At 54.9% G+C, this 134846-nt stretch overlaps 7 protein-coding genes, 2 long non-coding RNA genes, 2 other non-coding genes and 1 pseudogene across 49 annotated transcripts in view; 7 read left to right on the top strand and 5 right to left on the bottom strand.

Moving 5' to 3' along the window:
- The window catches only part of DNM1 (dynamin 1), a 44654-nt gene extending 32222 nt beyond the window's left edge, over positions 1-12432 (top strand). For 4 of the 20 annotated variants that reach the window (XM_073905679.1, XM_025888488.2, XM_025888484.2 and 1 more), the window contains 8 exons: positions 260-373; positions 4194-4303; positions 4971-5082; positions 5519-5530; positions 5886-6056; positions 7321-7562; positions 7939-8154; positions 11178-12432. In XM_073905679.1, coding sequence (XP_073761780.1) covers positions 260-373; positions 4194-4303; positions 4971-5082; positions 5519-5530; positions 5886-6056; positions 7321-7562; positions 7939-8154; positions 11178-11250 — 1050 coding nt within the window. In that variant the 3' untranslated portion in view covers positions 11251-12432. Of the gene's footprint in view, positions 1-259; positions 374-4193; positions 4304-4970; positions 5083-5518; positions 5531-5885; positions 6057-7320; positions 7563-7938; positions 8155-10258; positions 10296-10719; positions 10722-11177 lie in introns of all 20 variants that reach the window. The other 16 variants (XM_073905680.1, XM_073905683.1, XM_025888487.2 and 13 more) reach the window with 13 other exon arrangements.
- A 542-nt stretch (positions 12433-12974) lies between these two features.
- GOLGA2 (golgin A2) lies at positions 12975-29900 on the bottom strand. Of its 4 annotated transcripts, XM_025888283.2 has the most exons (27): positions 29746-29900; positions 28138-28260; positions 26726-26806; positions 23548-23664; positions 23240-23283; positions 23056-23119; positions 22591-22650; positions 22316-22396; positions 21461-21499; positions 21111-21173; positions 20931-21024; positions 20726-20832; positions 19753-19811; positions 19284-19425; positions 18111-18200; positions 17896-18003; positions 17613-17700; positions 16906-17243; positions 16552-16665; positions 15645-15890; positions 15490-15565; positions 15170-15258; positions 14671-14886; positions 14481-14583; positions 14277-14383; positions 14044-14197; positions 12975-13953 (listed from the first exon to the last, which is right to left on the bottom strand). In XM_025888283.2, exons 1-27 carry the CDS (start codon positions 29827-29829, stop codon positions 13730-13732), a joined length of 3111 nt encoding a protein of 1036 aa, XP_025744068.1. In that variant the 5' UTR covers positions 29830-29900; the 3' UTR covers positions 12975-13729. The 4 variants fall into 4 exon arrangements, with proteins under 4 accessions (XP_025744068.1, XP_073761774.1, XP_025744069.1 ...); XM_073905673.1 differs by lacking the exon at positions 22316-22396; XM_025888284.2 differs by lacking the exon at positions 26726-26806.
- A 75-nt stretch (positions 29901-29975) lies between these two features.
- Positions 29976-35756, top strand: SWI5 (SWI5 homologous recombination repair protein). The gene is made up of 6 exons (XM_073876744.1): positions 29976-30024; positions 30151-30259; positions 30545-30593; positions 32335-32459; positions 33529-33623; positions 35420-35756. The coding sequence occupies exons 1-6, from the start codon at positions 29976-29978 to the stop codon at positions 35482-35484; spliced, it is 492 nt and encodes a 163-aa protein (XP_073732845.1). The 3' UTR covers positions 35485-35756.
- A 2711-nt stretch (positions 35757-38467) lies between these two features.
- On the top strand, positions 38468-39074 carry LOC141374954 (small nuclear ribonucleoprotein Sm D2 pseudogene; annotated as a pseudogene).
- A 14259-nt stretch (positions 39075-53333) lies between these two features.
- Positions 53334-64054, bottom strand: TRUB2 (TruB pseudouridine synthase family member 2). The gene is made up of 8 exons (XM_025888619.2): positions 63924-64054; positions 63251-63382; positions 61590-61664; positions 60395-60456; positions 59173-59254; positions 56488-56560; positions 55818-55954; positions 53334-55066 (listed from the first exon to the last, which is right to left on the bottom strand). The coding sequence occupies exons 1-8, from the start codon at positions 64030-64032 to the stop codon at positions 54741-54743; spliced, it is 996 nt and encodes a 331-aa protein (XP_025744404.1). The 5' UTR covers positions 64033-64054; the 3' UTR covers positions 53334-54740.
- COQ4 (coenzyme Q4) lies at positions 64040-73913 on the top strand. 2 transcript variants are annotated; one of them, XM_073905671.1, is made up of 7 exons: positions 64040-64150; positions 64608-64742; positions 65836-65932; positions 66470-66572; positions 72222-72351; positions 72889-72982; positions 73472-73913. In XM_073905671.1, exons 1-7 carry the CDS (start codon positions 64105-64107, stop codon positions 73644-73646), a joined length of 780 nt encoding a protein of 259 aa, XP_073761772.1. In that variant the 5' UTR covers positions 64040-64104; the 3' UTR covers positions 73647-73913. The 2 variants fall into 2 exon arrangements, with proteins under 2 accessions (XP_073761772.1, XP_073761773.1); XM_073905672.1 differs by lacking the exon at positions 64040-64150 and adding an exon at positions 64307-64527 and having other exon boundaries at positions 64605-64742.
- A 5647-nt stretch (positions 73914-79560) lies between these two features.
- On the bottom strand, positions 79561-79651 carry TRNAR-UCU (transfer RNA arginine (anticodon UCU)). The gene is given in 2 exon segments: positions 79561-79596; positions 79615-79651. It is a non-coding gene; the product is annotated as a tRNA-Arg (tRNA).
- A 499-nt stretch (positions 79652-80150) lies between these two features.
- On the top strand, positions 80151-94021 carry SLC27A4 (solute carrier family 27 member 4). 2 transcript variants are annotated; one of them, XM_025888392.2, is made up of 13 exons: positions 80151-80318; positions 81633-81799; positions 84143-84537; positions 85747-85905; positions 87047-87116; positions 87207-87298; positions 88101-88210; positions 88422-88631; positions 88841-88967; positions 89601-89738; positions 89906-90070; positions 90166-90312; positions 93009-94021. In XM_025888392.2, exons 2-13 carry the CDS (start codon positions 81639-81641, stop codon positions 93164-93166), a joined length of 1932 nt encoding a protein of 643 aa, XP_025744177.1. In that variant the 5' UTR covers positions 80151-80318; positions 81633-81638; the 3' UTR covers positions 93167-94021. The 2 variants fall into 2 exon arrangements, with proteins under 2 accessions (XP_025744177.1, XP_073761770.1); XM_073905669.1 differs by lacking the exons at positions 80151-80318; positions 81633-81799 and adding an exon at positions 83735-83883.
- On the bottom strand, positions 90307-101143 carry LOC112836554 (uncharacterized). 13 transcript variants are annotated; one of them, XR_012382188.1, is made up of 5 exons: positions 100091-100204; positions 99823-99935; positions 91849-95227; positions 91433-91546; positions 90307-91341 (listed from the first exon to the last, which is right to left on the bottom strand). It is a non-coding gene; the product is annotated as an uncharacterized lncRNA (long non-coding RNA). The 13 variants fall into 13 exon arrangements; XR_012382189.1 differs by having other exon boundaries at positions 91849-94532; positions 100061-100193; XR_012382183.1 differs by having other exon boundaries at positions 100061-100188.
- Positions 100269-116868, top strand: URM1 (ubiquitin related modifier 1). 3 transcript variants are annotated; one of them, XR_012382176.1, is made up of 6 exons: positions 100271-100372; positions 104540-104610; positions 112803-112884; positions 114198-114246; positions 114580-114726; positions 115282-115649. XR_012382176.1 is itself a non-coding variant. In XM_025888468.2 (5 exons), exons 1-5 carry the CDS (start codon positions 100338-100340, stop codon positions 114646-114648), a joined length of 306 nt encoding a protein of 101 aa, XP_025744253.1. In that variant the 5' UTR covers positions 100271-100337; the 3' UTR covers positions 114649-115649. The 3 variants fall into 3 exon arrangements, 2 of the variants coding, with proteins under 2 accessions (XP_073761771.1, XP_025744253.1); XM_025888468.2 differs by having other exon boundaries at positions 114580-115649; XM_073905670.1 differs by lacking the exon at positions 114198-114246 and having other exon boundaries at positions 100269-100372; positions 114580-116868.
- A 17-nt stretch (positions 116869-116885) lies between these two features.
- Positions 116886-118792, bottom strand: LOC141374953 (uncharacterized). The gene is made up of 3 exons (XR_012382190.1): positions 118713-118792; positions 118036-118274; positions 116886-117028 (listed from the first exon to the last, which is right to left on the bottom strand). It is a non-coding gene; the product is annotated as an uncharacterized lncRNA (long non-coding RNA).
- A 9212-nt stretch (positions 118793-128004) lies between these two features.
- Positions 128005-128216, top strand: LOC112836790 (small nucleolar RNA U3). Its single transcript, XR_003211560.1, has one exon. It is a non-coding gene; the product is annotated as a small nucleolar RNA U3 (small nucleolar RNA).
- The last annotated feature ends 6630 nt before the right edge of the window (positions 128217-134846 follow it).

Genomic DNA, 134846 nt, shown 5'->3' with positions numbered 1-134846 from the left:
CCAAGGCTACCAGTCCTCTCCTCAGATGGCTCTGACTGTCAGAAGGCTGTTTACCCTGAGCTGACCTCTGCCTTCCTCCATCTTCCAGTCTATTCACTTGTGGTTCAAACCACAGCAGGTCTGGCCCGCACCCTCCCTGCCCGGCCAGACCTCCAAGAGCTAGAGGCGGGGTGGGCTTTTGAGTGCCTCTCTGCCTACTCCATCCTCCACAGGGAGTCCTGGTCTCTTCCCACTGACCTCCTGCCCTCTCACCCTTCAGGTCATCCGGAAGGGCTGGCTGACCATCAACAATATTGGCATCATGAAGGGGGGCTCCAAGGAGTACTGGTTTGTGCTGACCGCTGAGAATCTGTCCTGGTACAAGGATGACGAGGTGAGTAACGGGCCACTGGTCACCAAGGGGTTTGGCTGGTGGCCAGAGTCAGGCTCAGACACTACCAAGGGCCTGGAGTAGACCGGGCCACCCAACAAACAGGGCTTTTCTTAAATCACATCAAAGACCCTTGGGTGGAAGTGGGCTGCAAGGATCAGAGGCAGGCAATCCTGGGAGCTCATCCAGGCTGGACAGAGAAGGTGGCATGGCAGGAGCGGGGAGCCTGGGGCCGAGCGCCCTGGAGAGGGTGGGCAGGGGTGCTGGGCGCCCCTCCCTGACCCCGCCAGCCCTGTGGCCTTCCTGTTTTCCAGCTCCAGGGTGTGCCGCCTCCCCCGTGGCCCCCACAGGCCTATGACACACACATATCCAGCTGCCAGACACCCTGTTAACCCCTGCACCCCAGTCCTCCAGACCCCAGCGGTGCAAGGGAGGCGCCCCAGGTGCCTCCAGGCCAAGGGGCCGGGAGTGATGGGGTCCTGCAGAGGCTCCACACAAGACCCCCCCCCTGCGCACAGGGGCACGCAGAACCCCTGCTACCTCCCTCCCTCACTGCCGGTCTCCTTTAAGAATGAGTCTATTTGGCTTCCACATCTGGATTCCAGAGGTGACCAGAGAGAATAGGGAGGGCTTGGGGTGGGGGGGACTTGTGGTAATGAACTCCAGCTGGCCACAGAGTGGGGGAGGGGACCTTCTTCCTGAGGAAGCTTTTGGAGGAGAGGGCGCTCCAGTGGGGAAGTGGGGCTGGGGTGGGGGGCTGTGATTTTGGTCTCTGAGCTCCCTCCTCGATCCCCGCCCCCTCCAAGTTGCCCCGGGGAAGGCTCCCCCGCCTCCCCATCTTGGGCTGGGCCCTCCATCGTCACTGGCGGGGGCGCCAAGTCATCTGGACCTCATTACCCCAACCCTGGCCTCTCCCCGACCATGGGGCCCCTGGAAGGATGGAGTGTGAGGTGGCGTGACACGGGTGGGGGGCTTGCTTCCTGCTCTGTCGCTCAGGCAGGCTGCCTAGACCCCTCATGGGCTGGGGGTGCTGACTGCTGGCCCCAGAACTCCTGATGCTCTTATGTGAGGATCGTTATATGTTGGGCCAGGGGACAGTGTGACCTGGGGCTGAGGGCTACGCTGCAGGGAAATGTATCCAAGAGGGGCCCCGTCCTCGTGTGGCGGGGTCTTTTTGAGCTCTGTGTGTACATTTGAGTCGGGTCGTGTGTGGGGCGCGGTGGGGGTAGGCAGTGAGTGCCGGGAGGTGGGGTGTGAGGCTGATGGGTGGTGTTGGGGGGGCGTTGGAGGAGAGTGTTTGGGGCATAAGCGTCCAGGTGTGGTTGGGGGAAGACTGTGTGCGCCTGAGGTACGACTCTCAGGCGTGTGCCTGTGCCCGGTGTGGAAATGAAGGGGTATGTGTGTGGCAAATGGGCTTGAGGAAGGAGAATGTGCACGTGGAACGTCTGAGAATATGTATGTGCTCGAGATGGAAGGATGGGAGAGAGCCAGTGTTCCACTGTGAGGGTGCGTGTGTGCGCCCCCAAGATGTGCGAGTGTGCTTGGGGCACGAATGTGTGACTTGGGTTTGGGTGTGGGAATGTATGTGTCTGAGTTGTGCAGGTGTGCATGTCAAGTTGTTGTGTTTGTGTGTGTGTGTGTGTGTGTGTGTGTGTGTGTGTCAGATGTGAGTGGATTTTTGCACTACCAGCTTGCGGACATGGAGGTGGTCTGGGCTGCAGGGAGGATGATCTGGCCCCCTCTCTCCCTAGCCGCCAGCCCTCTGGTCTTTGGGACTTGGGTGGCCCTCTGGGCAGACAGGCGGCTGCCCATATCCCCAGTCCTCATTGCCACCCCCCATCTTCTGAGACTTCCTCCGCCGCCCATCAGCACCCCCATCCCGTCTCAACAGCAGGGTGCCCCTTTTCCCTCTACACCTCCTCCCAGCACCCCCCCCCGTGCCCCCACCCCCAGCCCCCTGCCCCGTCTCCAGGTTCCGGTTCTGGGATGGCGGGTGGGGGTCGGTCCAGCTCTCCAGCGGCGGCGCCGAGGGTCTAACCCAGCCCAGCCTAACCAATGTGCAGACTACTGTACAATTTGGGAGTCCTGAACAGATAGTCTAAACACTGGGTAGACGGAGTGGAGGTGTCCTCTGGTCCATCCAGGCAGCAGTGTCTGTCCGTCGGGTGGGAGCTTCGGCCCCATGTCCTGGAGATCCAAGGCCCCCAGCCCCAGCCCAGCCAGCCCGTGGTCCCCTCTCTGCTCCCGACTCCCCTTCTGCCTCCTTTGACGTGGCAGGGGTGAGCGGGAGCTGTGGCTGGGAAGGAGGGGCCTGGGGAGGGGGCTGGCCAGCAGGAAGGGAGGAGTGGGGGGAGGAGGCCGCTCCTACCTAGAGTCCAACCCCAGAGCGCAGGGCGGGTGGTGGCGGGGCCTCCCTCGAATGCTTCCAGATGTTCCCTGGCCGCGTGTGCAACTTCCTCCTCTCCTCCCCCAGCCACCCTCTGGGACTCCCGGCCACCCGCCTGGCATAAAGAAGGCTTTATGTGGCTGGACGGGCCAGGCGGGTGTGGGGGGCAAAAGGAGGTGGGCAGGACGGCGCCAGGACCGGGGAGCAGGGTCCTCCTCAACCCAGCCCCCTCCCACCCCCCTCCCCCCTGCCCCCGACCTGAGATCCTGGATGAGGCTCATGCCCAAGCCCTGAGTCCCTGAGATCCACACAGACATCCCCCGGCCACAGCATGGGTCCTGTGGTGTGGGCACGTGGGGTACCAGCAGGAGAAACCCTCCTCCGCCTCCCAGAGCCCCATCCCGGAGTATCTCCTCTGCCAATCCCTGAGTCTCCCTTGAACATACCAGCCTATAGACGAATGTCAGCCCACAGCAGACATACACAAGTGTGCACGTAGGCCTGGCACCCACATGCCCATCCACAGATACACATCACTCCTCCCAGACGACTACAGATAAACCAAACGTGTTCAACCCATGCAACAAACCATCTGCGTGGAAACATGCATGCCCACAGAGAGCCCCCCAGGCATGCTCCATGCAAACAGATGTTTACAGTTGCCACACACACCCATGAGAGCGTGCACACATCCGCCTTGATGCACAAACATGCTCACACGGACCCATGGCCATGCTGTGCACCTCCTCGGGCACACGCGCGCACGCACACACGTATGCGACACAGACACGTGGGCGCACATACACAATGGTCATGGTGCGTGCTCCAGCTGGTGTGTGTTTGCACAAGCACACAACTACACACGTTGCACACACAGACGTGCCACCTCCAGGCTTGTGCTGTGCGCCTGATTGCTAACACATGGGCGGCTGGCGTGGGGGAGGGGGCTGGCGTGGGCTGAGCCAGCCCTTTGAAGCTGCTGGGGCTGGTGGCCCCCCTTCTCTGTCTCCATAGTCAGGAAATGAAGTCAGCAGCTTAGCCAAAGCCGGTCCCGTTGGCCAGGCTGGGGGCGAGAGAGGCTTGAGTGCGGGGTCCCTGGCTGGGGCTGGCCTGGACGGCATCCAGAGCCTGCTTGGGGTGGGACTGGGAGCCACCCTCGGTCTCGCCACCCTGCGCTCTTGGGCTCTGGCATGTATGCAGAGGTGGTGGGGATGGCTTGAGTGCCATTGGGAACCAGAGGCGCCCGGCAGGCCCAGGGCTCCATGCCAGGCTTTCTTCAGATGGCACCTGTGTCGTACCTGGTATGCAGGTGCCCCCACAGCCCAGGGCCGCTCTGGGGCTCCACAGCCCCGCCCCACCGCGCGGAACGCTCTCAGGTTGTGAGGCATAGCAGGGAGCAGTGCCGAGCTCACCCATCGCCCCCACCTCTATCCACAGGAGAAAGAGAAGAAATACATGCTCTCCGTGGACAACCTGAAGCTACGGGACGTGGAGAAAGGTTTCATGTCAAGCAAGCACATCTTTGCCCTCTTTAACACTGAGCAGAGGTGGGTCCCCAGACTGGAGCCCCAAACCACCCTCACTGAGCAGAAAGGAGAGGGACTTGCCCCAAGCCCCACAGCAAGTCATTCCTTTGACAAATATTTAGACAGTCACTTAGTGAGCACCTGCTCTGCATAAGACATTCTGCCAGGCCCAGGAGGACAAGGAAGAGCCCACCACCAGGCCTGATCCCCTTCTTGTTGCTCAGTGTCCACTGGGGTCGGTGATGGTACCGGGCCTCTCGCCTCCCAAGCCAGGGCTGCCTCCTGTGGGCTTCCCCTTACTCGAGATGAGGGGTGAGTAGAGCTGCCATCAGGGAGGTCCCCAGGCAGCGAGGGGGAGCCAATGGGGGCTGCATGGTCAGGGATACCCCTCTTATGAGGGCTCATCCCCCCCCCCTTTTTAGTCCCTTTCTAGTAGAGCATTTTACTGCTAATTTCACTGAATCCTCAAAATGACCCAGGGAGGCAGGAGTTGTTTTATTAACCCATCTTCCAGGCGAGGAAGCCGAGGCTTGGAAGGGGAGGGGACTTGCCCAGGGTCGCACTGCTGGGAAATGAGAGAGCCAGGCCTGGACTCCAGACGTGATGCCCCCAATCCGTGCGTGCCCTTCACCACCTGCGTGAATGGGTTTCACGCCTTCTCCCCTCACCACCTTACTCCATCTTGCAGGAATGTCTACAAGGATTATCGGCAGCTGGAACTGGCCTGTGAGACACAGGAGGAGGTGGATAGCTGGAAAGCCTCCTTCCTGAGGGCTGGCGTGTATCCTGAGCGTGTTGGGGTGAGTGGCAGGGCGGGGGGCGGGGAGCAAGCTACTTCCCACAGGGGGCCCAGGGTCATCATCCTCAGTGATATCAAGTCATGTCACGTTTCTGAGCCCGTATGCAGCTCAGAAATAGCACGGATCCTCCCCCTACCTGCGCTGGGGTGGGATCAGAGTGAAGCCTTCCGCCTGTTCTTTGTGACCCTCCTCTGCCACCGATGGCATTTCCTGCATCCCTTTCGTATCGTGGTGGCTTTCTGTGGCCACCTCCACTTTCCTCCTCTCTTTCACTGTGGGGATGTCTCGAGTTACCTTAGAGCTGGGGTAGAGTGCCCTGGGTTCACTCGCCTTCTCCTTTCTGTGTGTGTCTGCTTGGGCCATGCTTGCTGGTGGCGGCGGCGGCGGTGGCAATGCTGGTGTCGTGACCTCTTTGGCTTTGGTGTGGGCCTCCCAGGACAAGGAGAAAGTGAGTGTGCCCCTCCCTCGCCTTCTGCCAGGTGTCTCCAGACTGGCAGCAGCTCTGGCCAGGTCTTTAGCATCAGGAAGGGACCTCGGAAGTTCTATCCTAATTGATGGACTGGGAAACTGAGGCAAATTCTAGGCACTAGACTGAGAGCCAAGATAAGGCTGAATGAGGGCCTGGGGTCCTAAGAGGCACTGGGGTGGGCAGAGTAGGCAGACGCAGAGTGTTTGGGGGAGCTGGTGTCTGTTCTCTGTATGGCAGTGTTCCAGGCACCCTTGGAGGGGCCGAAACCCTGGGGGTGCCTGGAACCTGGCTGTGAGGGCCCAGTCACCCTGATGCCCTCTATTCTCAACGGCAGGCCAGTGAGACTGAGGAGAACGGCTCAGACAGCTTCATGCACTCCATGGACCCACAGCTAGAGCGGCAGGTGGAGACCATCCGGAACCTGGTGGACTCATACATGGCCATCGTGAACAAGACTGTGCGGGACCTCATGCCGAAGACCATCATGCACCTCATGATCAACAACGTGGGTGCAACCCTTCGTGGGCGGTGGGTGCTCTTGGGGGACCAGGGAGGCAGCGACCAGGTTGGCCTGGGGGAGGCACAGTCCAGTCCCTTGGGATCAGGTCTAGCGAGGTAAGTATAGGTCCACACGAGAGCTGTCCAAAAGAAATATAATGTGAGCTTTGTATATTATATTGTAGTCACATACCCAAGTTGTTCCAAACATGCTTAAATGTTTCCCAAAAGGAACTAGGAGTCACATCTTTTGAGAACTCCCAGGCCATGTTTTGAAATGCACGCCCCGCAGAATCACTACCATCCATGAAAAGGCATGGCCCCCAGAGAATTAGAACTATGTTTGAATCCTGGATTTGCCACAAATTCTGTTTGGCTTTCAGTAAACTACCCTCTCTGAGCCTCTGTTTCCCTATATGTAAACATACGGATAATACAGTTGAGAAGTAAGGGAATATAAAGTGCAGAACAACACAGTGCCTGGCACAGAGTAGGTGCTCAATATATATTTGAACAACAGATAAGTGAGACACAGGCCTTTTTTTTTTTTTAAGATTTTATTTATTTATTTTGACAGAGAGAGACACAGCGAGAGAGGGAACACAAGCAGGGGGAGTGGGAGAGGGAGAAGCAGGCTTCCCGCCGAGCAGGGAGCCCGATGCGGGGCTCGATCCCAGGACCCTGGGATCATGACCTGAGCCGAAGGCAGACGCTTAACGACTGAGCCACCCAGGAGCCCCGAGACACAGGACTATGGCGTAAAAGTCTCAGTGCCTCTCCATGAGTATCCCAGGACCCGCACCTGCGGAGTATAAGGAGCACATAAACCCACCGCCTACACACAGAGAGTCCCATTTCACGCAATCCAAGGACGCATTCACACCTGTTACTCAAGGGCTCAGAAAATTTGAAACTCATCTACCTTATTTTGGTCCCGTGGAGCATGCAAGTCCTTGGAAAGGATGTAACTAACTACCCCATTTTATAGATGGGGAACCTGAGGCTGAAACACAGCTGAGTAACTAGGTGTCCTTGGTTGCATGGTGGGCCCCGAGTGCCTTCCCACATCTATGACCTTGGACAGGTCACTTTTCCCCTCTGGACCATCTGAGAAAAGGGCAAGGAGGGAGGCGGGGAAGCAGAGGAGACCTCCAAGGTCAGGCGGTGGCACAGCCAGGACCCCGAACTCCCAGTCCAGCGTACAGTCCCGCGGGGATTCACGGGGTACGGGCGTCAGGCCCCAGCCCGTCCTTCTGTTCGCGCGCCCGCAGACGAAGGAATTCATCTTCTCGGAGCTGCTGGCCAACCTCTACTCGTGCGGGGACCAGAACACGCTGATGGAGGAGTCGGCGGAGCAGGCGCAGCGGCGCGACGAGATGCTGCGTATGTACCACGCACTGAAGGAGGCGCTCAGCATCATCGGCGATATCAACACGACCACTGTCAGCACGCCCATGCCCCCGCCCGTGGACGACTCCTGGCTGCAGGTGCAGAGCGTACCGGCCGGACGCAGGTACCAGGGCCGGCCCCCACGGCCCCAAAGCCCCCCAGCCCGGGGCCCGCGGGAGGAGGGCCGGGACCGGGCAGTGGCGCGCCCGCGTCACCGGAACGGCTCCCACCTGGAGCAGGGGGCGGGGTTTAGTAGCAATGGGCGGGGCTTATTGCGGGGCGGGGCTTGCCGTGGAGCGCTGGCTGCGGGGCTGGGTGGAGCTGGAACTTTGGAGCCACCGGAGGCGGGGCTTAAACTCCGGGAACAAGTAGGGCGCGGCGGGGCGGGGCGGGGCTTCCGCGCATGGGCGTGACCGGCGCTGGCCTGGGGCGGGGCCTCAAGGTGGGGCGGAGCTGCTCATCTCTTCCCCTCCTTGTCTTCCACGCCCTGTCGCCCGTAGGTCACCCACGTCCAGCCCCACGCCGCAGCGCCGAGCCCCCGCCGTGCCCCCAGCCCGGCCCGGGTCGCGGGGCCCTGCTCCTGGGCCTCCGCCTGCTGGGTCCGCCCTGGGGGGGGCGCCCCCCGTGCCCTCCAGGCCGGGGGCTTCCCCTGACCCCTTCGGCCCTCCCCCACAGGTGCCCTCGCGCCCCAACCGCGCCCCGCCCGGGGTCCCCAGGTGAGTAGGGGTTGAATACGATGGGAGAGACCAACGGGCGGGCGTAGCCGGGAGGGAGGTGTGGCCAGAGCCGGCCCTCTCCATCCAGGGCGCTCGGACGTGGGTGCCACCCGACGTGTGGCTGAGGGCTGGCGGAGCCTGCGCCCTAGGGAGCGCTGAGTCCCGGAGGTGGTCCTTTCTGGGGAGGGGGCTGTGGGACTCCTCCCACCTGCCCCCTTCTTTTCAGCACTTGCATGGCGCTTCCCTCCCTTTTCACTTCTCTCTCCCACACGTTGCATTCCTCCTCCTTCCTCCTCGCTCTCCTCCTCCTCCTCCGTTCTCCATTCCATCCTCAACTTCTGTCTCCCAGCCCCTAGTGACCTACCTACCTCGGGTCTGGGCATCTCTGAACCCAGATCCTCTCCAGATGTGGAGTTTTTCACTTACAGGGCTACTCTGAGTCCTGACTCTTTGAGCTGTCCCAGGGGGTGTCTGGCCTCTGGCCCACAGGAACAGAGGCCAGGCTGTGACTGACTGGAAAGGTGTGTGATGTGTGTGTGGGCGTGCACACGAGTGTGAGTGTAAGAATGGCATCCAGGCACGAGCTAGGACACGGAGCATCTGGGAAAGGGGACTGGGAGCCATGGGGCAGTCTACTGGCTTTCTTTTTTGGCCCTGCCTCTGGCCCTACCTGGCCTGGACCGACATGGTGGGTGTTGGGGCAGGAGTGGGTGAAGGCTGCCCCATTCCCAGAGATTTCCAAGGAAAAGGCTTCTACTTCATCCCTTGGATTTGCCTTCTTCATTCATGACCCTTTTTCAAGGAAGCTCATTCTGATATTTCAGTCCCTGTTTCCACTGGCCACGTTCCTTGAGGAAGAACACATCAGACCAATAGCATCCACTTGTGTTTCCAGATGGCTGGAGGGTAGGGCCTAGCCTTCGTGGGTCTAGCCCCCATGAACCCCAAATGAAGCAGAGATGGGACTTGCTTCCACGGTGATCTGATGACCAAAGCAGATGGGGTAAAGCAGGCAGCGTGGTATTGGTCAAGAGCGCTGGATTGGAGTCCAGAGGTTCTGGTTCATCCTGGGCTTTAGGCAAGTCACTTTCCCTTCCAGGGCCTCAGTTTCCTTTCTACCACATGATATTTAACATTCTGCCTTTCTCCCAGGGCTGGTGTGAGGATCAAGGGAGACAGTGACTGTAGACAAGCCGCATGAATTGCAAATGTGGCTATAGGAGCGCTTTGCTAACTTCCCTTGTGAGTTCAGATTCTTAAGGGTATTTGACATGCCCAGGTCTGCGCTGAGGGGTGACATATGGGAAGAGGAAGATTTGGCACCTGCTCTAACTCCAGTCTTGCTAACACACGGGAAACACTTGGCAAGTCACGGCCCTGCCTCGGGGGAAGACAACAGCCTGGGAAGCTTCAAGACAGATTGACCTGGGGGAGGTCTGGGGGCTGATTGAGATAAGACTCAGGTGATGAGGAGTCAGGGACATCTGGGTCGGTGCGGGCGAAGGTTTAGTGTGGGATGCATTGAGGAGAGCCGCTGGCCAGAGAAGAGTGCAGATAGAAGGAGGAAGAATAAGAAAAGGTTGCCCTGGGTATGGTGGGGCAGGCTACAGAACCTTAAAAGTTCACAGAAAAGTTTGTCTTCTTGGGACTCAATGCTGTGGGGACTAGGAAGCCATGGAAGGTTCTCGGGCAGAGAAATGGCAGCTGGACCCTAAGAAAGCAAGATCTGTCCCATATGGAGCATTGCAGGTGGCCCTCTGAGCACGCCAGGCACGAGTGTGCAGGGAGCTGGTGCAAATGCCTCCTGTGTATGGGCGAGCTTCTGTGTTGTGACTCAGCCCACGCGTGTGCTTCAGTGTGCCGAGTGGCTGCATGCCCCACATCCGTGCTGCACGTGCCGGCCAGTGAGGGCGCTGGGCAGTGGGAGGCGGGGGAGGTGTATGCGTGTTGTTTGCAGGCATGTGTGTCAGTGTGTGCATGCAGGGCCGTGGGGCCTCCCAGCATGTGTGTGCACGCCCGGGCGTGTGCGTGTGCGTGACCCCATCCCCAGGCCTGCCCCGTCCGTGCGTGTGAACTGCCATGTTGATTTGGTGCTGTCTTTCAGAATCACTATCAGTGATCCCTGAGGAGCGTCAGCCACGGTAGGTGCATACGGGCCTCTCTGCCTGCTGCATGAACGGTGTGTCTGTCCCCCACCCCTGCTGCACCAGCTCCACATGGGGGGGCGCACCTGGGACCTCAGAGCCAGGCTCCCCCTCCCTCTCCCTTCTGCAGCTCCAGACTTATTCTTTCCTCTTTCTGTCCTCGCTGCCAGCTGGCTCTCTCACCTCCCTCTCAGCAAGCCTCGGGACTCAGTGCCACTGCTCAGGACCTCCAGGGCTGAGCCTGGGGAGCTCTTGGGACAGGCTCCGCGCCCAAGCTCTCGGGAGCCGGCAGAGAGGGCAGAGAGCTCATGGTCAATGGTGTAGAAGCAGGGAACTCGGAGGGGGTTGTGCGTGGGGCCGGACTCAGCCAGAGGCCTTGGAACTTCGTCCCAGGGGTGCCACACTGTCTCCCCAGTCTGAGCCGTGCTGTTGGGGCAGGGTAGCCAGCACCCAGCTCAGGGGCCAGAGCCATGGTAGGGCCCCGCCTCCTCTAGCGGGCCAGCCATGGGGCAGCCATCCGGGGCGAAGGTGGGGTGCTGCTTTCTGAAAGCTGGAGGGCCCTGTCCACAGCTCACAGGCGAGGCAGGGTCACGCAGGCCATCTCCCTCCCTCCTTGGTATTGTCATGCCTGTGGAGGCACAACAAATGACAGTGTCCTCGGCCCCAGATGAAGCGCCATAGCCAGCCCACAGGCTCATGGCCCTGGGGCCTGGTGCTCCTAGGGTGACCTACGCCTTTCAGCCAAGGGGACCACAGTGTCCACTGACCTAGGCAAGTCAGCTTCTCTGGGTCCCACCCTGGCTGGGCCGCACAGTCACCCAGCGACCCGCCTGCCACTCTGTCCCTGCCGCTGACTCTTGCTCTTCTGCTTTTCCCCAGCAGGAAGGGCCCAGCCTCACCTACGCGACCTGTGGTCCCCCGACCAGCTGAGGCTCCCCTCTTAGACTTATAAGCCTGTGGCCGCTGGTATCCGGCTTGCCTGACCTCCCCGCCTCCCCAGGGTCCCTTCTGAGGACTCCAGGCTTTCTGCCCGCCCAGAGGGGCCTCCAGTGCCCCCTCCAGCCATCCTTTTAGCTTTGCCCTCCTGGTTCAGTGTTCTTTCTCCTCCTGTCTCTCTCCGTGAGGACTGGTGACTGTGGCCTGGGGCTCACGGCCCCACACTCCGAGGCTAGGGGTGGCCCCAGGCCAGTACGTTGGAAGACAGGGAGGGCCGAGCATGTGCCTGGAGCTGTGGGTGCACTGCCTGGTGGTGTATGAGAGACCGGCGTGCGTGGCAGGGGGAGGGCCGCCCCGGCCTCTCCCCCCCCCCCCCCGCCCCCTGGGAAGCTGCGGCCCCCACCCACCTCCAGTTCCTCCCGCCTTTCCTCTCTCTCTCCTCCATTCCAGAACCCTCGCCCACACCCTCAGCTTCGTCTTCTCCCCCTGCCAGCCCCCTCCTGCCCACTGGGCTTGGCTGCCCTTGCCTTACCATTTCTCTCCCTCCTCTCCGTTCTCTCTTTGCTTTATCTCCAACTGCCAGCCGATCGGGTCAGGCAAGTCCATCCCGTCCTGAGAGCCCCAGGCCCCCCTTCGACCTCTAACCAGATCCCTCTATTCCTCGGAGACCTCCCTTTCCAAGCCTGCCTGGACGGCTGTTCTGTGACTTAACAGTGGCTCCCCAGCCTCAAAGCCCCGCCCTTCATCTGTGACTTAGTCTGTTGTAGTGGTGAGCTGACACATCCAGGCGTGATGTTGGTGAACACTTGTGCCCCTCCGTGGTATTGCTCCTACCCCGTTCTATAAATAACTATAAATACTCATATATACACACACACGCACGCACACGCACACACACACAATCTGGCCGCCACAGCCTCGCCTCTAGTGTTGGGAATCCGTCACCAGGCTGTCCTTGAGGAGTCTTGTGGCCCAACTACCAGGGAACACTGTCACCCTGACATCCCCCTCTCCGAAGTGTGCCACCTCTGATGAGCCTCCCTGTCCTGCCCGGCCTGTGGACAGCCACTTTTTCCGTCCCTCCCCCGCTCAAGCCCGGGGGCGCTGTCCTGGCAGCCGGGTGGCTCTTTCCCACCGGTCTTGCTGTCTCTCGGCTAAGAATAAAACCCATTCCTGGACGATGGGAAACTGCCCTCTGCTGGCTTGTGTTCTTTGTGGAGTTCAGGGGAAGGGGAAATCTTGAACACTGGGTTGCAGGGGTGGGCAAGGGCCCAGCCATCGCTCCGGTGCTGTAAGGAGTGGCGGTAAAAGGCCCCATCCTTCGCAAGGCCTACTGGGAAGGCACCTGGGGGGTTCACAAATTCTCATCCTGGGAAGCCCGCTCTGCCCACTAGGGGGCAGGGGCACCGACTCGGCCTGGAGGGAGGATTGGGTGCTGGGACCCTGTTTTCCCTCCCCAGGATTAGATCAGGCTTCTGAGCCTCTGGGCCATTAGGGCAGGAATGCCCCTGAGAGTCCCAGGGCAGAGCCCCCTGCGGTCCCCCAGGCATCCCCAAGCAGCATGGGGGTGACAGGCCTGGCCCACCTCTAACAGCTCCGCTCAGGCTCAGACACACTGGGGCTTCGCACAATCCAGAAGCCTGCCCTCTGCTGGCAAGATCTCCTCCCTGTTCCATGCCCACAGCACAGACCCCAGTCCCTGGTGGCCAGTGACCGGAAACAGGCACCCACAAGGCCAAGTATGGCTAAATCCTTTTATTCTGAAATAAAAAGCAAACCCACAGGAGTCGAATCACCAGGGCAGAACCCCGTCCCCGCCTCCTTCTTCTGTCTTCCTCTGTCCTATGCTATCAATAAATAAGTGTCCCCATTCCCCAAATATTTAATAGAACTTGCTCCCCATTTGCCAGCTCTAACCTATGCTATGATACAGGGGCTGCCCGATCCCCAGAATATACAAAATGTTACAGAAGTACAGTATATACACTGAGGGGGGAGCCCACCCCGCCAGCAGCTTATATATGCCTTTGCTGGGCCTCAGAGAGGCTTGGGAGAGTGCTGCCCAGTTGTCTAGCGGGACAGGGGGGCACTTGTGCCCCAAAGTGCCTCTGAATAGAGGATGCATGAGCCCCTCTGAATGAAGGACTGCATGGTGGGGGTGAGGAGGTCACCAGGGAGCCCCTGCTCCCCAAGAGAGGGAGCCCGAGAGGGAGCCTCCTAAATAAACTCTATATATCTATTGAGCCTCCGGCTCTTTGTTTTTCTGGAACCACGAATAGTCCAGATATAAAGACACAGCTCTCGCCAAGGTGGCAAGTGGGTCTGCACCGATTTATCTCCCCCCATTAGGGGGCCTATCATACCCCTTTAGGGGTTCTATCTTGCTAGTGTAGGAGAAAAGGGTGACTGGGAAGGAATGATAGGGTGGTAGGGACAGGGTGGGGGCAGAGCCCCCGGCCCCATTTCTTCAGATTTTGCTTGTTGGTGACAGGTGCTTAAATCACCATGATCTTCACCTCGTCATTGTCATCAGCCCGGTAGAAGAAGGGGATGCAGGGGTTGTTGCCCAAGCCTGGGCGTTCCTGGGGGTTCTGGATCTCACGCAGCAGCTGCATGATCTGCTGTGCAGTGGGGTTTTCAGGGGCACTGCGGCCCACCAGGGCCTCTCCCTGGGGAGGTGCCACACTATCATTGTCAGCCAGGCTCACCTCTCGAAGATCTTCGGGGGGAGAGAGAGGCAGGGCTCTGAGTGCTGTGCAAGCTCTCCCCGCCCCCCCTCAACCCACCCGCCCCCGAGGGCTCTACTCACCACCCTGGCCATTGGCATCGCCAAGCTCTTGGGCTGGAGGTGCTGCAGTGGGCTCCCCAGCAGGGTTCTGGACAGTGGCCAGGAGCTTGCCCTGCCACTCATTGCGCTCGCCTACCAGGCGGAGCACTAGCTCCTGCAGCTCCAGCAATTTGACCTGGAGGGAGAGGTGCTGAGCCCCCGCGAGGCCCACCCCTGCCCCGCACACCACTCCCAAGGACGCGCAGGGCCCCTACCTTCATCTCCTCCTTGTCTTGAGCCAGCCGGCTAATGTACTCCTCCTTCTCCCGGTGCCGCTCCTTGAGCAATGCCCTCTGACTCTGGTAAAGGGCTATATACTCTCCTGCGGGCGGGTGGGCAGATGGGCGGCCGCTCAGGCTCTGGCCCCATCCCAGAGCTCCTGCCCCGTGCCGGCCCCGGGTGCTGGCCCTCCCGCTCACCAATAGTGTCCGTCTCTCCCGAAAGCTGGATGCAGCGATGCTCCAGCTCTTCCACCCGCTCCTTCAGCTCCACCTTCTCCTGCATGAGCTCCATGAATCGGTTCTGCGGCCAGAGCAGCGGGGGTCAGGGCGCGCCAGCCCGCCTGAGCCATCCCACCCTTGCCGGCCGAGCAGCAAGAGATTCGCTCACCTGCAGCTTGTCCATGGCCGCCTGGAGGGCCTGGTGGGTCTCCCCAGGCACACTGTCGCCTCCACTCCCGGGGGCCGCGGCCATGTCCGGCACGTGCGGGCCCGGGGCCACCAGGTGAGCCAGGCGTTGGCAGCGCAGCCTTTGGTCCTTCAGCTGCCCACGCAGCCGGGCCCGCTCCTCCTCGGCGCCGGCTAGGGCCGAGTTAAAAAACGCCACCTGCGGGCAAGATGTGCTTTTGTGGGGGGGGGGCTACTCAGGGTGAACACGGGGGTGGAGAGGAGCTCCTCCTCCCCCGGCCTCAGCGGGCCGGGCCCACCCGTGGTTCAAGAATGGTGCCACAGCTGACCACTGGCTCCCAGGGGTATCGGGGGTCAAGAGAAGTCGAGGGAGGCAAACCAAGAGGCAAGAAGGGTGCCCGGGGCAGGTGGGGGGGGGAACCTCAGAGGGAAGCAGGAAGGTGGCACAGGGAAGGAAGGGGCAATGGCGGGGGTCCGCTTACCATGGCCTCTCGGCTCTCCAGGCCCTCCGGCACGCTCAGCTTGGGCCGGGCAGCCTCCTCGTGCTGTTCCTCACTGTCCAGGTCGTCTCCTGTCAGGGCAGCCGGAGGCTCCTCAGACAACCCAACAGGGGAGGTGGAGCGGGCCGGGGAGGAAAGCTCGGGGCCGGCTCCGCCCCGCCTTCCTGTGTGACCTCGGGCCAGCCCATCCCCAGAGGAGAAGGAGCCACTGTCCTAAAGGTCCCTTCGCGCTCAATTCAGTGCTGCTCAAAGTCGCCCTCTTCCTTGGGCTCTGTCCCCTTCCCCTGGGCACCCCCACTTACCTTCCCCAGGCATAGCCATGAGGCTCAGCTGGGCCTGGAGCTGCTGGTTCTGCTGGGTGGCAGCTTCCAGGCGTCCCTGAGGGGCCAGGAAAGAGTAAGAAGGGACACAGGTGGCAGGTCCTCCCCTTGGGGGCCCAGCACTCGAACCCCCTCACCTGGGTCTCCTCTAACTCTTGGCGGGCCTTCTCGGCCGCCACCTTGACCTGAACATCCTCGTGCTGCAGCCGGTCCATGAGCTGGGTCTGCAGCAGGACCTGCTTGTGCAGCAACTCCTTGTCAGAAGCCATCTGCTGGTAGGCGGCCACGTGCTGCTGACAGGCGGCCACATACTGTTGCAGGTGGCTCACGTACTGGTCCCGCTGCTGCTGCAGGCTCTCAGCCTCCCGGCTCTTCAGCTCCACCTGCGGGAAGACCCTGGGACTGAGGCTGTGGTGGCCGTGGCTTGTTGCGGGAGGGGGGTGGGGGGGAGATTCGGAGCCCAGGCTGGGGAGATGGGAGTGGGGGGGGGGGTTAGGCCTGCCACCCGCCTGGGCCCCTGGCTCCTTCGCTCCAGGACCAAAGTCACTGCCCCCACCCCCCGCCCAGAGCCCCACACCTCCCTCACCCGGCCTCACACCTCATGACAGCCCTCCTTTTTAACTTTAGTGGAAAATCAAAGAATCAAAGCACGCCAACTGACATCTAAGTGTGCCCTGAATGCCTCACTTTACAGGCATGCTTCTCCCTTAATCCTCAATACCTCCGTGAGCAAAATGCTAATCTCCCTTTTAGATGACACTGAGGCTGAATCCGAGAAGCTGCCCACGGCACACCATCTCTTGCCCTCTGGTCAGGGGCTCGAGGTCTCTGACCGCGGCGACGACCTCCATTCGGCCCAGGGCTACCCACTCCATAAAGTCAGAGAGCAGGGGGCAAGAAGGAGCCTGTGCCACAGGCAGGCTGGGAAGGACCCTGGAGTCACATGCCCCCCACCCCCCGGCTGGAGCTGCCTGTCCTGGCCAAGCCTCCCACTCTCCAGGCGGGTGTCTGTCCCCCAGGCTCCTCGGCCGGCGCGGGGGTTACCGTCTCCTTCAGCTCCCCCAGCTTCTCCTGCAGCTGGCCCAGCTTCTTGGCCAGCTCCTTCTTGACATGCTGCTCCGACTGCAGCGCGGTGGTAACCTCCATGTTCTCGTTGGACTGGACAGAGAGGAGGAGTCAGTGGCCACCTGGCGCAGCTGGAGACCCCAGGACATGCTGTCTGCCTCCCACAGCTCATCTGAGCAGGGCTCTCTAGCTCACAGGGTGCCTTCATGGGGACCATGTCAAGTGGGGTCCATAACCCCCTCCCCAGTTTTACAGGTGGGGAGACAGAGGCCCAGAGGGGTTCAGTGTCTCGCCCTGTGCCAGGGACCAGGCCAGGGAGGAAGGGCTGCGCACCAGCCTGACAAAGCCGTTCTGCAGCTCAGCCAGCTGCTCCTTGAGCTCGCGGTTCTGGGAGAGCGCGCGGCTGATGGTGGTGCGGTCATTCTGCATGCTCTCCAGAATCTGCTTGCGCTCTTCGGCCTGCTCGCCCCAGCACTCAGCGGCACGCTCCAGCTCCAGCAGCCGCTGCTCCTGCTCCTGGTTCAGGCGACTCAGACCTTCGTTGTCTTTCACCTGGGCCTGCAGCTGCCCCGCCAGGATCTCCAGTTCCTTCTGCAGTTGCTCAGCCTCTTCGTGGAGCCGCTGCTCCTCCTCCGAGGGCCCGGCTGGGGGCTCCGGGGCTGGGGGCACCGCTGAGAGGGGGCACACAGGAGGGGCCTCTCACCTCTGTGCCTCCCGAAACCCCCTCTTCTTGGTCCATAGCTCCTAACTGGGCCTCGTCGCCCCAAACCTTGGCCTCCTGGCTAACAGGCCCCTCACACTCATGGGACGTGCAATCTTTCAAGATACTTTGGAATAGAGTTCTTTAGGTTTTTATGCTCGAGACAACTCTGGGTGGTGGCCAGTGGGCGCTCCACTCGGACTGGCCAACTCCTGGTATAGACCTCCTTCCCTTGGCCACAGTCCCCTTCCAACCACCCACATCCCTAGGGGCATTCGAAGGTACCCTCACCAGCCCTCTGCCACCAATCCTGCTCCCAGATCCTCCAGCCCCAGCTCACCTATCTGGTTCTTCAGTTCGGCCACACTGGCCTCCAGTTCCTGCACCTGATTCACGCTATGCTCCTTCTCTTCCCTCAGTTTGTGCATCTGCCCAAAGCACAGGAGGGAGGGGCGTGTGGGGGGCGGGAAGGGAGGACCATCGCCCTCTCTACCCCTCCCCCCTGTAAAAACTAGACAGCTGCCTCTGGCTGCACACAGCAAGTGACAGGGTTCCCATTTTACTGATGCCCGGGAAAGATCACGTGACCTGTCTAAGGCGGGGGGCCGAAGGTCACATCTCACCTGTTCAGACATCTGCTTCATCCTCTGCTGCCAAACGGCATTATCCTCCTTCAGATTCTCTGCATACTGGTCTCTCTCCAGTTGCAGTTGCTTTAGTGAATCTTTCAGCTGTAAGAAGGGGCGCAGAAGTTAGCAGGGGCTGTCACTGTGCCTCACGGGCTCCTGGGCACCTGGGGTCACCCTCCTCCCACCCCCCTCGCTCTGCAAGCCCTCACCTGCCCTACACGGGCCTCCAGCTGTGCCCGGTCTTCCAGGGCCTGCTGTAACTCCTGGCTGCTATCAGGGATTTTCGATTGACTAGAAAACTGGAGAATGAAAGATGAAAAGGTTAGCTGTGGGGAGCCCAGGTGTACCACACAAGGCCCCCCACAAAAGGGCCTGAGCTGGGATAACGTACAACTTGGGATCGATGAAGATCTCTATGCTCACACTGTTAGTACGGCATCCGTAGGCTTTCTGTTAACTAAATACTCATTGTAAGTGTTCCTCTAGCTCCCAATCCCCCCGACCTGGTGTACATCCTTCCAGATCCTTTTCTGGTTATAGTGAATAAGGCTACAAACTGGTCCAGGTCCTAGAACTGGGGCAGTCAGGGCACAGAGTGCGGGCGTCCATCAACTTCAGGGCAACCTCAAGTCCTCACTTTCTATCTCTAGCGGGCCATTTATTAGACTGCCCGTCACAGGGACGGGCCACAGAGGCAACATTCAATTAACACTTGCTGAGAGGATGGGTGGCCAGACAGGTGGATGGGTGGAGAGCTCTGTCTGCTGCCCAGGCCAGACCAAATTTGGAGCTCTAAGAAATCGGGTCCCATATCCAGGAGAAAGCAATCAGGAGGGTGACAGACCACATGAGCAATAGCTGTGTAGCTTGGAAGAGACGAGGGAGCGACAAGGAATCTGCACACACACACGCCCCCACCCCCCACGCCCCCCACCGCCAGTATCGGAAGGTCTGTCTTGGGAAAGAGACGAGATTTTTCCTGTGTTGATCGGGAGGTTAAGAGCCCCACCGAGGGATGCGACCTGAAGGCAGAGGATGGCTCAGTGTGAAGAAATTCTGATGGAGGGGGGCTCTCTGACCCTGGTGGCCCACCCTCCGAGAGGAAGTAGACAGACTCATGGGCTAGCCTTATGCCTGCCACCTATACAACAATGGTTTTCACCCAGGATGCTTTAAAAAACAAAAATAAAAAAGCCCTATCCCTGAGATTCTGATGCCACAGATCTGGGCCAGGCCTCGATTTGTAGATTTTGATCAGTGTTTGGAGCAGCATTCTGTGGCGGTGCCAGAGCAAGGATCCAAATCTTCCAGCTCGTGGCTGGAGGCCGCCCACTACGATCCCGGGAGACAGCGGCCCCCGATGGCTGGGGCTCGGGCCTTACCTGCTGCAGCAGGAGCTCCGACATCTCCAGTTTCTTCTGCAGCTCCTCCAACCTGAGCTGCATGCCCGCCTTCTCATTTACCAGCACTCGAAGCTTCTCGTCCAGTTCCGAGTTCTGCTGCTGCAGGTCCTCGTTGTTTTTGCTGTGGCCACAGGTGGCCAGGAAAGGCCCACCAGCACAGGACAGAAGGGAGCCCTCTGGTGACCGACCGGCCACACGTGCCGCAGAGCCACAAGACAGGGGCGCTGGCAGGGGCCCCGGCAGCAAGAGGCCCCGGCGGCAGGCCAGAGGGAAGACCTGAGCGGCCTGAGGCCATGGCCTGCGCTGGTGGCACCGCTGGGCCCAGCTCTGCACGGGTCCTAGGCCGTAGGAACCGCCCCCGCCCGCCCCCACGCCCCTCCCACTTCGCAGCCCGCAGCCCGCAGCCCGCAGCCCGCAGCCCGCAGCCCGCAGCCCGCAGCCGTCCTACTTGTTTTTGTATAACTCCAGCTTCAGGGCATCTCGTTCTTTGGTTAAGTCTTTGTTGTGCTGCGAACACAGAAAGGCGGGGTCAGGCGCGGACACGGGGAGAGTGCGGAGGGCGGACTGTCAGTTACCCTTGACACTTCGTTCAAAGCCTTTCCAAGCCCACGCTCTCATTCGCCTCGGAAAAGAGCCCGGGAAGGGTGGGAGGGACTCCCGGCTGGCCAGCGGAGGTCCGGACAGAGGGGGTGGCACTGCTACCAGGCCCGAGCAGCATTGTGACAGGTCCTTCCCTGAGCCAGTCAGCAGGCACCAGGCTAAGGATCGCGTTCAAGCCTTGCGACCACCGCATGGGGCAGGCCCGACTGTGTCTGTTTTACGGGTGAACGCAGATTGTTACAGGTGAAGTCGTTTGCCTGCAATCCCCAGCAGAGCTGGAATTAAACATCCAGTCTGTCTGATTCTTCACCCAGTTTCTCCCTGCGGTGGGGGAGCAGATCCAAGGAGTGGAATTAAATTTGCATTGGGATCTTCTGTCTCTTTTTTGAATGATCTATTCATAGGCCCAGCACTCATGAAGGTACAGAGGTGACAGGTCTTCCAGAGCTACTCTGTTCCTCTCCCTGGGTTTTTATAAACCCTTTCATGCACCTTCTATCTATTACACACATGCTTCCCTTCCTACACAAATGGTAACATACTAAAAGTACTGTCCTGTACTCGGCCAAGGCCCAGAGCCGGTGACCGGCAGGGCTGGCTCTCTGGCTCTGGGCTCTGCATTCAGTGCTCGCTCCAGAAAACAGCCCCCACCACTGCCAATTACCTCAAGACAGCCAGCTCAGCCCTGCGTTTCTTCTAACAACTTTACAGTAGCGAGAAAGGGCCCGTGCTGCCTTCTGGGCAGTAAGACATTCCACCACGTGGAATGGACCTGTCGGGGAAGCTGCAACTCCCGCGGATGGGTCCCATGAGGGGCTTACCCTGTCCACCTGTTTCTGCTGTGTGGAGACAGCAGACAGGGTGCGCTCCAGTTCTCCAACGCGCTGGCGGGAAGACTGCAGGCGACTAGCAAGATCTTCAGACTCTCCTAGAATGACAGAGTTCGAAATGGAACCCAGGAAGGAATCCCACCCAAGGCCTACCAACATGCCAGGCTGAGGGATGGGAGGGTGTCTGGACCCCCACCTGCTTTCTGCCTGGCCGCCTGCTGTGTATGGGCCAGGGCTGTCTGTAGTTCAGTCTTCTCAGACACGAGAATTCCTATGGTCTGAATGTGAACCTTTGGGAGAGAAGGCAAAGGGGCGCTGAAGAGGAGGGAAGGAAGCGTTTCCTGGGGGGTGGGAGGGGGACCTCGGCTCCACACACCTGCAGCTGCTCCCTTAGAGACCCCTGTTCCTTTGCAAGCTTCTGCTCAAACTCCTTCTTCTCCTGCAGGAAGGAGGACACACAACATCCCTGACTGGGAGGAGGCAGAGATGAAACAGCAATGCTCCCAGAATGCCACCGATGGCCCAGGACAGGCTCAACAATGTGGCCAGATCGGGGGCGGGTTGGGGGGGGGGCGGGGATTGTGGGGCGGGGGGTGGGGAAGGGGGGGGGGACGAGGGGGCCTTTGATTCCTCCAGGCTAGGAGCAGACCAAGACGAGAATGGGCCTCTACATCTGAATCCTCCCCAAACCCATCTGCCATGTAATCAGCAAAGAAATCACGTTACTTTTTCCAGTTGATCCAAGGTTTCCTGGTTCTGCTGTTTCTGTGGGGAGAGTCAAAGGAAGGTAACTCAGTCTGTCCCCCTTTACTACCCTCCCCACACCAAGACAGAGGATGGGCAGGGGCCAGGGACGGGTTTTAAAGGGAAAGTTCACGGGGACATGAACTGACAGACTCTCCTCAAGCTCCCAAGGAAAGAGACTTTGGGTCTTAAGTGGCTTTGCTCACAGCTATGCAAGTGGGAGTCTGGATCCAGATGCCCATGAAAGGACAAGGACCTAAACCTCTAGAAATGGGAGTTGATCAGCGAGACTAGACTACCCTTCTGTCAGCTCGTGGTTCGGAAGGGTGCATTCATTCACAAATATTTGCTGAGCATGCCCCCGCCCCAGGCCAGGTTCTGTTCTCAATAGCAGGGATACAGGAATGAGAAGGACCTGATTTTCTGAGCTAAAAGGGACCTTGGCCACCTCTAATTCTACCTCCTCAGGAAACGGAAGCCCAGAGAGGAAAGGTGACTTTGTCCGAGTTGAAAGAAGGAGCAAATTAGGGGCTGAGAGTCAAGGCTGGAGCGCACCAGTCAAACCAGCGCTTCCTCCAGAGGCAAGAGCCCCCGGGCAAGTATGGGGAGGACCCAAGCAGGGGTGTCTGGAGAACAGAGAGGAGGCAAAGAGGGCAGCCACAGAGAGCCATGCTGCATGCTCCGTGCTCCGGGGTCCCTCCAATGGAGACTTAGGCCCCCCGGCACCCCATTCTCCCTTGGCACCAGGGGCCCCCAGCCCCTTTCTTCAGAGCCCCAGGGAGAAACTGGAGCCCCAGACTGGCAGTGTGGAATCAGGGGACCCCACTGGACTCTTACCAATTCCTCTATCTTGCTACTGAGTTGTTTGTTTGTTAGATTGCTGGAATCCAGGGCTAGTGAGAGCTCTTGGTACCGGCTCTGAGGCGCATGCACAGGAGGAGGAGGAGTTGGACGAGGGCGGGGTGGGGGGGGAGAGGTAGAGAGAGCAGTCATTAGGGTTGGGGGCTGTCTGCGCTGTCTCAGCTGGCAGCGGGGCACCCAGCCCCCACTGTGGGAGGAGGTGGGGGGGGCTGGCCTGCAGGGTCACTGAGCCACGGTCCAGACCCACTTACCTCCAGATCCTTCATATTAGTAGATGCTGCCAGGCCCTCTCCATTGATGTAGGCTGAAGGCTAGGAGACACGAAAGGGCTCACATGGAGGTGTGCTCTGCCCCCGCCTCCGGACCTAAGCCGCCCGACCCCCTGGCCCGCCCGTCAGCTGCAGACCGTTGTGCCTAACCCCTTTGGGCCAACTCCTCCTGGTTCTTATCTCCCCCCTCAACCGTCTCCTCCCAGGCAGCTCTCATCCTGTGCTTCCTGCAGAGGGAGCAAATACCGTCACCAGCTTCGGCTTTGAGGTCCGACCCCTTCATCTGGGGAGCTTCCAAGATGACTCAGAGGAGTCCCGCCGAGCTGAACGTCGCCCAGCGAGCTGGCTGCCCCCGGGCTCTTCCGTCCCTCTTGGGAACCTCCGCCTCATTCTTTCCGTCATATCCCCCCACCTACCCCCCACCTTGGGTTTCAAGTCCTGGGGTACCTCAGACACAAGACCATTGAGCTGCTGAGATAGCTGTCGCAGGCTCTCGGTAGATGACACACATCTGGGGACGAACACAGGAGTCAGGGGTGCAGGAGGCTCAATGGGAAAGAGGGGTTCGCGGTCAGTGGCCTACCCCGACTCCCTCGGCCTAGGGACTGCTGCCCCCACAGGAGATACTCACTTGCTTTCATCCATGAGGAAAGGGCCATTTTCTGCATCATGACTCTGCTCAGGAAGAAACACATGAGGTGGTCACTCAATTGCTGGTAAGACCACCCAGGGGTGGGGGGAGGCAAGCACCTTCTGACAACCTGCCAGCTCCCCAGACTTCAGGGAAAGACCTGGTCTCGGCCTCCCCCACCTCAGTCCTCCGGAAGGAACCAAGCTCCCTGAAGAAAGGGGAAGAGGACCCAAAGCAGGCCCAGTCCTCTCGTGGGGGGGTGGTGAACATCGAGTGGGGCGGCAGGCAAAGGGCGAGGAGGCACAAACCTGAACTGACGCCATGCTAGTGACACGGGGGGGACTAGCACAGCGGGAAGGGACACCATCAGGTGACACGGTGTCATCAACAGTCGGTGCGGCAGGAGCGGCGCAGTCTTTGGGCGCCTGTCACAGAACAGAGAAAGGGGTTAGGGGCCATGCGGGTAAGAAGGCGCCTTGCTGCCACGGACGCAGGGGTGCAGAGCGGGCAGGACAGGTGTTGCTGTGGTCAGAGTGACAGTCACACATGCTGGGAGCCACTCTGGAGGGCGGCCATGACTCGCCCGAGCTGAGGGCCGCTCTGCAGCCTTCTGGACGGCCAAAGCTCAAAGCAGGGTCTGCGCGACCTCCTTCCTCAACATGGGCGCCTTGTTCTCCGTGGAGCTCAGCAAGAGACATTATCAGGCTCTGACCTGCAACAGCCACAGCAGTGGAAAACAGGGGTGCCCAGTCAGGGAGAAGGAAGGCACTGTTCTTCTGGAATGCCAGAGTGACCCTCACCCTGGGCCCTGCCAGGCAGAGGGTGGTGGTGATGAAGGACGTGGTCGATGCCACTACCTGCCTCCTTCCTCTCTGCTCTCTTTTCCTTTCCCCCTTCTTTTCCCCAGCTACTGGCCATATTATTTGCCCAATTCAGGCCTTTTCTGGGAAAGAAGCTACCTAACTAGATGCCTCACCCTACTCCTGCAGGTAAAAAGAAAAACACGGCCGCTAGCCCCACTCCAACCTCCTAGCTCCGAAACACCTACCCAGCTGAGGACCACCGTGAGAAACCAGAGCTAGGACGTCTACCCTCTGACTCTGGGTATCCTGGAAAACAATCCTGTGACTGCGGACAAGGAGCCATGGAGAAACGGCTCCCTCTTCCCCACCTGGACCCACCTGCTTGACCAGGGCCCCACCCAGCCTCTTCCTGGGCTCAGGCCTGACAGCCCAAGCATGTAGCTCTACAGATCTGATGTCTGACAAGGAGCAAAGATGAGCAGAGAGACGGGGAAGATGGCCGACAAGCTCGAGTTTGAAGAGGGGAGCACACCAGGGAGCCAAGGCCTGGCCAGCGAGGCTGGGGCCTGGAGGAAGAGGGACCCAGGGCTGGCTGTTCTCTGGACCCAACAGCCCTGGCCTCTGAAAAGTCAACTCTACTGCCCTCCTTAGAGCAAGTGCTGCAAAGCCCAGGAAGCTGAGGACGAATCAAGCAATCTGCATGTTTACTATCCAGGCTGTGACCTCTGACCCCAGGACCTGGCGTTGCCTTGCCAACTTGTCAATAGAATCTCCCAGGTAAGAGCAGAGTCTCAGCGGCTGGCGGGGCTTGAGACTTCGGGGGAGGTGGGCACTTCTAGCCCTGGGCCCTGGCAAGCTCTGGGTGCCTCCTGGCATCCTGGGTTCCCATGGATCCCTAGCACTAGACACAAGAACGTTCAGAAAAGGAAGAAAGTAATTTTCTGAGGACTTAAATAAATGTAACACGCCGATTTTAAGATCGACCCGGTTATTTCACGATTTTAGGCATTATAGCAAAAGTATGGAGTATTTAAAAAATCACTCTCCACTCCCCCAACTGTCCCATTCCATTAAAATTTTATTTCTCCATGAGTCCCCATTTCTGGAAATGCTGTCAGCTCTGTTCAGGATCCTGTAACCACAAGCCTGCATTGCGGGAACAGAAAACTTAAGTGGGAAACTGCCACGGATACAGAGAGGATTTAAAAACCACAAGAAAGATCTGGGTCTTCGTTTCCAGGACAACAGAGGGGTGTGGGCACAGAATCTTAGAACTCAGGGCAAATGCCAGCTTCAGGAGTCCTCTAGGCCTGGGCTCCCTTCCCTGTGCCCCTCAGCAGCTCCTCTGAGATCACAATGTGAGTCACAGCACCTGGACAGACCCGACCACCCAGGCATGAGTGGTCCCAGTGGGTGAAAGCCTCTTGCACCAGCATCCAGAGCTCTGTCCCCGCCCTCTCCCCATGCCCATCTCTTGCAGGACCTGGCCGCATTTCAGCCCTACCCTCCTCCCCTCACACCAGCCTGGCCAGTGTCCCAGGACAAAGTGTGAACATCATGTCCAGAAAACCCACCCAGGCTCCCTTTCTGGGAGATGCTCTGTAAGCTCATAATGCTGGCTGTTACCTGCATCCCGCCCTCCCTCTGCCTGGGACTCCCACTTTCCCCACTCTCCATCTGGATAAATGCTACCCACCTGTAATCTTCAAACCAGTCTCGAGTCCATTTAGAACCAACCCTGCCCTCAGCTGGGCACTTGGAACGTTGCCACAGTCTACCTTTGCTTCTTACAGTAGGGTCTGCCTCCCTCAGTGTGCATTCGACCTAGTTTACCTCTTTTCTCGAGCACCTAGCCAACCGCCTCCCCTAGCAAGGGCCACTGAATACACAGCCAAATGTCCAGTTGATTTTTAAGAGAGAATGGGGGAGGGGGGCGCCTGGGTGGCTCAGTCATTAAGCGTCTGCCTTCGGCTCAGGTCATGGTCCCAGGGTTCTGGGATCAAGCCCCGCATCGGGCTCCCTGCTTGTCGAGGGGCCTGCTTCTCTCCCACTCCCCCTGCTTGTGTTCCCTCTCTCGCTGTGTCTCTCTTTGTCAAATAAATGAATAAAATCTTTAAAAATAAATAAATAAAAAATAAAAGACAACAGGGGCAGGATGTCCTGTTTGGTTAACCTCGTGTGCTTTACAGTTAATTCCTCTGAAAAAATAACCTCGATCCTTGTGACTATAATGTACGCTCCCTTCGTCTTAACCCTACAGTCCCCTACTCTCAAACCAAAATGAAGTCATCCAATTCAAAGAGAGCACAAACTTGGGGATGGGTGCCCAAAAGGCAAGCCTAAAGGTCTGCTTTTATTTAATCTCTCCGAGTCTGACATGCCACTGGGTATTCATACTCAAGGCTTGAAAAGCCCAGATCCCACACACCTGCTCTGGAAGCTCTCCCAAATTACCTTTAAACTTCAAGGTATGTCTCTCCTTCTTCAAGATGATAAAAGATGAGGGGCAAGAAAAACAAGCCAATCAACCAAGCAGGTGAAAAAAGCAGACATGAACAGGCTGAGGGTTAATGACAGCAACATAAAATAAGCCAGAGGCAAAGTATCCCCCAAACCAGAGAAGCCTTGGGGCATGCACAGCTGGGAGAGAGCAAGCCAGAGAGGGGGCTCGGCACTGCCTCACCTGCCACTTGTCCAATGGGGGGAACGCTACCCCATTGGAGCGGTTAAGGTCGGACACCAGCACCTTCAGGATGTCCTGAATCTACAGGCGGCGAGAAGGGAGAAACAAGGGCAAGGGGAGAGAGAAAGTGGCTTAGAGAGAGGTGAGAGAGTCAGGGAAGGAGGAAGAGAAGAGAGGGGAACAAATCCATGGCCCGGGCCGCCTTCCCAAACGGCTACCAGCTGCCTTGCTGGAGGCAGAAATCAGCATACATAGAGGGAAAAGTCCCCTGAACGAGACAGAGAATGCAGTCACCGGCCCAATGCAGCGGTTTTCTTAAGACACTCATGAGAGGGCGCCTGGGTGGCTCAGTTGGTTAAGCGACTGCCTTCAGCTCAGGTCATGGTCCTGGAGTCCCGGGATCGAGTCCCACATTGGGCTCCCTGCTCAGCAGGGAGTCTGCTTCTCCCTCTGACCCTCTTCCTTCTCGTGCTCTCTCTCATTCTCTCTCTCTCTCAAATAAATAAATAAAATCTTAAAAAAAAAAAAAAAAAAGACACTCATGAGACCCGCTCCTCAGGCCCAGGATGCTGGGGACGAATCTGACAGGAATGTCATCTCCGTTTTAAAACCAGACTTCCAAGGAAGGGTTCGCTTGAACAAAGGGGGCTCCAGGTAGTAGTCTGAAAGACACTGATTTGCTCCAACAATATCATCTTACAGATGAGCCCACTGGGCCCAGGGGAGGAAGTGATTTTCCTGAGGTCGCCCAGCAAGCTGGTGGCAAAGATGGACTTAAAACTCAATGTCCCCTAACCCAAGTGCTTGGGCCTCTCCTCGCTACACCCTGGGCCCCTTCTGTTGCTTTCTAAAGGGACAGCATGATGGCACATGGCTGCTCTCACTGCCTGGCTTCCCTTTTGAGGCTAGGGATGAGCAAAGTCACCAGAACAGTATGTCAAATACCACTACCCTTTACTGAATGTTTACCCTGCACCAGGCCCTATGCCAGGCCTGCGTGGCTCAGTCAGTTAAATGTCTGATTCTTGATTTCTTTCGGCTCAAGTCACATCTCAGGGTCCTGGGACAGAGCTCTATGTCAGGCTCTGTGCTCAGCCGGGAGTCTGCTTGAGGATTTTCTCTCTCTCCCTCCCTCTCCCTTTGCCCCCACGTCCCCAGCTCTCTCTCTTTAATAAATAAATCTTAAAAAAAAAAAAAATCAACCATCTCATTCCAGTGTCACAAGTGTAAATAAGATAACATTACCCCAATTTTACTGATGTGGAAATATATCCCTAGCAGAGACATTATCCCCAGCAAAGGGAGAGGTAGGATTCAAACCTGTACCTGACACTTCCTTCACAATCTTAACCACCACCCTCTACTGCCCCTTGAGCACCCTGGTCCCAGGAGCCTGGCCAGCCAATACTCACATCCTCGGGAGAGTGACATCCATCAGAAGTGGTTGTCTCTGGACTACTCCCATTTTTGATCTTCCTTTTCTTCTTCGCTCCTGCAGGAATACCAGGGCTGTTCTTCTGCTGATATTCCCTCAACTGCAGAAAAGGAAAGGAGCAGGATTCATGAGAACTCTAATCCCCTGTATTCACATCCAACTTTGTAGTTTACCATATACTCCTACATTCGCCATCTGATTTAATGCCACCAACAGCCCTACAAGGTGTTGTATTTCTCAGCGACTGCAGACATGGAATGATAACTTGGCTTTAAAAAAAAAAAAAAAAAGAGGGGGGCAATAATGGAATTTAAACTTAGTCTTCCGACTCCGAGTTCTGGGGTTATGCCAGGAAATCAGCAAGTGCCAAGAGGCAAAACCAGAGGTGGAGATGGAAAAGTAAACATCTGGGTAATCAGACTTTAGAGTCCTTTCCTACACATCTGTTAAAGTTGCACACTGGTACTTAGCAAACTTTTACATCAACGTATCCTGATGGCAGAAGGCAATGAAGGCACACACCTAGTGAATGTGGGAACGTAACAGAACGAGGACAACCCAACCACCATTTCGGAGAGAATTCTATTATAATCTTACACATCTGTGCAAACGTCATTCCTAGGTACATTATTATAAAATGACTTTTCTCTGTCAAGAGAATCAAGCACAATTGATGCTTCAGTCCCATATTATTCTGTGGCATTTAGGACACTCCATGTTGAGATGATGATTTGGAGAAGATTCCCACCTATGAAGTTCAGGTTCCAGAGATCTGTTCCACAGAGGATAAGCAGATCTTACTCTAAAGACCACCGATTGAGGGGGACCCTGGTCCCAGAATCATGGGGAATTAAAATGTGAGGTAGAGAATTCAGATTTAAACTGTGAAAGTCTTTCTGGACAGTAGAAACCTAGGAGGAAACCATACTAAAAAAAACACAGTCTCCCCAGTTGTCACCAAGGTGTTATCAACGTTCTGCGATCACTGCTGAAGTCAATGTCTAAGGATGGGGTACAATCTTAGAGTAAGGGCTCCTGAAACCTCTCCCACCCAGGTCCCATAGTCCCCAGTCCCCTTGAAGCTGGGAATTTGTGCCGCGATCAGAGAAACCGGAAAGGGTATGAAAACACTGGAAGACTGGGTAGTAAGATCAAACACCGGGCTCGTGGCGCTAATGACAGTTCCAAGGGGGACTGTGACGTAACTACATTCCACTCCTCCCTACCGACGCCCGAGTCGCCGCTCCGCGGTGGGGGAGGGGAAGGCAGGGCCGGGACCGAGGTCCTCGGAGACCGGGACCGGGCAGGGGAGCCCAGGTCCTCCGGTTCTGGGTGGCTGATGGCGAGGGCCAAGCCCGGAGCGAGGATCCCGGGGGTCACCGGCCCAAAGTCACCCGGGGGCGACGGGCGAGGGCGGGGGCTGGGCTGCCGGGGGGCGGGACTGGCTGAGAAGACTTTGGGGGGGGCGCCAAGGGGCGCCGAGGGGCTCGCCCTGTGTGCCTCAGGGGCAGCACAGACTGGCCACGGTCCGGCCTTCGGAGGGGCCTTTGGCTGGGTCAGGGAGCCGCGACCCGGCACGTTTTACCTTCTTCTTGGCCGCAGCCAGTTTGCTCTGTCGGGTTTCTTCCGACATCCCGGGACGGGGAGGGGGGAAGGGGGGCCACATCATCAAGATCCCGACAACCACCGCAGAACTGCTTCCGGTAGTCACCGCGCTGACTTTGCGACTGAGCCAGGAAAGGAGGGACCCAGGAGTTTCTAGGCAGCAGCTGGGTGGGCCCCTCAATACCTCAATCCTATTGGTCGCTGAGAAAGATGAAAGGGGAGGGGGCGTGGCCAGCCCGCCGCGGGCCTCAAGGGACAGGTGGAGTCACAATGAAAGCTGAGCGCGCAGCCGCTGTCCCCGCCCACCTCGAGGGAGGGGCGGGGCCTGAGCTCGCAGGGTGCGCGCGCACCTCGCTTTTTGACCGTTCGCGGTCTGCATCATAAGATTCCGAATACCTGGCGGGCCTGAGGGGCCGCTCTCCCGCCCTCGCCCTGGACCCTCCTGCACTGCATACTCCCCCGAGACGGGGACCCCGGACCCCAGGGCTCCGGAGGTGGGCGAGGAGCGGAGAACAGGCCGAAAGGGCATCCTTTCACAGCCCCTTTCCTGACTCCCCATATCCCTGCTCCAGACTCTCTCGTCCCAGAGATCACTTCCGTCTACCCCCATCTAGCCCTCCACACACTCCCCCCTCTCCGAGTCTCCCCTTCCTGGAGCATCCCGAGCCTGATCCCGGGCCATAACTGCCCCTTCCCAACTCCTAACCTCCCCACACCCCTTTCCTCCCAGAGCGGACTCTAGGTTCAATCAGCATTTTTTTCCTCGGATTCCTCTCCAGGACTCAACCAGGACTTTCCAAAAGTTGCCGCGGGGCCTTCCAATCCCCTGTGAGTATGCCTGTGCACGCCCCCCCCCTTCTTCTGGCCCTCCACCGTGGAAGTCAGTGCTGCTCCCAGTCTTCCTCCCCACCCCAGCCCTCTTCAAGCCTTCCCCCCAGCAGACCTTGTTCTGCTGAGAAGCTCCAGGTCATTTCTCAGTCCTTCCCCTTTTTTCCTCCCTGCCCACCAAGCTTCAAAGAAGAAGCAGTGTCCTGGCCTTTGCCCTGGGTACCCAGGCTCTCCCAGTGGGCTCTGTCTCTCCTCCTTCCTGACAGCACCACAAGTGGTTGGTTTTGAAAACACCACGATCCCCTCCCTCACCTGTCCCACCCCACACAGAAACCACCCTCATTCCCTCAGACGTGTGCGCTCTCTCCTGCCTTGGCCCTTTCGACATACTGTCCCCTTCTGGAATACTTTCCTTCCAGCTCTTGAGCAAGGTGATGCCTGCTCATCCGTCAGAGCTGAGAGGTCCCTCAGAGAAGCTTCACCCCCACTCCTGACTCAGTCCAGTTGCTCATTTAGACACTCCCTTCGCACACTGTACTTCACCTTAAAAGCACTTTTCAGGCTTGTCATTAGTTGATTATTTGTCATTCACCCATTCATCTGACGCATTTTATTGAGTGCCTACCATGTGCCAGGCACTGTTGGGGACACAGTGAACAAAACACCGTCCCTGCCCTCATGGGGTTTAAACTCCAGTGGCGTAAGGCCGGCAATGAACAGAATATTATTAATGAAATGTATATGTCAGGTGGTGATGGATGTTATACAGTATCAGGACAAAAGAATAGTGAGCCATTGGGGACCATTTTAGGCGGGGTGGTCAGCGAAGGCCTTCCTGATAAAATGTGAGTAGAGCTTTAAATGGAGATATCTGGAGGAAAAACATAATTATTGGGTATTTTAGATAAGTTCCGTGAAGGCAGGGGCCAGGCTTGATGTCTTATCCATTGCTGAGTCCCTGGAGCCTTGCCATTGCCTAGCAGATAGTGCCTACTCCCTCTCTGTCAACTGATTAAAAGCCTCTGTCCTACGAGTAGTAACCATGTCTTCCTTGGCTTCTTCTTGTAACATGTGTACATGGTTGACCCAACACACATTTCCTAAAGATTAGCAGTGTCCCAGGCACTGGCCTTTGCAACTTTTAGAGGCAGAGAGGGCAAAGATGAACTGCAGCCCCAGGGAAGGGGTTTGTCACCCAGTGAAATTATAAGCCCAGCGACATCATAGACTTGGGCATCCAAGAAATAGACGTGAGGCAGGTTATCTGGGGTCAGATTAGGGGCCAGGATGAGCCCTTTAATTAGGATTGGGTGTGGCTTAGGAGTGAAAGAAAACCCCAAATAACGGTGGCCTAAACAGACCTCAGGGTCCCAGGCCTCTATCTTGTTCCACCGCACCTTCAACATGGTTCTACCTTATCGCCCAAGGTACTGTTCAGGTCTTTCGTGACATCCACATTCTAGCCAGCAGGAAGGAGGAAGGAAGGCCAGAGAAAGGCGTACCCTCTCCCTGGAAGGACAATTCCCAGAACTTGCATACATGATTTCTGACTAACTTCCACTCGCCAGAACTTAGAGAGCTACATCTAATAACAAGGGCAGCTGGGCAATGTAATCTTATTAGGGGGTGGGGGGGTGTCAGTCACCAAGCAGAAGGGGGGTGGTGGTTGTTGGGGACAGCTTGTAGGTTCTGAATTGTGGATAATGGGTCAGTCTGGCTGATGACTTTATGTGCCACACAGCGGCCATCTCCCAAGTCTGGCCAGGCTGATGGGGCGGCCAGCGAGGATTCTCTGCACCTCGACATTCAGAAACTGAAGGAGAAGAGGGACCTGCTGGACAAGGAGATCACCCAGTTAATATCTGAGTAAGTCTCGCTGGGCTCCTCCACATGCTTAAGATAACTTTTAACCGGAGGCCCAGTAACTGAAACCCAGCCACACTAGCTTAGCGTAAAACCAGGACCGTGCCCTGCCGAGGGATTCAGCGTGTCAGCAGCCTCTCTCGGGTAGGGTGTGGTCAGACCTGGGAGGAGCAGGAACTAGGAAGCGGAAAGCTGTCCCCAGCAGAGGTTATCACTCGGTCCCTCTCTGCCTCTTCCATCTGCACACCGACTCCATTCTTTCTCTGCAGTTGGGCTCTCCAGGGCCTGGAGGAAGCTGGCTCTTCCACAACTCCTGGACTTTCTCACACCTCTTGCTCCAGCCATGTGGCATAGACTGAGCAGCCTTTGAATGTGCATTTCACATGGGAGGGGCTCTGACTAGCCACTCATGTGCCCATCTGTGAATCCCCCTGCTGTGGCCTGGGTCACACAGTACCAGTGTGGCTGCAAACCACTCCCTAAGGGCACAGGGAGATTGGCCAGGAGTGAGGGGCTAGGCAGATCCCCTGCCCTACCGTAAGCTTCCTGAGGGCAGGGTCTGTCTTGTCCCTAGTAGGTCCTTAGTGAACATTTGTGTAGTTTGTTTTTTTTTTAAGATTTTATTTCCTTATTTGCCAGAGAGAGAGTACAAGCAGGGAGAGTGGCAGGCAGAGGGAGAGGGAGAAGCAGATTCCCTGCTGAGCAAGGAGCCTGATGTGGGGCTCAATTCCAGGACCCTGAGAGCCACCCAGGCATCCCATGAACATTAGTTAAATAGATGCCTTGTGGGAACCTGGTGGCGCAGTCAGTTAAGCGTCTGCCTTGGGCTCAGGTCAGGATCTCAGGGTCCTGGGATTGAGCCCCACATCAGGCTCCTTGCTTAGCAGGGAATCTGCTTCTCCTTCTGCCTGCCACTCCCCCTGTTTGTGCGTGCTCTCTCTGTCTCTCTCTCTCTCTCTGACAAATAAATAAATAAATAAAATCTTTAAATAGATGCCTTGTTACTCTGAACCTTGGATCCTCCTCAGCTTTCTTAAAGATCCTCTTTCTCTCTCTCCACCCCTCACCCCAGAGGCTACAGTGTGAATGAACTGGAGGACCACATCTCCCTTCTCCACGAATATAATGACATCAAGGATGTAGGCCAGATGCTGCTAGGCAAACTAGGTGAGCAGCAGGACTCCAGAGGAGCAGCCTTCGGAGGGAAGGAGTCCGCATTCCCCCGGGTGTCTGGATTTTGCTCCTGGGCCCTCTAACTTCCCAGCCTTCCCATCCTTCTCAGCTGGCCCATTCCCCGAATGCCCCAAAGCACCTGTACAGCTCTTACAGGAGTCCCTGGGGTCTCTTCCCTCAAGTGTAGAGCCTGCTTCAGAGCCCCAGGCAGGTTTGAGCATGAACTTGCCTACCTCTCGATTGTGGGCTGTGGTTCCCGGTCTTCTGGGGCCTACTCAGACTGATTGATACACCACCCTTACCTCAAGTGGTTGACTCGCTACAGAGGCAGAAAGTCACAGATGGGTAACTTTGTGACTTCAAGGAGTATTTTGCTCTTCCTTGAACAGTCTGACTATCCAGAGGGCTTGGCCAAGGCACAGACACCTGTGTACCTAGGCTGGTTAGGACAGTCCACTTTGGAAGCAAGCAAAGGCATGGATGGCCTCAGTCCGGTCACCTGGCTGGGGCCGGTGGGCACTCCAGCATTCAGCACGCAGTGACTCTTTGGGACAGGGTGCAGGGCTGGGATGTCTGCCTGGTCACTGCAGGAGTTTAGCACTTCCTGTAGAATTGCCTATCAGCATCCGGGAGTCTGTGGCAGGGAGGGCTTCTCTGTTCCAGTGGGGAATGGGTCCTGAGGAAGGAAAGGAGATAACAGGAGGAGGGAAATACAGATGGAGGAAGGAGGATGATCAGACCCCAAGGAGGAAAGAAGGTGAGAGGACCATAGCCTGGTGGTTAAGGGCATCCCCTCTTGTGAGATAGAACCCAGCTTGAGACCTGTTTTTCCAGGCCTGGGACCTGGAAAGGACAGGGCAGCCTATCCTCTGAGGTTATATTTACTGAGCACCTACTCTGTGTTGCTCTGCAGGGTGTGGGGCACTCTAGTGAACCAGACACCTGGAGGACCCTGTTCTCATGTGACTTAGGTTTTGTTGTGTGGGGGAGGGGAGGGGAATGGTCAATAAGTAAAGGAACACAAACAAAGGAATTATAAAATGTGTTAATCGCTATGAAGGAAACAGGCCAGGGGCACCTGGGTGGCTCAGTCGTTAAACATCTGCCTTTGGCTCAGGTCATGATCCCAGGGTCCTGGGATAGAGCCCCGCATCAGGCTCCCTGCTCGGCGGGAAGTCTGCTTCTCCCTCTCCCACTCCCCCTGCTTGTGTTCCCTCTCTCACTGTGTCTCTCTCTGTCAAATAAAGAAACAAAATCTTAAAAAAAAGAAAAAAAGAAACAGGCCAGAGATGGAGAAGAATATTGAGGTATGAACAGGGTGGCAGGTAGGGATGAGCTAAGGTGGTCAGGGAAGACTTCTCAGGAGATCCCTTCCCCTGGGAGACAGAAAGTAAGGATCTTTGAGGGAGCAGGAGGGATGGTATCGCTAAATGGCCAGGGCGTGACCCCTGGGCCAGGCTAAGGAGTGAGGGTTTTCAGCAGGCCCCAGGTGCAATGTAAATATAAATTTACATTTTCAGCAGATGGCTCTAGGTGCTCTGTGTGGAGTTCAGGGGAGCTTTGTTTGACTCCTCTGTGAAGTGGGGTGAGGGTTCAGTGAGTCTTGTTTGGGGTGGCCAAGCAGGGCCCACAGTGGTAGGGTCTGGAAGGAGTTGCAGGAGGGTATCTCGGCCAACTAGGGGAGCAAGAAAAAGGTGCAGGAGTGGGTCCTGGGTAGGTCAGGCCTTTGGCCATTCTCCCTCCCCCTCCTCCCACCAGACACGCATCTTTCCTTCTTTCTTTCCTTTCAGCCGTGATCCGAGGTGTCACCACCAAAGAATTATATCCAGAATTTGGCCTGGATATGAATGACTGAGCCAAGGCTCACAGCCCTTTGTCCACAGCCCAATGGGACAGGCAGATTTGAACATGAGAGGCAGTGAGAGCCCATCCAGCACATGCACAGGCTTCCCAGCGAGGAAGCGTCAGAAGCCTTTTTCTAGAGAGCTTGATCTGAGTCACAAGGGAGCCCAGAGACAGACAGTGAAGAAGAGCTGTTCCCTGCTCCAAGTTTCCTGAAATGTCCCAGTGACGTCTGTGTGTGTGTGTATGTCTCCCGTTTGTAAATAAACATACAAGCAATCTTGGTGTGAATCTCTATACTGAATCCCTCTCCTCCGGTAGCCCCCTAATCTTCCCCGGGAGAAAGAGAGCCTGCCTTGGGTCATAACAAGCTAATGTGTACCAAGCACTGTGCTGCGCACCTTACATCATTATCTCTCAAGCCTGAGTCCATCCCATGAGAAATGAATATTGTTCTCCCCATTGTAGAGATGAGGAAATTGAGGCTCAGAGAAGCAAAGTGACTTACCCAAGGTCACATAGCCAGTAAGTGGCAGAGCAGGGATTCAAGCATAAGTCTAAGTCTGAAGTTTATGGTTTGCAATATTGCCTTTCTGGGTTGGGGGGACAGGCAGGCAGGAGCTGAGCGTGAAACAGCGATGCTGGAGGAATTCGTCCCGTGTGTGTCCCATCGGCACAATGAAGGTTCCAGTCCCAACTGTAGTCTTCCCTGCCAGCCCAGGGCAATCTGTCGCCCCTCCCTGGTGTGTTGTTTAGCCTGATCCACCAGCACTGGCAGAAGTGAGACAAGTGTTGCAAGTGCTCGGTGCAATCCAGAATGGCGGGATTTCACACCGAACCCGCCAAGTGTTCTGACTGTCCCAGCGGCTCATCCGGCTGTCCCTGCTGGACATCTTAAGACCGTAGGTGTGGTAGTGCTTGAGGGCAGGCCGTCATGAGGTGAAGTAAGCATAGTTCCCAAAAACCGGCATGTGAGTCAAGGCCTGGGTGTGGGTCCCTGCCCACTTGGGAGCTGTGTGACCACAGGCCATCGACTTGGCCTCTATAAGCAGAAATCACAGTAGTACTATATGCATTGGGGCAGTTAGCATTAGCTGTCTCAACAAACAACCCCAAATCCCCATGGCTGAGCACAAGAAAGCTTTATTTCATCAAGTCTGATGAGGGTCTGGTAGCCCTCCTGCATTTTAGGGCTTTGCTGCTAGAATCCACAGCAGGGAGCCGAGGGAGGGAGAAGACATCAAGTCTGAATCGACTCGTCCCCTGATCAGCAGCCATCACTCCTGCTCATAGACAGTGGTCCAGAACCAGCCACATGGCGGGAACCCACTAAGGGAGACCGGGCCTGGGAAACGAGGGTGAGCACCTCGATATTTGGTGGGGACTGGCTGCCATCCGAGCCGCAAGTGCCTAGCTCCCCAGTGCCCCATCTGCACCCCTTAGTGGCTGGCCTGACCCATGCCCATGCTCCGGCCCTGTTCCAGTCCGTTCTAGACGGCACACATTCGTTTGCACCTGCATGCCCTCGTTGATGACCACGAGAGCTAGGGTGCATTCCCATTTGAGGACATTTCTCGCCATTACCCATATCTTCACATCATAATGTCCACAGGTTTTCACAACCACCCAACCAGATAGCTTCCATCATCATCCCAGGCTCAGGAAGTGGAAGCAACTTGTCAAAGTCACACAGTGGCCAAGCAAGAACAAGAGCCCAGGTCTGTCTGACTCCAGACCCCGGCCTTCTAACCTGGACCCCACACCATGAGACCTTCGCGGGCTCTCTTCCCAGACTGGGTGCCCTTCGAGGACAAGACTGTCAGATTCATCTCGAGTGACACCTTTCACGCCTGCACCCCACACATCCTCAGTATTTGCCTGATTGAATGTGACCCTGGTCCCATCCTCTTAGGTCCTGAGGGAGAGCTGGTGATCTAACTGGAGATGGGTACAGGACGGGAATGGGCTTTCTGAGCCCCTCACCTGTCTGAGCTCCTACATAGCTCTCACCTCAACTGACTTTTCCCTTCCAGCTTCCTGAGCCACATCATTTTCCAGCGGAGGAGGAGGTGGAAAGGTTAGCAGCCAGGCTCGGGGTGGGGGGAACCTCCAGAAAGCTAGCTCGTCGTGCCTCCATCCACACTGCATCTCTCAGGGCCAGGAGCTAAGGAGCTATGGCCTCTGGGTCTCTGCCACGCAGTGCTCACTTGCTAGCAGAAGTCAGGGGTCTAAGAAATGATGACAATGCAGTTTGGTCGAAGGCTGTTGTGGGTTACAGGAGCACATTTGAACAGCACCTAGTTTGGGACATTGGGGAAATGTCACAGGGTAGAGACACCCATGCATGTACTGGGAGTCAGCCAGGAAAGAACGTGGGCAAGTATTCCAGGAGGGGAAATGACATTGACAGAGGCCCTGAGGCCAAGATCTTAGTGGACCCAGGACGGACGCTGGGGACTCAGTCCGCTTGGACAGTGATTAGAGACAATTTGTTGACTATTCACTTGGACTCTTGGTGCAGATGGGACCCTGCCCCAGACACAGTCATAACCCAGCTCTGCATTTGGAGCTGATCTTTTTTTGCAGGGAGATGGGTACAGTTTTTTTTTTTTTCTGTAACTCACATGTTTTATGATTTAACTCTTATGATTTGAAAAAATCCAATAAAGACATTAACTCCAATGACGACATTAAAAGAAGACACATAGGGGGCGCCTGGCTGGCTTAGTCGGAAGAGGGTGTGACTCTTGATCTTGGGGTTTGTGAGTTTGAGCCCATGTGGAGTATGGAGATTACTTAAATAAAACTTTAAAGAAATAAAAATAAGGGATGCCTGAGTGACTCAGGCGGTTAAGGGTCCGACTCTTGACTTCGTCTCAGGTCATGATCTCAGGGTCTTGAGATCGAGCCCCATGTCGGGCTCTGCACTGGGCGTGGAGCCTGCTTAAGATTTTCTCTCTCTCTCTCCCTCTCTAAAAAAAAAATAAAAATAAAAGAAGACAGCTCTCTTCGGAGGCAGCAGCAACGCGGAGGAGACGGCGCTGATCTGGGACCTCAGGCACTATCACCATGAGCCTCCTCAACAAGCCCAAGAGTGAGATGACCCCAGAGGAGCTGCAGAAGCGGGAGGAAGAAGAGTTCAACACAGGTCCGCTCTCTGTGCTCACGCAGTCAGTCAAGAACAACACCCAGGTGCTCATCAACTGCCGCAACAACAAGAAGCTCCTGGGCCGCGTAAAGGCCTTCGACAGGCACTGCAACATGGTGCTGGAGAATGTGAAGGAGATGTGGACCGAGGTCCCCAAGAGCGGCAAGGGCAAGAAGAAGTCCAAGCCAGTCAACAAGGACCGCTACATCTCCAAGGTGTTCCTGCGCGGGGACTCGGTCATCGTGGTCCTGCGGAACCCGCTCATCGCTGGCGAGTAGGGGCCTCCTCTCCACCATCAGAATTCCCGCCCTCATCCTGTGAAGACCTGCCCTTTGTAATGGGAATAATAAAGTCCTGTGTTTTTTCTAAAATAAATAAATAAATAAATAAATAAAAGAAGACACATAGGAAAAAAACAACAGGGAATGCACCAAAATAATAACGCTTATTCAAGATGGGAGGATTCTTGGTGTTTTCTCTTTGCTCATGTTTTCCTCTACAGCAGCCATGCTATCACATGGGGTGGTTCTGCTGCCATAGAACCCGCATCCCCACACCTCCACCTGGTGACTCTCCGTTCTCAGCAGCCAGTAAATCCTGACCTTCCTGTTTAATCCTTCCTTTGCTTTGTTTTATTCCTCCCTTTTCCCCTTAACTCCATACTAGTTATTTTGCTTGATTCTAAACTTATCCTTGGGGCACCTGGGTGGCTCAGTTGTTAAGTGTCTGCCTTCGGCTCGGGTCATGATCCCAGGGTCCTGGGATCGAGCCCCGCATCGGCCCCGCATCGGCCCCGCATCGAGCCCCGCATCGAGCCCCGCATCGGGCTCCCTGCTCGGCGGGAAGCCTGCTTCTCCCTCTCCCACTCCCCCTGCTTGTGTTCCCTCTCTCGGTGTCCCTGTCAAATAAATAAATAAAATCTTTAAAAATAAGTAAATAAACTTATCCTCAACCTTAATTCCAAATATTACTAGAGATCATTTTTCCCTGGACCCTCGCCTCTTTACAAAATACGGAAAGCCTGGAGTCCCAAGACCTCTTGTGGCTATGTACTTGTGTTCTGGCAGTTGCCCTGAGTTGCGTTTCTTCCGTAAGGTAACATATGGCACTAGGGCAGATTCCAGGTTCTCAAGCTGAGAATGAATGAATACACGGCCCAAAACTCCCCAAACCACGGAGGATCCTGGAAAGAAAAGCATCATCTGGATCCATTTCCTCTTATGTGGGGTCATTTCTGCCCGGTGTCATGGCAGGCAAAGGCCTCCAGGGGGCAGTGTCCGCCCAGAGAAGCGCCCGAGGGCGGGGGAGGCAATTCCTAGGAAGGCCTTGCTGGGAAGGTCTGGGCCTGCAAAGCCACTGGCGCAGACCAGGTCCTCAACGCGCCCCACACAGAAGTGGGGTTCTGTCTGGCAGCACCCCTCTCAGGAGTCTGGAGTGACCCCAACCCCCCCACAGGTGGTCAGGAGCCCACTGGCTGTGAGATGTGAATACTGACAGCTGCCATTTCTCAGGGTGCACCTCCTTGGCAGCCAAGGGTACCTCTGACACAGACCTAGTTTGTCTGATCACATCTAGTGTAAACCTGACTCAAAAATATCATCTAGCCCCTACGGCACGAACACAACACAACCTGCATTCTCGTCATCCCTGAGGATTGAAAGGGGTCATTTCTTGACAGCCCCCCCTCACAGAAGCAGTGTCACCAAATAGCACCCCACTTGAGCTCTGCTCAGAAGGGGATGCGTCGGGGAGGCAGAGAGGGGAGGAAGGCCAGGGGCCCAGGGCTCCACTGTGGTGGGAGAAGAGTGCCTGCAGCCCCCGGCCCCTTCCCCGGATGCCCTGGAGGCATTGTGATGAAAGTTCTGGGTCAGGTGGCCGTGGACAATGAGGGAAAAGGTGACAGCCACACACTCAAACCAGTCACGAGCCAGAGGTTTCCCCAGAGAAGGGGTTGATGGTGGTAACAGCTACCCTTTACGAAGCACTGTTGGTCAGGCAGAGAGACAAGCATGTCACCAGGCGCATCCCATCCACATCTCCCAACCACAGAGCGCGTTAGGTGGAGTCTCCCCATTTCCAAACTGCAGTTCATGGGGTGGAGTGACTTGCTCCAGGTCACAGGGCTGATTAGTAGCTGCGCTGTTGGACCCCGGAGCCTGGCCAACGGAGGCTTGTCCTGCCTCCCCAGCAGAGGCCCAGCCTCCCTGGAGTCTTTCGCCCAACATCATGCATTGACAAAAGGAGGAGTTAGAACTTGAACCCAGAACTCTCTGAGCCCTTAAGCTCAAGGTCTTAACCACAAATCTCTGCTTTGCTTCTTAGAAGTTGTATCTGCCCAAGCCCTGCCCTGGTGGCCAGGTCAGTGGCCAAAAATGAACAGCTTTGGCCTTGGTCTCAGCCTTGGCCCCTTTCTCTTAATTCCTCTGAGCAGGAGGCTTTGCTCCCTTCCCAGGGACCCTCTCATTCCTAACATCAGGACAGGACCAGATCCTCTCCTGACCTTTAGCTTCCTCAGCCTCTTGTGTTCATCCCAGAATCCCAAAGGATCTCAGCTGGAACAACCATCATAGCAGCTAACACTGGGAGAGCGTGCTCTGTGCCAGACCCCAGGCCTAGAGCTCAGCATGACTATTGCCTGTGTTTGCACAGATTCCTAAGAGGTACATACTTATCTCCATTTTCCAGAAGAAGCAAGTGAAACTCAGAGAGGTTAAGTCATTTTCCCAAGGTAACACATCTAAGAAACAGACTCAGAGGTTAAAGATTCCAAAGACGTGCTCTTTAAAGTCCAGGTAATAATTTCCAAACCTCTGATTATCACAATTATCTGAAAGGGTTTAAAAATAAAGATTTAGGTCCCGTAGGGATTCTGATTTTGTAGGTCTGGGGCAGGCCTGTTTTTTGTTTTGTTTTGTTTTTTAAGATTTTATTTATTTATTTGACAGAGAGAGACACAGCGAGAGAGGGAACACAAGCAGGGGGAGTGGGAGAGGGAGAAGCAGGCTTCCCGCTGAGCAGGGAGCCCGATGCGGGGCTCAAACGGATCATGACCTGAGCCGCAGGCAGACGCCTAACGACTGAGCCATCCAGGCACCCCAGGCCTGTATTTTTTTAACGAGCTCCCCAGGTGCTCTTGATACATGACCTCCCTGGTGAGTGTTCCTTGGCAGTTGGTGAAATTGCTTCTAACCACCGGTAATAACGTCCGATCAAACCCTGCCTTCAAACCAGCCATAGTCCTTTTTTTTTTTTTTTTTTTTTCCCCAAACCAGCAATATTCCACCTCTTCTAGAGAGTCCCTGGACCCGGAGAGCCAGCTCTAGCTCAAACTCAGGCGGGATTTGATCTGCCTTCTCCCCAGAGCCCTCTCACAGGTCCTGGTGTTTGTTAGCTCTGCCACTTGGCTGGAACTGACCTGCAGCCCTGCCCCCCACCCCAGGCATCAGCAGACCGGCCCAGCTGGTTTGCTGGGGAGCAGCTCCGCCCGTCCTGCCATCTTAGGGCTCCTCTTGCTTCTGACTTACCAGGGGCTCAGTTAAGTACCTCCAGGAGCTGGCAGCGGGGACCACGTGAAACAGGGCTGGGCGGGGAGTCACTTTGACCGAAGGCTGCATTGCAGACCACAAGGGGGCTGGAAGGCGCCCCCAGACAGCACCCCCCCCCAACCATCACCACCGGTTCCAGTCACACCCTGGCCACCCACCTGATGCTTGTCTCTCTCGGTCAACCTCCACTGCCCCCGGACAGGAACATCTCTAGTGTGACTAATGTGGGTCCCTCCTGCTCTCCAGCCCATCACAGTCCCACCCTTCCCGTTAAGGTGCTTGAAGGAGGGGGTTAGTTAGGGACTGACAGGATTTGCAGCAGAGATCGAGATGTTGATGATACGGTATTGGAAAGAGTTTTTTGTTTGTTTTAAATTTTTTTAAAAAGATTTTATTTATTTTTCAACAGAGAGAGAGAGAGAGACAGAGAGGGAACACAAGCAGGGGGAGTGGGAGAGGGAGAAGCAGGCTTCCTGCTGAGCAGGGAGGCCGATGCGGGGGCTCGATCCCAGGACCCTGGGATCATGACCTGAGCTGAAGGCAGACGCGTAACGACTGAGCCACCCAGGAGCCCTTGTTTGTTTTTTAATCTGTGGCCAAACAAAGGAAGCTCAGCAGGCTGAGCCACGGATGGACAGTTGCAGGAGGCTGGGTTGGCATGAACCTTGCCAAGCCTATGTCTCCTCATCTATAATGAGGTAAAAGAGAAAAAATAAATAAATAAAACGCGCTGTGAGCACTTCACGAGGGATCATAGCTATAAAGGTGGGTTTAATGATTCTAAAGATACAGGCCATTGTGTCAGCTCATTATTATGATAATGCATTTGTGTTCTAGGCATATTCCTGGTCCCCGAGGAGGAGTGCAAGGTCCTTCTCCCTTAAAGTGGGACCTTTCATGAGCCTACCTTCTGGGGTAGTAAAGTCCAGGGAGGGGTGAGGAGAGGAGGGCTGGGCAGGAAGGAATAAGAGAGGGGGCACCGAGGAGAGAGATGGGAAGGGGAGTGGGCTGGGGGCACCTATAAAGAGAAAATTCTTACCTTGCAAACTGCAGTTATCTGGGCATTAATATTCAATAAGCATTTTTTCAGGCACTGCTCTAAACTCTGGAGATGCAATAGTAGGAAAACAAATAATCCCAGCCCTTGTGGAACTTACATGCTAAGGCTGGGAGAAGACAGTAAAGCAAATAAAAAGTCCCTTGGATGGTGACAAGTGTCAGGGAGAAGATTAAACAGGGAAAAGAGATGGGACCTGAAGTTTATAAAATTTGAGCCTCCTTCCCCTCCTCCCCCAAAGACATATTGAATGAATTCAAGTTTAGGTCCTGGACCCAGGAAGGGGCCTATTCTGAAGTAATTTATTTTTTCTAAGTTTTTTTTTTTTTTAAGATTTATTTCTGAGAGAGAGAGAGAGTAGGGGGAGGGACAGAGGGAGAGGGAGAAAGAATCCTTGAGCAGACACCTCTGCCCCTGCTGAACGCAGAGCCGACACGCGGCTGGATCCCAGGACCCTGAGACGATGACCTGAGCCGAAACCAAGAGCCGGCCACTTAACTGACTGAGCCACCCAGGTGCCCCTAAACATGTTTTTTTTTTTTAAGTCATCTTTCCGCCCAACGTAGGGCTCAAACTCACAACCCTGAGATCAAGAGTCACGCGCTCCACCAACTGAGCCCCTGGGCTTCTGGGGCAGTTTTAAACAGGGTGGGAAGGTGTCAGTGGAGTGGAGACCCACAGGAGGAGACAGAGGGGGCCCTGTGGACACCTGCGGGGACCAGCAAGTGGAGAAGGCCTTGAGACAGGAGTGTTTGAGGAACAGTGTGGAAAGCCAGCAGGGCAAACAATGGAAAGGGAAGGGGTGGGGTGGGGGCGGGGAGCAGGTTGGGAGGGTCTTTGAAGCCACTGTTAAGGACTTTGGCTTCTATCCTAGGGGAGCAGGGACAACGCTCTGCATAGAAAAGTAACAAGTCTAACTTGCATTGTTACAAAATCCCTCTGTCCACTAGGTGGAGGGGTGACAAGCAACGGACCTAGGTGAACGGTGCTAAATGGTCAGATTCTGGAAACAATAGTATTTTGAACACATAGCCAGCAGCATTTGCTAATGGATGAAGTATGGGGTGTGTGGGAAAGGGGGCCTGCTGGGCTCTGGGCCAGAGTGACTGGAAGGGTGGAGTTGTGCTCCCTGGAATGAGGAAGTCTGGGAAGATAAGGAGCTGGGTTTGGGTTCTGTGAGGTTTGAGCCGCCAAGAAGCGAGAATGCTAGGTGACAGGCATATGGGGATGGAGCCCCTGGGGAAGGTCAGGTGAGACATATAGATGGGGACACCGGCCTTGTAACATCCCCTGGTTTTGACAGCCATGCATTTCCCACTGACATCACCTAGGAGGGTGTGGGCCGAGAAAAGAGCTGGAAGGAGGTTGGGGGCACCAATGAGGACAGCTCAGGGGAGGGGGGGTTCCAGCAAAGAAGACTGAAAAGGAACCAGGGAGGGAGAAGAAGGCCCAGGGGAAGGCCCTTGAAGACATCCCGGGAGGCACCTCACGGTGACCTTGGCAAGAGCGGTTTCTGGAGAGCAGTGGAGACCAAAAGTCTGATTAGAGGGGCTCCAGGCATCATGGGATCGAGTCCTGCATCGGGCTCCCTGCTCCTTGGGAGCCTGCTTCTCCCTCTGCTTCTCTCTCTCTCTCTCCCCCTCTGAGTCTCATGAATAAATAAATAAATAAAATCTTTAAAAAAACAAAATACACAGTGTGGGTTGGGGTTCACACCCTGGCCCCTCCGCCGACAAAGGCCCACCCTGACGCACAGGGACAGGGCTGCACGCCTGCGGGCAACCGGCAAACGCAGAGGCCTGTGGGATTGCTGATGACGTTGCTGGTGTTTTTTAAGAACACGTTTTGTGCACAGTAGGTGCATGCTGTTGCACATGTTTTGGCTTTAAAAAGTCTCTTTCTTGAAATAATGGACTCAATAGTGCAACTTGAAACTCAACTTACAAATCTCATGTTGCTAACATATTTGGCACAATTTAATGATCACTGTTAAGTTCTAGCATTTTCAGGGTTAAAGACACCTCCCTAAGGAAAACATTTTACCATCCTCAGGGATTTGGAGTGATTTTCCCAGCCAACTGAGGCTGCCTATTGACGTAAGAGTTTGGCCGTGACTTGGGGTTCTCCAGTCCCCTGCAATCAATCCCGAGACCATGACGGGCCACAGTGAGTCCCCTTTATAATCTCTGTGCCAATAAGGACTCCAAAAGGGGTGGTGGAACAGGCCCTGTGCCTGGGTCCCAGTTATCTAATTTTTCCAGCTAATGGAGGTTTGCATACACCCTCTGGTTAGGTTTCCTCACCATTGGATTAGATCCTGCGAATCCAAGCCTCATTTGACTTTATTCCGAATTTTATACATGCAGGCACATATATTTTCATATGCTTCCTATCTAGCAGGGCCATTAACTCTTAGATAAGATTAGATTATGCAGATCTCCTCTGGCTCCAAAGTCTCAGTAGGAAAATCTAACTGGGGATGTACCCAGGGCACAGTTGGGCTGGGTCTAGGTTTGGCCAAGGTCAAGATAGGGGGGCCATCGGGCACCTGGGTGGCTCAGCTGGTTAAGCGACTGCCTTCAGCTCAGGTCATGATCCTGGAGTCCCTGGATTGAGTCCCGCATTGGGCTCCCTGCTCGGCAGGGAGTCTGCTTCTCCCTCTGACCCTAACCCCTCTCATGTGCTCTCTTTCATTCTCTCTCTCTCAAATAAATAAATAAAATCTTTAAAAAAATATATGGGGGGGGCGCCTGGGTGGCTCAGTTGGTTAAGCCACTGCCTTCGGCTCAGGTCATGATCCTGGAGTCCCGGGATCGAGTCCCGCATCAGGCTCCCTGCTCGGCAGGGAGTCTGCTTCTCCCTCTGATCTTCTCCCCTCTCATGTGCTCTTTCTCTCAAATAAATAAAATCTTTAAAAAAAAAATAAAAATAAAAATAAAAAAATAAAAAAATATATAGGGGGGCCATGGTTCAAGAAGGATTAAGAGCACAGGGTCTGGAGCCAGACTACCCAGTTCAAGTCTTTGATTTTTTTTTTTTTAAGATTTTATTTGTGGGCGCCTGGGTGGCTCAGTTGGTTAAGCAACTGCCTTCGGCTCAAGGTCATGATCCCGGAGTCCTGGGATGGAGTCCCACATCGGGGTCCCCGCTCAGCAGGGAGCCGGCTTCTCCCTCTGACCGTCTTCCCTCTCGTGCTCTCTGTCTCTCATTCTCTTTCTCAAATAAATAAAATCTTAAATAAATAAATAAATAAATAAATAAATAAATAAATAAATAAAAATATTTTATTTGTTTGACAGAGCGCGCACAAGCAGAAGTAGAGAGAAGGAGAAGCAGGTTCCCTGCTGAGCAAGGAGCCCGATGTGGGACTCGATCCCAGGACCCTGGGATCATGACCCGGGCTGAAGGCAGACGCTTAACAACTGAGCCACCCAGGCGCCCCCAGTTCAAGTCTTGAGTCTATACCTTGGTGGGTCGTCTACCCTCTACCCACTTGGTGCCTCAGTTTCCCCATCTGTAACATGGGGATCAAATTCCCTGGGAATTTCGGTGCAAGGGTGGGGCCAGGTAAGAGGGGGTGGTAGGTGACAGCCTGGAGCTGCTAAACAGGAAAAAGGGTGGCTGCCTTGGGGCAGTGAATGTGGCTTAAGTAAGCAGGAGTGGACTATCCACAGGTCCAGGCCACTGAGGTCAGAGAGGCAGGAGACATGCGGGTTAAACTGACCTCTGGAGCAACTACCTGCTTAGAACTCAGGGAGGCGGCAGGGTCCTATCCAGACCTAGGTGCTCTCTGCTGGGCAGGGTGTTTCTCCCTGCCAGCTTCCTCACCCATAAAATGGGGATAATCATGATTTCTTCCTTCCTTCCTTCCTTCCTTCCTTCCTTCCTTCCTTCCTTCCTCCCTCCCTCCCTCCCTCCCTCCCTCCCTCCCTCCCTCCCTCCCTTCTTTCTTTCTTTCTTTCTTTCTTTCTTTCTTTTTAAAGATCTGATTGATTGATTGATTTAGAGAGCAGGTGTGCAAGCGGAGGGAGGGGCAGAGAGAGAGGGAGAGACAGAATCTCAGGCAGACTCTGAGTGAAACCCCACATGGGGGCTCGATCCCATGACCCTGAGATCATGACCTGAGCTAAACCCAAGAGTCGGACGCCTAACCGACTGAGCCACCCAGGCGCCCCCAATCATGGTATCTTTCATAGCGGGGTGTTCATGGGAGGGAGCCGGCAGAAGCCCACAGTAAATGATAGGTACTCTTGTTAATATCACCGTACTTTTCAAAGCACTTGGCCTGGTGATCACCGAACGTGGCCTGGCACTGGGCCCTGGGAATAATTGATAGTGATGGCACCAGCTTAGTTTTTCAGGAAGGCATTGTGGGCAGCCATTTTCTTTTTTTTTTTTTTATAACTTTTTTTTAAATATTTTTATTTATTTATTTGAAAGAGAGAGAATGAGAGAGAGAGAGCACATGAGATGGGGGGAGGGTCAGAGGGAGAAGCAGACTCCCTGCCGAGCAGGGAGCCCGATGCGGGACTCGATTCAGGGACTCCAGGATCATGACCTGAGCCGAAGGCAGTCGCTTAACCAACTGAGCCACCCAGGCGCCCGTGGGCAGCCATTTTCTACCTTCTGGTGAAGTTGTTGGTGGGAGTGCCGGAAGAGAGGCCCAGAGGGGACGGACCTTCTTGGAAGGAACAAATCCTGGTCACCCTGGCCCTTAACCCCGTGAGGTTCAAGAAAATGCAGAGATGACAAAACCCAGGTAGATCTTCCATCCAGCAGATTCTCAGTCAGATTATGAAGCTAAAGGTCAAAAGCCCCACCTTCTGACAACACAGGACACTTACCTTAGGTGCAAAAGTCCTCAAGATGATTCTTATTCAGAGGCAATCAAACCAATCTGGATATTGCATCTCCACAGAGGACCTTTTGTCCCCTGATAGATAGATACTCTTTGACCCGCAATTGCTGTTCCTTGGCCTCAAAGGCTTCTTCCTCCAGATGATTTCCCAGACTCGTGCCTGACCTTCTTGAGCTCTTTATTCAAATGACCCCTTCTCAAACTGCCCTATTTAACATTCTCCACTGGGTGTTTGGGCTGTCTTGTTTACTGATGTATTCCTGGTGCCTACTACAGGATCAGGAAAATAGTGGGCACTCAACAAATATTTGTTAGTCCAATTCTGGATAAAGTGGCTGGAAGGCAGGCCTTGGGGAAAGCTGCCCCATCCTACTGGCAACAACGTGTTTTTTGTTTTTTTTTTTAAAGATTTTATTTATTTATTTAACAGAGAGAGACAGGTGAGAGAGGGAACACAAGCAGGGGGAGTGGGAGAGGGAGAAGCAGGCTTCCCTGCCGAGCAGGGAGCCCGATGCAGGGCTCGATCCCAGGACCCTGAGATCATGACCTGAGCCGAAGGCAGACACCCAACGACTGAGCCACCCAGGCGCCCCAACAACAACGTGTTCTAAAGAGAGGAACAGCCCAACGTGGGAGAAGGTCGGAGCCTTCCTGTACCCCTGGGCCACCCACATGGGGTCTGGAGGAAGGAGCCCCCGTACCTGGCAGACAGACAGGAAGAAATGGCCGCACTCTATCACACATGAAAGAAGCAAGTTGTGACACACCGTGCATATTATAATTCCACTTTGTTAAAAAAATTGACCATCTGGGTTAGTCCATGTAGTCAACATATATTAACTGAACTCACATCCAGGTAAAAGAAAAACTTTTCCCTCTCTGCTGACACCACACGTGTGCAGTTTTCCATACAATTCTCCATGGACAAGGACCAGTGTCCTACAATTTAACTCAATTCTGATACTAACTGGCCTGGAGTTAACAGCAAACCCACGGGTTCAGGGCTCAGTCCTACAAGACAGCCCCCACTTCAGATGCTAATCGCGAGTCTTAGGTGGTCACATGTCTGCGGACCGAAAGGCTATGAATCGGGAGTTCCCACGACCCCCTCATCAAGTTTGATCATTTGCTTGAACAGCTCATGGAACTCAGAGAAACACTTTGGTGACCAGTTTACTCTAAAGGATACAACTCAGGAACAGCCAAATGGAAGAGCCACACAGGGTTCCTTGCCAAGGTATGTGGGGAGGGGCGCGGAGCTCCCATGTCCTCTGAGGGTGTGCCACCCTCCTGGCACCTAGATGTGTTCCCCAACATGGAAGCTCTCTGAACCACATCATTTAGGGGGCTTTATGGAGCTCCCATTCAGTGGGCAGGTGTGGTTGAAGTGGGGCCTTATTATGAATGACAAAAGGTGTTCCTTTCACCTTTGTCACTTAGGAAATCACGAAGGTTGTAGGTGCTCTGGCCAGAACCTGGGGAGGAAGACCATGTATTTCTTATTATATCTCAATATCACAACAGGTATTCAATTCCTTAAACACAGTTACTAAGCACCTACTGTGTGCCATGCCTGGGACTAGTTAGTAAGCCACAGTTGCTCCAGCAGAGAGGCAGGATGGCATAGTGGTTAGGAAGGCTGACACCGGACAGCATAGATCCTCTCCCTGGCTCTGAACTCCCTTGCTGGGGTGTCTTAGGGCATGTCATTTGCCCTCAGTTTCCTCTTCTGTAAACCAGGGATAGCCATAGTGCTTAAACCCTAGGCACATTTGAGGATTAAATGAGATTGGGTACGTTACGGCTCTTAGCCCAGGGCCTGGCACACAGCAAGCTCTCTGGAGGCACTTACTCATCTGGCTCATCTCGGCTCATCTTATCCCTCTGTGAGACAGGAACCACTGTCGTCACTTCTACCTGATGGATGGAGGAAACCAAGACTCACCCATGTGGAGTTACTGGCCCAGCTCACATACTGAGAGGCAGGGCTGGGATTCAAACCCAGGTGGTCAATCCCACAGGGCCCCTTGGACCATGTCAGCCCACAGAGGGAGCATGTATTGTGTTCCTAGATGAAAAAGGGACACATCCTGTTGTGATGAGGTTTGGGGGCAGGACCCAGATATTTGGTCCAACACCAGTCTACATATTGCTGCGAAGGCATTTGAAAAACGAAATTAACATGTACTTTGGGGCGCCTGAGTGGCTCAGTCGTTAAGCGTCTGCCTTCGGCTCAGGTCATGATCCCAGGGTCCTGGGATCAAGCCCCGCATCGGACTCCCTACTCTTCGGGAAACCTGCTTCTCCTTTTCACACTCCCCCTGCTTGTGTTCCCTCTCTCGCTGTGTCTCTCTCTGTCAAATAAATAAATAAATAAATAAATAAATTGTTTTAAAAAAGAAATTAACATGTACCTCAGTAGATTTATCAGGTTACCCTCCGCAGTGTGGGTGGGCCTTATCCAATCAGTTGAAGGCCTTAAAATAAGAAGGGGGAAAAAAACTGGCGGTCCCCCAAAGAAGAGGGAATTTTGTTTCTAGACTTTCTTGGGCTCGAGCTGCAACTGCAACTCTCTGCTAGATGTTCAGCCTGCCGCTTACCGCCTGCTGCCCGACCCTGCAGATTTTGGATTTGCCAGGTTCCACGATCACGTGCACGAATTTTTCTAAGTTTATTTATTTATTTATTTTTAGTGATCTCCACACCAACGTGGGGCTCCACCTCACAAATGAGATCAAGAGTCACACACTCCACCAACTGAGCCAGCCAGGCAACCCGATGTGAGCAAATTCCTTGAAACAAATCTATCTCTAGATACACACTTCCCCTTGGTCCTATTTCTCTGAAGAGCCTTGATAAACACATACCCCATCCTAGGAGCCCATGGTGTGGCTCTAGTGATGAAGCAGACAAAGCCCTCATCTCAACAGACTCCTGAGAGATATATTTGTTTTATTTTTTTTTTTAAGACTTACTTATTTGAGAGAGAGAGAGAGAGAGTGAGCAGGGGGTAGGGGCAGAGAGAGAGGGAGAGTCTCGGACAGACTCCACACTGAGCAGGGAGCCTGATGTGGGGCTCAATTTCACGACCCTGAGATCACAACCCAGGCCGAATCAAAGAGCTGGACACATAACAGACTGTGCCACCCAAATGCCCCATTTTCCTGTTTTCTAATCTAAGACCAACTACCCAAATTTTGTAAATTCTAGAATGAGATCCAGATAGACTTCTTATATACGGTGCAATCAAATAAAAAGTTTAAATTCTTAATTGGAAAAAATAAATAAATAAATAAATAAATTCTTAATTGGACAAGGGAAGGGGAGATGCTTGGTGAAAGCCCTGGAAAGAGGCCCCAGAGGGGACAGCTAGATTCCCTGACCCTGGGTTGCCACCCTCCAGATCCCCTGGGGCCCTGAGCCCTCCCCATTGCCCCAATCTGCAGCAGATGTGGAGGGGACTATGGAGCCTGCCCTGACCTTGGGGGAGTCTTCTGGGCACGTGACAATAGTGCTCTAAGGAGCACTTAGCCAGCCCAGGTGAAGGTCTAGCCATGTGTTGTGGGTTGAGTTGTGTCCCTACACAATGCTCATGTTGAAGTCCTAATCCCTAGTACCTGAGAATGTGAACTGTTTTTGGAAATGGGGTCACTGCTGATATAATTAGTTAAGAGGAGGTCATACTGACTACAGTGAGTACCTCATCTGACCAGTGTCCTCATGAAAGGGGAAATTTGGACACAGGCATGCACACAGGGGGAAGGCCACATGAACATGAAGGCAGAGATGTGAGCAACACTTCTACAAGCCAAGGAGCACCAAAGATTGCCAGCAAACTACCAGAAACCAGGAGAGAAGCTTGGCACAGTGTCTTCCTCACATTCCTCAGGAAGAGCTGACCCTGCCGACACCCTGCTCTTAGACCCCTAGCCTTCTATGCTTAGCCTGTGGCAAGATAATCTGTTGCAGCCACTTGGTTCGTGGTACTCTGTTAGTGTGCCCCTGGTAAACGAGCTCACCCTGTCATTCGTGGCTGTTGGCTAATCTCTTCTCAAATGGCCCTCAAATAGCCGTCCATGTGGTTCCTGAAGACCAGAAGGGAATGGCCATGCCTAGCTGGCTCCTGCGGGGCCCTGTTTTTACAGCTCCCATATCAGAATCCTTAGACACTTGCTAAAATGCAGATTTCCAGGGATGCCTGGGCGGCTCAGTTGGTTAAGAGCCCAGGACCCTGGGATCATGACTGAGCCAAAGGCAGACGCTTAACTGACTGAGCCCCCCAGGAGCCCCCCCGCAGTACATCTAGTCGTCACGTCTCCTTAGGCCCCTCTTGGCTATGGTGGTTTCTCAGACGTCACTGCTTTCGATGACCTTCATAGTCCTGAGAAGTACTGGTCAGGCATTGTGTAGGATGCCACACTGCCAGAATTTGCCCCATGTTCTTCTTCTAAGACTGGGGCTCTGGGTTATTGGGAGGAAGACCACAGAGGTATAAGGCCATTTTCATTGTATCATAGCGAGAGGACATTCCAGCAACATGACTCATCACTGTGGCTGTTGACCTTGATCACCTGGCTGAGGTGTGTTTGTCAAGTTCCCAGCTGATTTTTATGCCGGATAATCAGGAGGTGATGGAAAGAAGGACTCTGACTCTGTGACAACTCTTATAGGTCACCGAACGTTCAGAAGAAAGGAGCCACAGCAAGTGGTTGGCTCACACACAGCACAGGTCATGCAAGGTACCGAGGCAAGCACCTCACCATGATTTCATTGCTACAACCCACCAGGTAGGCAAAATCATCATTCCCAGGTTAACGTATGAGGGAGCCGCACTTCTGAGGCCCCACAGCCAGAAGCCGGCAGAACCACACCTGCTCAGCACCACTGAGCCGCCCCCACGTGAAGGTGAAGGAGCCCTGCTGTCTGGGGCCTCCTCTCCCAGGGTGACGGGGGTGGGGGTGGTGGTGGCAGAAACATGCGGGGCTTTCCCTCAGGGCGCAGACTGGAACCTTAGCCAGAGGCCAACTCGCTCCTTTTAGCCCAAATGTTCTGAGGGGCGCCTGGGTGGCTCAGATGGTTAAGGGTCTGCCTTCGGCTCAGGTCGTGATCCCAGGGTCCTGGGATCGAGTCCCGCATCAGGCTCCCTGCTCTTTGGGAGCCTGCTTCTCCCTCTGCCTCTCTCTCTCTCTCTCTCTCTTTCATGAATGAATAAATAGAATCTTAAAAAAAACCCACAAAAACCAAAAGTTCTGAGTGGGAAAATATCCACATGGATAGAGATTAAAAGAGAGCCAGGCGCAAACAAACAAACAAAACAAAAAAAACACCCCATCCACAGGGGATCAAAGTGTCCAAAGCCTAGGAAAATCAAATTGGCAGGAAAAAATGGCTAAAAAAAATGTTTGAAGATTTTATTTATTTTTGCAAGAGAGACTGAGAGAGGGCTCACCCACGCATGCACATGCCACGAGGGGGAGGAGAGGCCAAGGGGGAAGCAGACTCCTTGCAGAGCAAGGAGCCCAGTGCGGGACTCAATCCCAGGACCCTGGGATCATAACCTGAGCTGAAGGCAGACGCTTAACCCACCGAGCCACCCAGGCGCCCCAAAAGATTGGTTTTTGAACATTTTCCTGAGGGTATTAGAATAGAGCCTTTTTATTTTTAAGTAGTCTCTACACCCAACATGGGGCTCCAACTCACAACCCCAAGATCAAGCATTGCTTGCTCTACAGACTGAGCCAGCCAGGCTCCCCTAGAATAGAGCCTTTTGACCCTGTATGCCCCATATTTCTTTAACAGTCCCTTACTGATGGATGGTAATGGCATCTCCTATTTATTACTATTACATTATAGCTATGACCATCTAAGTACCTACAACTGTCTGCAACTTATGCCAGAAGACAGGTTCCTCAAACCGTAACTGCTGAGTCACAGAGCAGGAGTATTTTTAATTTTGACACATACTACCAAGTTACTCCTAAAAGGTTACAAAGTTGTACCTTCCTACCAGTAGCACAGACTGCCCATTTTCTCACATCATCACCAATGTTGGATATTCTCTTTTTACTCTTTGGAAAGGCAAGGCAAAGTCTATCATTTTCATCTGTATGTCTCTCATTATTAGAGAGGTTGAGCATCATTTCTGGCTTATTGGCCACTTGGATTTCTTTTTATACGTATAAACACAAAATTCATGTCATTTGCCCAATTTTCTTATCTTTTTCTTATTGTTAATCTTTTTGAAGATTTTATTTATTTATATGAACAGAGAGAGCACAAGCAGAGGGAGAAGCAGAGGCAGAAGGAGAAGCAGGCTCCCCCCTGATCGGGGAGCCTGATGTGGGACTTCATCAGGGGTGCAGGACCCTGGGATCATGACCTAAGCTGAGGGCAAGCACTTAACCGAATGAGTCACCCAGGTGCCCCTGGATATTCATTCTTAAACGTATTACAAGTATTTTTATCTGTCTTATCATTTCTTTATCATCTTTTCCTCCATATAGAAGTTTCTCCTTTTCCATTGGGTCAAGTCTGTTGATTTTCTTACAGTTTCAGAGTTTTATGTCACATGTTCTTCCCTTCCTCTTGCATTCTGCGCAGTTATCAGTTCCAGCTCAGAACAATTCTTATCTATTCACTGTCTCGCCAGCCGCCTGGCCTTTCAAGGCCCTGCACAGCTCTCCAGCCCCAAGGCAGAGCTTGGCCCCCTGGAGTCCCAGGGCTGGCCTGGACCGGGAAGCTGCTGCGTGCCCAGCCCTGGCCTCAAGCTCCTCTCCAGCTCTGCTGCCACCCGGGGAGCTGTGGCCTGGATGGCATCCTGGATGCTGTGTAAATCCCACTGGGTCCTCAGGAGGGCATCGTCTAGGGTGAAAAAGCCATCCCGCGTACGCCGCACTTGGGAACAGACAGCGGTGGTCTTCAGCTCCAGGCCGATCTCATGCACCAGCCTCCTCAGCTGCTTCTGTGTCTCATGCATGCACTGTACCTCTGCCAGGGACACACAACAGATCTGAAGGTTGGGAGCATGGCCTCTGGTATCTGTGGATCTAAATCCACACCCGTGATACCTCTTGGCTGTGTGATAAACCTTAGAGAAAGACCTTAGCTCTCCAGGACTTTGCTCACGGGCCAGCCCTGAAAGTTGATTACATGTGCAGAATCTTGGGCTCCACCCAGACCTGCAGAATCAGAGACACCCCCCCCCCCCCCCCCCCCCCCCCCGCCGCTGCAGGAGTTTTGTGGGCAGGCTAACTTCCGGAAGGCTGTTCTGGTCTAAGACTTAAGGCTCATCTGTAAAATTATCTTAAGAGATAATGTACATAAGGTGCTTATCATTGGGAGAGTCCGGGTCAGCACTCAAGGAGCCCTTGTTAGTAAGATGGAGAGAGAAGAAAGGAGGGAGGGACCGAGCTGGGTGGGACTGGGGAGACGAGGGTGCTGTCTGATGGCCCACTGCAACGTGAAACACTGCGAGGCAATGGAAATGAACCACTAAGTATTAGCTTCTCGCTAAGGTCTGGCTTCAAAGTGTAACTTGGCAGCATATAGGACAGGATTTGATCTGAGTGCTGTGTGGATGGGCCAAGTTCAGCCGGGGGCTGAGAAGGAAGCTGGCCCCTGGCGCCTTAGCCAGCAGGGATCAGGGCGGGCATGTGCTGGGGTCTACAAGGGCATTCCACAATGATTCCCCAAACCCAAGAGCCCCATCTCACTGCTCCAACTTCCTGGAGCAATGTACCTATGAGGAATTCCGGCGGCGCAAAGAAGACGCATCGGATGCCCGTTACCAGCATTGGGGACTTGCCCATGGGCCGAATCAAGCCTCTCACAGCCATATCATAGGCCTCCTGGGTCTGCAAGTCCAGGTTGGAGTACCTGGGGATCAAAAGGGGGCTGGCGTGGGATGGGGAGCTGGGTCCACTGTTTACCCCTGGCCCTGCCCCACTCAGGAAGAGCTTTCCTAAAGCTCTTTTTTCGCTTTCCAGCTTCCCTGCCCCTCCAGCTGCCTTTTTCTATCTCCTCCAATCCCTAAATGCAGGCTCTGCCCTCCTCTGCAGTCTCCCTAGCTTCCGGTCAAGCACTTGCTGCCTGCTCCTGCCCCCTGCTTCTAGGTCATATGATATGGGTTCCTGGCTTCCCTCTCCACTAAATCATATACTCTCACTGAGGCTAGCTGGGGTCTCTTGTTCCCCCTTGGTCTCCCCAGGGGCTGGCCTGGCACAAAGAAACACTCCTGCATGCTATGGAAGGAAGGGCTGGTTCATGCTGCTTTCGGGCTCTAAAAAGAAGGTCCATGGAACCTGCCCCAGCGTGGGCAGAGCCTACAGGGAGCCCAGTGGGTACTTCTTACTCTTCCAGCACCTCCTCAAGGGCCCCTTTCAGCAAAGTGTGGATTGGGCCCCACTTACATCACCAGGGCCTTCTGATGGGAACCTTGGATCAGGGCGAGGATGCGGTCCAGCTTCTCTCTGGTCACATGGTCTGGAAAAGCCAGGGGATGGTCAGCACACGAGCGCCTGCTGAGGACAGGCAACAACAAACTGGCAAACTCCCTTCCCTCAAACCAGCCCCATCCTTGGAAACTGGAGGGGTCCCAGAGCACCCAGGGCTCCCATTTAGGGGGTTATGAGTCCTTTGAGACTCTTATGAAAGCCCAAGAATCTCGTCTCAGAAAGTTATGCCTGAACTCAGTATTGTGAGGACAGTTTTAAGGGGCTCACAGACTCCAAGTTAAGAACAGTTTCTTATGGAAATGAGGCTCAAAGCCATAATATGACTTCTCCAATATTCGAAGCCAGGTTCCCTGAGCCCCAATCTGGGTTCTTTTATGCCAGGGACCCTGGGAGCGAGAGGGCCATCTGTCTGAATGCAGACACAGATGGCAGAAGGGGGTGGCTCTGCCTGCTGGTACCACCGAGTGACTAGGGCAGGCAGCTGCCAAGCCCAGGGATGCTCACAAACTGCTAGGAGGCTGATCCTGGGGCCCAGCTGGGCAGGTGCCAACTTCTGGCTCCAAAGGCCAGAGTTCTGGGCACAGGTGTGGTGACCGAAGGTCTGCCAGCTTGGAAGGGCCTAGCCTAGGCCTCTTATCCTCTCTCCCTGGCTTTCTTCATGCCATTGTTTTATCTGAAATGTACCTACCACTGCCCCCTCCCTCCTCATTTCCAGCTCAGCTCAAATGCAGCCTCCTCCAGGAAGCCCTCCTGGGGCATGTCACTTCTTTTTCCTGCATCCTGAGTCTCTTTCCAAGCATTGAATTTGTTTTGGTTTGGGGTGCCTGGGTGGCTCTGTCGGTGAAGCATCTGCCTTCGGCTCAGGTCATGGTCCCAGGGTCCTGGGATCGAGCCCCGCAGCGGGCTCCCTGCTCAGTGGGGAGCCTCCTTCTCCCTCTGCCTGCAGCTCCCCCTGCTTGTGCTCTTTCTCAGATAAATTAAAAAAAAAAAAGTCTCTAATTTGCTTTGGTTTTAACATTATTTTTTAGTTATATAATTGACATATAAATCTTCTTTAAGAAATTTATTTATTTTTTTTAAAGATTCATTTTATTTGAGAGAGAGCACGTGCACACTCGTACCCGTAGGGAGAATGGACAGAGGAAGAGGATCTTAATTAAGTAGGCACCCCTCTTCTTTAAGAAATTTAGATCGGGGGCACCTGGGTTAAGTGGGTTAAGCACCCAACTCTTGATTTCTGCTGAGGTCATGATCTCAGGGTCGTAAAATCAAGCCCTGCGTTGGGCTCCACACTCAGCGTGGAGTCTGCTTAAGATCTCCCTCTGCCCCTTCTTCCTGCATGCACGTTCTCTGTCTCTCTTTCAAATAGATAAATAAATAAATAAAATCTTAAAAAAAAAAAAAGAAAGAAAGAAATTTAGATCAGCATTAACAGCATCTCCCCTTCTCCAAATTCGGGCTTCTTCCCTACCAGAGTGTCAAATTGGTCACTGTCTTTGGACATGTTTTGTATGCTGATACACCCACATATACAGATTATATAGTGTTACTTTGCCACGTTCTTGATCCTGTCTAGAAGATTACAGAGGTGTGTGTTTGCTCTCCCTGCTAGACTGAGTTCACTGAGACTGGGGACCCCATCTGGTTCATCAAGACCCTGGCACATGGTTGGTGCCCAAAAACATCTGTCAAATAAGAAAATGTAATAGATCCTATGGAAAGTGTTAGAATATAGGGAGGGTAAGAAGCGAGGAATGAGCCATCCAACCATCTATCCACCCCCCCCACCTACTTCTTCATCCATCCACCCAACCAACAAGAACCTCCCATGTCCCAGGCTCTGCGCTGTGTGTAACCACAGGAATGGAATGACGTGGTCCCTGCTCCCATGGTGACAGTGTGGTGGGAAGACAGATAGTAAATAATCACTAATCATGGGACGCCTGGGTGGCTCAGTCGGCTGAGCGTCCGATTCTTGATTTCGGCTCGGGTCATGATCTCGGGGTCGTGGGATTGAGTCCTGTGTCGGCCTCCACACTCGGTACATAGAGTCTGTTTGAGATTCTCTCTCCCTCTCTGCCTCTGCCCCTGCCCCCACGCTCGCTCTCGCTCTTTCTCTCTCTCTCTCAAAATTTTTTTTTTAAAGATTTTATTTATTTATTTGAGAGAGAGAATGAGAGACAGAGAGCACGAGAGGGAGGAGGGTGAGAAGGGAGAAGCAGACTCTGCTGAGCAGGGAGCCCGATGCGGGACTTGATCCCGGGACTCCAGGATCATGACCTGAGCCGAAGGCAGTTGCTCAACCAACTGAGCCACCCAGGAGCCCCTCTCTCTCTCAAATTTAAAAGAATCACTAATCATTAGTTGATTACTGTTCTAAGAGTCCATCTAGTTCATCTGGGGATGAAGTGGAGCTTCCCTGGGGAGGTGACATTTATGCCAGATGGGGAGGCACCGGGCAATTATACTTGCAAGACAGAATGATGTGCCCAAAGGCCCCAACAGCCAGCCCAAACTTAGTGTGTTGCAGTCACTGAGGGCTGCAAGGCCTGCGTGGGGGTGAGGAATCGAGGGAGAGCAAATGCAAAGGCAGCCATAGCCGCTCTCCTCCCACGGCCCTGGGCGCCTGCGGGCTCTCACCATATGTTGACTTTTCCACCAGCCGCCCATCCTCACAGAAGTCATCTGTTGCTTTGCCCAGGAGGCCACGTACTGTGTAATCCTGCAGAGATGGGGAGGGGAAGATGGGGTCAGATTCCCTGCTCGCCCTCAGCACTGAGGAGGGAGGTATGTCCAGCACCTCCTACCCCCAACCTGCTAGATAGACTGCAGGTGGGGGGTCCTCAGGTCTCCCCTCAGGGAGCCAGGCACTCAGCCCCCACCCAGCCACCCCACTGTCCCCCCAGGGAAGGGCACCAGACTTCCCTATGACAGAAATCACCTGCCCGCAAAGGATGATGACCACCCTGTGCCTCCACGTCTCTTCTCTCCAGCCAGACCTGACAACTTATCATGCCAGGCCCCTCCCAGTGCACCCTGTCGGCTTCTCCCCAGCCTCCAAATATGATCTGTGCAGCTAACAGCCTCTGCCACAAGGAAGGGATGACAACAGCAGCAGTAATAACTTACTGAGCATTTACCATGCGCCAGTGACTGTGCTAAGTATGGTGCAGGTAGTTACTAACTTAATCTTCAGAGTAACCCTATGGAGGAGGTACTATTATCTCCCCCACCTTACAGATGCAGAAATGGAGGAACACGGATGTTAAGTCATCCACCTGGGGGCCCACAGCAAGCAGAGGGGAGAAGCTGGTTTTGAACTGAAGCCGTTTGGCTCCAGAATCTGTGCTCTTAACCACTAAAAATGGAGGCTAACGCAGCACCTCAGTCCCCTCTCATGGTGCCAGATTCCACAGCCCCAGCCCAGATGCAAGCTCCCTGATGCCTGGATGGTGACGTCCACCTCTCAGTCTTGGTCTGGGGTCAGACAGATCCAGGTTTAAAGTGCAAATCCAGGTTCAAATCCTTACAGGTTGCACGACCCTGGGCAAATGACATCCCCTCTCTGTGCCTCAGTGGTCCCATCTGTAAGGCGGGTTAACAGCAGATCCCACTTTTCGGGGAGGATGTGAGGCATCCAAGAGGGAGTCCACATGCAGTGCTCAGCAAAGAGCGGCTGGCATGCAACAAGGCCAGCAGCGGTCATTACCATGCTATCCTTACAGTCTCCCCCAGCACACGGCCATGAAACAACGCTGGCTGATGACCTGGGTGTTCCCCCATGCAGTCCTCTCAGCTTCACATTCCTGCCAGTGAGCCCCAGGGAAAGGGGCTAAACAAGCTGTCCGCAGCATCCCCATACCTTGGTGAGGTGAGCATTGTACATGCTGGTGAGGAGCCTGCGTCCATGTCCCACGCCGAGCACTGGAAGACACCCAGGCTGATGTCACACCTGGCTCCCCTTTCTCATTTCCCTGGGACCTCCAACCCCCACAACCACCACCTGAATCCTTCCATCTCTGATGCTGCTAAAGCCAGCAAGAGGGCAAGGACAGCTTCTTCTACAGGGAGCAAGTGAGCTCCCCTGGGTAGATACGAAAATGTAGGTTTTGGGGCCCACCCACTTGTACTGACTCTGACTCATGGAGGGGCCTTGGATCCTTAGTAAGCGCCCCAGGGGGAATGCACTCCAAAGAAAGTGACCAGGGCCCAGTCACACAGACCTGCCCTCAAATCTGGGGTGGCTCTAAGCATGTCCGTTAGCCTCCTCGGGCCTCAAGCTCCCCATCCGTAAAATGGGGATACAAGATCCTGTCTGATCCCTGTGGGTGTTGTGAAGACGGAGGCAATACACAGGAAGAAGTGAGCACAAAGGAAGGGCCCAATAAAGGGGCATTGTGGCCACTGCCTGCCTTTTCCTGGCTGTTTCTCCCTCTGGCTGGAGGAGAGAATGACCCTCCATTCACTCCTGGAGAGGGAGGGCAGGGAGAGGGAACATGACATCATGTCTGCCTGCCTGTGCCCCAGGAAGTGAGACAAGGGGACTGTGACTACCGCGCACGGAGGATGTGGCCACCGCCTGACCCTGGGGACACAGATGGCTCCTGACTCAGGGCTTTATGTGTCCAGCTCCAGCGACATTCAGACCCTGGCCGGTGGGGCCAGAGTCACACGCCTGGCTAACCCACACAAGTGATGACAGTTTGTGCTCCCTGGAACAGGGGCATTCTCCAGCCACATGACCCAGACCGAGTCACCTAAGCTCCTGGAGCCTTCTTTTCTCCATAAAATCATAATCTACCTAATAAGGTTGTTGTCATGAAAACATGTGCACGAAGGGCTTCATGCTGCACGTCGAATGCAGGAATCACTTGATAAAAGTGGGCAATTGCGCCATCCCCCCTTCCAACGGCTGACCAGACTTGGGGCAGGAAGCAGGCAAGGAGGGCAGCGGCAGGAAATGGCGGTCAGGCTGGAAGTGGGTGGGGTTCATGGTAGCTCCCTGGTCTTCTCCCGAGACTGTATCACTGCACCCCCGGGCTCACCACATCACCTACCAAGCACCCCAGATGCTTGAGCATCCAGCCGGTGTCCCACGCCAACCTTCAATCTGGTGAATGCTGGTCCACAGACTAGAAAGAAACAAACGAGTCCCTCTGCTCGATGAATCCAGCCTCCAGGATGACTTTAGCCTGCATCATGGCCTCATTCCTAGGATGTAGCCTCATGGAGCCCAAACCAGGATCAGGTTGGACTCTCAGGCCCCCATGTGGAATCTGAGGCCTCGAACCATTTCCTCAGGTCCCCGGGCCCAGGAAAAGGGCTTGCGACCCTGCCTATCATCATTCCCCTGGTGAGAGGCTTTGAGGGGACTGGGCAGAACATTGGGAGTCAACTTTCCTACTCAGCTGTGGCAGAGAGTCCTGGCCACCCCAGTAAGAAAATGGAGGTGGTAAGTTACTGAAGGCAGAGCCTGGGTCCCAAGTTCTAACCCTAGAGCCCAGAACTCACTAGGCACTCAGGAAACTAGTGAGGGACGCCTGGGTGGTTCAGTTGGTTAAGTGTCGGCCTTTGGCTCAGGTCATGATCCCAGGGTACTGGGATCGAGTCCCACACTGGGCTCCTTGTTTAGCAGGGAGTCTTCTCCCTCTCTCTCTGCCCCTTCCCCTTCTTGCTCTCTCTCTCAAATAAATAAGTAAAATCTTAAAAAAAAAAATTAAAATAAAACCATTTTTAAAATGTGGGTTTTTGTGTATCAATTATATCTCAATAACGTTATTTAAAAAGAAAAAAAAAAAGACTGCATGCAGCAATGAGCCAGAAACATATATACTTCTACAGAACAAGAGGTATCTGGGGGAAGGATACGGGATGGTTAAGCACCTACTGAATCCAGCCTATGTTACTTAATATCCACACTGACCCTCAGTTTCCTCATTTGTGAAATGAGAACAGGACCCACCTCACAGGGTTGTGGTGAAGATTTAATAAAATGGTACTTGGTAAAACCTTAACATGGTATCTAGTACAGAAGAGATCCTTGGTACATCATACTTGTTATTGCTACACTGTAGAATCAATAAATATCACTGCCAAAGGGATTTTAGTGGTTTCTGGTCAAACCCCTCAGTCTTCCTAATCTTGTATAGTGACAGGGAGCTCATTATAGCTAGTTCCATTCTTGGGCAGCTTTGCTGACTAAAAAAGTCACTCCTTCCCAAGAGCCCCAAACTCCCACCTTAGGACTTCTACCTGAGGGTCTCAATTCCCATCTGGAGTCCCAGAATAGTTAAAAGGGGTCAGCAAGCTACAGTCCACAGGCCAAATTCTCAAGCCTGTTTTTTTTAATGGCCCATGAGTTAAATTTTTTTTCAATGATCCCCCAAAAATCAAGAAATATTTTGTGACATAGGAAAATTATATGAAACTCAAATGTCACTTTCCATAGTTTTATTGAAACACAGCCAGGTTCACTGCATTCCATATTGCCTACAGGTTCTTTGCCCTACTACTATGGCAGAACTGGGCCTGCAAAGCCTAAAATATTTGCTATCTGGCCCTTTCCAGGAAAATTTGCCAATTCCCGGTCAAATACTTCCATCCCCGCTGTGGCCCTTCAAGCATCTGGGACAAGAGTCTGAGCACTGACTGGAACACTGACTCTGGGCAGAAACTGCCTGGGAAGTGACACCCAGGCCCCTGCCTGAATGTGCCTTACCCAGCGGATGGTTGGTGAGGGTGGGCACACTGGTGGCGGTCAGAGTAAGCTCCTTCTCTTCACCGTCTCCCACCGGGCCCAGCAGAAAACGAACACGCTGTTCAGGGGCAGGAGCCTTCCCAGCATTGACACCTGAGTACACAAAGGTAAAAGACATCAGGTCAATTCTGTCCGAACACCTGGGGGAGATGGGACAGGGAGGTATGGAGATGTAGAAGAGAAAGCCCATGTAGCAAATAGCAGCAGTTAAGAAACAGGCTTGGGCACCTGGGTGGCTCAGTTGGTTAAGCGACTGCCTTCAGCTCAGGTCATGCTCCTGGAGTCCCCGGATCGAGTCCCGCATCGGGCTCTCTGCTCAGTGGGGAGTCTGCTTCTCCTTCTAACCTTCTCCCCTCTCATGTAATCTCTCTCTCTCTCATTCTCGCTCTCTCAAATAAATAAATAAACCTTAAAAAAAAAGAAACAGGCTTGGGTTCAAATTCTGACTCTATTACTTATGACATCTGAACGCAGGGGAAAGTGAGGAGTAATGGAGTACACAGATTACATGCTTAGGAAAGCGCTCTGCCCAGTGGACTGGGTCACATGACTTTATTTTGCCGGGAGGATCAGACGCGGAGATGGACTCCCGGAGAACCAGAGCGGGATCGTGGGTCTGGTTCGAAGCGCTCACCCTTCAGAAGCTGCAACTCCACGGTGTCCCGCACGTGCTTCCATTTTAGCCCCGGGGGCTTGTAGACCGCGAAGAGCCCGTGCAGCCGCGCCAGGCCGCGGGACCCCATGCCCGAAGCCAGCGGCGCCGGCTGGTGAGAGAGCTGCACCTGAACGGAAGTGCCGTCCGGTCCTCCTCCCAAATGTGGTCCGGACCCTGGGTGCCGCCACGTTTCGCAGCCGGAAGAGGTTCACGTCTTTATTGGCCTCGGGGGAAAACGCACGGAGGAGAGGACAGGAGTGCCCGACGCTGAACCCCGAGCAAGGATCACTTGGGGAGCCTTTCTGGGAGTGAGGGGAAATGGGGAGAATTTTGCTTCGGTGGGAATAGGTGGTAGACAGGTCGCCTGGGTTTTCTTCTCTTACTTAGCCATAGGGCCCTCTCTTGTCCGTGCCTCCTTCAAAGGCCCTTCTGGGCGCTCCGCGGCGGGAGAGGTTTGCGGCATTGGCCCTCCCGGTACACTCTTCCCGCGGCCGCCGGCTGGTGCCCGCTGCCATGGGGACGCTGCTGCGCTCGGCCCTGCGCCCTCTCCGCCGACTCGGCGGCCTCCGGGGGCAGGCTGCAGGCAAGTGGCAGAGGCGGGAGGGCGGCCTGGGGCGCCAGGCTCGTCTGACCGCGGCCTTTTTTTTTTTTTTTGCCCAGTAGATGTGCCGCTCCGAGGCGTGCGCCACGGCGCCGCCGGCCTGCTCTACCCGGGGCACATCCCCACCTCCCCGCTGCAGAAGGCGCTGCTGGCCGCCGGCTCGGCCGGAATGGCTCTCTATAACCCGTACCGCCACGGTAAGGTCGCCGGCGCTCCCGGGAGGGCAGCGGGGGGTCGGCGCGCGCCCTTGCCTGGGGAACCTGGGCAGGTGCCCACCTCTCTCTCTACCCGTCCCCTAGGGGTAACTGGACAATAGACTAGGTCGGGGTTCCCAAACCTGGCTGCATCCCATCATCACGCGCAAGGTTCACAAAAATGCAGATGTCTAGGGCCCACCCTGGGTTCAGTCCGAATCAGGCCGAGCCTGGGGAGGGGAGGAAGGGCCAGCATTTTTAAATAAACTACCTACCGGAAGATTCTGTCATCCAGCCACATTGAGAACCTGTGTACTAAATAGATGATTTACAAAGTTTGTTATACATTAAATTATAACATCCCAATAAAAATTAAAGTTTATGAGGTCAGACACCCCGACTGCCCTGTTGCATTGTATCAGCATGTTTTAGATTGTGCCTGGTACATAGCAGATGCTCAATAAATGTTTGCTGGTTGTATGACTGGAACATCTTAGGGTTCTACAGGACTTTTCTCATTCTCAGGATTCTAAGTCTGGAAAGGGTTATTACTCCTACCAATTGAAATGGCAGTGCTAACTGCTCACTGAGCCCTAATGCCGGTTGCTCACTGCACTAAATGTTTTATATGCACGATGTTCTTGATTTTTCTTCACATTAACCCTGTAAGAAAGGTGTTCTCCACATTTCATAAATTAGTACCCTGAGGCTTGGAAATGTGAAGCATTTTGCACAAGTTCCCTTAGACAGTGATTGCACCTGAACCCAAACCTAGCACTCTGATTCAAAGCCTGTAATCAATGGAGGCATGATAATCCGTTGTAATAATGGGTGTAAAAGTGACTTATAAACTCTTTAGAGCACTGTGCTAACCAGAGCCATCTCAGCCCGTTGGATTAATACGATGATAATGACTATAGGTACATATATTGAGCCCTTACTGTGTGCCAGGTGATTTGCTAAATGTCTAACATGAATCCTCGTAACTAAGAGGTAGATAGGATTTTGGTTTATCATGTAGGAGACAGGCTCAGATGGGGTCCAGTAACTTACCTAACATCATATCTTCCATTTGTCCCCATTTCTTTCCTTTCAGACATGGTCGCAGTTCTAGGGGAGACCACAGGACTCCGTGCCCTGAAGGTCCTCAGGGACCAGATGAGGAAGGATCCAGAGGGTGCTGAGATCCTGCAGTAGGTCCCAGCTGTGCCTGGGGGATTGGGGATATTCTTTGGGGATCCTGACCTCTCTGGAGTCACATTGTGTTCCTCTAGGGAGCTCTTCTTGATGCCCAGGCCATGGAGAGCTGCACACGCTAGACACTGCCCAACTCCGTGGGTGCCATTCACACACACACTATGATGACCCGTGGGTAGTGCAATGTGGTGGCCTCAGCCCAGATCCCACCACAGGGCCCTCTGCCTTCCCTAAGCTCCCATAACAGGCTAGCTATAACCCCCACTCGCCTGCAGTGTCCTTTGTGAGTACCCTGATCACACCTGAGGCTTGCTCCCTAGATTATGCCACTGCAGGCAGGAACCATGACCTTGGCTTGTGGTAGTCTCCTCAGTCCCTGCCACTGTCCTGGCCAGAAACAGGTCCTGCAATAGGATTTGTGTGCCCATTGTTGCTCTCTGCCCCTTCACTTCCCAAATCCTTGCTCTAGCTGGCCTCTCACCTGCCTTTGCTGCTGCCCTCCCAGTACCTAAGTCCTTCCTTCTGCCTTGCAGGAAGCGTCCCCGGATCTCGCTGTCTACCCTTGACTTGGACAAGCTCCGTAGTCTGCCTGAGGGCTCCCTTGGCCAAGAGTATCTCTGTTTCCTGGATGTAAATGTGAGTTTCCAGCTTCTGTGCATTTGGCAATCACTAGGAAAGGCAGAGAAGGGCATGGGAGTGATGTCCTGAGGAAGGAGGAGTCCTGATTGGCCACCATGGCCAGGTGTGTTTTTTGTCTCTTGTGCCAAGGCTTTGTCATGTTCTATGGGACAGGCAAATGGGTCAGGAACTCCAAGCAATAATACTGGCCAGTATGCAATAGCCGCTTACTGGGTGTCAGCTGCCAGGCTCATACCTGATCTTGTTGAACCCTCCCAACAGGAAGGTTCATGCTTGACCCTCCCTGCCAAGTATGTGCTATTATTATCCCCTTTAATAGATGAAGAAATGAGGCCCAGAACACTTAAGCAACTTGATGATTTCATACACCCAGTATGAATGGAGGCAGTATTCATACTCACATCATGCCTTTTTTTTTTTTTTAAGATTTTATTTTTAAGTCTGTCTCTATACCCAGTGTGGGGCTTGAACTCACAAACCCGAGATCAAAAATTGCATACTCTACCGACTAAGCCAGCCGGGTGTCCCCAGATCATGCTCTTACCTGCTGTATTATGTACTCATGTTCTAGAGTCAGTGCTTTCCCCAGGGTATGACAGGTTGTGGCACTCTGTCCCAGGCAGGGAGGACGGGAGCTGGTGGGGGGAGTCCCAGCTGCTGAGGAACTCATTCATGTGTTCAGGATCTGCCGGTCGTCACCCATTGTTCCAGGTGCTGGGGATAGAATGGTGAGCCAGACAGACAAAACCCTGCTCTTGTGGCGCTAATATTCTGGTTTGGGGAGGAAATCGAGTAATAAAAGAAAAAATTTCATATAAAAATTCGGGTCAAATATTTATTGACTCCTTGGAATGTACAACACTGTTCTCGGTAATTGAGATACAGTGAATGAAACCAGCAAAGAGCCTGCCTTTGTGGAGCTTCCATTCTAGCAGATGGTGCTGTGAGAACAACATCCTGAGAGAGGACAAGGAGGCGGGGTCAGAGGTGGTCACTTCCCATAGGGAGGTCACAGGAGGCCCCTCGGAGGAGACTCGGAAGAGAAGGAGCCAGCCCTAAGGAGAGATGAGGAGGAACAGGGCTTCTGGCAAGTGCAAGGCCCTGTGTGTTTAAGAAAAGGAAAATGGGGCACCTGGGTGGCTCAGTGGGTTAAGCATCTGCCTTCAGCTCAGGTCATGTACTCAGGGGCCTGGGATCGAGCCCCGCATCGGGCTCGCTGCTCAGCTGAGAGTCTGCTTCTTGCTCTGCCGCTCCCCCTGCTCTCACTGTCTCGCTTACATGTGCGCTCTCTCTCTCTCTCTCTCATAAATAAATAAAATCTTCAAAAAAACAAAAAAAATGGGGCGCCTGGGTGGCTCAGTTGGTTAAGCAACTGCCTTCGGCTCAGGTCATGATCCCGGGGTCTGGGGATCGAGTCCCACATCGGACTCCCCCTGCTCTTTGGGGAGCCTGCTTCTCCCTCTCTCTCTGCCTGCCACTTCCCCTGCTTATGCTCTCTCTCTCTCTCTCTCTCTGACAAAGAAAAAAAAAAAATCTTTAAAAAAAAAAAAAAAAGGGAAATTGAAAAAAGGAAAAAAGAAAAGGAAAAGTGAGTGGAGGACATGGCCAGTGGCTGGGAGGAGAGCTGGCCCAGACCCTGCCAGCCATGGGAAGAAGTCTATATTTTGTAATAGGAGCAATAGAAGACATTGAGGGTTTCAAGTAGGATAGTAACATGACGTGATTTATAAAAGGACCTTAGGATACAGCTGGGACATCTTCCCTGTCCCAACCCCTCCATCCCCGTATACACACATCTCACCAGCAAGAAGCTCTGTCAAGTAGTTCTCCAGCCCACTGTGGGTTGCTCTAGAACTAGGCTTCTCAACCCCAGCACTATTGACTTTTCGGGCCAGATAATTCTTTTATTTATTTATTTATTTATTTTTAATTTATTTGAGAGAGAGAAAGAGAGCATCAGTTGGGAGGAGGGAGAAGGAGAAGCAGACTCCCTGCTAAGCAGGGAGCCTGACACGGGACTCGATCCTAGGAACCTGAGGTCATGACCTGAGCTGAAGGCAGATGCTTAACCAGCTGAGACACCCAGGCGCCCCAGGAACAGATAATTCTTTGTTTGTAGGGGCTGCCCGGTGCTTTCCAAGATGGTTAGCAGCATCCCTGGCCTCTCTACATAGATGCTAGTAGCACCCCCACTAAGTTATGACAGCCATAAATCTCTGCAGACATTGCAAATATCCCCTGGTGGACAGCTGAGAAGCTACTGCTCTAGAAGATTATTTGTTCCTGGAGCGCCTGGGTGGCTCAGTTGGTTAAGCGACTGCCTTCGGCTCAGGTCACGATCCTGGAGTCCCGGGATCGAGTCCCGCATCGGGCTCCCTGCTCGGCAGGGAGTCTGCTTCTCCCTCTGACCCTCCCCCCTCTCATGTGCTCTCTTTCTCATTCTTTCTCTCAAATAAATAAATAAAATCTTAAAAAAATATATTAGATTATTTGTTCCTGAGATAATAATCTGCTCCCCATACTCTCCTGACACTTGATCCTGCCCCATTTTCCACCATCTCCTCAGATGTCACCAGGAAGCAAGTTACTTCATCAATGGGAAACCCACCAGGGTGGCCGCCTTCTTCTGAAGTCCCCAGAGCCTTTCATCTTGTTGCTGTGGAGGGGATGGGACTGCCAGGACCTCCCTGGGCACCCTGCCCGGTCTCAGCCCTAGTTGTGACAATAGCCATAGAGACTGTGACACTTGTAGGGCACTGAAACCAGCAGCCCACAGAATGTGAAGGAACAACCTTTGTCCCAGCAGAGATTGAGATCAAAGTTCAAGGTGAGGCCACCCTCCCTGAGGCTGTCATTGGTAGGGGGTATGGACATCTTGTGGTATTAAGATTATGGGCCTGGGCTCTGGAGTTAAGGGTAGCCTGAATTAGAATCCTACCTCTCTTCCCAGCTTTATGGCCCTGGACAAATCATTTGACTTCTCTGAGCCTCATATTCCTTATCTGAGGTCAGGGGACCTAATGTTTATCTTCCAGGGCACTTACATGGCTTATAATTAATGATATTAAGGTACTGGCTTTGGGGGGCACCTGGGTGGCCCAGTCGTTGAGCATCTGCCTTCGGCTCAGGTCATGATCCCAGGGTCCTGGGATCGAGCCCCACATCGGGCTCCCTGCTCCGTGGGAAGCCTGCTTCTCCCTCTCCCACTCCCCCTGCTTGTGTTCCCTCTCTCTCTGTGTCTCTCTCTGTCAAATAAATAAATAAATAAAATCTTTAAAAAAAAAAAAAGGTACTGGCTTTGGAATCCAGTGGACTTTTTTCAAATCCTGATTCAGCCACTTGATTAGCTGTGTGATATTGGGCAAGTTACTTCTCTGAACCTCATTTTTCTTATCTTTATCTGAGGCTTCTAAAGTATCTACCTCCAGAGGGTCATAAGGATGCCTTATGATGATATATGTAAAGGACTTCATACAGTGCTGACACATAGTAGGTACTCAATAAATATAATTGCTATCACTCTGATCACCCTCAGCTTCGCACAGCACGTAGAACTCCCTAGAGAAGAAATTAGGAACCGGAACCCAGGGAGCTCACAGACACAGACCAAGGCCCTGAGCCAGTAGCCCCAAAGCAATGAAGATGTCAAATCCTTTGGCCTCTGGACAGGCTGAGATCATGCTTCGGGAACAGGAACACTAGGCTGCTCCCATTCTGCATGGGTGCTGCTGAGGACTCACAGAGGCAGTGGGTGGATCAGAGAGGGACAGTTCATCCCTTCCTGGGGTAGAAAAGTCCCTGGAGATAGAACAGTGAACAAAGCAGCCAGCAGCCATGTGCAGCTGAAAGGCCACTATGGCACTGTTCACAGAAAGCGAACACAAGCCGATAGGTCACTTCCAGTCTGCTGTTAGCCACTTCAGTAAAAGCAAAAAGAAACAGGTGCAATTAACTTTAATAGCCTCTTTTATTTAACCCAGTGTACTGAAAATACTATCATTTCAACATGTAATTGATAGTTCTAAATTACTAAGATTTCACATTGTTCTCTTCACACCAAGTCTTTGAAACTCAGTGTGCATTTTATGCCTACTACGGCACAGCTAGGTTGGAACTGTCCCATTTCCAGGCTTGGTGGCCACATGGAGTGAGTGGCTGCCGTACTGAAAAGTCCAGGTCTAGAAGAGGGGCCCATACGATGCACATCACAATACAAGGTATGGGATGCTGCAAGAGACCGTAGTGTGGACCTTAGCAGTCTGAAGGTCACGGACAGCCTCCCTACAGCAGGGACACTTAAGGCGAGTCAGAAAGGACAGGTAGGAATTGTCAAGGTGAAGCTGCGGGTGGTGGGGGAGAGCACCCGAGGCTGGGAGCAGCTCATGTGAAGGATCAGGGCCCAGGCACCTGGCTGGCTCAGTGGGTGGAGCACGCAACTCTTGATCTTGGGATTATGAGTTCAAGCCCCATGTTGGGTGTAGAGATTACTTTAAAAAATTAGGGATACCTGGGTGGCACAGTCAATTAAGTGTCCAACTGTTGGTTTTGGCTCAGGTCGTGATCTCAGGGTCCTGGGATCGAGCCCTCCGTTGGGCTCTGCACTCAGCCTGGAGTCTGCTTGGGATTCTTCCTCCCTCCCCTGTGTGTGCACACACCATCTCTGTCTCTCTCTCTCTCTCAAGTATATAAATAAATTTTATTTATTTGGGTGAGGGGGAAGCAGACTCCCCACTGAGCAGGGACCCCCATGCAGGGCTCCATCCCAGGACCCCAGGATCATGACCTGAGCCGAAGGCAGACGCTCAACCAACTGAGCCAGCCAGGTGCCCCCCCCCATTCAATCTTTAAAAAAGAAAGTATCAGGGGCCCTGGAAACTTCTTTTTTCCTTTTTCTCTCCGTTTTATTTCTACTTGTTAAAAAAAACATAACATGGTGTAACTTAAGGTAAGATAACGTAAGAGTTGCCATCTCAGGGGTGCCTGGGTGGCTCAGTCGGAAGAGTGTGTGACTCCTGATCTCAGGGTTGTGAGTTCTAGCCCCACGTTGGGGGTAGAGTTTACTTTATTTGACAAAGAAGAGAGAGAGAGAGAGAGATAGTGAGAGAAGGAACACAAGCAGGGGGAGTGGGAGAGGGAGAAGCAGGCTTCCCGCTGAGCGGGGACCCTGATGCAGGGCTTAATCCCAGGACGCTGGGATCATGACCTGAGCCAAAGGCAGATGCTTAACAACTGAGCCAACCAGGCACCCCTAGAGTTTACTTTAAAGAAAAAAAAAAAGCTGTCATCTTAACCATCTCTAAGTGGACAGTTCAGTAATGTTAAATATATTCACATTGTTGTGAAACCAACCTCCAGAGCTTTTCCATCTTGTAAAACTGAAACCTTATCCCCTTAAACAACAGTCGCTTCCCCCTCTGCCAGGAGCTGCTTTGCCATAAATTCCAACAGCCTTGGACATGTGTGGGTAGCCCATGGGGGTGTCAGTGCCACCATATTCCCTACCCGAGGACTCCCCTGTTGGCAGGTATGGACAGAAATAGTCCATGGTATGAGTTTGGTGGGAGTGGTTGACAATCAAGAAGAGGCTGGCCAGTTTGGCCTTGGGAACAGTTGGGAAGAGATCTAGGGGAGGTTCATGGTTGTCAGAGGGTCTCCCCAGATACCCGAGCACCCACCCGATTCGTGGACGATGAGGAGCTAGCCTATGTGATCCAGCGGTACCGGGAGATTCATGACATGCTCCACACCCTGCTGGGGATGCCCACCAACATCCTGGGTGAGTGGTAGCCCCCAGCAGCCTTGAGAGTGGGGCTGGGCAGGGTGGGGTGGGGTGTTGCAGCCAGCCTGTCCACCCGGATTTGTCACACACTAGCCAGCCGGCTCAGTGCCTCATTTTCTGCTTTCTGAACATCTTGGTAACATCTGTGCCACGCATCACCTCTCCATCCCACTGCCTCTGTGGTTCCTAAGCTGATGTAGCAGCATCCAAGCATCAGGGCTCCCTGCTCTGAAACCCTCCACAACTCCCTAAGGCCTGTAGGAACCACCCCGGACTTCTCAGCCTGGCTTTTGGAGTCCTGTGCACTCTGACCCCAGGCTTCCTTCCCAGCCATTACCTCCTGCTCTTTCCTGGACCCTCACCTTCACCCCAAGCCAAGTGCTCTAAGGCCCAGCATGGGCCAGGACCGGGCATGGCCAACCCGACAGAGATCAAAGAGGAGCAGATGCTTTGCTCTGTTCTGCCAGGAGCACCATGGCCTCTCTTCCTGGGCCTTTCTCACCTCCCACCCCATTTCTCACCCTGCCCCCCCAGGGGAGATCGTGGTGAAGTGGTTTGAGGCTGTCCAGACCGGCCTGCCCATGTGCATCCTGGGTGCCCTCTTTGGACCAATCCGACTCAGTGCCCAGTAAGTTCTCAAGTGGTGAGGGGTTCGGGAGAGCTCAGAGGAACCAGGATCCAGGAAATGGGACAAGCATGCAGCCTTCCTGAGCAGCCCCAATGGTTCTCCAAGAAGCCAGAGTAGAAAGAATGGGGCAGGAGGGTGCAACTGGCCTGGCACAGGGTCTCCAAGGCAGTGAGTGAAGCCTGGATGTTTCACAGGACTCTACAGTCTCCCGGGCCAGGCCCCAGTGTTGGGTCAGAACACGGAATTGAGGGGGTGGGGCAGCAAATCCAGTGTTAGTTCCTGGAGTTAGGTAGCCCTTGATTTAAATCTGGGCTTTGGCATATTTAAAACGTGTGGCTTTGGACACAAGATTTTACCTCACTGAGTTTCTGTTTCCTCATATGCTAATGGGGATAATAACTACCTTCTTTTTAAGGTATTTGTGAGGACTGAGAAAATGTACACCAACTTCTGGGCACCTTATGTCTTTTTTCCTCTGCTGCCCCACAGGAGCCTGCAAGTGCTGGTTTCAGAGCTGATCCCATGGGCAATTCAGAATGGGCGCAGAGCCCCGTGTGTCCTCAACTTGTACTACGAGCGGCGCTGGGAGCAGCCCCTGAGGGCTCTACGGGAGGAGCTGGGCATCACAGACCCCCCCACAGTGCATGTCAGGGGCCTGGCGTAGGCCCTGAGCCACTGCCCACACCACCACCCAACCTCCCCTGAGGCGGACGATTCTTTGGCCATTACCTTTGTTCCTTTTCTTTCAACACTGACCCTTGGACCCTTCATTTATCGTAATTTGTCATAACCACTGTTGAGTGGCTTTGAGGACCACCCCAGGAGGGAGCATGCAGGGCACTGGAGCTCCCAGGAGAGCCAGGAGCTGCCCAAAGATCACCACATGTGAGTGAGAATCAGTCATCCAGGGCGCCTGGGTGGCTCAGATGGTTAAACGTCTGCCTTCGGCTCAGGTCATGATCCCAGGGTCCTGGGATCGAGTCCCGCATCGGGCTCCCTGCTCGGCGGGAGGCCTGCTTCTCCCTCTGCCTCTCTCTCTCTCTGTCTCTCATGAATAAATAAATTTAAAAAATCTTTAAAAAAAAAAAAAAAAGAATCAGTCGTCCAGCCTGGTGCTGGGGTGTGGTGCTGGGGTGTCTCAGGTCCACTACTCCTGTTCTGGACCCATCCCTGCCAATGAGGGTTTTCTGGGTGCCAGGCTGGGTGTCCTCCAGGAGGAAGGGCTATACCAGTTTCCAAGACCTGAGAAGGGGCAGGTGAGTCTCCACTGTCTGAATAAAGTCTGCCATCAGACCAAGTGTCCGCTTCTCCTGCCTTTGCCCAGTACTCCCCATGACTCTGGCAGCTTTGGGCCCTTGAGCACCAAGGACAGACATCCCCTCCAGCCTGAGCTTCAGCTACTTGTCCTCTTTCCTTTGGTCTGAAGTCAGACAGACTGGGATTCAAATTCCCAATTCCTCCATTGTTTTCCAGCAGAGGGACTTAGGGCAAGTTTGTTCCCCTTTTCAGCCCATTTCATCATCAGGAAAAGGGGAAGAGAACTGCTGGTTCATTTTGGAGTGGCACCCAGGCATATTCTCTGGGTCAGGGCCAAGGGGTGTAAATATCATTGCAAGAGTGGCTAGCCCTGTCTTGGGATTTAGAACCAGAAACACTCTCAAGATGGCAGAGCCTTTAGAGTTTTGGGGGGCCAGCTCCCCATTGTGTGGATAGGACAACTAAGGCCTAGAGATAGGCAAGGAATTGCCTGAAGTAGCTAGAACACATGCCACAAGACTTCCTGGGTGGGTTTCTTATGCCTCAGTTTCCCTATCCATAATAAGGGCTACAGTTTTAGAGCTGTACTATGTGCCTAAGCAGTTGAGATGCACACGTTATTGCATTGATGCTTTCAACAATCCAAAGAGATGTGTTATTCTGTTTTACTAATGAGGCAATAGGAGCAGAGCTGGGACTAGAACCAGGGGTTGTCTGAAACCTGCCACACATTGCCACACCAGTGCCTCAGCCTACCTTGTGCCAACCACATCCCAGCCCAGGGCTCCCAGTGACGGAAGTGGGAGGTTGGAGGCCTACCTTGGATCCAGGGCCCTTTCAAGAGGGAAGCCTTGTCCTGAGCCCTTTGATTTTCTGCAGAAAGAGGAGGAGACTGGGGTGAGCTTTCCAGACCTAATCCATCTTTGCAGTATGGGCCACCTTTCCAGATCTGTCATGTTTCCACAGCTTTCCAGAGTCCAGGCACCTCTACCCCCACATCAGTAAAAGTCAACAGTACCAAGTTTGGGGGAAAAGGTCAGACTCACAGAATGCCTTCTCTGCCCAGCTGGGGACTTCACCTGCTCCAGCCACTTGGTACCTGAATAACCCTGAGCCTTTACAGCATTGGAGAGATGGGCACTGGGCATCATGATTAGCTGGGAATGGAGTCTGGTCTCCAGATCTTTTTTTTTTTTTAATGTTTTATTTATTTATTCATGAGAGTCAGAGAGAGAGGCAGAGGCAGAGGAAGAGGGAGAAGCAGGCTCCCCGCCCAGCAGGGAGCCTGATGTGGGACTCGATCCCAGGACCCTGGGATCATGACCTGAGCTGAAAGCAGACACTTAACCATCTGAGCCACCCAGGCACCCCTGGTCTCCAGATCTTAAGGTGGCATTTTTGCCACCAACTCGTGATTGGAAAAAAGTTCTACTGGCAAGAGCTACCATTTCCTTAGTTCTTTTTTTTTTTTTTAATGTTTTATTTATTTATTCATAAGAGTCAGAGAGAGAGAGAGGCAGAGGCAGAGGGAGAAGCAGGCTCCCTGCCTAGCAGGGAGCCTGATGCGGGGCTCGATCCCAGGACCCCGGGACCATGACCCGAGCCGAAGGCAGACGCTTAACCATCTGAGCCACCCAGGTGCCCCTTCCTTAGTTCTTACCAAAGCCCATAAGTCTCTCTCAACTTCTACCTAGAAACTTCATTCTTCATCTCAATAAACTATGTTGGCCTTCTTCCTATCTCTGGGAATAGCATTCTGTCCCCAGGTCATCACATGGTCAACTACTTGTCATTCACATTTGTGTTCAAATGGCACCTCCTTGGAGAAGCCTGTCCTGCCCACTCACTTGAAGAAGTGCCCTCCCCCTTGCTGCACCACACCATGTCACTTTCTTTTCTTTCTAGCACTTACCACTCTGAAATTATCTTATTTGTTCATTTTATTTATGAGTTCTCTGTCAGCCCCAGGAGGTCAGGGAAACTTGTTCTTTCCCCTCACTGTTGGGAATAGTGCTTGGCACACAGTAGGGGCTTGCTGCTTCATTAGTTGAAAGAGTGGGCGCTAAGCCCGGAGTAGAGAACCCCACAACAACCTCACTTCACGGTGAAGACCGGGGGTCTCAAGTTTGGGGAGCTTGTTCTGGGACACACAGGTCTTGAGTCCTCTCCTGGTAGCTCAGGGAAAGCTCCCTTTCCCTCTGCCTGATAAAAGCCTTTGTAGCAAGCCTCAAAGCAATGTTTGGGGGCACAGGCTCTGAGGACATACAGAACTGGCCCTGGCCTTGGCCCTGACCAGCACTGCACCCTTGCAGTAGTCCCGTCGACCCTTTGAGCCTCTTTCTCCCCACCTGTAACATGGGGAGAGTATATACTTATCCCACAGCAGGGCCATTATGCATGTGTAGTGATTTAGCACATAGTCCGTGTTTAGGAAGTAGAAACTGTCATTTTCCAGGAAGGTCCTTCAAGCTCTCTGAAGTCACCATGTACACAATGAAGCCAGAGGTGTTTATTTTGCACACACCCAGCGTGGGAGGACTTCTATAGTTCAGAGGTCCTAATGCCCAATGTAACCATTATCTACAGGATAAGCATCCATGCTGTGCCAGGGGCCAAGCCACTTCAGTCCCCTGGGGAACTTTAGTGCCTCCAAGTGAGTCCAAATGTCGGTCTCTCATCGGGCAAGCCTGGAGGTTTAAGTGCTGATGCTGATGTTAATTCTCCAATGCAGGGGAGATGGGGGTCATGTCAGTGGAAAGAAGCCCACTGTGAGGTCAGCCTAAGCTCAGCCTGTCCCACAAATGATAGCACCCAGCTCCTGCCCTTCTTAGGAACCCTCAGTGGCTCTTCACTGCCCCCAGGATAAACTCCTCAGCCTGGCACACAAAGACCTTTCCAGTCACATTTTCCACCACACGGCCCCCTGTGTGTGTATCCTGACGCACAAGCCCACTAGTCTCTGCTTATTTCCCAAATACCTTCTGAGTGTAGGCCAAACGCTGGGGGTCGCACAGTGATGGAGACAGCTGCATCCCCGCCCTCTCGGAGTTGAGCGGTTATAGCAGCTGAGGGCCTTTGACATGCCTGCCACGTGCTGAGAGCTTGACGCGCATCATCTCGTTGAGTCCATACCCAGCCCCAGGAGGCAGGGACCATGATGACTGTATCCCCATTCTATAATGAGGACACTGAGGGGGCACCTGGCTGGCTCAAGTCTGTAGAGCATGGGACTCTTGATCTCGGGGTTGTGAGTTCAAACCCCATGTCAGGTGTAGAGATTGCTTAAAAATAAAATCTTTTTTAAAAAATGAGGACACCAAGGCTCCATGAGGAGAGGTGATTTGCCCAGTGCCTCAGGTGGTGCTAGGGGTGCAACCCAGATGTACCTGACTGGAAAGCAAAGAAGACAAGTCATAATAACGTGTGGTGGGTATTGACAGAAGTATGGTGAGCACTTGGTGAGGGGCAACCTATTTAGTGATCTAATCTCCACTTTCCTCTCTGTGTGTCCAACTAGATTGTAAGCAATTTGAAGACAGACTGTTTTGTTACCTCTATGTCCCCGCACATCTCCCCCTCAGGCCAGGCCCAGGGTCTGGGTGGAGTACTGCTTTGGCTTCACTGTTGTGACCAGGCTGGGTGGAGACCAGCGGGGCTGGTCACCAGTGCCATCTTCCAAACTCTCCTTTGCCCACATTATATATGACCTCAGCAGATAATGTGGAAATGATCATGTTTATACCTGTGGATCCTGGCCTGGATCAAGTCAGAGCCTCCAATTCACTCTCCCTGTCATTCATTCAGCAAACATTTATCAAGCTAAGCCCTGTGGACATAATCAGAGGTAATCTTTTTTTTTTTTTAAAGATTTTATTTATTCATTTGAGAGAGAGAATGAGATAGAGAGAGAGCATGAGAGGGGAAAGGGTCAGAGGGAGAAGCAGACTTCCTGCTGAGCAGGGAGCCTGATGTGGGACTCGATCCCGGGACTCCAGGATCATGACCTGAGCCGAAGGCAGTCGCTTAACCAACTGAGCCACCCAGGCGCCCCAATCAGAGGTAATCTTCATGTCTAGATTTTGCATGTGCTTTGTGGTAAGCTTGTAAACTACAATAATAAATAAAATAAGTCAAACACTAACTCAACCTCTGTGAGGTTTGAGCACTACTAGTATGTCCTCATTTTTATTTTTTTTTATTTTTTTTTTAAGATTTTATTTATTTATTTGAGAGAGAGAATGAGAGAGAGAGAGCATGAGAGGGGGGGAGGGTCAGAGGGAGAAGCAGACTCCCCGCTGAGTGGGGAGCCCGATGCGGGACTCGATCCCGGGACTCCAGGATCATGACCTGAGCCGAAGGCAGTCGCTCAACCGACTGAGCCACCCAGGCGCCCTGTCCTCATTTTTATATATAAGAAGAGACTTTGAACTTTCAGCAGAGAAGCTGTTCCGTATCTGTTGGATGCCAATGCAGAAGCCCATCACCACTGCACCACACTGCCTCCTGAATGTAATAGCGACGGGGGAGGTGGAGCTTTAATTTACCTAGGTTCCCCAAAAGGATGCACTCTATACTCTGGAAGAAATAAATCCAAGTACTTCTCAGACCAAAATTTCATTTTTAATCCCTATGACTAGACCCTGAAAACTGCCCCTCTCCCCTTTAAGGACTTCTTCCTGGACTAAGGAATTAGGGTATGTACTTAAGGATAAGTGGTGGGGCCCCTGGGTGGCTCAGTCAGTTGAGCGACAGACTCTTGATTTCTGCTCAGGTCATGATCTCAGGGTTGTGAGCTCAAGCCCCATGTTGGACTCCAGGCTCAGCATGGAGTGTGGGCTTGCCCCTCTCCCTCTGCTCCTCCCCCGCTCACGCGCTCTCTCTCAAAATCTTAAAAAAAATAAATTCAAGGATAAGTGGCAATTGTGCATGCCCAACATGTTTGGTTATCATGGTACCAAGTTTTCAGAGGCCCAGAGCCACACAGGACTGGGAAGCTGGCAATGACCCAGGACTTGGCAGGTGGCATGACAAATCCGGTCGTAGGCTTCGAAGCCAGTTGCTTTGTTCCAAGGTCCAGAGCGATCAGAGGCCAGTTAGGTACAGGTCTTCAGATCCGTGCCCTTTGTACCACCAGGTGTGCCAGACTGCTTACAAGATACCATGGATGGGAAAGGTTACCTAGGCACTAATCCTGACGTCACGTTTATCGCTGTCCCAGATGCAGACGTGCCAGCCTCAAGTCTGCAGATCTTCTGAACCATGTGAAGGTACTGGAGGCCGTAAAATATCCACATGGAAGCGAGGGAGGAGCTATCAAAATTCGACTCTGGTGGGACTCGAACCCACAACCTTTGAATCACCACACCAGGATCGGCTAGAAGTCCAATGCGCTATCCATTGCGCCACAGAGCCGGCTACTCAAACCTCCCTCAGCTCACCTCCCTGCCTACACGGCCCTTTTAGCGTTCTTCTAGGTGTGGCGTTGGCCTTTGTGGAGCCTTGCCCGTCTCTGCGCGCAGACTCCGAATTCTCCGCCCACGCTGCGGGCGGGGGCGCTCCCCACCACGTGCGAATGACAGTGGCTTGCGGGCTCTGGGCCCAGACCCCGCCCGCGGGTTTCCTTCCCCCCCGGGGGGGGGGGGGGGGGGGCTCTCCGCGGCGGGGCGGGGCTGCGAAGCGCGGACTACAACTCCCAGCGTACCGCGCGGGACGCCGCCCGGGGCCGTCGCGCTCGCAGGGCGGGCTGGGCCGGGCGGCGTCGGGCGCGTTGGGGTTGCGCGGCGCCGAGGTCTCTGCGGCTCTCCGACCGCGGGGAAGGCGCGGGAGGCGGTGCTGCGGGCCGGCGCAGCCGGTTTGTGTTGCAGGAGGCGGGCGGGGGAGGAGCGCCGCGGGCGGGCGGGGCCGGGCTGCGGGCGGGGCTGGCCGGGCGGCCGGGCCGTGCCGGGCTCAGAGCCGGTGGAGCTCTGCTGAGAGCCGGCTCTGCGCGCCCAGGGGCGGCTCATGCCCCCCGCGTTCCCCACTACGCTGCCGCAGCCAGGCCGCATCTGGACGGGGCGCCGCGCGGCGGGGCCGACGCCGGGTGAGCATAGACCGGGCCAGTGGGTCCCGGGCGGGGAATGTGCCTGGCTGAGTCGTGGGGCCGGCTGGGGTGAGGGGGGCTCCCTGCTTCTCTGTCTCCTTGCCGAGCGCTCTGCTGCCCTGGCTGCTTAGTTAGGGGCGAGGGCGGTTCGCAGTGACCTGGGACGGGGGCCCGAGGGCTGTGGCATCCTCTTCCCTTCGTCCCATCCCCCAGCCTTCCGGGACGGGGTTCTGTTCTCTGCCCTGGCCGGCTCTGGGAGCCCAGAGATCTGAGGACCTTAGAGACCTTGGCATTGGATACGGGAGCGCTGGTTTGGTCCCCCCTCCCGGCTTTTGCTTTTCGTGTGAAGGGGGGCGGGAGATGGTCTTTAAGGGCTCCCTGTGGTCCAGACCATGTCTTCATCCTGGCTTGGAGACTGTCAGGCTACATTACAGCCATGACCTTCAGCTCCTCCCCAGGAATAGGAGAACCCCTAAAGAAAACTGAGTCCCATCTGCTGTCTCTTGAGCAAGTCCCTAAAGCGCCGGGAGTAGAGACCAAGAGTCCTAATCTCAGTCCAGTCAGCCATTCCCCTTCCTCTGTAGCCCAGTCCCCAAAGATTCATCTGAGTGGCTTGCTGAGTGTGTTTGTAGGGGGTGACTTCAGGGCCCTCCTGAGCTCCTTCAACACCTTTCCCTTTTAGGCAGTCACCTCTCAGGCACCTCCAGGCTGTAACCCGTTTGCTCTGTCGCCCTCTGTGGGCCAGCAGATACATGGCACTGTCCGAGTTTGTGGGCTGGGTCAGAGCCAGGCCCCTTCCCAGGAAACTGCCCCCTTGGGTATTGTGGCTTGGCCTGGTCATCTAAAGACCCAAGGAGGTTCTTTGGATAAGGAATCAAGCCAGACACACTTAAGTTAATACCCCTCTCCAAGCCATTTTTGTTAGAGATCCTGGATGTCAGGAGAGTGGACTGTCCTGTTTTGGCTGGAAGGGCTTCGGAGAGCAATTCCCGATACACCCATAACATAGAGGGGGAGACTAAGGCCTAAAGTAGGAAGGGAACTAACCCAAGGTCACAGGGAGAGTTGGAGGAGGAGATGGGACTAAGGGGCTAGAACTCAGCCCCTGCCTCTTAGCCATGGAACTCCTCATCTCAAGTCCCATACGTCTAGCCTGTCCCTTCAAGACAGCCCTGGAAAGGGAGCCCATCCTCAGGTACCACTCAGTATGACTAATCCTCACTACAGGTTGACCTTTGGGATCATAGTGGCTGCCTGGGCCTGGAGGTAGGGGGACATAGACATTTGGCTCCACTAACTGCTCTGTGCCCACAGGCCACAATGCTGCTCGGGGCATCCTTGGTGGGGGTGCTGCTGTTCTCCAAGCTGGTGCTGAAACTGCCTTGGATCCAAGTGGGGTTCTCCCTGCTGTTCCTCTACCTGGGGTCTGGAGGTTGGCGCTTTGTTCGAATCTTTGTCAAGACCATAAGGCGTGATATCTTGTGAGTATCTGGTCCAGTCCATCCAGCCCTGATTCTCCTATAACACGATGGGCTCCTAATTCCCAGAATCTCTCCAGATTAGGCCTCTACGAGCACAGGGCCCCTGGGTCCCAGAGGAGCAGCCTCTGCTTTATACCCTTCCCCTGGCAGTAGTACCTGGTATCTCCATCTCCAAGGTGAAAGTCTTCTCCTAGGAGATCTCCCTAAGTTGGTGCCGTTTAGCCTAGGGCAGATTTAGGGGCCCAGGACATACACTGAACACCAGGTGTGTCAAGAAGACATCTGCAAAGGGTCCTAAGGCTAAGCAGTAGCTTGTAAGAAAATGAAGAGGAACTCTGTGGGAAGGGCCCTGTCCATAAGTCTGAGAGGGCACAGAGTTCAGAGCAGGGCCCCGAATCAGGTATCTGGGAAAACCTGCTCCCCAAAGAAAGTCAGCTACTGTCCACAAGGCTCTCCTGTACCAGAAACACCTGCTGCTACCTGCTCTATGTCAGGCGTCAGGTTGGCTCTGGGGCCCAGAGAGGAAGAAGGCTGACCTAGTCCTGGGCCCAGCTCAGACTGGTCGGGGAGATAAGCAGGAGATACAGTAAATCCCTAAACTAACAATACCATGCTGGCAGAAACCCTGGCAGTCTTGCTCACGGTGGTGTCCCGGTGCTCAGCACAGTGATCCGCACTCAGAACAGGCAGCTCAGCACCTGTCATCTGAATTGGTTGTAAAAGGAGGTACTGAGTGGCCACTGCAGGAAGGGTGGTAGCAGAGAGCTGTAGGAGTGTGGAGCAGGGAGATGGCATCAGGCCAGGACCTTGGGGAATCAGAGAAGGCCACCTGGAAGAGAAAAAGCTGTGGTTGAGAGGCATCTCCAGGTGATGGGAGCAGGGGATTCCAGCCAGAGGGCACAGCATCTGAATAGGCATAGAAGTCAGGGAGCTAGAAGCTTTCAAAGGTCAGAGGGGGCAGGGGCAGGGCAGGAAAGGGGGATATTGCCAAGTGATTCTTTTTTTTTTTTTTTTAATTCAGTTACTTAATACATAACGTATTATTTGTTTAAGCGGTACAGGTCTGTCATTCATCAGTCTTATGTAATACCCAGTGCTCATTATAACATGTACCCTCCCCAATGTCCATCACCCAGTTACCCCATCTCCCGACCCCCCTCACCTCCAGCATCCTTCAGTTTGTTTCCTAAGATTAAGAGTCTCTTATGGTTTGTCTCCCTCTCTGGTTTCGTCTTGTTTCATTTTTTCCTCTTCCCCTATGATACTCTGCCTTGTTTCTTAAATTCCACACAGCAGTGAGATCATATGATAATTGTCTTTCTCTGATTGACTTATTTTGCTTAGCATAGTACCCTCTAGTTCCATCCACATTGTTGCCAATGGCAAGATTTCACTTTCTGATGGCTGCATAATATTCCAGTGTGTGTGTGTGTGTGTGTGTGTGCATGTGTGTGTGTGTGTGTGTGTGTGTGTACCACGTCTTCTTTATTCATTCGTCTGTTAATGGACATCTGGGCTCTTTCCATGGTTGGTTTTTTTTTTTTTTTAATTTTATTTATTTTTTGACAGAGAGAGACAGTAAGAGAGGGAACATAAGCAGGGGGAGTAGGAGAGGGAGAAGCAGGCTTCCTGCTGAGCAGGGAGCCCGATGCAGGGCTTCATCCCAGGACCCTGGGATCATGACCTGAGCCGAAGGCAGACACTTGATGACTGAGCCTCCCAGGCTCCCCTCTTTCCATAGTTTTTGCCAAGCAATTCTACATTTAGTGAAGCTCTGGGCCTGATACTGAGTGGGGCCCAGGGGACAAGGTGGTGAACAGGATGGAGCCTTACCCTTGGTGGGCTCACTGGGAGGGAGATTGAACAAATCTCAAACTTACCCTTTATTTATTGTGGCAGGGGTCTGGAGAGGTACAGTACAGAGCTGTGGGAGGTCCCAAATGAGTTGGGACTTTGACTTGGGCCTTGGAGTTCAGGAAGGCTTTGATCAAGCAGCAGACTCAGAGCAGAGCTTCAAGTGTCATAGGTGTTGAACTCTGGAGCCAGAGAGGACCAGGGTCCTCATCTCAGCTTGTGAAGCCCGGGCGAGTCATGGTGCTGCAGAGCCTTGTTTCTTCCTCTGTACTGGGGAGGGAGTAATCGCCGGGTGCCTGGTGTTATTGTGCAGCATCGGTGGGCTGGTACCTCTAATGGTGCCTGGCACACGGGTGCTGGGAAAGGGGAATGTTGGCAAGTGATTGGGCTCGGGAGCCTCAGGCCGGTGGGACAGCAACCTGGGCCAGGGTATCGGGACCCCCACTCCCAACCCCAACAGTCATGGCTCCCTTGCTTGCTCCCACCTAGCGGCGGCATGGTACTCCTGAAGGTGAAGGCAAAGGTCCGGCAGTACCTGCGGGAGCAGCGGACAGTGCCCATTTTGTTTGCCTCTACGGTACAGCGCCACCCTGACAAGACAGCCTTGATCTTTGAGGGCACAGACACCCACTGGACCTTCCGCCAGCTGGATGATTACTCCAGCAGCGTGGCCAACTTCCTGCAGGCTCGGGGCCTGGCCTCAGGCGATGTGGCTGCTGTCTTCATGGAGAACCGCAACGAGTTTGTGGGCCTGTGGCTGGGCATGGCCAAGCTGGGTGTGGAGGCCGCACTCATCAACACCAACCTCCGGCGGGACGCCCTGCGCCACTGCCTGACCACTTCACAGGCCCGGGTCCTCGTCTTTGGCAGTGAGATGGCCCCAGGTGAGCCCCAGGGGTGTGTCAGGCAAGGAGACCCATAGGATCTTGCACAGATCACAGCCCCCCTCCAGGCCTGGGGGAGACTGCATGGCTCAGAGGTGAGGACCATGAGCCATGGTGTCAGACAGCCTGGGCTCTGCCACTTGTAAAGCTGGAGATACTGAATAAGAGACTGGACATGTCTGTGACTCAGTTTCCTCACTGTAGTACCTGCCACCTATCATTTTCAAGAAGATACTTCGCCCGAAGCGCTAACAAAATGGCTAATGCTAGGTGAGCCTGCAGATATAATGGTAACCATTCTTGGTGACTAATTAGGCCTCATTTGCCTCCTGTATAAAATGAGAACAAGAATGTATTCTCTGGTCTCCTGCAGAGCTTATGTTTTATTTGCTGCCATGATGAGCACTGACTGAGTCCTGAGCTTGGTGCTTTACAAAAGCAGCTCTCCTCTTTACAAAGCCTGGTGAGGTAGGGATAGGAGTCTTGGCTTTACAAATGAGGAGACAGACGTTCAGAGTGGTGTGAGGAGCTCACTTAGGGTCACACCAAAGCAGGATTTCATCCTGGGCTTGACTGCTGTGGTGTGGGATGATGGCAGGGAAGGTCAGTGACATGCAGGGAGGGGGAGAGGAAGGAGGGTTGGACAAATCCAGAGGGAGGCAAAAGTTGAGCCAAGGGGGGCAGGACTGGCCTGTGCCCAGTGCAGGGGAGTATTTAGACCGCTGTCGTGCCCAGAGGAGCCTGAGGGAAGGTTCCCACTTCATGAAGAGGGTGGAGGCTGCTGACCTCTGACCCTCCACACCTCCCTTCTAACTGGCCCCCACAGACGAACATGGTATAGTGTATAAGGGCACAGACCTTGGCATGCGGTAGAGCTGGCTTAGAGTCCCAGCTCCAGCACATTCTAGCCGTGAGCAGGCCCTCCCATTCTTGGAGCCTCATTTTCTCATTTGGGGCTGCTGTTGGTGCCTACCTCCTGGGCTGTGTGAGCAGGAGTGCACATGTGAGGAACCCACTGTGTAGTTAGCCAGCAGCTAGGGAGCTCTTGCTCCCATCAGCATCTTATAACGAGGATCCAGGTGCTTCACCCATCTTCCTCCCTGCACACAGCCAGTCTCCCCTGACAACACGCCAGCCCTGACATGAGCAGAGGTCCTGGGGACGTGAGGTTTCCTGTCTCCCTGCTGATTGGCCCTGTCTCCCCTGCAGCCATCTTTGAAATCCAAGCCAGCCTGGACCCCTCGCTCAGCCTCTTCTGCTCTGGCCCCTGGGAGCCCAGCACGGTGCCTGCCGGCACGGAGCACCTAGACCCCCTGCTGGAAGATGCCCCCAAGCACCTGCCCAGTCGCCCTAAGAAGGGCTTCACAGGTGGGCCTCCAACCCCACAGAGGGGTTCTCAGATGGGCCCTGGACAGAGCGCCGGCTCCAGGGCCAGAGGCCTGGGTTCTTCTGCAGACTTGCTGTGTGACCTGTAGTGAGTCCTGTCACCTCTCTTTTTCCATCCGGGAAGATGAGGACCGTGACCATGGGGTCACTCTGAAGGCTAAACAGCCGATGTGTGTAAAGATGCCAGGCACAGTGCCAGGTACTTAGGAGCTCACAAAATTTGATCCTTTGACTTGTTGAACAAGCCTTCATTGCCACCCAGTCACGAGCAGCAGGATCATGTGGAGCCCAGGAAACCGCTGGGTCTGAATTTTGGCTGGGGTTGGGCCAGGGGCTAGACCCTCTAAATATTCACCCAGCACCTGTTCGGTGCCAGCCTCTGTCAGCCTGGGGGCCTCTCTCTGCCCTGGGCTGCCCTACTTCCCCGTCCCCGCCTCCAGGCAGCCTTCCGACCCTGCAGCCTCTCCTGTACTCCACCCGCCCTGTGGAGCCCCCAGTTTGCTGCACTGCCCAGAAGCTCAGAGCTGGTGCTGAGTTCATGCCTCAGCCCCACCACTTCCCTTGTAACCCTGAGCCCCTGAGCTGCCCTCTATCTGAACCTCGGCTCCCACAGCCATAACGATGGGGCTGGTAACAGAACCGATTTTATGGAGTGGTTTGGGGTTTGAAAAAGATATAGTGGAAAGCTGGGGTGTGACAGGAAGTGCTTAGGAACCAGTCTTTGTTGGCGTCATGGTCATTTTATCTCTGTCATGTATGAATTTTGTCTGCTGGGTGCTTTTGTAAGTGACTCGAGGGCAGGCTCTCTGGAGGGGTCAGCCTGGAGTGCCCATGCCCAGCCCAGAGCTGGCGTCAGCAGGCATCCAGAGGGCGTGAGGTGATTGACATGTGACATGCAGTCATCCCACGTGTTCCTGGCCTCCTAGAACCTCCTACCAGGGGGGTGGGGGGTGGCGGAGCCTCTGCAGAAACGAACCTGACAGTCCCCCATCTGGGCCACAGGGTAGGGTAAAAACATGGTCTGTGGTGCAGAAGCTCTGTGGACACTCTGCTCCCTGCAGCCAGTATCTCCCTAGCCCTGGGTGGTCTCTTCTCACAGCCGCTACCTGTCTGTTTTCTTCAGATAAGCTCTTCTACATCTACACATCGGGCACCACCGGGCTGCCCAAAGCCGCCATCGTGGTGCACAGCAGGTAAGGGGCAGGTGCTGGGGGGACAGAGCCCAGGAGCCCCTCCTCCTGCCTCCCAGGGGCCTGCGAAGTGCCCTTTCTGTGCCCTCCCAGGTATTACCGCATGGCCGCCCTGGTGTACTACGGATTCCGGATGCGGCCTGACGACATTGTCTACGACTGCCTGCCCCTCTACCACTCCGCAGGTAACACAGGGCCCACCCTCTTAGCCTCCGGTGCCCCAAGGCCTCAGGAACCCCACCCCTCTTGGGGTGGCACCATCTTGTGGGTAGAAATCTGGAGTCAAATCTGGGTTCAAATTCAGATGTGGCCATTGACTGGACCTCTGAACAAAGTCGGCCACGCCAGCCTCATAATGTGTGTGGCCATGTCCCGCAGTTCTGGCCCGGCAGTTCATTTCCACAGGTGTGCACAGCCTTGCGGCTTGGGAAGGGAAGCACAGAGAAGCGCAGAGATGGAATAATTAAGAGTTCCTGCCCTCAAGGTGCTTAGAGGCAGGTGTGGATTTAGGGCAGGATGAAGAATTGGAACTCACCTGACTTTAATACAAGAAATGGCATTGTGAATATGGAGACAGGCAGGGAGCAGGAGCTCAGCTCAAGAGAAGAGCCCAGTGATGGTCAGGAAGGCTTCCTGGAAGAGGTGCTCCCAAGTCAGGCAGACGTGAGGTGCTGAAGCCAGGAGAGCTAGCTTGCTCCCCCTCTGGCTGAATGGCAGCATTACAGGTACAGGAGCAGGAGCTTGGGGCCAGCTCCAGGGGCCCCAGGGACAGTCTAAGGAGCGTGCACTCGATCCCACACTGGGGAGGCACTGGGGAACCATGTGTGTCTGACGAGGGGAGAGGGGTGATTAGTTTGTGTTAGAGGAACAGGACAGGAAAGAGGGACTGGGGAAGGGCCTTTGAGGAGAGGGGCTGGGCGGGAGGAGATTCTGGAAGGAGGGGTCTCCTAACTCCCTGACCTCCACGTGCCACCCCTTCACCTTTAGGAAACATCGTGGGAATGGGGCAGTGCCTCCTCCACGGCATGACAGTGGTGATCCGGAAGAAATTCTCAGCCTCCCGGTTCTGGGACGACTGTATCAAGTACAACTGCACGGTGAGTGAGAAGGGCAGAGGATGAGCGTCCCTGTGCTCTCGTGACCCACCCGCCCCATTTGGGGACGTCTGCCTCACAGCTGAGGCCCAGATCGTTCACTGGGGGCAACATTTCCGTTATTCCATTGGGGAGGCTGAGGCCCAGGGCCCGTGGGATTGGGAGGTGAAGTGAGAGCAGCCGTGGGCCAGCCTCACACCAGGTCCACCCCCAGATTGTGCAGTACATCGGTGAGCTGTGCCGTTACCTCCTGAACCAGCCGCCCCGGGAGGCAGAACACCAGCACCGGGTGCGCATGGCGCTCGGCAACGGCCTCCGCCAGTCCATCTGGACCGACTTTTCTAGCCGTTTCCACATCCCCCAGGTGGCTGAGTTCTACGGGGCCACTGAATGTAACTGCAGTTTGGGCAATTTCGACAGCCAGGTCGGCCATGGGACAGTGGAGGGCGGGCAGGGGGCGGCGCGGAGTGTGGGCGCCGGAGCCCCCGCTGTCTGGTCAGGGCGGGCGGAGGGCGGCGCGGAGTGTGGGCGCCGGAGCCCCCGCTGTCTGGTCGGGGTGGGGCAGTTGTGGGAGTGTGGGCGCCAGGCCTCCCAACACTGTCCAATCTCAGGTCCAAGTCTTGGCCTTTGCAGGTGGGGGCCTGTGGCTTCAACAGCCGCATCTTGTCCTTTGTGTACCCCATCCGGCTGGTACGAGTCAACGAGGACACCATGGAACTGATCCGGGGCCCCAATGGCGTCTGCCTTCCCTGCCAGCCAGGTCTGCCCCAGGGTTGGAAGTGGGGTCAGAGCAGGAGACATTGACCCGGGAGGGAGATGGCACTGGGCTGCGTGAGTGGGGAGCCCTTTTCTGACCAGTGGCCATCACTCAGCTCTTAGGGCCACAAGTCATTTATTTTTTGTCTGTTTGTCCTTCCATTCTTTATCCCCTCTGCCCATCAGTCCATTGATTCACCGCTGTGTGGAGGTCCCCCAGGTTGATCCTGGCTCAGCCCCTTCACTCTGTGCCCAAGTCCTCTCATCTGCGAGTGAGGCTGATGGCAGCACCATCTCCTGGAGTCGCCCTGGGGATCATGTGTGCTAAGGAACGCACAGAGCCAGGGGCCCAAGGAGTGCTGGCTCTGCTCAGGCTGTCCACGTAGAGCTTGGCCACCCTTTCGTATCATTCGTCTTTCCATATGCTCCGTGACCAGACGTTCCTGAGTGCCTCTGTGCATCAGACCCGCCAGAAGCAGCTTCCCTGCCCTCGGGGTTCCTGCCGCAGAGCTGGATAGAGTTCCCGTGGGAAGCAGTGTGAACAGAAGTCAGATCAAGATGCAGGGCGCATTTGGGGGTGGGGAACGGGTGAGAGGAGGCCATCAGAGTAAAGCTGCTCTGCCTTCTCTGCCCCCAGGTGAGCCAGGCCAGCTAGTGGGCCGCATCATCCAGCAGGACCCCCTGCGGCGCTTCGACGGCTACCTGAACCAGGGTGCCAGCAATAAGAAGATCGCCAAGGACGTCTTCCAAAAGGGGGACCAGGCCTACCTCACTGGTGGGTGGGCACCAGCCCCTTTGGAGGGACAGGGTGGAGAGGAATGAAGGGGCCCTCCCCCACCTTCAGAGAATACTGCCCCAGTCCCAGCCCTCCCTGTCAAGCAGATCCTGGGGTCCTGTGAGGCCGGCCAGCCCAAGCCCAGACCTCATACTGTGCCCCCGTAGGAGATGTGCTGGTGATGGACGAGCTGGGCTACCTGTACTTCCGAGACCGCACGGGAGACACGTTCCGCTGGAAAGGGGAGAACGTGTCCACCACCGAGGTGGAGGGCACACTCAGCCGCCTGCTGGACATGGCCGACGTGGCAGTGTATGGTGTCGAGGTGCCAGGTATCCATGGGGGCAGTGGGAGGTGCCAGGTGTGTGTGGGGAGGCCCCGCTGGGGGGCACCGCCGGTTCCTCACGGTCCACGCTGCCACCCCCAGGAACCGAGGGCCGGGCTGGAATGGCTGCTGTGGCCAGCCCTGCTGGCAACTGTGACCTGGAGCACTTCGCACAGCTCCTCGAGAAGGAGCTGCCCCTGTACGCCCGCCCCATCTTCCTGCGCTTCCTGCCCGAGCTGCACAAAACGGGTATGTCCCTGCCCCTGCTCCAGCTCCCGGGTTCCGGGCCTGTGGCCCTTCTTGGCTCCTTTTGGGGAGACCTGGGGGGGCTGTCATTTGCCCTCCGGCCACAGCATTGCTGTGTCATTGGTAAACAGACCTCCCTGTGTACAAGTGAGCGGACCGAGCCCTCAGAGAAGGTTCACACATCCGTGAGCGGAACAAATGTTTACTGAGTACCTACTATGCGTGTGCCAGGCTCTGTGCTAGGTCTCGGGGATTGAGGTGACAAATTTTTTTTTTTTAAGATTTTATTTATTTGCGAGAGAGAGAATGAGAGACAGAGAGCATGAGAGGGAGGAGGGTCAGAGGGAGAAGCAGACTCCCCACTGAGCAGGGAGCCCGATGTGGGACTCAGTCCCGGGACTCCAGGATCATGACCTGAGCCGAAGGCAGTTGCTTAACCAACTGAGCCACCCAGGCGCCCGAGGTGACAAATTCTGATGGGACCTTTGCCGTCTTGTGGGAGGCAGCACAGGACAAGGAATTCCAAGGGCAAAGAACAGAATACAGATCGAACCGACAGAAAAGCAAATGAAGGGGGCTATGGTGCCTGGGAGGCTCCCTGGAGGAGGTGACCTTTGAGCTGAGACCTGAAAGGAGTGGGAGGCATTCCAGGCTGGTCCCTAAGACCAGAGGGCACTTGGGCACGAGAGGAGGGGAGGGAGGCCCCCAAAGCCGGAGCCATGGGGAGCTGTGGGCAGCGGTGTCAGGTGGGGCAGAGAGGCCAGTGGGGACCAGAAGACTCTGGGCTGGGGGGGGTGCCTGGGCTCTGTTGGGGCAGCAGGGAGCCACAGAAGTGTTTGCATAGAGCTGTAGCCTGTGTCAAGTGCGTGTGCCACGTGGCCCTCTGGCTGCTTTGTGGGATGCGGGAGAGGGCTACAGGCAGCCCCAGGGGAGCACAGACACTAGCAAGGGGCTGTTACTGTTCGGAGAGAGGTGAGTAATGGGTCCACAGTAGCACAGCAGGGCGGTGCCAGCCTTCTGTCTGTTGGACCACTGATGGGTCCCCTGATGGGCAAGAGGTCAGTCCTTGCTGCCCTGTCCTGACTCCCCCCGGCCCCCCACACACACACCCCCAGCATCTCACCAGCTGCTCAGCCTCAGGCCACCTCCTTTGTGCTCATCATGTTACCCCCTGCCTTGCTGGAAGGCCTTCCCGGACCCATGTCGCCTCTGCCGGGTGGTAGGCTCCTAGCAGCACCTGAAACAGTGTGGAGGGTCTAATGGGGACACTGGTGCTGGGCTCGTGATGGAGTCTGGGAGCTCCTGAGGTTTGGGTGACAGCTGACTTCTCTGTGCAGGAGAGAGGCAGGGAAGAGACCTCAGGTTTCAGAGGCTTTGCTGCAGCACAAACATCCCTAAACTTACTTTAGCACTTAAAACAGCCATTTTTTTTGCTCTCAGTTGTGGGTCAGCAATTTGCAGTTCAGTTCAGCTTAGCGGTTCTTCCGTCAGCCCCGGCATCAGTCGTGGGGCTGGACGGGCCAGGATGTCCTTACTTACCTGTCTGGCTTCCAGCTGATTGCTTCTGCAGCGCTGGCCAGCAGAGCTGTCTGCGCTGATGATGGTGTCCCGTGTGCGCGCTGACCAGCACCACGGCTGCTAGCCCCGTGTAGCTGCTGAGCGCTCCAGCTGGGGCCAGCATGACTGCGGAATGGAACCTTACATTTTCGTTCATTTTAATTAAATGTATAGAGCCCCTCATGGCCAGATCGCTATCCTATTGGATAGGGTCAGTCCAGGGGGCGTCCCTGGGCTGTCCCACCTCTGCTCTCTGTGGCTCCTACCCCTTCAGAGACTATACTGGTATCAGGCACCCCCTCCTGGAGTGGAAGCTGCAGGGCCCCTCAAGGCCTGGACTCTCCGAACTCTCATGGTCTGTGGGTCCAAGCAAGTCACAAGGCCAGTTCGGATTCGGGTGGGGGCTGAGAAAGACTCCAGCTGTCACTGGGAGAAGTGGCCAAGCCACCAGGCAGCGGAGTGTGCATCCAAGGAAGGAGGCAACCTGGCCATTTCTGGCAATCTGTCGTAACCGGGTTCAAATCCCAGCTCCAGTGCTTACTAGCCGTGTGGCGTTGGCCCAGGGCTGTGCCTTGCCCCGCCAGTCTTCTCCTCTGTCCACTGGGCTGATGCCAATGACTGAGAAGTAGTTTCCGTGACCTAAAACTGAGAAAGCATTGCTGCTGTTGAAACTATTTCAGAGATGTTAAAAGCTGAAAATACATGCATTATGGAATCCGTAGAACACTGTGGCGCGCCTGCCCCTGGAATTCATGTGCTCATTAGATGAGCGCACGCCTGTACCTTGGAGGTGTTCAAAGCACAGAAGGCCCAGGCTCTGGCCCTCCCTCTGCTGTCAGTCAGGGCGTGTGGCCTTAGATGGATAGTTTCCCCTCTTTGGTTCTCAGTTTCCCCAGCTGCAAGCAGAAGGCAGGTAGCATGGCTCCCCACTGCAGCGCCAGGCCTGCTTTGAGCAGCAGTACATAATATAATTAGCTGGAGCCGCCTTTGCAAAGTGCACAGGGCTGTGCCCTGCTGTGCTCCATGCCCTATTCCCGTGTTCTCTCCGGCCCTCTTCCTCTGCCCCTCAGCTTTGGTGTGCGGCTTCCCAAGGCTCAGGTCCCTGCCCTGCACGCTCTGACCCCTCTTCCTTGCTCCCTCAGGGACCTTCAAGTTGCAGAAGACAGAGCTTCGGAAGGAAGCCTTTGACCCGGCGGTTGTGAAAGACCCACTGTTCTACCTGGATGCCCGGAAGGGCCGCTACGTCCCGCTGGACCAAGAGGCCTACACCCGCATCCAGGCAGGCGAGGAGAAGCTGTGATTTGCCCCGAGTCCCTCTAAGGGCCAGCGGGTGCTGGATCCAGAGCCCCAGCTCCCACCCCAGAGGGGTCGTGGGCAATGCCAGACCAAAGCAAGCAGGGCCCAGCGCCTCTACCCCAAGGTGCTGTGGCCCCCCTCCCCCTCAAAACTGCCAAGTGACTCACTGCCGCCTCCCCCTGCCCCCCAGGAGGCTTTCTGTGAAAGCCTCAAGTCCATATTCTGTCTTCAAGGCCAGGTGGGGCCTCTGGGCCCCAAGATGAGACAGACCAGGCCCCTTAGCATGATGTCTTGGGTCAGGGCAGGGGTAGGTGGAGGGTCACCCAGCACTCCTCAGAGCACAGGGAGCTTGTAAATGGGACCAGGGCAGAAGCCCCCAGACTCAGGAAGCCAGCAGAGTGGGCAGGGGCTGCAGTGGCTATTGATCAGGTGGCCCCGGAGCTGTTCCAGTGTCACTCAGCACTGCCCGCGCCTCCAGGAGGATCGGAGGAGGACCCCGACCCGCAGCAGGCACCCTGACTGAGTGCCCTCCCCCTCGCCATCCTCCTCTCCTGGGTGGCAGCCTGGCTGCCCCTCAGGCGGGACCTTTGTCCTTGTAGGTCTGTCCACATCACTTTCTCCATCGCAGTCCTGGGCTGGCTATGAGAGGAGGAGGGGGTTGGGGGGGGTCGTTCAGGAGCCAATAAACTGCCTTCACTCCCCCTAGCCTGTGTGCATGCCACCTGAGCTCACAGCACCTGCTCAGGCCCCACCTCCTGCCCCTCCAGCCCATTTACTCACTCAGACTTAGGGCTACAGCAGGTAAGACGCCCTCGTTGAATTGGCAAGGTATTTAATAGCATGAGCTTGAAAGTCCAAACCAGCTGTGTCACTTTTGAGTTTGTGGTCTAGAGCAAGTGACTCAGTCTCCGCATCTGTGAAAGGGCACTATCAAGAGGATTCAGAGAGCACAGGTACACATGTTGAGGAAAGGGCCGTTCAGAGCCCTTGAGGGAGAAAAGCCTAACGCGGGGCCTGATCCCATCTCCAGACCCTCGCCTGTGCATTTCCTCGGGGGTCTGGGGGCTGTGCGAGCCAGAGCCGGGTGGCCTGACCGGCTCTGGCAGAGTCCAGGAAAGCTTCCCAGACCCATGTGCCCAGGGCTGCAGCACCGGCTGTGCCAGTGGAGAGGCAGCTGTCCCGAGGCCCCGTTGCCAGAGTCACACCCAGGCTGGAAACGCATGGCCCGTTGGGAGAGGGGTCCCACCCAGCCCAGGGCAGTGGGCAGCATGTGCCCCTGGGCCTTACCTTCACTATTTAAGCTTCACCGCAGTCTGTCAGTCACTTTGCTGAGGTCACACAGCAGTAGGGGGAGCTGGGGGGGGGGGGCGCTGGAATGCAAACCCAAGCCGCTGTTGCTTCCTGCTGCTCCACCCACCGCCTGGTGCAGAAGGCCAGGGGAAAGCCGAAGGAGCTTCCATTCCACCCGTGCCTGTGGAGCCCGTTGTGGGCCCCACCCTCGGCCTGCAGTTGATGGCCAGGGTGGAGGGCCAGGATGACATCTGGGATGCCTCCTGGGGGAGTGACTCTGAAGAAGGAATCTGATGCTCTTGGGGGAAAGTGGGGGGCAGAGCTGGAGTCCTTGGAGAGAGGTGCTGGAGGGGGTTTCCGGGCGGGGGTGGTGACAGTCACGGTTGCAGTGTCCCAGTGTGACCAGCAGAGGGCATGCAGAGCTTGGAGAATCCCATCTTCGTCCTTCGCACTCAGCCTCCAGAAGTGGGAAGGAGGGGCTGTGAGTCCCACCTCAGGCCCAGGCGGGTACACAGCCCAGAGCACCCTGTGGCAGGGCTTTGAGGGCCTAGGGTCAGACTTCCAAGGGGCTGGACCTGACAGCGTGGCTTTGTCTTTTTAACCCTTAGCAGTGAGTGCCTTCCAGTGGGATAGTGCCCCCCGCCAGGGGGCCCCATTCCTTCCTTAAGGTTGAACACAGACACCAAAAGTCAATATAGAGTGATGGGTTAAAAGCTCCAGCTTGAACAGGCATGTGTTCAAGTCCATTCACCAGGCTAAGCCTCAGTTTCTTCCCCTATAAATGGAGATTACAAGACTAAAAAACAAAAAAAAAATCTATATTCAGGTGTTAAGACCCCAGACTAGGCCTGAATTCGCTACTTCCACACCACTCCTCCACCCACCCTTGAAGGGCCTTGGGAGCTCTCCCATCTGCCTCTGATCATTCTCAACCACGGCCGTGTGAGTCATCATGCACACACAGTCGATTCTCGGTATGTCCTTGTGAAGTTCACGACTGCTTATTGGGCAATTCCTGACGTTTATATGGTGTTTCACGGTTTACAGAGTACGGTGTAAGTTCATCTATGGAGCAGATTCTAAAGACCTACGTAGGATGGGGGACGGGGCAGAGGCGGTGCGTGGTGAGCAAGAGAGACCTGGGAGCCGGCCGCCTGGAGACGGGGGAGTAAAGTTAGGAAAGAAGCAGAGAGTGTGTGGTTAGCTGCACCTACTAACCCAGGGCCCTCGTGGGGTGGGCAGTCCTGTTTCCTGGTCAAAGAGGCTTTTCAAGGAAGAGTTATCCAAGAATTGGAGGGAGAAGAGTGTTTCAGACAGCTGGAGGAAAACGTAAAGGCCTTGGAAGTCCGTGGCAAGCAGGGGAGATTACAGCAAGCTGTGACGCTGCAGGGGAGTGCAGGTTGGGGGTGGAGTTGAGCTGAAGCAAGCTATGAAAAATGAGTCCTTTGTGGGCACTTGTACTCGCACGCTTCCAGAGACTGGGGGCTGTTAGGAGGTCCCGGCATCGGGGCAGACCCACTTCCTTAGACTTCCTAATGGCCACCACGGATGGAGCCCTCCTGTGCCCAGTCCTTTGTGTGCATTGGTTCATTAAGCCCATACCACAAAGCAGCTACTATTTTCATCCCATTCCACAGATGAGGAATCTGAGGCTCAGGGAGGCAAAGCCTCTCCCAAGACCACAGAGCCTGTGAATGGCAGCGCGGGGATGCAAGCCGCCTTCCCAGAGCCGCAGTATTTGCATCTGCCGCAGGGCCAGGGGGAGGCTGGAAGGAGCCTGCCTTGAGCATCCCCGGAGGTCCTACCGCCCTCGGGACAGGCAAGTGGCCGACCAGGCCAGTGCTTGGCGTATCACTTTCAATCCCTGGGAAGGTTAAATACCTCCGAGGGGCCCACTGAGGCGGTGGCAGTAAGGGAGGGGGTGACCAAGTGACTTTCAAAGGGGCCTGAATGCGTGGCCGGCCCCTCCCCCACGAGGAGGGGGCCCTGCTTCCTCCCAGCCTAATGGTATTCTGGGCTCAGCCCTCGTCTTTGGCGGCAGTTTAACCCGAGCCGGGGCGGATTTCTTTCTCACTGATCTCAGCTTGACACCCAATTAGCACAAGAATGGGAGGAGGAAGCCTGAGAGAGGCGCCTCCCAGCCTCCCGGGGCGCACGAGGGGAGCAGGCGGGAAGACAAAGGGCAGCGGGCAGGGGGGCACCCGCGCCCTTGCCTCCCCCCCCCCCCCCGCAGACCCTGCCTTTGTCTCCCTAGTTGCTTCAGAGGGGCTGGAGGCCGACGTCCGGGCTGGCCGGCCTGCTGGAGGACTGGGGATGGGGCCCAATTCCCCGCGTCTGCGTAGATCCCAGGGGAAGGCATTTGGGTGATCCGGACCCCAAGGGAGGCCGTCAGGGTCAGTGATACTGAAGGTGCTACAACCTGGGGTTGAGGCCTGACGCTTAGGGACCATGCACAAACCACTGGTTCTGAGCTTTGATTTTCTCATTGGAAAACGGTCCTGTGAGCAATCTGTGCATGTATAGCACCTGACCGGTGTAAGGTGGGCATTCAGTAAACACTCTGAATGAGTATGTTAAACTAGCATCGCTACTAATTAAAGAGGCTGAGTGGGGTAGGTTTGGGGTCAGGAGAAGGAAGGACTTTCTGAGACCAAGGCACTCACAGAATGAGCGGTTTTGTTTTTTTTTTTTTTAAACTTTATTTGAGAGAGAGTGGGCCAGAGAGAGAGCGCGCGCGCGCAGGGTGAGGGGCAAAGCCAGAGGGAGAAGCAGACTCCCCGCTGAGCAGGGAAACAGGGCTTGATCCCGGGACTTCAGGATCATGACCTGAGCAGAAGGCAGACGATAAACCGACTGAGCCACCCAGGCGCCCCCAGAACGGGCTGATTTACCCAGAAGGGAGCTCCCATTTCTGGGACTATGCAAGAAGATAGAAGAATCCCTGTCTGTTGAGATGTGGGAAGATGCCTCCTTCCTAGGAGCCCTCTCCCTCCCACCACTCCTTTGGATTTGGGCTTAGGTGTGACTTCTGGGAAGCCTTCCCTGATCCCAGTGCTGGATTAGGGCACTCCTCCAGCTCCCATAGGGCCCCCATATGCCCCCTTTATAACACTGATCACACCACGTGGTCCATTTTTACATCTGTGTCTTCTTCTAGAACAGTCCCAAAAGGGCAGGGACCTGTTGGTTTTGTTCACTGTTTAAGCACTGGGCCTGGTGCTTAACAGATGCTCAGTGAATGTGTGTCAGATGGCTGAAGCCCTTCAAATGCTCCCTAGCTCTTGTGTTCCAGGCCCAGGAGGGGGCAGTTCCTAGGGGGAGAAAATATTCAATTCATAGAGGTGAGCTGAGATCAGAGGCTCAAGGGCTCTGAACACCTTCTAGGAAGGCCCTTATCTTCGCCAAAGAGAAGCCAGTGAATGAGCAGGGAGTGATGTGTTCACTCACTCATTCAGCAAGCACTTACCAAACCCCTACAATTACAAAGCTCCTTACCACAAGCCAAGGATCAAAGATGAATCAGGCAAGATTTCTGCCCTTCAGGAGCTGGGTCTAGTGGAAGAATCTTAGAATATTTTTGCTGAAAGGACCTTCGATCATTTGGTCCCCAACCTTCTTTACAGATTGGGGAAACTGAGTTCCAGAGAGGGAAAGTGACCAACCCGCACAGCATAGTACACGTGGGACCTTTCCATTTACCGCAGGATTCCTTTGTGCCCTTTGAGGACCAGGGCTGTGTCTCATTTGTCTTCACTTTGCCAGTGCCCTGGAACAGTGCCTCATGCATCGAAATGGCTCAGGGCTCTCCATGGAGTCAAATTGTGCAATGAAGCCAAGGCCAGAGTGAGGGAGGCGGGAGGCAGGCAGGCAGGCAGAGAAGCAGCAGATACAGGTGCAGGTGATGGTGGTGGTGGTGAAAGATTTGGGGGGTTGCAAAATCAGCTTAGATGGGAGATGAATCCAAATCGGTGATTTGAATATGGGAGAGAATTAAGAACAATGCCCAAAGTTTCTTGAGTGTTTCAGTGGGTGGGAGTGGTATCCTTGAAATGAGGAACACAGAGGAGGGCCTGTTTTAGGGAAAGAGGCACTGTGCCAAGAACTCATTTAGTCCTCGCTACAACCCTATGAGTTAGGGGTTGTTATCCCCATTTTACAGATGAGGAAACTGAGGCACAAACATGTACGTTAAGGGACTTACTTAAACAGCTAAAAGTGGTGGGACCTGGGGCGCCTGGGTGGGTCAGTTGGTTAAGCGACTGCCTTCGGCTCAGGTCATGATCCTGGAGTCCCAGGATCGAGTCCCGCATCGCGCTCCCTGCTCGGCGGGGAGTCGCTTCTCCCTCTGACCCTCTTCCCTCTCGTGCTCTCTATCTCTCATTCTCTCTCTCTCAAATAAATAAATAAAATCTTTAAAAAAAAAATGGTGGGACCTGGATATAAAGCTGGCAGGTGAATGCCTAGCTCTTTTTTTTTTTTTTTTAAGATTTTATTTATTTATTTGACAGAGAGAGAGACAGCGAGAGCAGGAACACAAGCAGGGGGAGTGGCAGAGGGAGAAGCAGGTTTCCGGCCGAGCAGGGAGCCTGACGAGGGGCTCGATCCCAGAACCCTGGGATCATGACCTGAGCTGAAGGCAGTCGCTTAACCAACTGAGCCACCCAGGCGCCCCAAAAAAGATTTATTTATTTGAGAGAGAAACCACACACGAGTGGGGGGAGGGGCAGAGAGATAGGGAGAGAGAGAATCTCAAGCAGACACCTGCTGAGCTCAGAGCCCTACTCGGGGCTGGATCTCAGGATCCTGAGATCATAACCTAAGCTGCAATCAAGTCAGATGCTCAATCAACTCAGCCACCCAGGTGCCCCAGGTAAGGATATTTTAAAACACAGTTCAAATCACCCCCTCCCCAAACCTTTCTGAGACCTCCCACTGCTCTTAGAATAGAGATTGAATTCTTACCTGGCTCCCAAGGTGTGATTTGGCCCCTGCCCCCTTTCTAGCCTCATCTCTTACCAAGTCCTCTGCTTCCCAACTTCCACATTCCCTTCTTGGGGTGCTCCGGCATGGTCTCCCACCCAGAGCCTTTGCATCTTCTGTTCTCCTCATTGGAACGCTCCCAGAGGTTTCTCTCCCCCTCACAGCCGCCTACTTTACTCAGGTTTAGAGCTCAGTTCAGGTCCAGCCCAATCTGTTTTCTTTTTGAAATTCCTGTGACTTCAGATCACTTCTTTCGGTTTGAGATTTTATATTTATTAGTACCACTGGTTCGTTTATTTGATAAGAGCTAGCTTCCCCCACTAGCCTGTGAACGCCCTAAAGGCAGGAACCTTGCCCATCCCATTCACCACGCACACCTATAGCACTCACCAAGATGCCTGGTACACGGAGAACGTGCAATAAATGTTGAATGAGTAAATCCCAAATCGATAACCAAAGGGGCAGATGGATAGCGACTCGACAGCTCAGGAGAGATTGCTGGGCTGGAAATAAAGATTTGCAGTCACTTACAATTCAAGTCAAGACGAATGGACGGGCTCACCCAAGCGCTGTGCGGGCTTAAGAGAGATTTGTTAACTTTTGCAAGATAAACAGTAACGTGGCTCACAGGTACTGCACAAAGATGCCCGGGGCCCACCTCGCTATGGCTCGCACAAGCCGCCGCCCACCCAGCTCTCTGAACCCCGTCACTAAAAGGCAGAGGGAGACCAAGAGTCTCCGACAGCGCCGTGACCTCCCCTCCTCCGCTCCTCGCTCTCCGCCTTCCTCCAATAGCTGCGGAGGATGGCTCCCTGGGTGCCGCCTCTTCCGTCCGCGCCTACCGGAAGTGGGGCGGGAGCGCCGGAAGTTGAAAGGGAATTTCCTGTGAGCTCGGCTTCCTCAACATGGCAGCGCCCTTGTCAGTGGAGGTGGAGTTCGGGTGAGTCACAGAGTTGGGGCGCCGTGGGGATGGATTGAAGTCGTCGGGCCCGGAACTTCCCTCCCTCTGCTTTGGTCCCCGTGACGACCAAATCGCCAAGGCTCCCGGCGCATTCCCAGAGCTACGCCACCTGCCTCTGAGAGTCTGAGAGGTTCGGTCTCCCTTGGCGACGAGGCCGTATGTCCGGGAATAGAGGCGCAAGCCCAGTCGTGGAGGTGCTCTCTGGGCACTCCACAGTGCCCTGTGCCCTGCCGGACCCTAAAGGTGTGACGGTTAGCTGGCGGCCTCCTTACCTTCTTTGCTAATCCCGTTTGGGACCAGGCCTGTGTGTCTGGCATCTGAGCTCCTAGAACCGAGAAGGACTCCTCTTCACCCCCAGATTACTTCCTTCGCGCAGCAGTTTCCGCCTACACGGTTCCTAGAGCCTTGTTTCTCGTGGGATGTGTAGCCAAGACGGGACGCCTTTTCTTTCCCAAGATTTGGGAGTGTTAAACAGACCTGAAGTCCTTTCAGGACCTTCAGGAGACTTGCTGATTGCCTTCTGCTGATCTTGAGTCAGGTGGAGATACGGGGATAAATAAATAGCACGGTGGAGGAGGCTGAGTTGGCGGTGCAGCATGCACAAGACGAGAGGAGCAGGATTGGGGCACACACACCAATAGCTAAACAAACCCAGATCAGGGAGGAAGTCTCCTCAAGCCACTATCTTCTGTCCCCTACAAACAGGTTTGTCATGTGATTTCAGAGCTGAGAGAAACTGCAGAGCTTGGAGAGAAGGCAAAGAAACAGACCCAACAGATGGGTGGTAGAATTTCAAGTCACATGGGAAAAGCCGGGACTAGATGTGCGTGTGCGTGTGTGTGTGTGAAGATAAACAAGCCAAGGCTTATATGAAAGGGAAAGTCTGAAACGGTAATTTAAAACCTCTAGCCATAAATGCTTTTCCTTCCATGGGGTGCCCCCAGTTTCTTTCATGTTTTCCCTTCATTGGATAGTCCATTCAGTAGCCATTTATTGAGTGCCTATCATGTGCCAGGCAGTGAGCCAGGCACTGAGGATACAAAGATAAATAGAACTCTGTCCATGTCCTCCAGTGTTCAGTGTTTCTGTCCGTTAGAATAAGGGAGTAGTCTCATGAATGTTAACTGCATTTTAATTGACAATATTGTCTGGCCCCATGGGTCCAATTAGAACGATACTGGTCTGGCCTCCTGACTATTTTGCTTCACTGACCCTTGGCTCAGCTATACACCCACCCCACCCCACCCCCCTATAGCTTGGTTCTAGGAGGATCCCTGCTGTTTTGACAGGCTTCAGCAGAGCTGAAAAGAGCTGCAGACTGCCGGTGTTACGGTTTATCTGCAGTCAGCCTACCTTTCATCCTTACTGAGTCAGACGTGGTACTCGTTCATCAGGAATGTCTCTGTCTGCCAGGTACTGTCCTGGCAGCAGTGGGGAGTCCTACTATGAGGAAGATAGGGTCCCTGCCTTCCAGAGCGTATGGACTAGCTTAATTACCCCTTTTCTAGCCTAAACATCTCTAGCTTCAGCCTCCCTCACCCCCAAGAGCAAGAGTGAGCCCCACAGCATTCCTCCCCTGTCTCCCCATCTCCTAATACCTCTTCTCGCCACCTCAATGTCCCGTGAGAATGGCAGCTTCTCAGGAAGCAAGAATGTCTTAAGATGTATGCCAAACCCAGATTCCTTCTCTCTTTGTCTCAGTGCATGTTTTCGGCCCTGGCTTCTCTTTCATTATCTACATTTCTTAGTGGACTTCCTTCACCCCTCACTGTGAACCTGAGCAGATTTGCAAAGAACCCACCTTGCCCATCATTCTCTCCCTTCTGTCTCTTGAGTGCCACTCTGGTCCTTGAAGAGTCCATTTAGGATTTTCCCTCTTTTCCCTGCGTAGATGTGGTCCTGTCAGTCTGACCAGCTTTGATAGACTCTCTAGAAGACCTCTCACACTGTTCACTCTCTTGTGAGGAACGAGTTCTGCCCTCCTTTGTCTTGCCTCCTGAACTGTCCTGAGCGGTGCCTTTTCTTAGATCACACAAGGTTCAAAGTATGCAGTAGAGATGTGTTGTGTGTTCCTGAGGTCCAGATGTGAGATTCCCTTTCCCTCACCCTTTTTCCTTCTTCCTGAGGCTTGTAGGTGTTGGCAAAGGGAGGCAGGACCATTGAGGTAAGAGAAGAAGGAGAAATGGGCATTTTCATTCATTCAGCAAATATTTCTTGAGTGCCTACTGTGTGTCAGACCCTGTTTTAGGCAGAGCTTGTACTCTAGCAGGTAGAAAGGAAATAAATAAACAAAACAAAAAATACATGAGATGAGCTGATGGAGATAAGCTAGAAACAGGGAGGGCAGTTTGGGGATCGTCTGTACCAGCCACTGGTACCAACAAACACTCCCATCAGGAATTAGGGGGTGAAGGGAAGATGAAGTAGCTTCAGATGTAACTCCTTAGTTGAGTTTGAACAGCAGACCCTGTGGGACATAAGAATGTCTGGCTTTGGTTCTCTTCTGGGACCAAAACAGGTCCCTTGCCTGCCTCCCTAAATCTCTCCAGAGGCCGGGTGTTCACCTTCCTCCCCTCCAGATGTGCTGGCAGTAGAAATGCCAACCCCTCCCTTGGGGAGCCAGTGAACCCAGTGGTGATGGGTCACTCTGAGCGAGACTGCTTCTCCCTTTCTCTGCTTGCAAAGGGAAAAACAGCCTTGGCCTCTGAGCCTGGCACCACCAGGTTTGGCCACTCTTGGTTGTTTGCCTGGGTCCCAGTGCCTCCAGTTCCCACCCCTCTTCTCTGACCCCCAACTCCTGAGCCCCTTGCCTGTCACCCTCCCCCACCCCAGCTGCTGCATGTGCCAGCCCCCACCCAGGAGAGAACGAGGCTCTTGGAAGGGGATAAATGGAGGCTCTGTGCAGCCTTGCAGCTGAAATGGCCCTGCGCGCGGCCACAGATGGGCCTCCTCTCCCCCTCCACATTTCTGCATCAACAAAGCGTGACCTTGTTTGGATGACAGTCGCCCCATGTTTCCCCCATGACAATGCTTGCCTTGCCTTTGCCTCCCAGTGGACTGTCTCAGGACATCTCTGTTCTCTGAAATTGGGAAAGGGTGGTGGGGTGGGAGGCGTCACATCCATCAAAAGTCTGTTAAGGCCTTCTCAGTTAAGATCCACGTGAAGTCTGAGATGGGGATCAGGAGACCCAGAGGAAGAAGCACTGTGGGGCATTGAAAGACCCCTCGTGTCCGCATCATAAGCCCCAGCTTCTGGACTTGACTCCAAGCATCTCTGCTGTCCCAACTTCCCCTTGGCCAGGTGCTGGCACACGGAAGTGAACCAAGCTGCCTTCAAGGGGCTTTCTGACCTTTGGGGAGTCTTGTTTTCTTTCTGCCAAGGTTGCTGGGGCTGAGCAGAAACCAGTTGGAATTTAGATCCTACTTCAGCCACTGCCTCTGTGACCTTGGACAAGTCACTTAACCTCTCCAGGCCTCAGTCTGCTTCTCCATCAGATGGAACTGATAATGTTTGCCTCCCTGACTCCTTACCTGGTTTGCCCTGTGGATGAAATGAGATGACGAGTGTTCTTGTAAATGGCAAAGTTATTGCTAAGCCCAGTGGAGTCTCAGCCTCCAGCACTGTGGTATGCCCACCAGGCCAGCAGTGTGTGGCACAAGCTGGGCCATTTCAAACCCTCCCCTGGCCAGAGGAGACCCCTCAACACACAGGGTCTCCATCATGTCTGATAGTGGCTTCTCAACACTTGTGTAGATGGAAAGAGATTGAGGCTTGAGAACATGAAGTCACATGCCCAAGGTCTGGGCATCGGGCAGAGGTGGAGTGTGGTCTGCATCTTAGGGCAACGGCTCCAAAGCTTGTGCTCTGCACCCATATACTGAGCTGCCTCTTGAGAAAGTAGAGGAGTAAAAATGAGAGTCTGCAAAGTTGGGTGCCTGATCATTGGTGGGAATTATTTACATCCTACTTGACCACATCAGGAAGTCAGATTTGAGAATCAGTCACATACTGGTACTCGAGCTGTCCCTGAGCCTCAGTCTGTGCATCTCTTCAGCTTCGAATGTCAGCCTCCCCCTCAGTTTTCAGTCTTGGCTAAGTTTTTGCAGGAGCTCACCTGGCTGTCTTTCTCTGGCCCTCCTTTGCAGAGGCGGCGCGGAACTCCTTTTCGACGGCGTAAAGAAACATCAGGTCACCTTACCTGGACAGGAGGAGCCCTGTGAGTATGCGCTTTCTGGGCCCCTCTCTGGGGGCTGCTGAGCGGGATCTAAGGCATCACTCAGCCCTGTTCAAGAGGGAATGGGTAGGATTTCCCTGGCCAGTGGGAGAGAGGAGAGTAAGGAAGAGAAATCACTAGAGTACCCTTCCCCCATGCTCCCTAAGATGAGCCAGCTTTGCAGGAGGAAGGTAGCTTCATCCTTACCGATGCGGGTTCTGTATTCAGACAGACTGGAGTTTGGATCTCCTTAGAACCTTAGGCCAGGGGCCTCACCTCTCTGAGCTTTAGTGTTCTTACATATGAGGTAAGGACGGAAGTCCCTATGTGCTAAAAGCTATAGCATGCATCTCTGTTGTTACTCGATGGCAGCAGAGAGGTGTCCTCGTGAAGGGGGTCACCTTCATCAAGAAGGGAACAGTGTGGATGGGCTCACATGGTGAGAGGATTTAGATGAGGCGGAAAGTATCCAGCCAGAAAGGATTGGGGAAGTTGACTAAGGGAGACAGTGAGATGTTTTTGTTTGTCCATTCAGGTACTTGTTCGTTATCCTTTAACAAGTATATACTGAGCGCCTCCTGTGTGGCAAACCATGTACCAGGCACTGGGGAGACATGCAAATATGAGCCAGTCTCTGCCTTCACGCTGGGTGGGGGAGGTGGGGGGGATGAAGAGGTAACTTGCAAGAGTCCAGCTGGGTAAATATCTGTGTAGCCTAGAGGCAGGGGCCTGGGCATCACAACCCCAGAGGTGCCCTGCAGCCCTAGCAATGGGTCCTCACAAGAGCAGAACGCTCAGGGGAGCCTGGGTGGCTCAGTTGTTAAGCGTCTGCCTTCAGCTCAGATCATGATCCCACAGTCCTGGGATCAAGCCCCGCAGCGGACTCCCTGCTCCGCGGGAAGCCTGCCTCTCCCTCTCCTGCTCCCCCTGCTTGTGTTCCCTCTCTTGCTGTCTCTGTCTCTCTCTGTCAAAAAATAAATAAAATCTTAAAAAAAAAAAAAAAGCAGAACGCTCAGGAACGGGAGCCCATCTCCGCCTAACGCTGAGATACTTTGGGAGGTGGGGGGATCAATCCTATGAGGAGGTAGGGGAATGGGGTTCATGGAAGCAGGCAGTGGAGAAATGGTCATGAGCTCTGACGGGGTTCTTCTGGAACTGGACACACATCTGCCGGGAATCAAACAGTTGCCCAAATTCACTGGCTGCCAAGGCTGTCTGTGACCCTGCCTTGGGGTGGAGAGCAGTGGCGCAGAGTGGGGCTGTGTGCCACATTCCGAGCCGGGGGACATTAACCGAAGCACAGGACACTGCTGTCCTTGAACTGGGAGGGGGCATGAGGCTGGGGTGAAATGTCAGGACTGGGGGACAGTGTGCGTCCCTGGTGAGGGGAAGACCCGGGAAGATAAAGGTGACTGGTTCTTAGTTTGACAGATGGCCACACAGCCCAGGGAGGGAACAAGGGGCTCTCAGAAGAAGCCTCTCAAGGATTCAGCCGTAAAGACCTGGCCAGGAAGTTAGTGAAGTCTCATGAGTTATGATTCATTTCCCCCGTGACTGGCGATTGCGTGGCTCGGATGGCCCCAGGGTAAATGATTCCAGTCCCCCTCATTCGCCCATTGGCTGAATGGTTACCATGTGCCAGAGCTGGAAGAGGTACTCACTCTATGGTTGTGGTTGGCATATCTTGTTCTGATGCCTCCTTTGTATCAGGCACTGTACTAGTTGCTGGGTATTCGGTGCTGAGCAAAACAGATGTGGTTCTTGCCCTACATGGAGTGTAGTAGAAGTGGAGGCAGGCAGCAAACCAGGAAACACCTAGTGTGGTGGGCATTGGCATGAGGAGAGCAAACAGGTGCTTTGAAGGAGAGCGCGTGGTAAGGGAAGGCCTCTAAAGGGATGACTTTGAGGTGAAGGCCTGAGGGGTAAAAAGTGGCTGGACTGGTAAGTTGGGAGGGAGAGCAGAGGTGCTGGGGGCCCATTCTAGGCAGAGGGGGTAGCTCTTGTGAGGGCCTCTTGGTCAAAGGCCTGAGGGTGGTCTAGGAACTGAAGAAAGGCCAGTGTGATGCGGACCACAGGCTGAGTTTGGTGTGGTAGGCACAACCCTGGTTGGTTGTGCAAGTAATTGTCACAAATTCTTAGGTGGTAACTGCCATTATTATTCCCAGTTTAAAAACTGGAAACCCCAACTCAGAGATGCCCAGGGTCGTCTTAGTCCACACCATACGGTTATTTAAATGGCAGAGCTGGGATTTAGAACCAGATTTCAGGGTCTCCAAAGTCCTTACATGGTACCACGAACTCCCTGAGTCACATGACATCTCATATCTGCAGTGTATTTTCTGGTTCTACACTTTTCTTTCGTTTGTTCATTCATTCATCAATTCATTCATTCATGCCTTCAACAGCTACTTTGATTTTTGTAATGACCCCAGTAGATATTGTATATGATCAAGAAAACCAAACCTCAGAGAGAGAGAGAGAAAGACAGAGAGAGACAGTGACCTGTCCAAAGTTATGTAAGTAGGGAGACAGGGCTAAGACCCAGGTATTTGATCTCTCATCCTCCATTCACTGCTTAGTGGGTAGATGAGGTCTCCCCTCCCCTCTCCGGGATGGCAGAAAAGAAAGCAGGGGAGAGAAGCTGAAATGGCCCCTTGACTCAGTCTCTGGACCCTTGGCTGTGGATCTCCACCCCTGGTTCCCATTTTCGCCCTGCTGCGCCCAGAGGCGTAGGTCACCCTGCAGCCGCAGAGCCGGCTGACAGCTGCCAGGCACTACCCTGGCACACAGGAGCCCAGCGGGTGCCGCCAGCAGAGTCCCACTCTTCCCCCCAGCCCGTGCCCAGCTCTGTCGACTGGCAGCCTTCCCAGCCCAGGGGCTGCCACTTGGCCAAGCAGGTCTTGGAGACTCCAGCAGAGAAAATAGCAACCATAAGATTATGGATTGTGACAAGTCTCACAAACAAGGGGACTCCAGGGCCCTGGGTCCTGGGCCAGGGGAGAGCTTCCAACCCAGCCAACTTGGGAAAAGAGGATGGGCAAGGCCAAAGGGGGCGAGCCTGCAAGAGGAGCCCTGGCAGTGTGCATTTGCAGATCACTTACTTCTGCGGGCCTCTTTTTTCCCATCTGTGAAATGGGAGGTTGGGCTAGATTTAGTCTTTATTGAGCTGGTTACCCGTTGGACATCCACAGTTTGGAAAAGTTGCTTCCAGATCTGAGCACATAATTCTGGGCATCAGGATGTGTTGTTGTTGGTGAGAAGGTATGCTTATCGAGGGGGATGTCCTAACAGCCATCTCCTTGATTGGCAGGGGTTGGTAGGCGCCATCAGTTTCGGACATCACGGCCACTGGGGGCTGGCTTTTATGCATCAAGGGTCTCTTCAGCGCAAGGCCCCCAGCCCATGGTTGGTGAGTGGCCTGGAGCAAACCCAAAACATCAGGGAAGACAGACTGTCCCCGTGTGGGCCTTACCTGCCCTGGTCGCCAGGAGGAGACAGTAGGCCTCACCTTTCCCTGCCTTCTTCCTCTGGCCTGCCTTTGTATTACAGGGTGGCCGGCTAGGGAGCTGGAGGGAGCTCCCGGCGCTTTAAACTGCTTAGCATGCATTTCACAGCCTCTCTGGGGCCAGCTGTTCCTTTCTCTGCTCTGGGGCCTGTTTGCTGATCCCCTCCCCACCGCCCTCCTCTCCCCCAACCCCTCCCAGTCCCTGTGCAAAATTGCTTTTGAAAAGATCCACTTTCTGCTTAATTAAACAATGAGGAGCGTCCCCTGCACATCTGTAAACCTCCTTCTGAGGCCAGTTTAGCCCACAAACTGCTCCATTCTTACCCCCATTCACTTGTAAATGGACCCTCTGATGTTCCCTCTACCCTCTCTTCTCCTTTACTCCCCCCATCCCTGCTCTTTCTTCTCCCTTTTCAACTAAGGCCTGGGGTGGGCTCCCAGAAGAGCCTGGAGCCTGGTGGACTTGGTGGGAACTGGAGCGGTTTAACCTTATGGAGAAGAAGACTTAGGGGATCCAGCTCTCCCGGATCTGAGTGGCATGGGGAAGAAGGGCCGCTTGTGTTGGTGTGGTCCCCATGGACCAACCAGGCTCCTCGGGGGGAGTCTCAGGAAGACAGATTTCTGGTTAGGAGAAAAGTTCTCCCTAGAGGTGATCAAAGAGAGGCTGGATGTGGGTCTCTTGCAGTTGGGGTTCATTATCAGATAAGACCTTGGGATTATTCTCTTTCAGCCCAAGAAGCTAGGATGGACACCAGTGGAGGGGCCCTGCCACAGTGGATGGTCAGTGTGCCCAGACAGGGACAGTCCACTGGGGCGAGTGATCCTGGTGGGAGCTTTTGTTGGTGCTCTCTAAGAGTGGTGTGCATGGTGCCCCTTTGCCGGCAGCCTTCAGGAGAGGGTTCTGGCAGCCAAGAGGATAAGGAGCCCTGAGTCCCTGTGGGCAAATGGACATTTGTCCTGTGCGTTGGACACTCCACAGGGCCTGCTGCTACCTTATGCCTGAACCCTCATGGCAGTGCTTTGGGGTTTGAATTGCTGTCCCCATTTGCCAGAGGCTGACACTGAGACTGAAAGGCGAGGTGACTTCCTGCCCAGGGCATCTAGCAGCAGCCCAGGGTCTCCCGGCTTCAGAACCCCAACTCTTCCCCACCCTGCCACAGCGCAGCAGCTCCCCCTCCTGCTCTTCCCCAAATGCGCGGGCCAGACTTCCTCACAAGAGACCTTGTTTTAGGTGCCCATCCAGCGCCGGCCTTCTGGCCCCCACAGCCTCAGAATGTGAGTCCTTCTACCTCGGTTGTCCCGGGAGCATGTTAGGGGTCTGAACATCTGAAATTGAGGAAAGGGGGCACCTGGCTGGCTCAGTCAGCAGAGCATCGAACTCTTGATCTTGGGATCGTGAATTCAAGCCCCACGTTGGGTACAGAGGTTACTTTAAAAAATAAATCAATAAAACGATTTTTACAAATAAATAAAATGGAGGGAAGGCCAGTGTCTGGGGTCCCCTCACCATTCCCAGTCCCCCCCCATTCCCTCATTGCCCTCCCACTTCTGATGGCGAGGTAATGGATCCCTCGAAAAGCCCCGGACAGTCCCAGCACTATCCAGTGAGTGCGGGGCTGTCGCAGCCCATCCCCAGGGGGCCAGGGGCCTGAGCAGAGCATGCAGAAGCTCAGGACACTGGGAGAGGGCAAAGGCTACAGATTTTTCCTCTGGATCACAATTACGGCACGGATGTGCCGGGATCTTTATATGGATCATCTTACTTGGCCCTCACAACAGCCCTGTGGGGTGTTCTTACCATTCCCCCAAAGAAGGAAGCAGAGGCTCAGAGAACCCCACGGCCAAGGTCATAGGACCAGGAAGTAATGGCTCAAACTCAGAACCAGGACTGCCTCCGTTCTCATCCTCTCCTCCGCCCTCTGAAGTTGTCCACATTGTCAGCAAATATGTCAGGCGGGTTCTGTGTGGGAGACTGCGCCGGGTCCTCAGGACGTGCCGGGCATTTGAGCTGGATCTTGATACCATGCGTTACCAGAGAAACGTGGAGCACCGGCCCCGACAGTGTGGGTTCTGTACCCACAGAGCACACTTGGGGTTCACGAGAAAGGAGAGGCCTCTTCCAGAGCAGACCTGTCACAAGGCCCCTGCATGCCCTGCATGGTCCGGCCTGCTCTCGTGCTGATCTTCTTATCTTCTCTGTTCTATTACCTTGAACCTGCCAATTCCATGCTGCCTCAGGTCTTCGTGTATGCACCTTCTTCTGCCTGGGGTGCTTCCCCATCCTGCCCTGCTCATCCTTCAGACCTCAGCATCAACGCGAACATCTTCCGAAAAGTTCTCCTGCCCCTGCACTCAGGAGATAGCATTTATCGCAACTAATTCAATCAGTGATGGCCGTCTTCCTAGCACCTGGCACATAGTAGTTGCTCAATAAATACTTGTTTTGTGAGTGACTACATGGGATCCCAGGAGAGAAACCACCCTCAGTGGAGTGGGAAGGCAGGAGGGCCTAGAGGGGGAAGGTGAACAGGAGATTCCCCAGAGCCACCAGTCCCTGACTCTGCTCCACTCTACCTCCTCCCCTGGGCGCCTTTGGAAGCCGACCATCTGGCTTGGAGGCTATTTGCATATTGTCTGGGCCTCAGCAAGCCTAGCAAGATGTCCCTGGGGGTGTGTTTCAGGCCAGGCCGAGTGGCCCTTGCAAGGCCTCCTTGCGAAGGGAGCAGCGAGTTCCACCTCTCCCCACCCCCCAAATCCAGGCATGGGGGAACAATACGGCGACCTCACCATGGAAACAGGCTATCAAGAATGTGGGCAGGCCTGGGGGGCACAGAGGAGGGAGGGAGTGACCTCAGCAAAGAGGAGCATCATGATAAATGAGCCCGTACCGACAGCAGACTCACCCCCCAGTCCACCCCTCTGGGACTCCATGATGGTGCCATCACTTGGATGACCCCGACATGACCACTATCCCTCCCCCCTCCCCCCAGCCTATCCAGAGTGGAGCAGAAGCCCCCCTCCTTTTGGAGGGAGTCGGGCCCTTAACCCAACTGGGTCCCGGTTCTGTACAGGCTAGCCGGGGCTGTGGAGTTGCAGCTGGTGGCCCTCGGGCCAGGCACTGCCCAGTGCCTCTCGTCTCCTCCACACACACAGGCACAGCCCCGCCTGCCACGGCTGGCTGATGGATGTGTCAGACCCCATCGGCTGTATCGAGCGGCCACAAGATGTATGGGCGGGCGGCCCACCAGACAGTGCCAAGATGGAGGCTAAAGGGGAGCCTCTGAGACCAGGCCTCGGGGAGGAACCCAGCCAGGAGTCCAAATGGACTGCAGCTAGTTAGAGGCTACACTCTGCATCCCCTGCCTGCTCCAGGGACCATGAGGACTCCACTCTGCTTTGTTTAAAAGCAGGAATTACAACTGAAAGGCGGCAGCCTCAGATCTTGGACACTTTGCCCATGGCCCCGTGCTCTGCTGGCGGACGATCCAGGGAAGTTGGCACAGAGCAGAGTGAACGGGTCCGCCCCGGGTGCAGCCTGCCTGCCTCTCAGGAGGGTGGCATGCAGGTCAGGGAGAATGCCTTAAAACCCTGCCCAAGGCTGGTTCTGTGGTGGAGACACGCTCCTGGGCCAAGACTGGGGCAGAGCGGAGCTTCTCGGCCAAGCAGCTTTTCCCTCAGCTGCAGGCCGGGGCTGTCACTCTGTGTGGAGAAACCAAGGCACTGCCTGGGCCCTTCTTCAGCTTTGCCTCTGAGCTCTGCTCAGGCGTGGGTCCAGGACAGCAGACCCCTGCGGGAGACTTAAGTCAGGATGGAGGTGGCTGGCCTCAAGGCCCTACGACTTCCTAGAGACTAGTTGTCTCCCCGGGGCCTTCAGTCCTCAAGTGGTCTCGAGGAGAGAAGGAACTGCAGCCTCAGGAGACAGTCTGTTGGAGGAGGAGACAGTTGGACATTTGAGGGCTGTAGGCTTTGAGGAGTTTATGGAGCCAGATTTCAGTGTGCTGTGGCCTGGGACCCTGTTCCTAGGAAAGGAGCGGTGATCCAGGGGACAGGTAGCTCTGAGCCTCCACATGATGTGCACAGAGCTCAGTGGCTGTCCCAGAACCCCAGAGTGGCTGACCTCAGTGTGCAAGCTGAGCAGGAGAGGCCCTCTCGATCCTGAACCTCTTGCCTATTCAGGGTGGTCGTCCCTGGCCTGGGGGGGGCTCTATGAAGGTGGGGGTAGCAGGGCAGTGATTTGTCAGCAGCCCTGGCTGGTGAAGGATCCTTCTCTCCCTCTGCCAGAGGAAATTAACTGATGTTATCGGCTCAGCAATTGTTTTTCTTCCTTCACAAAGGGAAATATATGCAGACCCCTCTGAGAGCAAAGCTGAGTCCTCCCCATCTGGGACTGGCTGGAGAGAGAAGGGTGGAGGGGGTCCTGCAGGGCCCTTCAGAAGCCTGTCTGTCTTGAGGCCCCGTCGCCTCTTTAAGCCTTGAGCAGCACCACTTTCTCTGAAGGCCTCTCTGGCAGGATGCTGGTCCCCTAGCCCCCTTCCTCACTCTGGGAATCTGCAAGTCCAGGGGCCTCAAGAGCCTGGCCTAAAAGAGGCCCCCTAAGCCCCATGTTCACTTCCTTCTGATCCAGGTAAGGCTCTGGGGGCCGGGAATCTTTGGGGTTTGACAAGAGCTTGTTCTGTGCCTTCCTCTCTAGGGGACATCCGGAACCTCCTTGTCTGGATCAAGAAGAATTTGCTAAAAGAGCGGCCAGAGTTGTTCATCCAGGGAGACAGCGTGTGAGTCCCTTTCTTCCCTTCCCTGAGGAGGGCAGGCGGGGGCAGGGTGGAAGGAGGTTTGAGCGCCTATCCTTGGGTTCACCCACAGCCTTCTTGGGGTCCTGTTCTCCCCCCTTTATCCTCCCTCTGTCTCTGGGCCTCAGCTACTCTCTCCATACAGGAAGTCCTGAGGAAAAGATGCCGCCCACAGCCCCTTGCATCCCTCGACAATCTGGGACTGTGGTTGTCCCGTAGAACTTTCTGTGATGATGGAAATGTGTATTCTGTGCTGTCCAGTGTAGTAGCTGCTAAGCACATGAGTCTGTTGAGCCCTAGAAATGTGAATAGTGCCTCATAGATACCGTACTGGAGGGCACAGGTCTAGAATTCCAGGGAGTCACTGTGCGCAGCTGCACACACGCAGGTGCACGTTCGTGCTCACTGGGGTGAGCACACCCCTGCCCCTAGCCCAGAGCTTTTGGACCTGTCCCAGACCTAGCCCGGCCTCCTGGGAAAAGAGCCACACACCCTGTCACAGCCAAGAAGTCACTCTGCTTTGACAAGAAGGAGGCCTAAGGTGTAAGAGAGGTGGGCAAGGCACTTGTGGGACCCAGTCACCATCCCCTTGCAGCGGAGGTCACCAGCAAGCCCTGGGGGCTAAGGTTGCCGTTCAAGCCCTGGCTCAGGTCACGGTCCAGCCGTCCCGGAGGCCACCACCCAAGGACAGTAGTGCTCCCTGGGCTGCTGCCAGGCGGGTAGCTGTCCAGATGTCAGCCTCCCATGCCTTACAGCAGGCAGGGCTGCCCTCGGGCATGTGGGTGCTTGAGGCCCCGGGCAGCCTTCCCTGATTCCGAAGAGCCAAGATAGCCTTGTCTCCGGGACGGGCCTGTGGGAGGCCCAGGAGGGTGAGGTGAGAGCCCTGGAAAACTGTGCTGCTGCCAGTGGTTACCGGGGTAAGACACAGGCAGGCAGGCGCCTGACACGCACCGTCCCGTCTCATTCTGACGCAGACCTGGGAGGACGGCTGCGTAATTTGTGCCATTTTCAGATGAGGAAACTGATGCTCGGAGAAACAAAATGAGTTGCCTGAGGTCTGGGAGGTGGTGCTGGAATTTGTACCCGTTTTCTATATCACCCCAAAAGCTACGACTGTCTGGCCTGGTTTCCTTTAGACTCAGTGTCCCCTCCACTTCCTGGGTGATTTTTCATCGGAACCTCAGGAGGACAAGCTCCCACTACCCTGTCCTCCAGCCCACGTGTCTCAGCCTCTCTGCCCCTGCTGCCGACTGCCTCCTGCCCTTCACTCCTGGCTCCTCACGCCCTCTTTCCCACAGGCGGCCAGGAATTCTGGTGCTGGTTAACGATGCGGACTGGGAACTGCTGGTCAGTACCGCGGGGGACCGTCCCTCCCCTCGCTGCTTCCCCAGGACAGCCTTGGGTCTTTTTCATCAGGCCCAGCGGGCTTGGCTGGCTAGTCCCGGGTCCCACTTGGTTTCCAAAGCGGGGCCACTCAAGTCTCCCACCCCAGGGAGGAAGGAACGGGTAGCTGGGGGAAGTGGTGTTCTCGCCTCCATCCTGAAGATTTGCAGGCTAATATGCAGGGCACCCATTTTTCTGGTAGATTTTATCCTTCTCTCCCAAAGCGACCAGGCCCCCTTCTGCCCTCCCGACAGCTGAGGAGAAGCCCCTGACAGTGTCCTCTCTCTCCTGGACCAGGGCGAGCTGGACTACCAGCTGCAGGACCGGGACAGCATCCTCTTCATATCCACGCTGCATGGCGGCTGAGGGCCCCGCTCTGGGCTCGGGTTCCCTTGGCGTGGGGAGAAGAGCACAATCAGACATCCCCTGGGACCCTGCTTCCAGGTCTCCCTGTCCCCCTTGGCCGCTTTCTTCCCTGCTCTGTCCCCCGAGCTCCCTCCAGGCAGGGAAAAGAGGCCAGGTGCTAAAAATGAGCCTTTCTCAGGCACGTGAGTTGGGGCGAGCAGTCTCAGCCCTGCCTCCCTCCCCAGCAGCTGAGGTGGGGGAGGGTGCCCCTCTGCTTTGTCACAACAGGAGGGCGCTCCCTGGCCAGGTGACCCAGCTGCCTTCCGCTCCTTGTGTCTCAGTGTAAACACCGAGTGACCACTGACGAGGCGCTCCAGCTCCCGGGCTGTAGTGTCTTCGTGGGGAAGATGAATGGACAGGAATAGCTGATGGGAAACCCCTCCCTTCTCCAAGATGGGAGGAGTCTCTGCCTCAGTTTCCCCATCTAGACAGCAGAGGGCTCTGGCTGTCCCCCACTGATATCATTATGGAACCCCAGCTGGGGTCCCCTATTCAGTGCTGACTCCCCCCTCCCAGCAGCTGCTCTTCCAACCACACCCTCCTCCTGCCCCCCCATCCCCAGCCCTTGACCCTGGCTGGCCTTCCCCCCCACAGGCCACCAGATGGGCTCCTAAGACCCTCCCCCGGCAAAAGGCTGCCTGCAGCTCATTCTGGAGAGAGAGAAAGAGGAGCCAGCAAAAGCTTGGACTGGCACATAGAGGCCTGGGATGTCAGAGTGCCTCAGTTTCCTCCTCAACAGCAACTGAATATTTATAAGTATCTGAAAGTAGGCGTGATCCTTGATGGCACAAATGTAGACTTTATCTCCTATCCCACCTCCTGCAGGAAGCAGGATGGGGGCAGGCCAGCACCTGGTAGGCAGGATGGTTTGCCCCTCCTCCCTTCATCCCTTCTGGAAGTCTTGGGGCCTCATTGCCTGCAACAGCTGGCCTTGGGCAAATAAAAGACTAGGTTGTTTACTAGCTTTGCCTGGAGCTTCATCCTTAGAAACCAGTGGCACTCCACATCCCCCCAGCCATGGTCCCTGGTCCAACCTCTCTGCCCTTAGCCTGGGACTTTCAGAGCTGCCCTTCACCCAAAAAGAGGGCAGGGGTTCAAACCCAGACTACACAGACTGTCTGGGAGAGAGTGGTCTGATAGGGCCATCTGGAGAAGGGGATGGCAGAGCCTGTCTGTGCTGACCAGTCTGGGTCCCAGGACACTTCTCTTCTTGTCCAAGGCCAGGCTTTGTCCCACCAGCTGCAGCCCACAGCCCCAGAAACCAGAATGGGGTGTCATATCAAACTGCTGAACCTCCCTTCCCATGACCTGGAGAAGAAGCTTCGCTGGGGGAAAACCTCAAAAAAAAGGGGGGGGGCATTAACATCATCCCACCCAAAACATTGTTTTTCATTAAATGTCAATAATTTAAGGTAGAACCTCTCTCCTGTGGAGATGAAAGTGCCAAATGGTTGTCTCAGCAGTGTTGGGGATGGAGGGGATGTATATGCACATCATTCTCAATGCCTAGAGGACACACGACCCCTGGCTTCTGGGCTTCTCTCCAGCAATCTACGGGTAGAGACTCTCTGGGTATGTGTAGGTGGGGGCCAGCCATGTTGGGGTTATGGGTAGTGGGTATGGTCTGAGTGCAAATTAAGGCCAGTGTTGGGGTCCAGCTGCTGTCTAGAAAGGCTGTTACAACCAACGAGAACTAGGTGCTGAGGTTAGGGTCTCCATGTTAGGGAACAGAGCAAGGGATTTGAAATGGCCCCCTACAGTCTCATTGATTCCTGTATCCTGGAGGTTCCTCCTTGCCTCCAGCCCCACTGGAGTGGCCCATTGTCCCACCTGGGATTCCAAGTCCTGGAAACCAGACGATAGAATTCCTTTCCCGCCTGCACTGGGAAGAGGGAGAGTAGATTCGGGATACCCCTTCTGCCAGGACACCCCGATTAATGCTGAGGAGTAGGGCAGGAGGATATACTGAGAAAACCAGGTTCTCCCGGGTGGGGGGATGCCAGCACCATCGCTAAACTGGCCCAAGCCCCGCTCCGCAGCATTTTGGGTCATTTTCAGTCCCTAGCGGAACGGGGGTCAGATACAGGTGACCTGGGCTCAGCCCCAGCAACGCCCAGCTGCCCCCCCACAACTCCTGAACCCCCACTTTTGAGGAAATAAACGAATAAGTAAACCCTACTATCTCCGAAGATTTGTCTTTAATGAAAAGGATTCGTTTGTCCAAGTTGTTTCCAAAGCCGAGGCGATTGCCCGGCTGGAGCGCATCATTCCCGACGCTTCTCCGACTCCTGACTCCTGCAGCGGCTGGAGGAGGCTCAGCCCATCGGTCCGTCTGGAGGGGCTGGCGGGAGGGGTCGGTTTATTTGGGATTTAGGGGTTGGTTTAGGCTTTTTTGTTTGGGGGGCATTGGTGGGGGCTAGGTTAAAACCAATTCAAAACGAATTAGCGAGCGCGTTCCGCCGGCATCTTCTTTCGCCCGCGACTTGCTGCGGCTCGGGCCGAGGGCGGGCTCCCCGGACCACAGTCATGCCCCGCCGCGGCGTGCCAGCTTCGTTCCCGGCCGAAATTTGAAAAAGGGAAAAACGACGCGATCGACTGGAGGCCCGCGCCAGCCACGACTGGTCACCCGCGGAGGAGGAGGAGAAGGACGACGACGACGAGGGTGAGGATGGCGGCGCTGGTGGCAGGGACCGGCGTCCCTCTTTTGCGCGCCCGGCTGGGGCCGCGATCCTCGCGCTGGGGCCAGCCAGCCGCCTCCCCGAGGGGTCTCGCCCGCGCCGAGCTCGGTCCCTGCGGCTTCCGCCCCTGTTGCGCCCGGAGCTCAGCCACAGATGTCCAGCCACAATTCTCGGTTGGCCGCAGACTCGTACAAGAATTGCGTTTGGACAATCAGTGGCGAAGCCCCCGAGTTCGGGGCCCCGGTTTCCTGCGTGCGGGCTTCCGCTTGGCTCCTTAAAAGCGCCGGACCAGGAGATCTCCGGAGCTGCGCGTCCGACTACCTCGCAGACGCTCAGCGGTCGCGCCCCATCCCGCGGTAGGTGGACGAGCAGGCACGCGGATCCCGACCCTGCGTGGGGATCCCCATCGCCCCTGGCGTGTGTCTCCTTCGATCGCGGCCCGGGGTCCCTAGAGTAGCCCGCGTTGGGTCTCTGCGCCGCCCTGAGTCGGGGGAATCTCCTCTGTCAGGGCCGGGGAACCCCAACTCCCCTCTCCCCGCCCCCAGCCTGGGCTCCCCGGGCTCGCCGGGAATCCGGAAAGCAGGGGCCCGAGGCCGGGTCGCGTTTCCGAGCCCGGGGTGCGGGCTGCTGGACTCGTGGGGTCCCCGCCCCCGCCCAGCCCCGCACGCACCGGCTCCGGCGCTCTCCGCTTCCCTGTGGCTGAGTTGCGGCCGGCGCCCGGCGGTAGCGGTGGCGGCGGTGGCCCGGGCGGCGGGAAGCGCTGGAATGCGCCGCCGGGTCACCTGCAGCGCCCGGGGAGCCGGGCTGGGAGCCGGCGGGCTGGCGAGGCGCAGGGCTGAACCCGAGCGGGCGCCTCTGGCGGCTCGGGGCCGGGGCGGGCTTTTAGTGGGCCGCTCCAACAATACGGGCCTGGCGCGGAGAAAGGGGCTCGGCTGCAATTGGTACTGGATTTGAATAACGCCACGGGGCCATCAATGGTCATTGTGTCGGCGGGTAATGAATCTCCGCTGTCTCTCGGGCTGGCCAGGCAGCTGCAACCTGCGCTCAGGCAGCTCTTAAAGACATAGCGTGCCCCTCCCCGGGGGCGCCCCCCTCCCCTGCACCGGCCGGACCCCTCGCCCTCCCACCCCCACCCTGGGCCCTAGACTCCCAGTGCCCCGCCTGCTCCCTTGACTGAACCCTTTGCCCATCGCCCCCTCCCTTGTCCTGGACCAGACACCCGCATCTCGGCGCTACACTCCCATGGACCTGACTCAGACCCCCTGGCCTTGGCTGAGCTCCCCAGGAGTGCCCAGGGGACCCCAGAGTCTTTTCAGGCCCAATCCTGGCCTCCCATCTGCAGCTAACCTGAGGCCTCCGGAGCCCTCCTTCTTTAAGCTGCTGCCCTAGGGACTTCTAGCTGGCGGGTGAGGGGGAACAGTCTGGAGGTCAGAGGGTCACCCCCTTAAAAGGCTCTGCTGAAGGATAAGGGAGGAGGGCATGCAGTCCCAACCCCCAGGCTGAAGATGCCATCTCCAGAGACCACACCCCCACTAGGGATCTGGAGACTGCCCTCTCCCCAGACCAAGGACAAGGGCTTGATTCCCAGGATACCTCCTGCAGGCTTCTGGATACCTCAGCTCTGGCAGGGGGCAGGGGGCGCATGGGGGTGGGGGAGCAGGGGGAGGGCGAGAGGGGCGTGAATGCTATTAATGCTTGTCTTGTCATGTCTCTTCCACTGGACAGCCCACTGTTTTGGGAGGCTTGGGGCTCTGTCTAGGTCTGATGTGCCCCCCACCCCCAGCCCAGCCAGGTCTGGCGCAGAGAAGGTTCTCAGTCAGCTGGGGGAATACATACCAGTTTCTCACCCGCAGAGCTCAGCCTTTCTTTCCCAGTGAAGCTCACACCCTGGTGGGGAGTGCGTGGCCATTCCACCCATACATCCTGCCTTCCTCCATCCACCCTAGGGATCCCCAGACACTCAGAGGACCCCTGTCACCACCCTGAAATCCTCTCCTCTCCCCATAGTTTGTGGGCCGCCTAACTATGTGCACACATTGGATTGTGATCATTGGTTTGTCTGTACTCATCAGACAAGAAGTGGATCCTACTAATCTTCAGGCTTCTGGAGCCTAGTAACAGTGCCCCCCCCCCACACACACACACCACCCATCGTTGAATGTCCATGAATATCCACCGGTGGCTTAAACATGAATCACACACACTTCTTGGAGTTTCTTACAAAAAGTTGAAAAAAAATACGACTTCTGGGTAGTAGTACTTGAAGTCGGGGTTTCGTAGCAAGAGAGCCCTGCTAACCAGGTCCCAACTCTTGGGAATGTGCCATCTGCTAATAATAATAGCCACAACAAAATGCTTGATGTGCCAAGCACTAAACACTTTTAAGGTAGTAGCCTGTGGTCTGCTCACAACAACCCTGAGAAGTGGGTACTATTAGCAGCCCCACTTTACAGATGAAGAAACTGAGACCTGTGGCAGTGATGTTGGTAGCCGTTAGCCGGCAGGCGATGGAGCCAGAGCCGGAGCTCAGGGCTGGGGAACTCACTGCCCACTGGTTTCCAGCCTTTACTCACCACAGCAGAGATACTGAGGGAACCTGTGGAAATGCATATGCAAAGTGGCAAGACCCAAAAGACACCCGCGTCTTCTTATAAATCCAGACCCAGCCCCAGCCCCGGCCCAGTCTGACAGGAACACAACCTTGACTGGAGCTGGCCAGTGTGGTCTCTGCACCGGTGCCGAACTCCCAGGCCTCGTCGGAAAGCCACATTCTACAATCTAATCTACACTTTCCACCTCCGGGGTCTGTCCGAGCTATTTAAAGCCATCAGTCCTGGGCAGAGAAGGGTCAATTGGCCTCATCCTCATCCTCAGGGAAACTGAGGAGCCAAGAAGGGTCTTATCGCTCGCGAGTCATTGAAAAGATATTTCTGGAATGCCTACTGTGTGCTGGCGCGGGATTCAGCAATGGGCAGTGTCCCCCAGAGGCAGACCAGCGGAGGAGGAGACCCCAGTCCCCTGGGAGTGGGGAGTTGGGCACCGTTCCAGGCAGGGGGCATGGCACGCCCCAAAGCTAAGGAGCGAGGAAGACCTGGGAGAGTGGGAAGGGAAGTGCGGAGAGGAAGTGCCAGATAAAGCCGAGGTTGACCCTGCCGGGGGCCGTAGGACATTGGGAGGATTTGTGATTTTATCCTAAACACAGTGGGAGTCCTGGAGGGTCTGACACATTCAGATTTACATTTTTAACGGTTTGCTGGGGCTGTTGTGTAGACAACGGGGGTGGGGCTGGGGAGGGGGCAGGCTGGACGACAGGAGACCCATTGAGCTACTATTGCTGGTTTGCAGGTGACAGCCGGTGTTGGCCTGGGATTAGGGGATGGCCGAGCAGGGTCCCAAACTGTGTCCTCGACAGGCAGGTGACCTCAGGTCGCCTGGCAGTGAATGGCATTTAGTGAGTAGCTGAGGTGTACTTTGTGTGCTGGAGGCTGGGGGGAGGGCGAAGAGAAAGATGGGCCCCCTGCTGTTACCTCTCCGGAAGTATCCATTCACTGGACAAGTGGGCAGGCACACAAATAGCCAGCCAGCCCCCGTGAAAGGGGCAGGAAATCTCTCTAAGTGAAATATTAGCAGAGCTATGGGGGATTATAGAAGACCAAGCAATTCATTCCAACAGGACCTGAGGAATCTTCTGGGAGAGGCAGCATTATTTTGGGCAAGTGAATTCCAATAGACTAAACTGAAATCTAGTTACTGCCTCTGTGAAATGGGGCCGTTATGCCTGCCCTGCCTCCTTAGAGATGGTTGTGGTGTTGGGAGAGTCCAAACACACACCTTGCATTCGCTTGCAGTAAGATTTTATCATTGCCTCCTAGCACAGACACACACACACACACACACACACACACGCACGCACGGATACATGTTCAGGCTCATGCATGCATTCAGCTATTGTAATTTCTGCTCTACCTTCTCCTTTATTAAGACCAACCCAGGGGCGCCTGGGTGGCTCAGTCGGTTGGGCCTCTGCCTTCGGCTTAGGTCATGATCCCAGGGGCCTGGGATCAATCCCCCCCGCGTTGGGCTCCCCGCTCAGCAGGGAGTCTGCTTCTCCCTCTATCTCCCTCTCCCTCTGTGTGCTCGCTTTCTCTCTCTCTCTCTAATAAATAAATAAAATCTAAAAAAAAAAAAAAAAAGACCAACACATCAGGAAGGAGGTGACAAAGTTGTCTACACTGCCCATTAAGCATGCCCTATCCTCCAGGACTGTCATTTTACCAAACACTGCCCAGCACAAAGGACACGCTCAGTAAACGCCTGTTGAATGAATGATTGAATGGGTGCTTTATTGGAGGAACAATTAAATGAATAGGTGGATGGACAGACAGATGATGAAAAAACAGTTGTTAGGGCGCCTGGGTGGCTCAGTTGGTTAAGCGACTGCCTTTGGCTCGGGTCATGATCCTGGAGTCCCGGGATCGAGTCCCGCTTCGGGCTCCCTGCTCAGCGGGGAGTCTGCTTCTCCCTCTGACCCTCTTCCCTCTCGTGCTCTCTCTCATTCTCTCTCTCAAATAAATAAATAAAATCTTAAAAAAAAAAAAAAAGAAAAAAGAAAAAACAGTTGTTAGGACACTTGGATGGAAGATGACTTGAGCGCCTGGATGCATGAATGTAGCCAATCAGCTGAGGTTCTAGATGCAGATCAGGACACGTTGCTGTGTGAGGGCTCAGTGAAGGAGGCTCTAAGAGGCATCACGAAGCAGCCTGGTCTCTGCGGTTCAGAACCCTGTCCAAGATGTGCAGCAGGGCAGACGAACGCCCAGTGAGCAGCATGGGGACCCGTCAGTCAGGTTGTACCTCCGGGCAGGATATTTCCAACCCTGGAATCCTTTCCCCAAATACTGCTATCAATCCCCGTTTCAGGGTGGCCTGGTTGGAGCAAAGAGCCCTGCCCCGACTCGTCGTGCCTCCCCAGGCCAGGCCCTGCCCGTACAGAGTTCTCTAAGAGCAGCCGGGGTTCTTACACGCTGATGACCAAGTGGCTTGCCTTCATAAATGAATTGTCAACCTGAGAATGTCCCCATTCTCAGAAGATAACCAAGCCAGGCCACCGTCCCCTCCCAGAGGGGACCCTAAGAACCCCTGCGCCCTGCATAGCATGTTCCAGTTTATAAAAGATGATGTTCCTGGCTGTCTCAGTCGGTGGAGCATGCGACTCTTGATCTCACGGTCTTGAGTTCAAACTCCACGTTGGGTGTAGAGCTTACTTAGAAAAAGTTCCTCTGCAGGAGATGTCAAGGCAAGGAAGCTTTCCCAACGAAAGCCGCCTCCACCCGCTGGGTTGCTTCATCCCATCCCCCGTGCTCTTGTCCTCATCACACACATCGCTCTGAAAGCCTGTCCTCACTGGCTGTCTTATTTGTCCACCAGAATGTGAGCCCTATGCGGGCAGCGATCACGTCCTGCCCGCTGTTTTATCCCCGGCACCTAGAACAAGGCCTGAGTCTTAGATGGTGCTGAATTTGATTAAATGCCCCAGTAAAGGGATAAATAGATGGGTGCATGGATCATTGTAATCCAGTCAACAGCCACCATTTATTAGCACTAGCGCTGGGCTGAACACTTTTCATGATCCCTACAGATTTGTGAGAAATGCCACCACTCACCCCATTTTACAGATCAGAAACCTGAGGCCTGGAGAGAGGAAGCCACTTCCCCCAGGTACAGAGCAACTGAGTGGCAGAGCCAGGTTTTAGACCCGAGTCTGTCTAACAGCAAAGCTCACGTTGTTAACCATGATACCTGATACTCTGTCACCCCAGCACCCAGTGAGCTTAGAGCCACTGGAAGTAAAGAGTTCGGACGGAGACATATTGTCTGATTCCATTTATAGAAATATCCAGAATAGGCAAATCTGTAGAGACAGAAAGCAGATTAGTGGTTGCCTAGGATGGGAGGCAGGGCGAGTTGGGAGGGAAGGGGGAGTGAAGGCTAATGGGCACAGTGATTCTTTTGGAGATGATGAAAGGGTTCGAAATTGATTGTGGTGATTGCACAACTCTGTGAACCTACTAAAAACCATTAAATTGTACATTTTAAGTGGGCGATCGCATGGTGTGTGATTTATACCTCAGTAAAGCTACTATTTTCTTTTTAAAGACTTTATTTATTTATTTAACAGAGAGAGAGAGACAGACAGACAGAGTAGCAGAGGGAGAGGGAGAAGCCGGCTTCCCGCTGAGCAGGGAGCCTGACACGGGGCTCGATCCCAGGACCCCGGGATCATGACCTGAGCCGAAGGCAGACGCCTAACCACCTAGCCACCAAGGCGCCCCTAGTAAAGCTGCTATAAAGGAGTTGAGTAGGGGCGCCTGGGTGGCGTGGTTGGTTACTCGATTACTCGATTACTCCATTGCCTTTGGCTCAGGTCATGATCCCAGGGTCCTGGGATCGAGCCCCGAGCCCTGTGTTGGGCTCCCTGTTCAGCGGGGAGTCTGGTTCTCCCTTTCCCTCTCCTCCCCACTCATGCGCGCTCTCTCTCTCTCTCTCTCTCTCTCTCTCTCTGTCAAATAAATAAAAACTTAAAAAAAATAAAGAGTTGGGTAGGCGCGCCTGGGTGACTCAGTCGTTCAAGGGTCTGACTCTTGGTTTCGGCTCAGGTCCTGATCTCATCGATGCTGAGATTGAGCCCCATGCGAGGCTCCACACTCAGAGGGGAGTCTGCTTGAGATTCTCCCTCCCCCCTCCCTCTGTTCCTTCCCCCACTTGCACTCGCGCACTCTCTTTTTCTTTCTAAAATAAAAATAAATAAATCTTTAAACAAATAAGTAAAAATAAAGAGTTGGGTAGAGGGGTGGGAGGTGGGGATGGGCAAAATGGGTGAAGGGGTGTGGGAGGTACGAGCTTCCAGTTACGAATGAGTAAGTCATGGGAATGAAAGGCGCAGCATAAGGGACACAGTTTATGATACTGTAATAGTGTTGTATGGTGACAGATGGTGGCTGCACTTGTGGGTATAACCTAACTACAGAGACGTTGAATCACCGTGTTGTACACCTGAAACCAATGTCGCAGTGTGTAACCACACCCAAATACAAAATGTTTTTTATAAAAAGAGTTGGGTGGGGAGGGGCGCCTGACTGGCTCAGTCGGTAGAACATGCAACTCTTGGTCTTGGGGTCATGAGTTGGAGCCCCACGCTGGGCATAGAGCTTACTTGAAAAAATAAAATAAATAGAAAAGGAGTTGGGGCTGAAGTGTCTCATCGTCATTTACCTGCATGCTTGGCAAGTCACTTCCTGTCTCTGAGTGTCAGTTTCCTAACCAGTAAAACGGGAAAAATAAATGTCTCTTGGGCTTGACGCGAGCATTAAATGAGATAATAGTACACGTCATTATCCCCGTTTTGTTGAGGAGGAAACTTAGACCCAGAGGAAGCAAATGACTTGGCCTGAAAATAGAGCTGGTGGGTGACAGGTGAGGGACTCACCAGGGGTCCCTTGGCGCTGCTTCTTTCAGCATTATGTAGACTGGATCGATGTCTGTGCACCCACCCACCCCACCACTCCCTTCCATTCTCCACCTTCTCTGGGGCTCTGAGTCTCCCCACTGTCCAAGCCCAGAGCACACCAAGGTAGTGAGGTTCCCCCCAGAGCATGGGATGCCCTCCCCCCAGCCCCCACCCTGCTCCCCTCCTGGGGCCATGATGCTGTCTTGCTTTTGCTTGTAATAAAGAAAATATCTCAGCTACCCTTCCACAGTTGCTTGGCAACCCCAAAGGGGGATGGGGGGAGCCAAGGGGAGGAGGGAAGGGGGAGGACTCTGGAGCCAATCTGGAGACAAAGAGGAGGATTTCGGTGACATGGAGCCGGTTCTTAGTGCTAACCTGGCCTGGCCGCGAGGCGGGTGGAGTGGGGGCTTTCTCCCACCCCAGCGGCTCACACCAATAAATATGCATTAGGGAAGTGGGCAGAGTTTTTCCCACAGACCTGAAAGGCCACAGCTGACCTTTCTACCCCCTTTATGTACCAAAGTGACAGTCAGAGAGAGCAAAGAGCAGGACCCCCTGAGATGCCTCCCCCCCTGGCCTTCTGACTTGGGGAAACTTTTCACCCTCCTCCTTCCCCTGGCCCCAGACCAGGTCACAGCCTCGCCCGCCCCAGGGCCCCTGTTCCAGGGATTTCAGGTGGGAGTCAGGAGCGCCCAGCCCCAGGGGCGGCCTCAGGCCCTGTCCCGCCTTGGTGGCAGAGCGCCAGGCATGAGGCCCTGGCTCAGCCTGCAAAGGCGCTCCCTGCCTCCTGGGTCAGTCTCTTGTCTGTGGCTTCCCATACTGTGCCCCTCCCCACCCCACCTATGCCTGGGGCCTCCTCCCTTAGGAGCCCCTTGCTCTGGTTCTCTGCCAGTCCCTTCCGCGGCCCTCCGTTCGTCTTCTCTTTCCCAGCCTCACTTCATGTCCCTCTTTTCCCACCACCCACTTCTCCATTCGGTGTCCCTCTTTCCCTCTTCTCCTTTGGGGTGGGCCCCTTCTTCCCCAGCCCCCCTACTTCTGTAGTGCCCCCCTTCGAAAACTAGCAAGTCCTGGGAGATGCCATTTCCCTGAAGTGAAGATGGCATTTGGGGAGGTTGCAAAGGCGGGAGGGTGGGGGCGGTGATCTCTCTCCCTGGTGCCCTGGCTTGCTGGCTGCTGGCCGGGGGTGGAGAAAGTCCGTTCTGAATGGAGTCAGTGTAGAGACAGGAAAAGCAAACACCTCAGCCTGGGCCCTGCTGGCCCTGTTTGGGGGGTGGGAGGGGGCCGGCAGGATGGGGCAGGGGCCTGGGCTCATCTCAGCCTCTCCCGGATCAGCCCTCTCCTGGCTTCCTGGACCCCTGGCCCACAGCATCCAGAGAGAAGGTGGGTTTGGGGGCTACGGACAAGCCCTTAGGAGACACCTTCACCCGCATCTTTCCCTGCTCCACTGCCCAAACCCCAGCCAGTGCCCTTCCTGCCAGGAAACCTTGTGTCTGGGGGAAGGACGGTCTGGCACCTGAGGGCCTGCTTGACCAGCCCTTCCAGCAGCGGGAACTGGGTGGGGAAGTCACCTTGTGCCAGAGCCGGCCCCAGCAGTGCCATCTGCCTCCCGGGCCGAGGGGACCCCAAGATGCTCTGCCCAGGTGAGTTCTCCTCTGGCCCCACAGCCAGTGAGGGAAGGGGAGGCTGGGACCACTCCTCAACCCCCAAGAATCCATGACATTTTCCGCTGGACTGTCTCACCCTCCGTCTGTGATGCATGTGTCGCTGGGACTTGGGCAAGGGGAGCCAAAGGGAAGGTTGGCTAGAGAAGCTGGAGGTGAAATCAGGTGGAGGGGAGACAACAGGGCTGGAGTCTGGGGTGCAGGACTCCTGGGCTCCAAGCCAATTTTTTTTATCAGACTTGCGGACGCACAGAGGCCCCTGTGATGGTCTCCTTTGAACACTTTGGATTCTGAAAGACTCTTGGAATGAGCTCAGAGAGGGGCAGCAACTCATCCTGGGCGACGCAGCAAGTTGGCAGAGCTGAGCCTCAGACCCACGGGGCTCCCTTACCAGGCTGAGGGTAGTACTGTTGGTGCTATGGACACCACGCTGGGCCACCTCTCCTTTACTTTCCACATATAATTTGGACCCTCTGGATTTAAGGGGTGGAGAGGGGCAGACTCCGAACAGCACCTCCCAGGGCCCCCTTCCCTTCCTGTCCTCATGGCGGGGCACCGTGCCCAGGGCTGGCCAACCCCTGCCACAGTCTCTTCTGACTGCCCGGGAAGCTTGGTTGGTCTTTGCCTTACAAGTCCCAGAGAACAGGGCCCCCTTTGCTCTCGGTGTCCGACCATAAGACCCTCATGCTGTAATCAAAGTACAACCATTTCCTGGGAAAGAACGTCAACAGCTGACTGCATGCCACCAAGTCCTAGCAGTGCCCACCTTGAGGTGTCCTGGCCATTGGACTTGGCTGCATGGATCTTGCTAAATAGAAACTGGCAGCCCTCATGGAGTCAGGCGCTGTTCTAAGGTCTTCTAAGTAGTGCACTGAATGGTCAGCACACTCCTACAAGGTGTGTTCAGTTTTACAGGTGGGAAAACTGAGGCACAGAATGTTGCAGGCACTTGTCCACCATGGACCTACTACCAGGAAAAATCAGAGCTAGAATTGGAACCCATAGCCTGGCTCCAGAGCCAGGAGCCCTTAAATGTTCCAGCCTGCTTCTAATGCCTAGGAGGTCTCCGCTAGAGGTCATTTGGTCCAATCCCCTGCATCTGGGTGTCTGCTGGGCCAACCTCTGTTCACAGACAAGAATCAATCTCGTTTTTTAAAAGCACCTGCTCCAAGGGTGGAATTCCCCCTGGGGGTAATCAGACATTTATTTATTCATAGCCTTCTGGCCAGGAGGAGAGGCCCTCCCACCCAGAACTCCCCCGGGTCCAGCTGCCTCCTAGCCTCTCTCCTCACTGCATTATAATCAGAAGTGAGCCAGCCCTGTCTTGTGTCTCGGTTGCACAGACTCCAAGCTGTGTGGCCCTGGACAAGTGACTCAACTTCTCTGAGTCTCAGTTATCCACCGTCAGCTGGAGTTCATGATGCACCTGCTTGGTGAGGTTGCTGAGAAGGAAATGATCAAAGGGGATGACGAGACTGTATTTTCAGGGATCATTTCTATAGTTTGTTACTGGAGAAGTTTCTCTGAACTGTCTAGAGCCTCAGAAACCACGAGGAAGATGCAGTGTTCTCTCTCAAGTGTGAAGCCAGGTCTTGGTGTTGCTTCTGCAACTGCCATTTGTCATCCATAATTGTCCTTCTCTTCCTTCGGGAGAGCGAGAGGGAGAGGATGGTGCAGAGTGGTCTCTGTAGTTAAAAAAAAAAAAAAAAAAGACGGCCAGAAAGGGGTTAGTGATCACAGTGCCTGGCACCTGTGAAGTGCCCAGAACCAAAGAGTCAATACTAATATCACCATATTGCCATCATCATCTCATCATCATCATGGAAATCCCTCTCCTTGCGAGATCAGAGCCTCATGCTTTTGGCCTTCTAGTTTATAGCCTCCTCATTACAGATAGGGAAGCTGAGGCCGAGAGTGGGGAAGGACTGGCCCAGGGTCACACGGCAAATTGGTGGCAGAGCAGGAAGCAGCTCTCAGGCCCCCCTGATCCCCCATGGGATCCCCATCCCTTCTCCTTGGCTCCCTCCCCAGCTCAGGCCCTCCTCTGGGGAGCTCAGGGTCGGGTTCCTGGCACCCAGTCCCGCCCAGGCAGGGCCGGGGAGAGAAGTGGTGGCGGTGCTCGGCGGAGTAGGCGCAATAGCCCGGCGCGTTCTCAGCCCTGGCTCTTTGTCTGCTGCTTTGTGATGGTAAGTGCCGCTCCTAAATCAGTTCTGTGACACCGTTATTGTTGCCCAGCGCGCAAAGAGTCTAAACTTTTCCCCTGAGGTCAAGAATGTGGCCGGTCCCCAAGCCGCCAGGAGCAGGGGCCTGGGTGGCTGGGGGTGGGGCTGGGGCCTCACCCCGAGCCGGGCGAGATGTGGAGGGGAGGGGGTCAGCGGGAACAAAACGCTTTGAAATGCCTCCTCTCCATCACTGCCAACATTGTCCGCTGCCCGCGGGGGGCCTGGCACCGCCTCGCCGGGGCTCCGGCCCCCAGCCCTGGCCAGGCCCGGCCCGGCATCTGAAAATGGACAGAAGGTTATTGTCCCCCTTCGCAGTCCTTTGTCTGCTCCAGTTCCAGATGTCTAGGCTGGGACCAGGGAGCTGACCCATGGTGGGCAGGGGGGAGAGGACAAAGGGGGGAGAGCACGGGTCACTGCATCCTGAGGGGTCGTTCCCAGACCTTGAGATCCCACCCAGCCGCAGCCCAGTCACCTTCTGGGCTGTCTCAGCCCTGGGACTGTGCCCTGTTCCCTTGTCCTTCCTCCCCCTCCCACCAGACCAGGTTCCTGCCTCAGGAGGGAAGGCCACAGGGGTGCAGGAGTTAAGAGCTGGATGCCTTGGGATCCCTGCAGCTCTATCTCAGTCGTTGTGATCTTGGGCAAGTTGGATCCCTCTTGCAGCCTGCTGTCCCCATGGAGGTTCCACGGACCAGGGTTCATTGATTTACAAGGAGCGACAGAGCCCTCCTGTATGCCAGCTCCATGCTGGGCGTGAGGGGGCACAGGCCCGGGTGGGCCACTCAGACCCTTCCAGATTGCGGTTAGTGGTCCTAACAGAAAGGGGTAATAATATGCCCTCCTCCCCCGCGTGGGGTGCTGGGCCAACCATCTCATCCTTTTCACAAGAAAATCAAGGACGCAGAATATTTTCCAGCTATGGACACTGAGACTGGGATGTCAAGTCAGTTGCCCAAAGCCGGGCTGCTGGAAACAGCAAAGCCGGGCTTCTAGCCCAGGCTGACCCGCAGCCACTGACAGGAACGATCTGCTAATAAACTCTTGGAAGGTATTGAGCACAGAGCCTGGCATGGCTCCAGGGCGCTGGTGGTGTAAACTCCACCCATCAGTTACCCCATTCCACAGATGGCCCTTACCAGGGCCCAGCCCCCGGGGTGGGGGTGGGCGGACAGTGGGGGTGGGAGGCAAGGAGCTGGGGGGAACTGAAATAGCACCACCACCAAGGGCTCGGATTCGGGGAACCGCCAGGGCAGCCCCGTTTAAAACCCCAGGTCTGTACAGGCTTGGGCGGGCCGCTTAGACTCGCCACGTCTCCGGTTCCTCATCTGTAAAATGAAAATCTTCCCCGCTTCACGGGACCCGTGTGAAAACTAAGTCAGAGAATACATTTAAAGCCCTTAGCCCAGTGTCTGGCACGCAGCAGGGGGCTCATGATAGCTAGTAGTAGTAGTAGTAGTAGTAGTACTAGTGGTAGTATTCTGAATGGGGTTCTCATTTGGCCCTTTGAACCGTCTTACCTGGGGTCGCCTGAGGACAAGGCTCCGTGGCGGGGAAGGGTGTCTGGTTAGCAGTCGTTGAGGGGGGCGGGGGTAGCGAGGCTTGGTCTTCTTGGGGTCTCTGGAAGTCTCTCACCAGGCTGCTTCCAGGAGGGGGGGGGGGCAATGGAGAAGGGAGCTGGGCCCAGAGGAGTTAACAGCCCGCAGGCCCCGGACCAGCAGGGCTGCCACGCTGCAAGCCACAGCCATGGCCACGGTTTCAGCTGGGGAGCCAGGGCTGCTCCCTGATGGGCAAAACAGCTGGCTGCCCGGGAAAAGCAGCTGGCCTAGCCCCAGCTTCCTGCGGACTGAGGCAGAACCTCAGAGGAGGCTAACTCCCCATCTGGGGTCCTGGGAGACCCGGGCATGGCCAAGAGGCAGAGGGTGGGCCTCTGGAGTGGGTGTGGGCGTTGGGTGGGACCCCTGAAGATGAGGGGGTGTGGGCAGATCCCTGGAGCAGAGACCAAAGCAAGCAGCATGGACAGAGTGACTCCAGCTGGGCGAGGGGTCTCAGTCTCCCCTCAAGGAGGAAAGATGAGGGGCAGGGGAGCCGATGGGGGTCAAGCCTGCACACAGCCCTGGGTCCTCTTGGAACGGGACTTGGAACCTGAGCTAGGAAGGAACCCAGGCGGGTCTCCTGGACTCCTATCTGCCGAGCTGTACCCAGGACCAGGAGCAGGGCATGGGCTCCTCCTCTGGGCAGGAGGCTGGGATCCCTTGACCACAAAGCAGGACAGGGGCCCAGAGAGCCCCCAACCCAGGAGACGTGAAGCTGGCAGCTGGTAAGAGCTCCATCCACGCATTCTCTCCGCCGTGGGCCCCTGTTCCTAGCTTGCTTGGCTGCTAGGCTATGAGGACCCCAACACTGGGGCTCTGTCGGGGCCCCAGGGTACCTCCAGGCTGCTCCCGCCCATGGGTGGAGAAGCAGCACCTGAGACCTCACCTGAGGTTGGGCAGGATAGGCAGAGGGTTAAACGGGTATAGCCAGAGGCAACTGGACCAGAGCCGCCTGCCTGGGCTCCTGGCCCCCAAGCCCCACAGGCCAGACACCCTAATTTCTTCCTGACCAAGGGGGCTTTTCCAGCCCACCTTCCTAACCTCCAGGAAGAAGGGGTTGGCCCCTACCTTGGGTGTGCCAGCCTCAGCTCCCCCCTTCCTGATGAAAGCCACCCTGCAAAGCCTTTGCCAAGTGGGCAGGCCTTGGAGCAGAGGCTTTAGGGGGGTGGGGGGGTGGGGAGGGAGAAGGCACAGGGGAGGGGGATAAGTCTTCCTGGGTCTCTAGCTCCCGAAGCCAAGCGAAAGCCTGGGGTGCTGGCGCCACCCTCTGGCTCTGGCCAGAACCACAATGGCTGAGGGATGGGAGTGAAGATGCTGTTTTGGGTGGGGTGGGGGTGACCCAGAGCCTAGTTAGATGATGGTTCAGGGGTGGTCTGGACCTATTCAGCCAGATGGGCCCAAACCATCATTTTTTTTCCCAGGCGTATAATCTACATGGCCTGGAGAATGAGGCCATAGGTCCCAGAGAACAGCGGCTTCAAACTAGCCTGCATCACAATCACCTGGAAGCCTTATTGGTTTAACCTCCACTCCCACAGCTTCTGATTCACTAGGTGTGGGGAGGGGCCTAGGAGTTTGCATTTCTAACAATTTCCAGGTGAGGCTGATGCTGGCTGGTCCAGGGACCATGTTCTGACAACACTGCTTCAGCGTTTCTGTGAATTTGGCCCAATATTACCTCCGTAGAGTACGTCCTATTATTATATTTTGGGGTGAAAAGTGAGCGGAAATGGCAGCACAGGTGCATGATCAGCCCACCTCAGTGACCCACTGGTCACTGGTTCACGGCCCAAGCGGAAGGCAGACGCTTAACCCACTGAGCCACTCAGGTGCCCCCAGAGCAATCTTTTTAAGACAAATCACATCACTTCTCTGCTTACCCCCTCCAGTGTCTTCCTATTGCGCTTTAAAAAAAAAATATCCAGGGGCGCCTGGGTGGCTCAGTCGTTAAGCGTCTGCCTTTGGCTCAGGTCATCCCAGGGTCCTGGGATCGAGCCCCGCATCTGCATCGGGCTCCCTGCTCGGCGGGAAGCCTGCTTCTCCCTCTCCCATTCCCCCTGCTTGTGTTCCCTCTCTCACTGTGTCTCTCTCTGTCAAATACATAAATAAAATCTTTAAAAAAAATATCCAAACTCCTGTCTCAGCTTCAAGGCCCTAGCTGATCCTCACCTCTTTCCACCCTCCCCTTGCTCACTGGGCTCCAACCACTGGCTTCCTGGGTTGCACCCCCTGCAGGGGCCTTGGCCGGACCTGTTCCCTCCCTGTGGAACACTCTTCCCCCAGGACTGCCCTTGGCTGGCTCGCTTATACCCCGAAAGAGATCCACTGACTCCTCTACTCAATGTTGCCTCCCACCCCCAGCAGTTTTCTGTTCTTCTTAACTGGTTTTATGTCGTATGCAGCATTTACCCTTCTTGGAAACTATCTCTTAATTTATCAGCTTGCTTGCTTGCTTCCTGTCTGTCCCCTCACGGAAATGTGAGCACCCTAGAGGCAGAGGTGCACCTTCTACCTGCACATGTAGTAAGTCTGTGCTCAATAAATACTTGCCGAATGAATGGGATTATATAGGATGCTGTGTCAGGGTATGTGCCCCCGACATGACATGCGGAAGGCTTTCCATGAGAAGCAAGTTTCAGCTGACACTGGAGGGCCTGTAGGAGTGGTCCAGAAAGACCAGTTCAGGCAGAAGGAAGCAAAAAAAAAAAAAAAAAAAAAAAAAAAAGGATGTGGGACGGTCCTAAAGCATGGAGTGTTTGGGAGGAAACCGTACCTTGTCCAAATTGGCTTGAGCAGGAGAATTAAAGGGGAAGGAAGGGGCAGGGGAGGTGAGAGGAGTTGGAGAAGTGTCACGCAGGCCATTGCAGGGCCTCGGTGCTCCCAGTGGGCAGTCCCTGAAGGGTGTTAACCGCAGACATTTCCAAAGGGTGGCTGAGGGCAGAATGGTTTCTAGGGCGAACACGTGGGGGGCAGGTCTCTGGGAGACGCTATGGGCCCCATGAGTGGTGCTGGTGCCCTGAGCCAGACGAGTGGCAGTGTGGAAGGAAAGAGGTGGCCATGTGCAAGAGATACTGAGGAGGCGGGCCTGCCCGGACGCGGTGATGGAGTGGGCTGAAAGAGGGACCTGTCATCTCGGGACACCGGACTCTCCAGCTCGAGGGACCTGGTGGCCGAGGTGCCGTTCTCTCGACTGGGGAGGCCAACAGAGGGGGAGCATGTTTGGGGGAAAGGTTGGGGTTCTGTTTTGAACATGTGACTCTTGATCTCAGGGTCGTGAGGTTGAGCCGCACACTGGGTGTAGAGTTTACTTAAAAAAACCCAAAAACCAAAAACAGGTGGAATTGGGGTCCAGATGGGCAGTGGAGACTCCTGTTGGTTCTCCAGAAAGACAGAGTGGCCCATGCGGTCAGGTGCTGAAGGGAGCCCTCTGGATGAGGAGGCAATGAACGTTGAGGGGAGTGGCCAGGAGGACCCTGGTCTTGGCAGGAGCAGTTTGGCTAGAGCAGCCTTGGTGTGTGTCAAGCCATGATGGGAGATGAGGAAGGGAGACCTGGAGCAAGGCACAGATCCCCCTTCCAGAGGTTCGGGAGGGAGAGAGAGAGATAAGGCTGTGGCTGTTTTCTTATTTTAAGCTGGGGGAGATTTAAGTCCTTTGGAATGTCAAAGGAAGCACCCAGAAGAGAGGGAGGCTGATGATCCAGGAAGGGCAAGGGGATGGAACTTGGAGCTTCGGAGCTGTTCCATCGTGAGGAGGGTGAGGAGGGGGCGCCTCTTCCTTTATACCAGGCAGTGAGAGCTGAGGCAGGCTTGGCGGCAGGGGATGGAGGCTTGGACGCTGGAAATGAGAGCTCCCAGGTGAGGGCTTCTCTTTTCTCCAAAAAGTAGCAGGGAGATCCTTGCTCGAGTGGGGGCTTCAGAGAAGCTGTGACATGCCACAGAGGAGGGGGGGCAGGAGCAAGGGAAACTGGCCCGTTGGGCCTGGCGAGAGTCCAGTTGAGAGTGGAAATCCTGAGTCTGCAGTAGTCCCACCACGCCAAAAAGCAAGATGGTTATAGGGTTTTCCTGGGCAGGGATGATGGGAGACCCCACAGGCAAGGGAGTCAGTGACAAGGATGGGTTACTGGATGGACTGGGGAAGGAGGAAGGGGACAGTGGGAGGCGTGAATGCATTCAGAGGAGGAGAAGGAGGAGGAAGAAGACTTGAGGCCAGAGAAGAATTTGGAAGCCCCTGTGACCAATAGGATGGGCAGAGGCTCTGGGATGACTCTGGAACAGGTCAGGTGGGGCATACCGCTTGGCTTTAGAAATGGAATCCCCATTCTGGGGATGGGAGTGCCTTCCGGCCAGAGGCTACCGTGCAAGGGAAGGGACTCTTCCATGAGGCCTCAGACCTTTCATTGCAGGGCCACTGGCCACCGAAGCTTTGACCGGGGTCTGGTGGAAGCTTAGGAGCTGCGCTGAAGACCGGGACTCCCGGGTTCGATGCCCCCACAGGCTGCCCC

The sequence above is a fragment of the Callorhinus ursinus genome, unplaced genomic scaffold (genome assembly GCF_003265705.2).
Source record: "Callorhinus ursinus isolate GAN/ISIS: 27379988/994484 unplaced genomic scaffold, GSC_fseal_2.0 scaffold24, whole genome shotgun sequence".
Lineage (NCBI taxonomy): Eukaryota > Metazoa > Chordata > Mammalia > Carnivora > Otariidae > Callorhinus > Callorhinus ursinus.
Note: the sequence above shows the minus strand (reverse complement) of the source record. Positions and strands in the feature narration are given on the sequence as shown.

Coding starts and splice junctions, on each gene's coding strand:
- GOLGA2 (XM_025888283.2), bottom strand. CDS start 29,829: ATGATGTGGCCCCCCTTCCCCCCTCCCCGTCCCGGGATGTCGGAAGAA. Junction 23,665..26,725: donor CCCCATTGGACAAGTGGCAG/GTGAGGCAGTGC, acceptor GTTCTGTGACAG/GCGCCCAAAGACTGCGCCGC. Junction 15,259..15,489: donor CATGGCTATGCCTGGGGAAG/GTAAGTGGGGGT, acceptor CTGCCCTGACAG/GAGACGACCTGGACAGTGAG.
- SWI5 (XM_073876744.1), top strand. CDS start 29,976: ATGAAAGGGGAGGGGGCGTGGCCAGCCCGCCGCGGGCCTCAAGGGACA. Junction 30,260..30,544: donor CGGACCCCAGGGCTCCGGAG/GTGGGCGAGGAG, acceptor ATTCCTCTCCAG/GACTCAACCAGGACTTTCCA. Junction 30,594..32,334: donor GCGGGGCCTTCCAATCCCCT/GTGAGTATGCCT, acceptor TGTGCCACACAG/CGGCCATCTCCCAAGTCTGG.
- TRUB2 (XM_025888619.2), bottom strand. CDS start 64,032: ATGGGGTCCCGCGGCCTGGCGCGGCTGCACGGGCTCTTCGCGGTCTAC. Junction 60,457..61,589: donor TCAAGCATCTGGGGTGCTTG/GTAGGTGATGTG, acceptor GGTGTCTTCCAG/TGCTCGGCGTGGGACATGGA. Junction 55,955..56,487: donor CATCAGAAGGCCCTGGTGAT/GTAAGTGGGGCC, acceptor TTTGATCCCCAG/GTACTCCAACCTGGACTTGC.
- COQ4 (XM_073905672.1), top strand. CDS start 64,458: ATGGGGACGCTGCTGCGCTCGGCCCTGCGCCCTCTCCGCCGACTCGGC. Junction 72,352..72,888: donor GATGCCCACCAACATCCTGG/GTGAGTGGTAGC, acceptor CTGCCCCCCCAG/GGGAGATCGTGGTGAAGTGG. Junction 72,983..73,471: donor CCAATCCGACTCAGTGCCCA/GTAAGTTCTCAA, acceptor GCTGCCCCACAG/GAGCCTGCAAGTGCTGGTTT.
- SLC27A4 (XM_025888392.2), top strand. CDS start 81,639: ATGCTGCTCGGGGCATCCTTGGTGGGGGTGCTGCTGTTCTCCAAGCTG. Junction 87,117..87,206: donor GCCATCGTGGTGCACAGCAG/GTAAGGGGCAGG, acceptor GTGCCCTCCCAG/GTATTACCGCATGGCCGCCC. Junction 88,632..88,840: donor TGGGCAATTTCGACAGCCAG/GTCGGCCATGGG, acceptor TGGCCTTTGCAG/GTGGGGGCCTGTGGCTTCAA.
- URM1 (XM_073905670.1), top strand. CDS start 100,338: ATGGCAGCGCCCTTGTCAGTGGAGGTGGAGTTCGG. Junction 104,611..112,802: donor ACCTGGACAGGAGGAGCCCT/GTGAGTATGCGC, acceptor CTTCCTCTCTAG/GGGACATCCGGAACCTCCTT. Junction 112,885..114,579: donor TTCATCCAGGGAGACAGCGT/GTGAGTCCCTTT, acceptor CTCCTGGACCAG/GGCGAGCTGGACTACCAGCT.